This window comes from Cricetulus griseus, chromosome 2 (genome assembly GCF_003668045.3).
Source record: "Cricetulus griseus strain 17A/GY chromosome 2, alternate assembly CriGri-PICRH-1.0, whole genome shotgun sequence".
Classification (NCBI taxonomy): Eukaryota; Metazoa; Chordata; class Mammalia; order Rodentia; family Cricetidae; genus Cricetulus; species Cricetulus griseus.
In genome coordinates, this window is record NC_048595.1 from 52,754,083 (window position 1) to 52,886,620 (window position 132,538).

General features: G+C 39.9%; 3 protein-coding genes across 10 annotated transcripts; all 3 read left to right on the plus strand.

The window, feature by feature from the left end:
• The first annotated feature begins 8,896 nt into the window (after positions 1–8,896).
• Positions 8,897–35,732, plus strand: LOC100764768 (cytochrome P450 2J6). Of its 3 annotated transcripts, XM_027400448.2 has the most exons (9): positions 8,897–9,106; positions 15,337–15,499; positions 17,897–18,046; positions 18,450–18,610; positions 22,835–23,011; positions 26,361–26,502; positions 31,149–31,336; positions 33,244–33,382; positions 35,405–35,732. In XM_027400448.2, the coding sequence occupies exons 1-9, from the start codon at positions 8,897–8,899 to the stop codon at positions 35,581–35,583; spliced, it is 1,509 nt and encodes a 502-aa protein (XP_027256249.1). In that variant the 3' UTR covers positions 35,584–35,732. The 3 variants fall into 3 exon arrangements, with proteins under 3 accessions (XP_027256249.1, XP_027256251.1, XP_035295687.1); XM_027400450.2 differs by lacking the exon at positions 33,244–33,382; XM_035439796.1 differs by lacking the exons at positions 22,835–23,011; positions 33,244–33,382 and having other exon boundaries at positions 18,450–18,594; positions 26,342–26,502.
• Positions 35,733–37,455: 1,723 nt separating this feature from the next.
• LOC100764471 (cytochrome P450 2J3) lies at positions 37,456–65,879 on the plus strand. 4 transcript variants are annotated; one of them, XM_027400444.2, is made up of 9 exons: positions 37,548–37,757; positions 45,487–45,649; positions 48,173–48,322; positions 48,775–48,935; positions 53,231–53,407; positions 57,472–57,613; positions 60,954–61,141; positions 62,719–62,857; positions 65,405–65,879. In XM_027400444.2, the coding sequence occupies exons 1-9, from the start codon at positions 37,548–37,550 to the stop codon at positions 65,581–65,583; spliced, it is 1,509 nt and encodes a 502-aa protein (XP_027256245.1). In that variant the 3' UTR covers positions 65,584–65,879. The 4 variants fall into 4 exon arrangements, with proteins under 4 accessions (XP_027256248.1, XP_027256247.1, XP_027256246.1 ...); XM_027400446.2 differs by lacking the exon at positions 62,719–62,857 and having other exon boundaries at positions 37,457–37,757; positions 65,405–65,512; XM_027400445.2 differs by lacking the exon at positions 53,231–53,407 and having other exon boundaries at positions 37,458–37,757.
• A 13,077-nt stretch (positions 65,880–78,956) lies between these two features.
• Positions 78,957–105,598, plus strand: LOC100764171 (cytochrome P450 2J3). Of its 3 annotated transcripts, none has more exons than XM_027400441.2 (9): positions 78,960–79,352; positions 82,880–83,042; positions 90,394–90,534; positions 90,921–91,081; positions 95,579–95,755; positions 98,003–98,141; positions 101,205–101,392; positions 101,486–101,624; positions 104,526–105,598. In XM_027400441.2, the coding sequence occupies exons 1-9, from the start codon at positions 79,143–79,145 to the stop codon at positions 104,702–104,704; spliced, it is 1,497 nt and encodes a 498-aa protein (XP_027256242.1). In that variant the 5' UTR covers positions 78,960–79,142; the 3' UTR covers positions 104,705–105,598. The 3 variants fall into 3 exon arrangements, with proteins under 3 accessions (XP_027256244.1, XP_027256242.1, XP_027256243.1); XM_027400442.2 differs by lacking the exon at positions 78,960–79,352 and adding an exon at positions 79,540–79,558; XM_027400443.2 differs by lacking the exon at positions 101,486–101,624 and having other exon boundaries at positions 78,957–79,352; positions 104,526–104,633.
• Positions 105,599–132,538: the final 26,940 nt, after the last annotated feature.

A 132,538-nucleotide genomic window follows, 5' to 3' on the forward strand; every position in this document is an offset into this window, starting at 1 on the left:
TTGGAGGAGTGGAGGGAGGGAAAACTGCAGTCGGGGATGTAATGTATGAGAGAAAAATAAATTGATAAATAAATAAACAGCTAAAAGCTAAACTGTTTCCAATAGAGGCTACTATTGTTACCTCATGGTATAAAGATGTCTACTAAAACCATCTAACAGGATGCTTGTGCATGGAAAGGATACAAAGGACCATCTGTCTAAAGTCTTCCAATCATAACTCAAGGATCATAGTTTCAACAGGGCTCCCTCAGCCAAATTCTATCAGGTGATGGAAATATAAATTTAATAATGATGAGTTTATCTGTTACTGTTATGTCTCATTATGTAATCATGGGAAGTATATTGTTTAAAAGTTTAAATGATCCATAAATGTAATTATGGATGTCTAACTCTTTGAAAGATCCCTTCCACCTTCTTGTTTATTGTTAACTTAAAACCTGCAACAAAGAAAGTTGATTGTCAAAAATTCATATACAGGTAATCTTAATTTGTTATAGTGTGCCATGTATGTTGTGTGCTAGCCTCATTGCAGAATAAGGATGCATGTGGAAGTAAAACCCCAAACCCAGAAGATCTGCTGCTCCTGTCTCTGGCTGTGTAGGCCTGACCTGTTCTGGCTATATAGGCCAAACCAGAAAAACAACAACAATAAAACAAAAACCCTTCCATATATCTAGGAAAGATGAATTACATGAATTACTCCTCCCGTGGCACATATTTAGGGAGCTGGATTCTCTTTCCCAGTGGAGGATTTCAGAGCCTACACCCACACCCTAAATGGCTAAATAACAGAGAGCTAAATAGCAATTACTCTGCCCTCAGTGTCTCCCAGACTGGCATATGAAGCTTCTATGAACAGGGCCAGTTGGTACCTAAGCCTACCACCCGACTGATATGGGACCTGCATTCTAGTTCAGTTAGTCAGCTCCTTTTCCTTAACTTTCAGTTCTTCCTCTTAACAAAGTGAAATCCACAGTCCATTCGGTAGCCATCCATGCCACCCGTGATCCTGGAATTAAAGCGGGCTTCCAGATACTCTGACATCAAACTCAGAATTTTGGGTATTTATTCAGACCATCCAAGCAGTGTCTTTAAAAACCTTGTTAGGCAATCCTATAAAAATGACCTGGTGACATTCTATTTCTCTTTTCAGCTGCCAATTAGATGCTGAATTGAACTGACTTCCAGGCCTTTCTTTCTTATGCAGGGTTCGGATGCAACAAACCACTGATTACAGTTGTCATGTCCTTCCACAAAATGCTGGTACATGGCCTGCTCTAGCCAGTTGTACAATTGTATTTAACCTTACTACACAGATTTCCCCTCTTAATATTCCTGACAGGGTTGTGCAGTTGCTACCTCCTGAATATTATTCTGGATCTTTGCTCCCTTTCAGTTTTATTGTGGCCCTTTGGATGGACCCTCTTCCAAGGCACCTAACTGCTGCCTTTTCTACATTGTCTCTTTTGTCAGCTCCAAGAGAAATCTGCACCCTGAACTCCTAAAAGCAGTTTGAGTGACCTCTGAAGGAGGATCCAACTCCATCCTATTCATTCAGTTTTTTGCCACTGTTCCCAGGACTCAGAACTAAGACAGCTGGATTGAAGCGTTTGCTGCATCAATTAACCCCTCTATCTTACCAGCCCTCAAAAACCTTAGAGAAATTTCAGGTCAGCTTAACATCCTTCAGGACCAACTCAATTCTTTGGCTCCCAAAGTACTTCACAACTGGATCTTATCACTACCAACGATGGGATCTGTGCCCTCCTCCTACAACAATGCTGCTTCTACACCAACAAATCCTAACTGGTTGAGATGGGAGCCAAAGACATAAAGACCAGAAAAAAATTCAACCAAGCCTTTTCCTATGTGTGACCTTTGTAGTTTCTTCCCACTTTGTCCCCTCCCCTAATTACTCCTTCTTTCCTTATCCTCATGCTCACATTTTATCCTGTCTTTTAAGTGTTTTATACTCTGAACTCCCCTACCCATACCAAAACAAAAACTCCATGTAAGTCCTCCCAATGACTGTCATCCTGTAACATCTACATGACACCAATAGGCACAACACAGACAATGGACCAATCAGACCAAGAAAGGCTTGCCCTGTACAATAAAGCATAACCCTTGCAAAACCAAGTAGACTTCTTGACTATAGTGGTTCTCCAAAATCAAAGAGGACTCAATGACTGCTGAACAAAGGAGATATCTGTGCCTTCCTAGGGGAAGAATGAGGTTTTTATGCCAATTGATCTGATCCAGCACAGGAAAACACTAAACAACTATTAGAAAGAATTCAAAACAGAAAAGGAACAGACAAAACTTTCCAGAAGGGTACCTGAACTGTTTGGGAGAATACCATGGACTGTCCCCTTGACAGCCCCAATCATGACTTTACTGTTACTCTTTGGCCCCTGCCCTTACATCCATTCACCAAGCTCATCCAACACTACAAGTGTTCACTACCCACAAGATTTCTTCATGGCCTAAAACTACCAACCCCTATTAAACCTAGAGGAGACTGCAACATGTTCCTTCCACTGTTGAGACCATAGCCCTCTTGCAGCTGGAAAAAGCACCCTCCCAAAACGACAACCACTCCTCCTCCTTTTACCCATCCAGAGTTGGGATGTATTGGGTCATGAGGCATTGAGTCAGGCCATATGGGCCATTTATCCCTAAAGAATGGCTTAGCCCCAGCCTGACCATTGCCCTCCACCTGTAGAAACAATACACCTAGTGTGAAAAAATAACCTACTCTGCTTCCAGTCAATTCCCCCCACAAAAAAAAATATAACTTTCTGGTAGCTCTTGCTCTCACTCACTCCCCTCCTGTGTGTGTGTGTGTGTGTGTGTGTGTGTGTGTGTGTGTGTGTGTGTGTGTGAAGAGAGAGAGAGAGAGAGAGAGAGAGAGAGAGAGAGAGAGAGAGAGAGAGCCAGCCCACAGAAAGGTCTGGGCCCCTCAATATTCCAATAAAGCAGTCTCAGCCTATTGAAATCAAGTTTGTCTGCTTCCCCGCCTTATTTTTCTTACATGCAGTGCCTTCAGAAACTGGAAGAGGTTGTCAGATCCTCTGGAGACTGTAGTTGTAGACAGTTGTGAGCTGGCACATGAGTTCTGGAACCACACCCCAGTCCTCTGAAAGAGCAACCTGTGCTCTAAAATTGCTGAGCAATCTTTCCAGCCCCAGGATCCTAGGTCTTAACTGGACCTTTTGCGTCTGAAGAGGGAAGAATAAAGAGAAACAGACAGAGATCCATAAGTTAGGAGCTGGGCCCAGGGATACAGACTGGGGAAGCTTCGCTGGTGAAAGTGAGTTTGTGAGCTAGTTTATACTGCTCAATCTGGCTGAACAGGCAGTTATCATTACCCATGACAAGCTGAAACTGTGCATCAGTGCAGCTGTTTTGGTGTTCCTCATACTCTCGTAGGTAACATCTCAGCCATGCCCGGTAAGTAATACCAGAAAACTTTATGAGTGGCCAAGTTGGAATTTGATGCAATCAATTATGCTCACAAATGTACTTTGGTCTAATGTTGGTTCCCTATCTAGGGTGAACAGATTTTTTTTTTTGGCCATTTCTTGCTAAGAAAGGTGAGCAAAACAGCTGTGATAAATGGTCAATTAATAAGCATGGATGTGCAGGCATTTCAGTTGCATTTTACTTTGATTCCTTTGGGTGAATACTCAGAAATAGTATAGCTGTATTATATAAAAGTTCTGTTTTCATTTGAGTAGCTTTCTGTGCTGATACCAATAACTGATGAACTACATTAGTGCCCTCCCAAAGTGTCAAAAAGTTCTATAAAGATAATGATAGCAGAAATTAAAATATTGTGAAGAGGCAATGCAACCACCCCTCCCCCACCACTTTGTTCCTCTTGGCTATCAAAGTATCAGAACAGTGGTCCATAAAGGAATTGGAATTTCCCTTGGAAATTCACTCTGAGAGGAGAAATCTAAATACTTAATGCCAGTCAAAACAGGAACTTTAAAAAAATTAAATGTATTCATTTATTTTACATCCTGAACTAAGTTTGCCCTCCTCCTTTCCTCCCATTCCGTCCCCCACCTCTCTTCCACACCCCCCATCCACTTCAGAAAGGGACAGGCCTCCCATGGGTATCAACAAAACATGGCATATCAAGTTATAGTAGGACTAAGCTCCTCCCCTTGTATTAAGGCTGGGCAAGGCAACCCAGTATATGTCAAACCCTTAGGACCAGGCCCATCTTGCACTGCTAGGAGTCCCACAAATAGACCAAGCTACACAACTATCACACAAGTGCAGAGAGCCTAAATAAGTCCCATGAAGTCTCCCTAGCAGTCAGTCCAGACTGTATGCTCCTATGAGCCCAGGTTAGTTGTTTCTGTGGGTCCCCTCTTGATGACCTTGATTCCCCCTGGCTCATATAATCCTTCCTACCTCTCTTCAACAGGATTTCCCAAGCTTGGCCCAGCCCCAGACTGTGGGTCTCTGCATCTGTTTCCATTGGTTACTGGATGAGGGCTCTCTGATGACAAATGGGTAGTCACCAATCTGATTATAGGAGTTGGGTGTTTCAGGCTATCTATCCACTATTGCTAGGAGTCTTAGCTGGGGTTATTCTTGTAGATTCATGAGAGCTTCCCTTGCACCAGGTTTCTACCTGACCCCCAAATACCCTCTCATATCAAGACACCTCTTTCAGTATTCTGGCCCTCCATCTACCCCCAACCCTATCCCTCATGTTGCCATCACCATCCATTCCCAGTGTAACCAGGAGATCTCTTCTAATTCCTCTTCCCATGGAAATCCATGCCATAGGCCCAACTTGTTACCTAGCCTTTCTAGGTTTGTGGGTCTGTCAATTGTAGCATAGTTATCCTTTACTTTACAGCTAATATCCACATATGAGTGAGTACATAACATATTTGTCTTTCTGTGTCTGGGTTACTTCATTCAGGATGATTTTTTCTAGTTCCATCCATTTCCCTTCAACTTGCCTGATGTCATTGATTTTAACAGCTGAGTAATACTCCATTGTGTAAATGTATCACATCATCTTTATCCATTTTTTGGTTTTAGAGGCATCTAGGTTGTTTCCAGGTTTTGGCTATTAGTAATAATGCTGCTATGAACATATTTGAGCAAGGGTCCTTGTGTTATGATTGAACATCCTTTGGGTATATGCCCAAGGGTGATAGAGCTGGGTCTTGAATTAGATCAAGTCCCAATTTTCTGAGAAACTGCCATAGTGATTTCTAAAGTGGATGTACAAGTCTGGATTTCCTTTCACACAGATGTATGTAACTGTGTGAATTTTCTTTTGGGTCCTGTATTCCAATCCACATACATACATACATACATACATACATACATACATACATACATACATACATGCTACATACATACATACATACATACATACATACATGTGTTTTGTGTCGGTAGCATCCTAACTTTTGTTACTAGGGTCTTATAGTAATAATTTAAATGTATATATTGTTGATAATCTATTTGCTCATGAGTATCATTGATATTTTCATGGGGATTGCATTGAATCTATAAACTAATTTGGAAAATATGGCAATTTTTACAATATTAATCTATTAAACCATGACAATGGGGCTTTTTCCATTTTCTGGAGTTTAATTTCTTTCTTCTCTGAATTGTAGCAATCATTCTAGAGGTCTATTACTTTCTTGAATAAGCTTATTACCTAAGTATTTTTATTGTTTTTGAAGTTCTTTTGACTAGAATTGTTTTTCTGACTCCTAAGTTGGTACATAATTGATCTATAAAAAAGCCACTGGTTATTGTGTGCTAGCTTGGTATAGGCTTTTTTGCTGAGTTTGCCTTTAGGCAATAATTTTTTGGAATATTCTGTAGTATCTTCAAGTAGAGGATCATATAGTCTGTAGGGCTAATTAATCTACTTCCTTCTCTATTTTCCTTTTTATTTATTTATCTTGCTACAGTGCCTTGTGCAAATTTGCAAGTACAATATCCAATATGCATGGTGAAAATATATTGGCTCTTGGTTTGCTGCACACAACCTCTATTTTTTTTAATTGAAGTGTGACCCTTGATCCTATTTGTGTGCTATATTGAACTTACTTGTTTGTAAAGGTTGAATCATCATTGTATCCCTGGAATGAAACCAACTTGACCATGGTGCATGTTTTTTGTTTTTTTAATGTGGTCTATGTTCACTAAGAATACTCTCTCTATCTCTCTCTGTGTCACTCTGTCTCTCTTTCTCTGTATCCTTGCCTGGTTTTGATATCAGGATAATATTTGCCCAAAAACATTGAGTTTGAAAGTGTCGGCTCCATTTCTCTTTTGTAGAATAGCTTAAGGAATGTCGGACATGGGGGACTTCATCCAATCCTGGTCTTTTCTTTATTGGGAAATATTTTGTTATTGCAAATCTTGGTGTTCATTATTATTATTATTATTTTTTTTTTTTGGTTTTTCAAGACAGGGTTTCTCTGTGTAGCTTTGGAGCGTATCCTGGCACTAGCTCTGGAGACCAGGCTGGCCTTGAACTCACAGAGATCCTCCTGCATCTGCTTCCCGAGCTCAGTATTCATTATTAATCTATTCATATTTTATATATTCCTAATTCAATTGTATATAAATTTTAGAAATTTATTCATTTCTTCTAGATTTTCAATTTATTGAAGATCTGTCTTCAAAAATCAATTCTAACAATTCTCTCAGAAGTATCTCTTTGAAAATGTCAATTTTCACCACTAATTATCAAGTTGGGTCTTCTCAAGATTTTCTTTTTAAAGATTTGTCAGTTTCTTTAATCTTTTCAAAGAGCCCACTCTTCATTTTCCTCATTCTCTTTGTTATTCTTTTATACAGGATTACATTCATTTCAGCCCTTGCCTTTATCACTTCTCATTAGATTTTGACTGTTTTTCAAAAACATTGTGCTGTAGCCTCAACTTATTTGTCTGATATTGTCTGTTTTTTTTTTTTTAAATACAAGCACTTAAAGGAAATGTAGGCTTGTTTTAGGTGTACCTTACCACTTCTTTAACAGTAGAACGTGGTTATTTTGCCTTAGTTTCTGAATTGAAGTATTTGCAGATACAGAACCCTGCATTAGTAGATCGCTGCCCCACGTTGTTTGCTGCCTTGAGCACACCATTTCTTTGTTTTGTAGTTTCATGTTTATTGGCCTGTTTCTGATGAAAGGTTGATGGGTGTTCATCTTATTCCCATATGCATCAATGCACCATCCTGTGTCTCTAAGATTTTTTTTTCATTACTATTAACATTTGGAGTAATGTGTGGCTATAGTTTTCTTGGGCTTTATTCTGACTGAGGTCTATTGAGCTTTTGGGTTACTTTAAGAAAATTTGGTAGGTATCAAAGAGGCTCAACTGGTTAAGGCACTTTTTGTCTAGCCAGATGTTTGCTTCCTGGGTCTCACAAGGTGGAAGGAGAAAAAGAACCCCACAAGTCATCCGCTGACTTCCAGAGGCTCACCATGTCACAAGTGCAAGCACATAAATCATAAATAAATAGGCTTCATATAGGTTTAGTCTCCAGAACTACAATAATAGCAGTATTACCAATAATAGTAATCAGCACTAAGGTGCTCCTCCAACCAATGTTAATTAAGCATCTGTGGATGCACATTTTTACCAAGAATAGCTCTGTTAAAGGGAAGTGATTTACTGCAGAGGTGAGAGCACTGCCTCACATTTTGTTGGAGCTCAGATGGGTTAGCTGTCACTGTGACTAGTTAAGTTTCCCAGGGAGGTTGCAGTGATTAGGAAACTTACTTACACAATAGGCTCTCAGATACCCATGATGCTCTCTGGAGACCTAGAGCCAAAGTTGTGCCCCCGAGGCAAAGACTTTCTCACTGAAAAATCTTAGACTGTCTTTTAACATTTTAATTTGTTACTATGTTTAACACAATATATATTTAACACAACATATTTAATTTGTTTAACATTTTAAATTGTTGTTGTTGTTGTTGTTGTTGTAATTATTGGTGTTTCGAGACAGGATCTCACTGTGTAGTTCTGGCTGTCCCGGAACTCACTATGTTATGCTGACCTTGAACTAGCAGAGATCTGCCTGAGTTTGCCTCCTGAGTGCTGGGATTAATGCATTTGCCAGCACGCTCCCTCCAATTGTTTCATTTTAATTTTAATTAAAATATAACCACATCATTTCTCCCTCCAGTCCTGCCCATGTCTCCCCATTTACTGCCTCTCAAATTGATGACCTTTTTAAAAATCGATTATTATATTAACTATATATGTAAACGCATGAATATATAAATACAGCCTGCTGGGTCCATTTTGTTTCGTGTCCGCACATGTTTTCAGGGTTGGCCATTTAGTGTTGAATAACCAGTTCTAGAGCTCCTCTCTGGGGAAGACTAAGTCTCCTTATCAGCAGCCCTTATTTGCCTGTGGTTCTTTTTCTAGGGGTGGGGCCCCTTGAGATTTCTTGGTTCCACCTTAGCAGATCCACCGGTTTTAAAACCATGTTCCCTGTGTGTTTCCCTGGGTACAGCACAAGCCACTCCAGAACTACTCCCGGACACCTGAGGGGCACAGCATAGCAAGGCAGCAAGGGCCTGGGAGGGAAGGTTGGGGAGGAACGGGTAAAGCTCTGAGGGGCGGGGCAGGGCGGGGTGAAGTCTCTGGGCACGTGATCAGAGGTGCCCTGGCTGACTGGTTCCAGCAGATAGGAAGCTACTCCAAGAAACACTAGCCTGCAAGGGAGAACATGAGAGAGCCCAGCTGCAGGGAGGAAACAGGGGAGTGGACAGGAAGGGATAGGGAGGGACAATAAGAGGATCGGTTATGTGGGGAACCCTGGGTGGTTAACACCTGGGACCTGCTCCAGCTCAGAAGAGCCAGCTCCAGTCCCAGCCATGCTCGCCGCCGCGGGCTCCCTGGTGGCAGCCTTCTGGGCAACGTTTCATCTCCGGACTCTGATACTGGCTGTTGTCACTTTCCTGTTCTTGGCTGACTACCTCAAAAACCGGCGCCCCAAGAACTACCCGCCGGGGCCGAGGGGTCTGCCTTTCGTGGGCAGCATATTCCAGTTGGACTTTGATAAGGCGCACCTCTCAATACAGCCGGTAGGATGGGCGAGGGTGCCTAGCTGTGTTCTGATGTAATCCTGAGCTAAAGGAACAGGGGACAGCCAGGGTCTGGGACAGAATACCAGGTTCAAAGTCTGGTGATGGCAACCTGCTGTCCTGAACCCAAAACCTGTGTCCTCCTTTAATAAATACGCTGTTCCATTTCCAAATAGTTGGAGATTTTCTTACCCTTGTATGAAAGGCTTTCGTTGTAATTCTGTTAATGTCACAAAACTCATTGTGTATGATTTTAAATCTTTAAGTCCAGGTGTATTGAAGGCATAATAATATATCTTGATAAATAAGCCCTGACAATTTCAGAAATGTGTGGGAAGATGCTACTTCTTAGTTGGTTAAAAGTGCCTGTAGAAGCGGGGGGGGGGGGGGAAGGTGTGTTATTCTCATGTTTGGACTTTTCTATAAATACTAGTTCTCTCTTACTGATCCTTGTTTGGTCCTTCTACATCCTTGAGACTGCTCAACTATGGTTTTTATCAACTCCAGAGAAAGATGCACTGAAATCTTCAGCTCCACTGGGAGTCTGTCTGTCTTTCCACTCCGTTCTGGAAGCTCTGTTCTTGGAAAGACTGTTGTGTGTACCTAGTACACATGTAAGACTGGCAGGTCTTTCTGGCGAATGAACATTTTCCCATGTAATGTTCCTTATTATCCACAGTGATTTTCCTTGCTTAGACAGTGGATACTCCAGCTGTGCTTAATTATCCCTGTCACTTTCCATTACATGTGAAGATTGACCATTGCTGATTATTTGTTGCTGTTTAAGGGTCCAAGCCCATAATTTTTCTCCTTTGTTCCCCACATCCTTTTCTTCCCTGTGTATTTCTTGGACACTTCCTTAGTAGGTGCCTTTTTCTTCTTCTCTCTCTTTATTTCTCTTTTTGTTGTTGTTGTTTTGGTTTGGTTTTGGTTTTTCAAGACAGGGTTTGTCTGTATTGCTTTGGAGGTTGTCCTGAAACTCGTTCTGTAGACCAGGCTGGCCTTGAACTCACATAGATCCCCCTGCCTCTGCCTCCTGAGTGCTGGGATTAAAGGTGTGCCTACATCTCTTTTACTGTCCTCCCGCAGCTGCTCTGTGTTACTCAGGGTGCACGTGCAGCCCATGAGACTTTGCAAACACCACTTTCCATGTGAAGTGAAGTGACTACAAACATGGAGGAACTTTCTCCCGCCCATGACACACACACTGAGATGCTCATCAGACACTGCCCTGCTGTCTGTGCAGTGTCCAGTGCAGCCAGAACTCAAAGGCAGGGCAGTCTGTTGCTTTACTCCTTACTCATCCTCCCATTGTTGTCTTTTTTCTGCCCTTGGCAGGTCACAGTTTCCTTTCTGACCTCAAGCATTTTCTTTCCTATTCCTGCAGCGGAGGCTGTGGCAGAAGGAAACTTCTTAGCTGTTCCCCTCCTCAGAATGCCTTTCCCCTCCATTTCCACACTGTCTTTCCCTACTGCAGTACACCAGGCTGACCCTTTGCTGCCCTTAATGTTTTAAGATGTTCTCCCAATTCATTCTGGCCTTTGTGGGTTTCCCAACAGTAGTAAGTCATTTTCTCTCTGCTTTCAAGTGTGTGTGTGTGTGTGTGTGTGTGTGTGTGTGTGTGTGTGTGTGTGTGTGTGTGTGTTTTAGTTTTCAGGCTGGTCTTGGTTTATTTGGTGGCTTTCTGTTGTTGAGTTCTTCATGGCAGGTTCATATTACACCAGACTAGGAAGTTTCAACCATTCTTTAAGAATTTTCTCATTTACACTTTCTCTTTCCTACTTTTTTGGGGGCATTTGTGTATTGAGGCACAGTTGTGATTTCTCTGGTGCTGGATCTTCCTGCTTGCCGTCTGCCTTCTTGTGCAGTACAGGGCTGGCCTCCTTCTCTCATTACTCCGATAATTTCTAAATTGTTACGATTACTTTATTATTGGCTCTGTTGACACATTTATTTATGACAATGAACCTAAGGTTCATAGATTTGGAAACAGATAGAGAAAATATCACTAAGTTTCTCCCAAATTACACATAGGATAAGACTCAGAATCCGCATTCAAGCAGGTCAGATGTCCCCCAATTCAATGACTTGAGCCCCAGTGAGTCACCTCTCCTATGACCATCCTCATCCTATGACCTTCAAAGTTCTTCATTGAACCCAAGGGAGTCCACTTAATACTTTGGGTGCTGAACCTTTTTTAGCCTACAACATACTTGACTGAAAGGTAAGACCTAAAAGCAGCCTTGATTCCTATCTAATTTATCTCAAAGCAGATATTTCCTCCATGAGTCTGCCCCTGATCCTGATCCTGTCAGACACTTTCCAGCTTCCCCTCATCAAATAATTGATTGACCCCAGGCAACAATAAGAACTGTTTAGGTTTGCATGCTGTATAGGATTGTGAACTTCTTGACGTTGAGGACTGCTGAATTCCCTATATCTTGGCCCTGACCTTTGGCCGGGTGTTCTCTAATAAGACCTTACTTCTAGAGGGACTGAGTAAGCCGTATGGTCCTGTGCATGCTCATTCTTCAGTCTTTGTATCCGTAGTGCATAATATCACAGTATGAGTATTTTGACCTTAACACTATGTATGTTTTTCTGATAACCTTCACAAATGAGCACTTGGTTCCAATACTATTTCCCTTTAGATGTCTTTGTCTTCATCTCAGTTTCTAACAGGACTATAAAAGATGTCTTCTTTGGTTGTGCATCACACATTTTTCTGCATAGTCAGCCTCTCTCAGAAGATGGCCAATGAGACTGTTACTCTGAAGAGGAATTAATGTACAAAGGAGTGTACACAATTGTGCATAACATTATAGTGAAGAGCTTATATATACTGACATTTCAAGGGACCCTGTGGTCTTCTCTAAAGTCTAAAAGCCACTGTTTCCAAGCTTTGCTCATTATGCCCATAGATTTATTTTTATGTTTCTTTATTGAATGGATGACTTTCAACTTAAAAGAAATATATCCAATGTTGGTTAGTCTTAGTCAACTTGACAAAACTTAGGCATTATCTGAGAAAGAGGGAACCTCAATTGAGGAGTTGTCTCTATCACCTTAGTGTGGGGACGTTTGTTTTTGCTTGTTAATGTAGGAGTGCCCAACCCACTGAGATGATACAACTCCTGCACTTGATGATGTAACTTGTGAAATTAAATCCCTTCTTCTCAAATTGATTTTGGTCAGTGTTTTATAACAGCAACCAAAAGAAAACTAGGACATGTACCTATGAAAAGAAACACATAGAAAAACAATTTAGCAAAGGAGACAAAGAACTACTTCTCTATACACAAGGCCACACACTGATGCACCACACACACACACACACACACACACACACACACACACACACACACAGTCACAAAGCTCACAGCTCACTACATAGGACTGTAAGGATTCAGATTAACAAACCCTCTCATATACGGCTAATGGGAATGGGAATTTGATGCCATATTTCCTTTTTTCCCCCTGGATTCACCTTTTCTGCAGCTTCTAAAGGACTTCAATATAGCCAATGTGTCATTTGTCTTCACGGATCATTTGTCTCACTAATCCTTAGCTTCTACTTTCTCTTTATTCAAGACACACACTCTATCCCACTTTGTTCTTCAACAATCCACTTGAAGATTTACTTCTACTATTAAATTTTCTGTCTCCTATTTCTTTTTTTAAATTTTATATCTCTTATTTCAATTCATTGTTGTTTGCTTTCCTATTGTTATTTTCAATTTTAACTCTGTTTTACCCCCTCTGAGCCACCTTTAAAAAAAGCTTTGTTTTATTTTTTTTCAAATGACTTACTAGATATGCAGTGAAAATTGTGTTCTGCCTGCCTTATGACATATACCCAAATGTCTTCTGGGCCATTTAATATATTAATACATTGGCAGACAGAGCTGACATGGTTGAGAATTGTAAGGATCAGGACCCGTCCACTTGTTTCACAACAAGGTAAAAACTTATCGATCCACTTGTGTTGAACTAGAAACACACATGGGCAGAGAGCTGGTGAAGATGGAAAGAACATTGACCTCAGGGTCTAGTCTCAGCTGCTGAATGCCTGTCCAGTACAAGTAGAGAATCTATGGGGTACACATTGCTAGTCAGGGGGCACTTAAGCCATATTTTTTAAGTTGCTCCCAAACTTCTTTGTTGACATTGAAAGTTAGTCAGTCAATTCTTATGCAACCTAAAACCTCACCCACATATTGATCAAGATGAAATTAATTTTTGCCTCATTTGTACAAATCTATTATTGGCATCTCTTAAACGAAAAAACATACACTTGTTGGCTCAGCCTTACAAACTAGACAAGACAGATTGTGCTACCACTCAATGAAGTTAGCAAGGATCTAGATAAAGAACAAAGGAAATACTGAGTCTAAAGCTTTATCTATAACATGGGTACAGAATCCTAGAATGAGACCAAATCATTATGTTTGCTTTGACAGAGTCCACAAAGGTCCCTGTGATTGATATGTTAGGGAGTGAGTAAATGAAGGGAAGCGTAGGGCAGAGGACCCTAGATACCTGGAGGAATTGAACCCTCTGTCTGGTACTACTGACAAGAATCAGGATGACAAAATACAGAGGTGGGTCAATACGGGCTGCCATGGAAACACACAGGTGGAAGGATCTCTGGAAATGATCACACACTGTCCTCCAGCTTTGCAACTCGTTATGTGTTCTGAATCTTCATGTTCTCATTCTCTCCAACTTCCTCTTCTTACTTCCCTAAACTCTATCACCCACACCCTCATGCCTGGTCCCCACTTTTTAACTGCCACTAAACTCCAAGTCCTATAGAGACCCAAAGGTCATGTTTCTACAGATGTACATAACATCTGGCAGAGTCCCTCCACCAGGCAACAGCCTTTTTTCTTGGCTACATAACACCATTTGCAACTCATTTCCCCTTTACAAAGATGAGAAAAATTCGAACTATAGTATAAAGAATAAAGTTAAGCATAAAGCATGCTGAGTACCCCATCAGTGAGTGTGGCTGTCTAGGACTTGTGGGTTCTTGTCCTGGCTCTCAGCATGCATTTGTATTCCCAGAACTTGGAACACAGAACTTATTCATTTTTCAGAGATGCAGTGGGTGGCTTTGTGCCTGGAACTAAACAAAGTGCTTCTCATAGTGCCACTCTCATCCTCCCCCTCAGAACTCTTAGAAAGGGGGTAATTTTTACTTTCTCATAACTGGGATTCTAAGACTTAAATGAGCACCTGCCCCAAGATCTCAGTTAGTGAACTACATCACTCCAGATCTTCAGAGATGGCTCCACTGCTATCCTCAACCCTTTATTGTACTCTACATATACAGCAAGGCTTGAGAAAGGCACATTCTCCTTTGCCTAAACTGATGCTGGATATTATGATTATTATTCCATAGTTTCTATAGCAGCCTTGTTCATATACATCTCAATCTTTTTCTGGACTGATGTTCTTCATTCTCTGCCTTACTGGATGTCAAAATGTTTCCGTTACAACCTTTGGTGTCTTTGAGACACATATCTTCATAAGTTAGTCTAGGAACAAGTTGATGTTCATTTGATTCATGTTGACTAGATATATGAATCAAAGATTTACAAGGAAATTTCTAATCCTGAAACTGGAGATTGTTGGAGAGAAAAAAGAAATCAGGAACATTCCTATCACACCAAGGTACCTCTTCCATATACAAAGCACAGAGTTCCCTTAGTGTTTATCCCATTAGTCATACATGTACATCCAATATCTACTGCATGCTGGTGAGTATGGGGCACTATCTTCTGATTAAACAGTTTGATCTACTAGGAAGTCCATTCAATCTGCACCAACGTCAAACCTATACACACCCACCTTGGACTTTGTCAGGTCAAAGTGCCACACATTCTCTTTTCATTGGCTTTCAGGATACTGCAGGTCAGAGATTTTGCTTCCTTGTTGAAGCTTATATCTCTTATATTTCTTCTAGGTTAACACATGGTCGGTACACAGTCAATTCATTCAGACCAACATTAATGAACTTTTATATAGTAAAAATTTTTGTCTGATTTGAATTTGAGTTTAGTGCAGTAGAGGAAAACACAACTTCAAAAACATCCCCACAGACAAAGGTACATCTCCGCACTCACAAAAATCTCTCAACATGAATTCTGTTAGCTACATATGTGCCTACCGTCCCTGGTTACACAGACACAGGCACATTTAACTATAACTATTGATATATTTTTCAGTTTGTGAAGAAATATGGGAACATTTTTAGCCTGAATCTTGGTGACATAACTTCAGTGGTCATAACTGGACTGCCCTTAATCAAAGAAGTCTTTACTCACATGGAAGAAAACATTTTGACCCGTCCTGTCACTCTTATCCGGAAACGTATCTCTAATAACAATGGTAAGTTTATTGACACCATGGAATGCATATTATAGTGTTTATGGTGTGTTACAGGTGCCAGTATCTAATTTTCCAACATCCCCATAAACCAATCCCATTATGAATTGGCATATTTAAAGGAAGCAGGATGTCCAATTTCCTGAATGAAAGCACCATCAGAGGACTTAAGAGTGCCATCCTAATGAACATCAAGAGAAACCACATGTCTGTGACAATGATTTCTAAACGTGTTGGTGAGAAGGAACTACAGCATCCAGCCACAGCCAAACATGCTGTGTTCTTACTTCTTTTTTCTCATGCCACCCTCTGTCCTAGGAATATAGGTGTAAAGTCATCCTCCTCTTGCTGATGCTCTTCTTGCTTATGGCTTTTCATACTCCATTATCAAAGCTATACAATATTGGGATCTACAGCCTTCTAGACAGGGTTAGACTAGAATAACATGAATACTCAGTATTGTCATTAAATCAAGTTGCATGATCCAAAATGGAAGGCAGAATTTCAAGTGTATTAACCTATCAAAGCATCAGTTTTAGACATTTCCTAATTACTCCTTGAAGCAATCAATCATTAATTGTACAAAATTAACTATGTTATTTGTTATAGGAAGCACAGTGCTAGGCATAAGTGATTAATAGTTCATATAATAGATAAAATCTCCATCTTTACATAACATATACTCCACCAAATGAAAAATGCTGTCAATTAACTAATTGAAAAATCACACAGGACTACAATGGTAAGAGGGGAAGCATTTATCAGTCATATCAAAGTTCTACTGGAATTCAGGAAACCCTTCTGTAAGTAAGGACATTCATTTAATAACATTGAAAAATAGACAACAGGAGCAGAATACCCATGAAATAACAAGAAAAACTAGGGCTTCAAGAAACTGAAAGATGTCTTGTGTGACAAGCATAGTATGTAAAGGGTAATTAAATGAATATAAACTGATGACCTTGGCTTGTATCTTGCTTTTCATCCTAACAGCAAGTGTGACGTTGAGTAGAGAAGACCACACACTGTACTTTCTGAGGCTCATTTAGGCTCTCAATTAGAAAATAGCATGAAATTATCACTGTAGGTTAGAAAGGTGGGATTCTGAAAATTCAGTCAAGAAATGACAGTTGATTAGACCAGGATGATGACATTGAAGACACATGGACTGAGGTCATTCAAGAGAGAGACAACATGACATATAACCTAGATTAGATGGCAGAAGAAAAAGTCTTTTGGGGGACTGCCAGGGGAGTGGCTTCCACAGGAAATAGGTGCTGCAAAGAGGAACAATGACAAGTGACAAGTTAGTTGTGTGGTGCTATCTTCTTTTGGGAGTTTCAGGAATCAATACTAATTTCTTTCCCCAATGTGCTGAGTCTAAATTCCTGTAATTGGCAAAGTCAAGTAGTCATGTAGATGGTTCTGGGGTGAACACCTTCTGCAACTGTCAGAAGAGAATATTTCAATTGTAGAAATGATAAGATTTCCTAAAGTAGAATATGGAGTAAGTAGAGAGCCTTGAAAAACTCCAATGTTTCAAAAGTTGGCAGAAGAAAACAAACTGGCAAAAGTTGTGGGAAATTTGTGGCAAAGAATTAGGGTGAAAATTTGGAATGGCAGGATCCCAGGTGACACTGGGAAATGGTTTCAGGAAGGCTCTGAGTTGCTGTATGACCAGGCTGGTGATGAAGAAATGGCCTCCCAATGATGTGTGGGGATCAGAGAGACCAAGGCTTATCTTTAAAGAGTTGAGGATTTCTTTGCAAGTTAAGAAATGGATTTGCACGTGGCATTGCATGTGCCATGAAATAGGTGGTAAATGCTGAACATACTGGAATGTTTTTCTCTTGTTCTTCTGTGTGGAATACTGATACTTCTTACTGTATTGATTTATTTTTTCATCTTTTAAATCTTGTGTTGACTAAGAACTCTCTTATACAGCTTCTTACCTCTTTAATTTATATTCATTGTCTTATCATATCCTTTAGTCCATTTCTGCTAATCAACTTAACACAACTAAGTAGATTTTTGTGTTAGCATTGGAACCAAGGTGATGTGAATTTGAATACACGGTTGTCAAAAAAACTGTGCCCCCTTGAAAAGTTTATTATGTGTTCCTCATTTCTTTGTGAGAATGGATCTGTTGCTGCTTGGTAATAAACATGCAGAATTCCTAAGAGAAATGGATTACATAATTCATCAGAAATATCAGGTGTGATATTGCAGATCACCAGGACATGTTAGCCATCATGCTTCTTGCTTTTGGTTATTCTCTCTAGACAGCTACCAGGCCTCTTATTGCCTCTTCTCATTTCCATCACACATATGTCCATAGGGTTCATCTGGTAATTTTAGATGAGAATTTCAATGTCGTAATGCTGAATCTCTTCTTTCCAGGATTGGTCTTCTCCAGTGGCCAGACATGGAAGGAACAAAGAAGATTCGCCCTGATGACACTGAGGAACTTTGGATTAGGAAAGAAGAGTTTAGAGCAGCGCATGCAGGAGGAAGCCCGATACCTTGTAGAGGCCATAAAAGTGGAGGGAGGTGGGCATTTTATAGGGCAGGTGTGGGAGGCTGTGGCCCTTTCATTCATTGAACAGATTCTTCCTGAGTGTCTAAGTGCTTGTACTGGACCTTCACTGTGGCAGACACTGAGTATTGAGTAGTTAACATCTGGTCATGACCCTGCCCTGAGACTTCTGCAGCTAAGCACATACATGGTCATTAGACATACGGCTTCACTTAAGACCTGGTCATCAGTATGGCTTCCCACACATTAGCAGAATCCTTGGAGCATGCCAGGCCCTATGTAGTGTGCTCTGACCAGAGCCTTTTACATGGTTCTTTGCAATATGTGTTTATTTGTCATATCAAGTTAATTTAATATAGGAAATAGAAACAAATAGATAACCTTGGAAGACCCATCTCTCCCTCTCTCTACCTCCAGGACAGCCTTTTAACCCTCACTTCAGTATCAATAATGCAGTTTCCAACATCATTTGCTCTGTCACCTTTGGAGAGCGCTTTGAGTATCATGACAGTCAGTTTCAGGAGATGCTGAGGCTACTGGATGAGGCTACATGTTTGGAGGCGTCATTAATGTGCCAGGTAAGCACTCTTCTTTGCGTATATTTAAAGGGTAGGGCATTTTGAAGCTATTATGTAATATTTTTAATATTGAGCTTGATGCAACTATATTTCAAATCCACCTCAACTTTTATGTTTTTGTTAATATAAGAAACTGAATATATACAAAACATATCTATCATTTGTGTGAGCTATTTTAATATTTATATTGGTCTATATACATGCATATGGGAATGCTGGTGTCTTTTAGAGAATGGAAATGTTGTTGTTGTTGACTTGAACTCTTTTTTCCCATGCTCTTCCTGCCTCAGAGTCACCTTCTGAAGGAAATTTCTAGCACATCACCTTGTGTCAATATTCTTCTTTGTACATGGTTCCTTGTTATCTGCAGACTAGCAGTACACTGGCTGAATGTGTTGTTGTTTTATCCACAGTTAGATAAATGAGTTTTCCTAGGTTTAGTGTATTATCAATAACAGTTCCATATCAGTGTCTATGTGACACACTCATTTGTCTTATATTTGCATCTGGACCTATAAGATAATTAAAGATTTAGAAGTGTGTACTGTCTCTATACCCATCAACATGACACTATCAGTCTAATACTAGAAATTATAAACCTTCAAGGTACATATGTCACCTCCAACTATGCCCCATTTTCCATGTGTACTCCTTATAGCCACTCAAACACTCTCCACAGGCTTGTTGGCATGAAAGCCATACCCATGAATACGGAAGACAGTTGTAAAGTGAAATTAACCACAAGTACTTGATTTTTATCTGACTGGTTTTCCTTCTGCTAGGCCTGCTGCAGTAGTCCCCTCACTACCTTGGTGTGATTTGTGTGGATGTTTGTGTGTTTTTAAAACATTTTCATAGCATCGTGTTTAGTATGTGTGCATGCACATGTACACATTTTTTACATGTGTGGGGGCGCACAAGTCAGAGAACAACTTTCAGCAGTCAGTTCTCTCCTTCCAACATGTGTGTATCAGGAATTAAAGGAATGTGTGCATACCTTATTATTTACAATTGTTATGGTTTATTAATTGTTCCCCCTATGTAATATCATTATTGCTTCTGACTCTTTGGATTTAAAATCTGTTTTATCAGATATCAGAATAGTTGTGTCAGCTTCTTCTATTTCTGTTTACTTTATAAATTGTTTTCCTTTCTTTGACTCTTAATTTGTGGTTATCCTTACCAGTAAGATGTGTTTCATACAGACAACACAAACTTTGATTTAGGTTTTTAATTTGATCAGCTACTCTGTGTCTCCTTTTGGCTTGTTGGAGTCACATTTAAGATGATTAATGAACCATGCCAACTGAATACTGTGATTTTGCTGTTTTTTCTTCTTGGCTAGATTATTCATACTTTACTTTATTCCCTATTACTACTAGGGGTTGCTTGTTTTTTGTGTTGGACACAATAGATTCTTCTCTAGCTGTCATCTACTCAACCATTCTTCTCATGAAATTTATTTTTCCTATGTTTTCATAATTGGATTTTTTATTCTGTGTATAACACTTCTTTAAGCACCATCACTATTGCTGGCTTAGTGCTCCTGAATTGCCTTGGTTTGTACTTTTCATGAAATACACTTGTTTCTGCATCAATTTTATAAGATAGCAATTTTGGATATAGGGTTCATGGTTGACAGTTACTTACTTCCAAAGCATAAACTGTGCCATCTCATGTTTTCTTGGCTTGGGGACTGATGATGAGCAATTTGATATTCTAATTTTTATGACTCTGCATGTGAGTTGATGTTTTTCCTTACACCTTTTGTAATTTTGGCATCTTTAACATATCATAAAGGTGATTTCCTCTGGTCTGTTCATTTTAAGGGTCTAAATACTTCTTGCATTTGAAAATCTATTTCTTTCTCTAGATTTGGGGAAATCCCTGCTATAAATTCATTGAAATGAGTCTCTGTACACTTATTGTTTATCCCAGATCCTTGGTTTCTTATCTGTGACCTTCGGATCCTATGGCTACCTAGGTCAATTTTCTGATTGTATCCCTGAGTTCTTAGACATTATGGTCATGCTCATTATTTTCCCTAATGGGTTTTTGAAAGAAGTGTGTCTTCAACATTATGCTCCATTCCTGATAGTCTTCTGCGTAGTTTAGTCTGTTGGTGATGATTTTTATTGTGTGTTTTTTTACTCATTCAGCTATTAATTTTCAATATTTCCATTTTTAAATCAAAACCCCAGTTCCCTTGCTGCATGTGTCTTCCATTTTGCTGATCTTTTCAACCACATTGCTGATTTTCTCACCCATTTTGCTGACTTTTCCCTTTCTATTATAGACTTTCTTCTCCAGGTCCTGTACTAAATTCACCTGCTTGTTTATATCCTGCAAGTCATGGATCATTTTTACTAGAAAACTTTTGCAACTTCTATGTAGCATTGTTCTTGTTTCAGTATCTTTGAGCTGATTGGTTCAGGAGTTTGTGATTTTTGGTGGCATCCTCCTGGCTTGTGTTTCCATATTTCTTGTATTTCTGTGCTACACTTTATGCTTCCTTAGACATCTCTTCTGGAGTGTGTGGAGGTAGCAGTTGTGGAGGTTTTAACTTTACCATACCTTGGATACATAATGGTTCCAGAGAGAATGAATCTGAAGCAAAGATTCAAAAGTTTATCTTCTCTTTATGACCTTCTGTTTCTATGCATCAACTTCTCTATTATGCACCCAAAGGTGGATTTATTCTTACTTATCTCCACATCCATTTTCTCCTCAATTTCTGGGATGCCCTCACTAAAAATTGAGGAATTAATTAGTGTGACTTATAGGTCTGAATATAGGTATAAAGAATGGGATTAAGTACACTTATTGCCTTCATTATTTTGTGTTCTGTTTTTTAACTCTCAGTCATGGTAGTTCAAGCCTAGCAGTTACATTGTTTTACTTCCAGCAAGCAGAGCCTAGGAAGTCAGGGAAGTCCGGTGAGTACCAGGCTCACTACTAGGTGTGGGTATCAAGGGGGAAAATCTTAGAAGGGAGCAAAGAGGTGGCAGAAAGTGATAATAGACTCAAATGACAGATTACATCAGGTACTTTGATTGACCAAGTCCATTGATTTTTCACTATGATCTTCTACATGTAAAATGATGCAATCTGATGTCTGCAAGCAAGTACAAAGAGTTGTGCAAGCAAATATAGATAGTAATCAACCAGACCTCTGGGAATGCTTTGTGTCTCTTATGCCATTCAGTGTTCAGATACAGGAATACCTCATTATCACAATGTATTATCAAAACTAATTTTCAATACTATTAACTTTATTAATATTGTTATTGTAACTGTTACAATTTATTGTAACTATGAAACAGCAGAGGTAAAAATCACATGTATGTCTGCCTCACTTTAAATCTCATTGATTTTGCATGGTGGTATGCTATCTCTTCACCACAAATTTTATTGAAACATCACTCACCATCCACTTTACTTCATGAAAGATTGTAGTCTTACCATATGGAGATGTACAGTTACATGCAAAATACATATTACTGATGATTTCCCCAAGGGAAAATAAGTCATGACAGAGAACTAGAAAGATGAAAAAAATAAATGCCTGTCACTTTAAGAATAATCAAGTAAAGAATCTCCAAAGAAACTTGAGCTGTACCTTCATGAAGGCATGTGATAGACAGGGTTATAATAATTTCAAAGGTGTTTTTTTAAGGCTCAAAGAATAGCACCCACAAGGGCCTAATGCGGAAATGCCCTCGTTTGGTCTCAGAGGCTACTGTGGTTGGAATGCCTAGAAAAACTGGGGCAATGAAAGAGATCTGGGAGTTCCATCCCTGTAGCACTTACAGGTAAAAAGCACTATGTCTGACTTTAAGACTAGGGACAGCCCTTGAATATTAAAAGTCACAGAGTCAAGCATGTGGTTACATTAATAAATATTCTCTATGGAAACTTACACAAAATAAGTTGCAATGGCATTGATAGTATAACCAATAAACATATTGAATGTTGTCCCAACATCCAGAAAGAGGTGGCAGTGTGAAGACTTTAACAGGAGGTTAATCTAGTAAGAAGTGGCTTTACTAGAGGCTCAATATACATTTACAGCAGAGTTGAAATGTTTTTGCGTTAGGTGAGAGGGAAAAAAAAAACTGGTCCCACATTTTCACAGTAAAAAACAAAAAGACAAGACTGTACATCTTGAAACATAGTCAAGTGGCACCATAGTGTCTCCATGACTGTCTTATTTTTCCCAATCAGCTCTACAATATTTTTCCATGGGTAATGAAATATCTTCCTGGCTCACACCAAACAGTTTTCAGAAACTGGGGAAAACTGAAATTGTTTGTTTCTTCTGTGATCGACAATCACCGGAAAGACTGGAACCCTGATGAGCCAAGAGACTTCATTGATGCTTTCCTCAAGGAAATGGCAAAGGTGGGGAAGATGCTGCTGCTCCTTTTCCTTCTTCTTCTTCTTCTTCTTCTTCTTCTTCTTCTTCTTCTTCTTCTTCTTCTTCTTCTTCTTCTTCTTCCTCCTCCTCCTCTTCCTCCTCCTCCTCCTCCTCTTCTTCCTCCTCCTTCTTCTTCAAGACAATATGGTACTTTAACAGACTAATAACCTTCTTGCCTACTCTTTATGGCAAAGTTAATTGATATTTTTTCATTTTCTTTCTGGGTGACTTGTTTTGTTCCTTCTTAAATTTAAGAACTTTATTATGGTGAAATCTTTCTCAAGTTTCTCTTCATTGCTCAGTGTCTGGTCTCACTAATCCTTGGAATGAAATTTCTCTTTCTTCTAAACGTTCCCTCTGCTGATCCTTGTTTCTTTACACTACACTTGGAGATTTCATTCCTACTATTAATGTCCTGTCCTATTGCTTTACTTAAACATTATGTCTTATATCTTAATCCATTGTTCTTCATTTTTCTATTAGTTCCGTCTTAAATCCTGTTTAAGCCTTCTGGACTAGCTTATATTTTTAAAATTATTTTACTTTTTATGTATATGAATATTTTGCCTAAATGTATGTCTATGCATTGCATGTATGCCTGTTGCCCACAGAGGCCAGAAGAGGGCTTTGGAATGGGAGTTACAGACAGTTGTGAGCAGCCATGTGGGTGCTGAGAATAGAACCCAGATCATCTGGAAGAACGACCTTCCCACTGAACTGTCACTCCAGCCATGGCCTATCTTCCTTTTATCCCCTTTTAAATTACTTCTTAATGACCCAATGTTGCACAGTGAAAAACATACCCTGTCTTATGACTTCTCCTGAGACATCATCTGGGTCATTTAATCGACATGAAACAATTGCAGACAAAATTCACATATTTAAGAATTATAAGGCTAGAGATCCAGAGTTCAATTGACTCACTGATCTTTACTTGGTTGGTAACAATATAAAACTTATTGATATAATTCTGATGAACTAGAGATATACATAGGCAAAGCTGATGAAAATGAAAAAGACACAGGGAAGTGGTGGCACACACCTTTAATGACAGCACTCTAGAGGCAGAGGCAGGTGGATTTCTGTGAGTTTGAGGCCAGTCTGATCTACAGAACTAGTTCCAGGATAGCTAAGGTTGCACAGAGAAACCATGTCTTGAAAAACTAAAAACCAAATAACCTAAAAATGGAAAAATTATTTACCTCAGAACTTAACCTTTGGATCCTTCTCAAGTTCAAGGACAAAGCCTGGGTTGTTCCTATTGCCAGCAGGGAGTCATTTAGCTTAAACCAAATTTTCAGTTGTTTCCAGAGCTTCTTCATTAGACATTCATCAAAATAAAATTAGAAATTTACTGGATATTCAGGCATCCATTACTGATAGTCTTAAAGTAAAATACTGTCCTGGAACTCATTCTGTACACCAGACTAGCTTTGAACTCACAGAGATCTACCTGCCTCTGCCTCTTGAGTTCTGGGATTAAAGACAAGCACCACTGGACCTGGCTACAAAGGCACTGCTATCTTTTGCTGTGGTTTCTGCCTCTATAGTCAGTTCTCAAACTGTAATATCTCTTTTCCTCTGATTTATTTGGTTGTGACCCTCAAGCACATTCTCATAAGGATGGTGCAGGGCAATTGTTCCCTCTCAAATTAATCGAATCTACTAAGCCTGTTCCTATTTTAGATTATCAAGTAGCATGTAAAGGTTTCAAAAATGAAAATATAGACATCTTTGTACATCAATGCTTCACATACACCATGGGAGTGAAAATTCGTAATAATATTAACTTAGGAGTGTCATTAGAAATAAAGGGTTCCCTGCCTGTAAATGGCAGATACTTTCCTTTCATGCCCTGCCTTACCTTTTATCCTTTATTTATGAAGGAATTATATACAAAGGGAAAGTAGCAATTAGATATCAGAGCTCTGTTTTTGATGAGTTGGAATAAGGCCAATTATTCACTCCCTCTCAGCCCCAACTGCAAGACACAGGCAAATTTCAACTTAATGCTGGAGTTCAGCTTTAAAGTCTGGGTGGTGCATCTGCCTCCCCAAGACCTCTTATAAACATCATCCAGTCATACACAAGCAGGCAGAAAGCAGCTGAGTGGATGTATTTGATACTTTTCCATCTGTGACAGCAACAGGCAGAAACAATTTAAGAGGTTGATGGTTTATTTTGTCTCACATTTTCAAGGAGTATTTGTCCATCATGAAACAGCATGGATGGGAAAAGGATGTGGTGGAGCCTGTTTACGTCAGGGTAGACCAGGAAGCAAACACTAGCCAGGATCCAGAGCTTTGATACAGCCATAGGAATCCCACTTCTAGGGCTTGACTTACTCCAGCTGGCCCCCACCCGCCAATGTTCTAGAATATCCTAAAATAGTACCAGCAACAAGGAACCAAGGATTCAAACTTGAACCTGTAGGGATTAGTTTAGATTCCAACTATAACACTATTTTTAATGCTCTGATCTCAATAGAGTCATGGAAAATACACATCACTGAATCCTTCCTATGAACTTTGACTCATTAGATTATGGATTCCTTCTCTGCCCAGGGGCACGATAGAAAATCTCTTCCCCTGTTCTATCATAGTTCATCTTCCTGGTATAGTATCAATAGAAGCAACATTGTATCCCCAGAAAAAAAGGGCAAATTATTCACCAGATAGAGTGCAGTTGTGAGACCACCAACATTATGAGCAATGTAAAGAGTGATGTTTCTAGAGGAAGTTAGTAAAGATGGAATTATATCCCAAAGAATAACTGATGGAATCAGCAAGGTTTTAGAGTTGATGTGACATGTTAAAATATGTATATTTTTTCTCATTTTACAAACTGAAGCAGATAAAAATGTAAAGTAAGCTCTTAGATCAGATTTTGACTTAACAATGTGGCCAATACTGGAAGCCAAATATGTGTGTGTGTTTATCCTGTAGTGTTACCATCTTGTTAAAAGTGTTTCAAAAATATAGTCACAAGAAAATAGTTGTCTTGATATTCATCCACCTGAGTACCAGAAGCTCTTGGTCAGCCTCCAGTACTTGGAGCAGGAAAATCCTTCCTAAGGAGATCAAAGTAGTATCATTTCAAATGAGTCCTTCTGAACTCATTCCCCAGGGTAAAAGAAGACCTACTATGTCTGTCTCCTTGCACTGGGGACATGATATGGCTCATGATATACCTACATGCTGAGAAAGTCGAGAGGAATATAACTTTAAATGACTGCTTCTACATTGGCTCCCCAGCACCAGAACCCGTGTATTGAGATTGTATTGAGATAATCACAAACCTTCTCCCTAAGCAAGTACACACTCTCTTCTACAGTACCCAGATAAGACTACTACAAGTTTCAATGAAGAAAACCTCATCTGCAGCACTCTAGACCTCTTCTTTGCTGGAACAGAGACAACATCCACCACACTGCGCTGGGCTCTGCTCTACATGGCCCTCTACCCAGAAGTCCAAGGTAAGCATGTGGTGAATGCACCTGGACAAAGTGGAATTCTGGGATCTATGGTATAGATAGAGTAGAGGAAAATATAGTGGAGTGGAGAGACATGGGATAGCTGTGAGACAATGTGCATGGGGAAATGTGGATGTCCTGTATATGTTCTGTCTGAACTGAGATGGGTCCCGAGGGTATAGACATTTGTGAAGTGTATCCATTCATGTCCTCCTTCCATTTGAGTAGGCCTTCCTGTTTTACCTTGAATTCTGTCCAAACTCTGTTCTGGGGTTAAATACATTCTGATGTCACCTTTTTGCCTTTTCAGCCTCAACCCCTGCCCAGTGCCCTTCCTCCTACACTCTATGCCCTCTCTTGGCCCTGTCTTTATTCTTCTTATTCTTGTCTCTAAGCCATGATATCAATTGTCTTCTATCACAGTTTTTATCCATTCTAGAAGAATCTCCTCAGGTACTACCTCCCTAAGCCATTTCAAATTCCTCCATGAACTTGTTGACATGAGAATTACTGTCATTTTCTTCCAGAAGTGGCCAGATACTCCTGCATGACCATGCTTGACACATTGTTCCTGTCTCCATTGACTGACATTCATCAGGGAGAGTGGTCCATCCCATCATTTTTATTCCTTCAGATTCTAGAAAAGTTTAACAGTTTGAGGATAGGAAATTTTTTTTCTGTCATAGAACATTTCTTTTTTTATTGTTTGTTTGTCTTGGTTTTCAAATAGTCAGTAATGGTTTGTTCATGAGGTATAAAATAAATTTAGTAGATACAGGCCAACTATGTTTGCCTTAAGATGAAATTTGAATTTTTTTCTTTCCCATGTGGTAAAGAAAAAACTGTTTATAGAACTACCACTCCAGTGTGTGTGTGTGTGTGTGAGAGAGAGGGGGGGGGGATGTCCTTCTATATATATGTTTCTCTTACTGATTGATAATTAAAACACTGATTGGCCAAGAAGCATAGGCTGGCCAACCAGACCAGAAGAAGGCTGGGGAGAGAAAGGCAGAGAGGAACCACCAAAAGTTGCCATGTAGCAGAAGGAGGAGTAACAACAGGTCCAGACCCTTCTCTGAAAACCTAAGACCACGTGAAAATATTTAGATTAATAGAAATGGGTTAATAATTAAGAGAGAGCTAACCAGTAAGAAGCCCTAGCCTTCAGCCACACAGTTTATAGATTAATATGTCTTTGTGTGTTTATTTGGGGCTAATTGGCTGCAAGACCAGGCAGAACAGAATCTCTCTCTCTCTCTCTCTCTCTCTCTCTCTCTCTCTCTCTCTCTCTCTCTCTCTCTCTGTGTGTGTGTGTGTGTGTGTGTGTGTGTGTGTGTACATGTGGAAGCCATAGTGTAGCTGCGAGTGTCATTCCTCAGGAACCATCCAATTTTTGCGACAGGATCTCTCATTCCTCTGGAACTTGTCAAATAATTTACACTGTCTGGCCACTAACCCATGGGGATCTGTCTGTCACCACCTCTCTAAGACCCTGGGATTAGAAATGCATGCCACCATACCCATCATTTTTTACATGAATTATAATAATCAGACTCAGGTCCTTATTTTCGCATGGCAGTCACTTTACCGACTGAGCTATCCTCCATGCCCAAATATTTTTCTTCAGTAATTCAGTATATATATATATATATATATATATATATATATATATATATATATTCATCTTGAGTTTAAATTAAAATACTATGTACCTGGAGAAGAATCTTTTTCAAGATTTAAAACTATTGAGTTAGAATACAGACTTGACCGCTAGAATAACAACTTCAAAATATCAGTAGATTTACATGAAAAATTACACACATGTTCATTTTGCAATATGCATAATAGTCAAGCAATAGGATTAGCTAGATTGTTCACTGACCACAAATAGATGCACAAGCTAGAGCAGGTCTTCAGCTGGAGGGAAAAAGTTCAGATGGTGCCAAGCAATGGATGAGCTATGAGGATATTGTGCTTACTTAATTCACACAATTACACAAACTCTTCTATTCAACTCAAATGGGTTATGTCAAATAGTTAAATCTCTATACAAAGATGATTGAATGGAGGAGAGTAGAACCAGAAATTGTTTAATGTCCCAGAGTTTCAATTTTGCAAGGTAGAAAATGTTCTGGTCATTGATTGTACAGCAATATGAACACATTTAACATTATTGAACTGCACAATTAAAAGTGTTAACAAGAGTTATGATTGATGGCACACAACATTATTCAAAACACTTGAGAGTCTGAGGCATGACTGTCACAAGTTTGAGATTGTTTGATTATATATGAAGAAAATACCCCCAAAAGTGTTGTTGTGGCAAGTTTTATGTTGAATGTATTTTACATCCAATTAATTTTTATTTAGACATTAGTGCAAGTCATATACATTTATTTCTCTCTCAGAAGAAATCCCTAAGCTAGACCTTGTAATGAGCTTGTTATTACAAATTCCCTTTAAACTGTTGCTGATTTGAAACTAAAGTGAAGCTCACCTCTCTGTAAGTGTGTACCCTTGATGACTCCTTCCCCTGGAAGGAAGGAAGCAGACACCATCATTTTTTTATAAAAGGAAACAATTTATTGCCTGTAAAGATTAATTTACAAAATGAAATGGGTTGCCAAGGGATTTGCATTCCCCTGTCAAGATGCTTTTGAAAATTAGGTAGCATATCTGGTGGGTGATCTTGGTACTTGGATGTATGAAAGTGAATTAAATAAATGCTTTAATATCTTCCTGTTCTCTTGAATCAACCTCAAAGAAATGTAGTTTTTTTAAATTAGAAACAAGCTTCTTTTAGATGTCAATTCCAGTTTCCTCTCCCTCCCCTCCTCCCCTCCTCCCCTCCTCCCTTCCTCCCCTCCCTCCACCCCATCCCAACCTCTTTCTGCTCCCCAGGGAGGGTGAAGCCTTCCATGAAGGATCTTCAAAGTCTGTCTTATCATTTGGAACAGGGCCTAGACCCTCCCCCATGTGTCTAGGCTGAGAGAGTATCCCTCTATGTGGAATGGGCTCCCAAAATCCATTCGTGTACTAGGGATAAATTCCAATCTACTACCAGAGGCCCCATAGATTGCCCAGACCTCCAAACTGACATCCTCTCTCAGAAAGTCTGGAACAGTCCTATGCCTGTTTCCCAGCTATCAGTCTGGGGTACATGAGCAACCCCTTATTCAGGTCAGCTGTCCCTGTGGGTTTCTCCAGTCTGGTCCTGACCCCTTTGCTCATCACTTCTCCCTCTCTGCAACTAGATTCCAGAGTTCAGCTGTTTAGCTATGTGTGAGCAGACACCACCTTAACAGGCCTTGTTCCAAAGATGAAACTCATGTTTATTTGTAATTTTTGTTTTTGTTTGTTTTTCATTTTTTAAGACATGTTTTCTCTGTATATGTAGCCCAGGCTATTCTGGAATGCACTCTGTAAACCAAGAAAATCTGCCTACCTCTGCCTACCTAGTACTGGAATTAAGGTTATGTGCCACCATGACTGACTGTCTATTTGTATTTTACTTGGCAGAATTAGTCATGGCCATTTACTGAGAAAGGAATTAAGGAGATAAGTTTTTAGCTGGATAATTATTTTAATCTCTATGAGAATATTGAAAGACCGGTAACCACCATTATCATTTGTTACTATGATTCTATCTGTTCATATATATTTCAAAACGTTCTTAAGATAAGGCACAGCTGTTCTCATTAATCAGATGTGGAAACAATTCTGAAGGATTTCATTCACAATGTTATGCAACAACTTCTTGCTGCCCACTACCCATGAACAGAATATTGTTCCTACCACATGAAAAATGACTTGGTGCCATGCTCTTAGCATTCCCAGGCTCTAGGACTATGAAACCTGAATGTAAGTTGTTGAGCGTCTACAGATGTGTGGTGATCTGAATGTTCATGTATTCTCTATGACTCCACCTATTGCAACTTAATTACCGGCAGTATGGGGTTTGTTGGTGATTAGTCCAATGAAGGGAGTAATTGACTTTAAAAGAGGTAGCAGAGAAGCCAGGGAGACAGTTCAGGAGGTAAAGAACCTTGCTACCTAGCCATTTTTCATGAGTGCAATTCCCAAAACCCACATAGTAGAGGAAGAGAAACAACTCCCACAGCTGTTCTCTGTCCTCCACTCTTGTGCCATGAGACACCCTCACCTGCCAGAAATATATTATTCTATTATTATTATCTTTTTAAAAAAGTATTAGAGACACCTCTTTATCCCTGTTATATGAGGACCCAGTGAATCTTTCTCATTTTTGAGGCAGAAAATTATTCCTACCAAATGAGAAATGGCTTGGTGCCCTGCTCGAGCATCCACAGGCTCTAGGACCATGAAACATGGACGTGAGTTGTTTATACTCCACTTTGTGAAAGGAACTCACTCATACCAGACTAAGTACTGCTCTGGGGTTAGCCATGCTGATCACAGCTGTTCCATTCAGGAAAGTTAGGGTTATCTTGTGGGCTCAGAGAAAAATCACAGAATTGATGATTTTTCTTTTAAATCAATCATTTTAAGGGTTAAGTAAACTTATTCTTTACAGCTAGGACACTAAAATGAAATAAAAGCAAGACAACTTCTATATTGTTAGAAGAAATAACTAAATTTGAAAATTAATAGGATCTTCTGTTTTCTTTCAGAGAAAGTGCAGGCTGAGATTGATAGAGTGATTGGCCAGAAGAGGCAGCCGAGTCTGGCTGACCGAGAGTCCATGCCCTACACCAATGCTGTCGTCCATGAAGTACAGAGGATGGGTAACATCATCCCCTTGAATGTTCCCAGGGAAGTGGCAAAGGACACCGATTTGGATGGATTCCATTTGACAAAGGTAACTACATGCTCCTAGCCTCAGATATCTCAGTCCATTTTTGACATAGTCTTAAGAGGCTAAACTAAAGGTGACATGTATTCCTGCCTCAAGACATCATTTAAATTTGGGCTGAGAGATAGTACACCTGCTAAAATATGAGTTTTCCTCCATTCATCTAAACAGATATTTACATACATTTTGGGGAAAGAAGACTCCTTGGTCAAACATGTTTAGGCAAAGCGTGGCTTTGTTTCCTAAAGGCATCTTAGATTCTTCCTATGAGAATGTGGACTCACAACAGTCAGCAGTTTGATGTTACCTGACAGGTCAGCTCTCAAGACCAAAGCTTGGTTATAAAAAGCTTCTACACAGCCCTTGAAATACAGAATTGGCAATGTGAGTGAAATTTGAGGCGCATGCACTATCATCACAGTGAGTTTGGTGTTTCTAAAACAGTGACCCACAGGCTTATTTAAATTATATACAAATAATTTCTGTCTCATGAGGGAAGCTGTTTCAAATTGCAGTCTTAGAAAGGGAGAGAGAGTCAAGAGTTACTAAGTGATATTTGTGTGATGTTGACTCTTATTTCCTTCAAAATGTTTTATCAACATTTCAGAATAACTATCCATCTCACTTTTGAGATTAGAAAGTTGAGGCTTAAGCAAATTTGGTTTGCATAAAATCTCTCTAGTACAAAATAATAAAAGTGGGGAATCCAGAACCAAACCTCTTCTGATCATTCTGATCACCCCAGGATTCCTCCATGGGACTTGTATTGTTTTACATTATGAGGATCTCCTTTGATATTTTGACATGAGTCCCTGTTAAATTCCCTCTCTTTACAAACTGAATCTCTATCACATCACCCAGTGCTCTTAAGATCTCTGCCCAGGGGTTCCAGAAACGTATGCACTCAGTGCCCTGAAACAGTTACAGTACCTTCTGTTCTTCCTTTCACATTGGATTATAAGAAGGTAATTTTTCTTGGCTGTGACAAAATACCCAAGAATTGGTGAAAGAGCCAATCAGATCATATAATGGTGGTGTCCAGGAAGCAGAGGGAACACCTACAGGAGGCTTTTTGCTGCTTCTTCCACCCTTTTTATTTCATCCAGTCTGTCAACCTGGAATGGTTCTATCCACAGTCAGGGAAGGTCTGCTACGACTAGTTGATTATCTCTGGAACTGTCTTCATGAATCCTATCATGAGATGATGGAAACATACTGCAGAGTATGTAATGAAAATGATGGGAGTGGCAATGTGATCACGTACATGGCACACTTCACTGTTAACGTTGCAGCAGATATGGGTCTAAGAGATCAAGGGGGCAGCCTGCACTAAGGTGGTACTTGGACTCAGGAATGGACCTGACAAAACCAAGAGAGATTAGAAGAATGGGTAAAGTCATTGATCCGGTGAATGAATCAGTGGGAGGTAAAGACTCATGCTGGGGAGTCCGGGCACCATGCCAGTGAGCCTGATGGACTCGCCTTGCTTACTCAACTTGCTTGATGTGCTCCCAACACTGTGGACCGGGTTCAGAGGCCTCCACACAGAGGTCCAAAATGGAAAAGCAGAGATGGAAGGCTCATCATTTCCCTCCATAGACCTACCAATATCCTCATGGTAGGAAGTGGCTGAGTTGGTCTTTATTCCTGCCTGCCTCATTATTCTTCTTTGGATGCTAACATGTCTCTCCATAGACCCGTACAGACTTGTTCCTATAGAATTGTGTTCAGCATTAAAGAACGACTAAATGGACTTGAAAATCCCCAGAAGTCACTCACAGTCATTGTAAAGTTATCTGGACAAAGGAGAGGGCACTAAGTGGGGAGAGCCATGCATGAGAGCTCAAGAACTATATACTTACTTACAGGTCTGTTCCGTATATCAAGTCTTGACTGTTTGCTGTCATTTCTAGGGTACCATGCTTTTAACCAACCTAACTGCACTGCATACAGACCCCAAAGAGTGGGCCACCCCAGAAACCTTCAATCCAGAGCACTTTTTGGAGAATGGACAGTTTAAGAAGAGAGAATCCTTTCTACCATTCTCAATGGGTGAGTTGTGATGATCAGGTCAGAGCTCCATCCCAGCCATTCCATAGTCCTCTGCTTTAATGAAAACACCTCCAGATGGCCCAACATTGTTCCACTTCACTTTTGGTTGCAATCCTACATTTTCTGGCCTTGGTACTGCTTTAAACCTACCCCGATTCTCACCCTTCCTTGCCTTAACTGGGTATTTCAGCTTGCCTCGTGCTGTTTTCCAAAACACTAAGAATAGAGACCTATACTCTTCCCCTTCTTCACTAAGGTAGATATGTGGCATCTTCATAAGATTTTTCAGTGTCCCAAGTTACTTTTAAAGGATGCAGTCTCATGGGGAAATGGAGTTGACTTGAAATGTGATGAAGAGGAGAAATGGGAGAGTGAGTTGCTCACATGAAACAATAATTTAAAAAAGGTCACTCAGAGTAGACCATCTTTTGATGTACATTTCATACACCCTACCAAATAAGCCATACCCACCCTTTATTAACATTGAAAACTATAGTATTAAATACATGCTGGGAAAGTTATAGAGATCCTGTCTCAAATAAAATGGTTAAAAGAGAGATGGGGTGTAGCTCAGTGAAAGTATACTTTCTACAATATCCAAGACCCTTGATTTAGCAATTGCAGGAAGAAAGAGAGAGACTGAACAAGTGAGGATGAAGAGGCAAGAAAAGAGAAAAGGAAAAAAGGAAAGGAAAGGAAAGGAAAGGAAAGGAAAGGAAAGGAAAGGAAAGGAAAGGAAAAGAAAAGAAAAGAAGAAATAAAGAGAAAGATATTCTTCTCTAGTATGAACTCTGACACCAGCATCCACACTGGTCAGCATTGTCAAGGGACAGACTGCACACTGTACGCACTACTAGTATTAGTGTAATTTACACAGCCACTCACAAATGGCCTTTGAGAAGTTGGAGAGTGGAGGGAAAATGGAAGTCAATGGCCACTCAAAAGAGCACTTGCCCAGAACCAATCTATACATTTCAGTAAACTTCTATTTAGTTAGAACAGCCATTCTGAGGCTTTGGGCTTTGCTTCTATTTTACACTATTACTTTTTTCTTTCTTTTTTCACTTAAAATGTATTATTTAGGAATAAAGGAAGCTAGTAGCAATGTACTTAAGGTACCTGACGTGGTAGCTCAGCTGGTAAATTGCTTGTTTTATGAGCATCATATCCTGATTTGATCCTCAGAACACACACAGAAAGCTGAGTGTGTCAGCATATGCTTGTACTCCTTGTGCTAGTCACCAGAGACAAGAGGACTCTGGGACTCACTGGCCAGCCAGTTTAGCCTGAATGGCAGGGACACTGTCTCAACAACACATACATAAATAAATAAAGTGGATGGCACATGGGGATCAGCACCCATAGTGGGCCACTAAGTTCCACACATATGTGCACCCATGTATGTACACAATGAACACACATATACACACACGCACATCTACATAAATGTGAGATTAAAGGTGGATTAGAGACTTGCGGAGCCCTGAGGTACTATTGGGATGCATGGTGAAAATGCTCACTAAGGGAGAGAACAGTGGCATGCTAGTGTCTTCCTGGATCATCAGAGATCACTGGTGTGAACTCAGACAGTCAATAGAGAAACTGACACATAGGTACAGAAATGAATACAGAAACAAGTACATGTGTCTATATACACACTTTGATAAACACACCATGTGCATGTGTGCATGGTATGAGGTGACCTAGAACAGTGGCTTCCAGACCTCCTGCCCAGGTCTTCACTTCCACATGACATTAATCAGTGCAAGGAACCAAGACACCTGGGAAAATGACTGTTTCCTGGACTGGCAAAGTGAAAACCAAAGTCAAGTCTAGGACATATTGTTGAGCCAAGGTAAGGAACTGTCAACTTGAATGGGGCTCTAATGACCAAATCAGGAAGATGGTAGACATAGTCATCTAGACACAAAGTCCAAGGTCAGCTCAGTATTTACAATAACCACTCCCTCCATACACCAAAGTCAGCTGAGAAAGTGACTCATCTTCTGTTTTGGTCCACAGGAAAGAGGGCTTGCCTGGGAGAACAATTGGCCAGGTCTGAGCTGTTCATCTTCTTCACTGCTCTTATGCAAAAATTCACCTTCAAGCCCCCAGCTAATGAGAAGCTGAGCCTGAAGTTTAGAATGGGCCTCACTCTTTCCCCAGTCAGCCACAACCTCTGTGCTGTCCCCAGACTGTGATGCTGGAGAAGGAAAGAGAAAAGAGTGCAGGAAAAAATGGTATATGCCCAAAGCTTCTGGGTCTTGCTCATGTAAGCGGAGAACAATGTCACAGAATGAAGGAGATTCAAGAAATATTGAAGAAATTAAATTTAAAAAAGAAGATAGAATCAAATTTCTGGAGTGTTGGCCTATAATTTAGTGGTGATCAAAGCATTTATGAGCTCAGTGGCACATCTTTTTATCTAAAAGTTCCAAGGATGATGATTCTTCCTATAAAGAAAATGAAATCCTGAATTAAAAGTGCTGAGTGCAATCATGAGTCACAATTGTCTTCAATTTTCCTCCTTCCTCCTTTGTTTCTGACCCATTGAAGTGTTGCTTTAATGTGGTGCAAAGAGAGAATAAGAATCAGAAATGAATTCCTGGTTTCATCCACAGGATGAGGTCATGAAGACTCTCCCAAATGATAGATGTGTCCCTAACTTAGATAGCTCTGCCTCCAAGTAGTCTTGGAAAGCAGCCATCTGAGTTTCCTCTATTGAGACTTCTTTGTTTAGATCTGTACACCCTTTTTAATTAAGTTTTGGGGTTTTTTTGACATCAAGTTTCTAGAGTTCTTTATTTTGGATATTAGTCCTCTGTCAGATGTGGAGTTGGTAAAACATTTTTTCCCATTCTGTAGGCTGCAGCTGGAGGTTTCTTATTTGGTAAAATTGTATTTCTTCCCTAACACCCACATATACTCATGGTTTCTCTCTAAATGTGGAAGCCAAATGATAAGAATCACTTCCTCTGCTTGGTAAGAAATCAAGAGTCAGGATAATGTGTTCAATTTTATTATTATTTATCAATACTATATTGTATATCAGATATCAGTAGTGAATATGAGCAGTTGCAGGCCTTACCATTTCAGAGTACATATTCTAGTCTTGATGGGACTGGGGGGAAAGGTACCATAAACCTACAAATAAATTTGCATTAGTGTTCCCAACTTGAGAATGGATGTCCAAAACAAGATTTTAACAATGTGTGCAGCTATAAACACCTTTGTTCACCTTCATAACTGTACAGCACACATCATGGGGAGAGAATCATTTCAGAAAATTTCCAGTGGTGACTTCTCTCTGTTATGTGACAGGTGCTGCAGCCTCAAAAATCTGGCCATCCTACCCTAACCCCAGACCCAATCTCTTTCCTCTGGTGTTGCTTAAAGTGAGACCAGCAGCCTGGTGTGTGGTGCACACCTTTAATCCCAGCACTGGAGAGGCAGAGGCAGAAGCAGGTGGCATCCATAGCTAGTTAGTGAGACCCTGTCTCAAAATAATAAATAAAATATGAGACCTGGCATATGTCTCTTCTCTCAGCTCTCACAAAGGGGTTAATTGCCCCCTCCTCCTCTGGTGCCTGTGACCAGAGACATGTAGCTTTTTAATTACTATGCCTCCTGGTGTGAGACCTCCAACCTCCTCAGAACCTTTAAGAATGGACTTTGCGGGCTGGAGAGATGGCTCAGCCGTTAAAGGCTAGGCTCACAACCAAAAATATAAGAATGGACTTTGCTCTTTTTAAAACCACATTGGGGGCGAGTGCTGGGAACACAGTACCTGGCACCTAGGGGTGGAGGCAAAGGACCTGCAGGTGATCAGATGTTGGGGAAAGGGGCAAACCAGAGAGCACCCGGGCAAGGCTTAAGAGGGAGGAGCCTGGAGGAGATTGAGTGAAAGTGCAGAAAGAGGAGCAGAGGGATCTGCTGAAGCCTCCATCGTTACCCAATACTGAGGAGCAGGGTATAGGTTCTCAGGCAGAAGAGAGAAACGGGGCGGGGCCAGTGGAGATGGTGTAAACAATGCAGAGCAATGGCTCTGGTAGGACCCAGAAGGGCGTGGTCGGCAAGAAACTGGGTGGAACTTAGCAGAGGTGTTGTCTCTACTGTCAGCGCCAGGCAGTGACCCAGGGAACCAGCCCCAGCTCAGACCCTTGCCATGCTTGTCACCAAAGGTTCCCTGGTGGCTGCCATCTGGGCAATGCTCCATCCCAAGACTCTGTTGCTGGCTGCTTTCACTTTCTTGTTGCTGATCAACTACCTAAAAACCAGGCGCCCCAAGAACTGCCCTCCAGGGCCCTGGCGCCTGCCCTTTGTGGGAAACTTGTTCCAGCTGGATTTGGAGCAGTTGCATCTGGTGATTCAGCAGGTGAGAAAGGGTGGGAGTGCCTGCTGTGCCATGACCTAATTCGGAGCTGCAGGGCCAGGGATCCTGCCATGGGGGGCGGGAGGACCTGGCTGTAATCTGATGCTGTCTGTAGGCTAACCTAGCCAGTAGAGCTAGTTTCTAATCTGTGCCTTCATTTATGACACACGATTTTGTGTTGCCAAAAAGTTGATCTTAACACCCTTGTGTGAAAGATTTCCATTGTTGTCCCACTATGATCTGACAACACACAATGAATAATTTCATTTCGGTTAAGTATGTTGAGTGGACAGATAGCAGGATAGTTCCCCCGGATAAATAAATGCTGCTGCTTTAAGAAACGTTGGCTTCCCTTAGTTCCTGCCCCCTTCTCAGTCTTCTTCTACTTTTCTGTCAAATGTGAGAAGAAACATGACATTCATTTGAATCTGATTTCTCTCAATCTGATGATCTTCAATCCTATTTTCCTGCAAATAACAACAACAACAACAACATATTCTTTACAACTGAAAAAAAAAAACTCCACTGTGTATACATAACACATCCTTTATTCATTTGTCTGTTGGTTGGCATCCAAACTGATTCCACTCAACTTTTGTAAACAGCACAGAAACAAGTAATAAACATGGGTCTTTGTGGATTCTTGTGACTTACAGATTTCTTCAGGGACCACCCAGAGTGAGGCAGTAAGATTCAGACATCTTATATTTTGGAAGAACCTCCATACTGATTTCCATAATTGTACCAGGTTACAACTCCATTGTATAAGGGGTTTGTCTTTCCCACATGCTCACCAACATTTGCTGGCATTTGTTTTCTTTACACAATAGCCATCTGACTCAGGTGAGAGAGACAAAATCTGAATGCAGTTTTAATTTGCATTTCCCTGGAGACTGACAAAGGATACCGAATATTTTTTCAAATATGTATTGGCCATTTCTGTTTCTTTCAAAAATTGTTCACTTCATTTGGCCATTTATTAAATAATTAATATGGGTTTTAGTGTTATATTTTGGAATTATTCATAAGTCAGATGTATAGCTGGCAAAGATTGTTTTCTCATTCTATATGCTGTCTCTCCACTTTTAGACTGTTTGAAGTGCAAAAGATACCTGCATAAAAGCACATTTTTCAATTATTAGGATTATTTCCTGTGCTATTGCAGACTTTTTCAAAAACTTCTTTCCTATCTTAAAGTGTTTGCTAATGTTTTCCTCCAGCAGTTGCAGAGTTTCTGTATTAAGTTGAGTCTTTGATCCATCTTGAATTGATTTTATACAGGGTGGAAAATAGAAATATAATTTTATTCTTCTGCGTGTGGCTATCCAAACTTCCCAGACCCAGTTGTTGAAGGCGCTGTCTTTTCTCTACAGTCTTGTTTTTTACATCATTGTCAAATTTAAGTGTGTGGCAGGGGGCATGGAAATGGCTCAGAAATTAAGAGAATTCGCTGTGCAACATGAGGGGCAGTTTGGATTATAGATGCAATGCAATAAGTCAGGAATCCTTTGCATGTCTGCAACCCCACCTTCAAGGGAGGTTGGATCAAGGGAGGGGCTTGCTGACTTCGAGCCTAACCTAGAAAATGAAAGCCCCAGGCTCAGAAAGACACCCAGAAGCAAGACAGAGTAAAAGGAGGACATAAGATGCCTTCTTCAAGCCTCTGTACATGGACAGGCTATGTACCTGTACAGTACGTATGTACATACACTGGCAAAGGCACAGTCATATACAAATTAAACAAATAAATACTTTTTAATTATTAAAAAAAGAAATCTGTAATAAGTGCCCTTTCACTTAATTTGTTAAACAGTCATCCAGGGAATACAGACACAAAAACAAAAACATGTTCTCTTAATCAGAATCCTCTCTAATATCAGTTCTCTCTTATTGACATGTGTTTAGTCTTTGTGCATCCTTGCTGTCTGCCTACCTAATGATTTTCTCAAGTACACAAATCCAGACAAAAAGGTAGTCAAGTCTCCAGCGCCACTGGGAAGTCTGTTTGTCTGTCCTTCTTCTCTCTCTCCCTCCTCTTCTCCCCCCATTCAGTGTTTTTGGGTGTGTGTGTGTGTGTTAAACTCAAAGACATAGAGGCTGGAAGAAGAGGTCCTGTCCTGCTGTTCTGCACTTTTCATGGCTTTGGGAAAAAATAATAAACTCTAGTTAGAGTTTACCCTCTGTCAATTGCTATTTTGATTAGCATGATAAAGAAATTATTTTACTTGATCTTGAGTTGATTAAAAATATTCATCTATATCTTTCTTTTGCCACTAAATTAGATGTGACTACAGGGCTTAGGTAAAATGTCTGATGTCACAACAATGGTTCATGATGAACCATTTGGGCTCTTCTTCCCAGGTGTGTCATTTTTCATCCATTTATTTGGTACTTTATATGAGTTTACAGTTTGATATTTCTGTGTATAAACAAGTGAGGTAAAATGATACTATTCACTAATAATTGTTTAGATTCTTGCCACTGGGAAACAATCCTCACAGTCTGGTGGCCTTCCCTTTGGATCGAATGCTCCTTTTTCTTCAGGTTCCATGACAGGCACAAATGTGAGCTGCCTTCTGCTAGCATTTCCATATTCTACTGAGCAAACTGTAGAAAAACAGGAATCCGACTTTCCTATGTTGGTCCCTGAGGTAACGGCAATGAAGGGCTTAAACCCAACATGATTTGACTCAACATTTTTTTCTCTGCACTTCCTGCCTCTTCCTACAATTAGAAGTTGTCTATCTATGGAATTATTTAGTGAATACACATTTATTAAGTGCTTACTATGGCAGGCACAATGAAAGATGATCATATGTAGATTCTGGTCACCAAGTGTGGCATCAGATCAAACGGCAATGGGTGAGAAGCTCTGGGATAACTTTTGGTAGTATGATGGCCTAAATTGGGTTGCCATTAAAAGAATGTTTAACAAGTATCTAGTAGAGTAAAAGGATAAGTCATTCTAAATGGAGGAGGTAGCATGAGTTAAAACAGGACAACGAAGAAGCTGATTCCTGTTCATCATGTGGAACCTGCACTCCCCTTCCAAGTCACAATTTCTTAAGTTTCTCCAGTACAATCTATTGAATTTTATGAGAACACTTTTTTCTTAACAATTTATTGTGTGTGTGTGTGTGTGTGTGTGTGTGTGTGTGAGAGAGAGAGAGAGAGAGAGAGAGAGAGAGAGAGAGAGAGAGCACATACCTGTAGAGGCTAGAAAAGGGCACTGTTGGATCCCCTGGAAATGGAGTTACAAGCAGTTGTGAGCCAACCAACATGGTTTCTAGGAGCCAAACTGTGGTCCGCTGTAAAAAGAGCTTCTCTCTTAATCACTGAGCCATCTCTTCAGACCTGGAACATCATTTACATAGAGAAAATCTCAGATACATTAGACATGTTAGATATTTTCATTCATTTCTAGTTAGTTGTTCCAAAGCATCCCAAATACAATGGTGTACACAAAATTAACACTTTCCCCTCTCAAAAGTGGAGAATCTGGAGTCTGGATATACAAAATGCAAAGGCTGCTTTGTACCACAAGCTCACTTGAGAAGTCCTGCTGCTTTTGTATTATTGCTCTGATCCTCCACAGTTTCAATTGTGTGTGTTCTAGAACATAGGGAAGAGGAATTGACAAGAAAGAAACTTTGAAGACCTATGACCCAGAAGGCACAAATGTAACCATTACACTCCTCCACCTTGCTTCCCATCTCACTTTTCATGAGCAGCTACTTCTTCTAGGAACCTGACCTGGTCCTGGTTCGCTCATGTGCTTATTGACTTTCCCTTGTCAAATAACTGATAGACACTGTGATAATAAGAAGTGAGTTTTGATCAGCATTGGATTGTGACTTTCTTGAAGCTAAAATTATCAAACTTTCTAGCACTTGGCATTGACCTTTGGCTGGGAGATGCTTACCATGCAGGTGGAAAGACTTAGTTCAGTCCCCAGAACTTATATTTAAAAAGCCCAGTGTAGTAGCCTGGATTTTTAATCAAAGGGCAAGGAAAAAGAAGACAAGTGAATCTCCAGGATTCACTAGCTAGCCAGCATAGCTGTCTTGAACCAATGAGACACCCTGACTCAAAACAAAACAAAACAAACAACAGAAAAAACAAGGTGTATTGCCCCTTAGAGAGATGCCTGGGATTTAATTCTGGCCACCATACTCATGCTCATACACATGCACACAAATGAATATACATGAAGATACAAAGAAGCTGGGTAGTGGTGGCTCATGCCTTTAATACCAGCATGCAGGAGGCAGAGGCAGGTGGATCTCTGTGAGTTCAAGACCAGCCTGGTCTACTGAGCGAGTTCCAGGTCAGCCTCCAAAGCTACAGAGAAACCCTGTCTGCAAAATGAAAACAAACAAACAAACAAAAAACAAAGAAGCATGTTAAACTTTGAGGCAACAGAGATTCTGGGTTTCATGTGCCCATTATTAACACACACACACACACACACACACACACACACACACACACACACACACACACACACACTGCACACCTCACTTCCCAATGCTTTAAGAATTCAGACTAATAAACCTTCTTACCTACTTCTTATGGCAAAGTTAATTGGTACGTTTTTTTTTTTTTCATTTTCTTTCTGGTTGACTCTGTTTTGTTCCTTCTTAAGTTTAAGGGCTTTGACACAGTGAAATCTTTCTCAAGTTGCTCTTCATAGCTCAGTGTCTGGTCTCACTAATCCTTGGAATGAGAATCTCTTTCTTCTAAGCATTCCCTCTGCTGATCCTTGTTTCTTTATACTACACTTGGAGATTTCATTCCTACTACTAACGTCCTATTGTTTTCCTTAGCTATTATATCTCATATTTTAATCCATTGTTCTTCATTTTTTCTATTAATCCTGTTTTAGCCTTCTGTACTAGCTTGTATTTTTAAAATTATTTTATTTTATGTATATGAATACTTTGCCTGCATATATGTCTGTGCATTGCATGCATGCCTGTTGCCCACAGAGGCCAAAAGAGGGTGTTGGAATGGGAGTTACAGACAGTTGTGATCAGCCATGTGGGTGCTGGGAATAGAACCCAGATTATCTGGAAGAGCGACCTTCCCACTGAGCCATCACTCCAGCCATGACCTATCTTCCTTTTATCCTCTTTTAAAATTATTTTTATTGACTTTATGTTGCACAGTGAAAAACATACCTTGTCTTATGACTTCTCCTGAGACATCACCTGACATTTAATCTACATGAAACAATTGTAGACACCACTGACACATTTTCGAATCATAAGGCTATAGATCCAGAGGTTAATTGACTTGCAGGTCTTTACTTGGTTGGCAACAATATAAAGCTTATTGATATAATTCTGCTGAACTAGAAATATACATAGGCAAAGAGCTGATAAAAATGAAAAAGGCATGGGGAAATGGTGGCACACACCTTTAATGCTAGCACTCTGGAGGCAGAGGTAGGTGGACTTCTGTGAGTTTGAGGCCAGCCTGATCTACAGAACTAGCTCCAGAATAGCTAGGGCTGTTACACAGAGGAACCCAGTCTTGAAAAGAAAAGAAAAGAAAAGAAAAGGAAAGGAAAGGAAAGGAAAGGAAAGGAAAGGAAAGGAAAGGAAAGGAAAGGAAAGGAAAAGTAATTTAGTCATTTACCTCAGAATTTAGCTTCTGGATCCTTCTCAAGTTCAAGGACAAAAGGTGGGTGGTTCCTATTGCCAGTGGGGAGTCATTTACCTTAAACTAAATTTTCAGTTGTTTCCATAGATTCCTTATTAGGCATTCACCAAAATAAAATTAGAAATTTACTGGATATTCACGTGTCCATTACTGATAGCTCTTACAGTAAAAATACATTCCCTTATTGGTTCTGTGCTTATGACTAAGATGGGGCAGACTGACTGAGGTTAAATGAAATTATTAAAACCTATGGATAAATAGCAAAATAGGCTGTCTTCAATGTGGGTTCAAGATTCTCAGATGAGGCCAAATCGTGGCATATGATTTGACAGTGTTTCCATGGGTTCAGGTCTCAAAGTGGTAGAGTGACAGTACATGGAGATGGGGAAGGGGTGGAAGACCAAAGACACCTGAAGGACCTGAACCCTCTGTTTGACACTACTGTTGCAATTAGACCACAGGCAGAGCTTGGGTCTGCATAGTTCTGACCCTTGGGAACATAGATGGAAGGAACTTTGATATTGATCACATAACATCATTCAAAGCAAACAATGTCTTACACATTATATGCATTTTGTGGGTACTGTCCTCTCCCAAACTACCTCCTCGTCCTCATGGCTGCTCACCACTCTATCTTCCACTAAACTCTAAGGGCATATGGACATCTCAACATGAATGTAGTTGTCTTCAGTGTGGTATAATGCCTGGCAATTTGCCTCCTCCAGGCAAAACCTAAGTTTGGCTAGATTACCCTGCCTCCAGCTTAATTGCCATTTAAGAATGATGAAGAAAATCCTAACTACAGTAAAACAGTTATAAATAATTAAGTAAAGCAAAAAAGCATACTAAATACCCACTCAGTCTGTGTGGCTATCTGGGATTGGTAGGCTCTTGTCCTGGTTTTCATCATTCATTTGTATCTCCAAGCCTTTGAACACAGAGCTCATTCATTTGTCAGAGATGGAATGAGTGGCTGGGTGCCTGGAACTAAACAGCATGCTTCTCACATTGTTGCTTTTATTATATCCCACAGAACTCTTTGATGGGGGATGTTTTCTTTAACCATTTCATAACCGGGGGTTCTGAAACTTGGAAGAGAGCACCTGCCCAAAGAGGACATAGTCAGTTAACCATAGAGCCTATGTGCTTTCATCACTCCAGATTTTCAGAGATGTTTCCACTTCTAGCCTCTACCCTTTATTGTATTTTTCATGTCTACTAATTATTAAACAAAAGCATTCTCTTCTCTACACTAACACTGTAATTTTACTCAGGCTTCCATGCTTTCTACAACCCGCTTGTACGTAGACAACTCAAGTTCTTTGAGGACCAATGCCTTTAAATTTCTGCCTTCACTGGATTCCAGGTTTAAGACCTTGCTTTCTTTTAAAGGCTTCTAGGGAAACATTGAAGTTTACTCAATTCTTATTGATGAATGCATAAATCAAAGTATAAGAAGAAATTTCAAGTTCTAAAGTGAATTGGAATTTGGTGAAATGCAGATGAAGAAAAAAGTACTGTAACATTCCTGGTATACCAATGTACCTTTTCTACACACAGGTATATGAACTTCCCTTAGTTTTAGTCTCAGTATTTACACATGTACATCTCATATCTGGCAGGTGCTGTATAGACAACCTTATCCTCTGGATAAACAGATATTTGATTTTCTAAGAAGTCTATGCAAGCTGTACAAAACATGAACAGACCTTCCTCAGCCCTTGTCAGATCACATGAGTTTTTAGGATGCTTGTATAGAGTCCTTGTTTATTTGTTGACACTTATATCCTTATACCTTCTTTTAGGAAAATATGTTAAATGCCTGTTCAACTCACACTGATCTATATCAATGATTTTTATAGAATATATTCCAATTTTAATTGAATTTGAATTTGGTTTAGAGGATGAGGAAACCTTTTCAGAAACATTACCACAGAACAAGGTGCATCCCTCCACTCCCATTAACAGAGACCTCTCAACCTAAGTCCCATTAGACATGCTCATGTCTGCCAGCCCTTGAAACCATGACACAGACACTCTTAACTAAGGCTATTTAAATGTTTTCCAGTTTGTGAAGAAGTATGGAAACCTCATTAGCCTGGATTATGGTAACATCCCTTCAGTGGTCATAACTGGACTGCCCTTGATCAAAGAAGCTTTCACTCACATGGAACAAAATTTTTTGAAACGCCCCATTACACCAATCAGAGAACGTGTCTTTAGTAACAATGGTAAGTTTCACTGGCAACACTATTGATTGTATTGTGTTGTTTAAAAGAACATGAATCTTCATGGAAAAATGGGACACGTAATAGTAAAAACGTGTGGTAAAAGGATGTGGTCAACATGTATTGCACATGTATGAAATTTTTAAAAAAGAAAAGAGTGCAGATACTATGGTTTCTAGTACAGTTTAAAATGTGTGTATGATGTGTTAAAGGTACCTCTATGTCTGTAATTTTATATTTCTGTAAACACAATCCTTCATGAAATGTTATCTTCAAAGTCAGCTAAATGCAACATTTCCTAGATGAAAGCAACCATCACAGGACTTACAGTGTATCCCTGTAAGAGAGATTTGGAGAAACCCTGTGTCCTGTAGTCGAACTCTAGATGCATGGATAGGAAGTAACAGCATCTCCTTCCTCAGCCAAACACACTGTGTGCTCACTTCCCTTTTCCCACTCCAACCGTCTGCCCTAGGAAAATGACTGTGAGTCAGCTTCCTACTGCTGCTTCTCTTCTTGCTTATGGCTCGTTAAACTGCATCATTAAAGCCATGCCACACAGGGATATCTAGCATTCTAGACAGTGTGAGAATAGACTAGCATCATTAAATCAACTTACATATTTGAAAGTTGAAAACAGACTTCAACTCTATTAACCTATAAATGCTTCATTTTTAGCCATTTCAAATTACTCCTTGAAACTCTCAACCATTAATTGTATGTCTTTGACTACATTATCTGCAAGGAGAAGCAGAGTCATTGGAATAATTGATTAATACTTTTACCAAGTAGATACAAATCATTCTAATCAGATGACATATAATTCATCTACTAGAAAGTCTGGATCAGTTAACTACACTGATTAAAATCCTGTCATGCTTTTATCCAAGTTGGCTTAGGATTCAGAAAAAGGTTTTGGAATAATGGTATTCATTCAATACTTTTAAAAACTACTCAATAGGGATAGAATATCCTTGATGGGACAAGAAAGAAAGGATCTTGAAGAACTGCAAGGTATCCAGAGTGGCAAGTATCCTATCTGAGGGGAATACTTAAATGGACATATAAAACTGTTGAGGTTGGCAAGAAAGAGTCCAGCTCTTGGTTTTCATCAAAGCATCAAAAGAAACTCTTAAGCGGTTTTTGTTGGGAGAAAAAGATCAAGTACTACACATTTTGAGGTTCATTTAGGATGCCAGGTACAGAACAGAAGATAGCAAAGATAATATCATTGTAAATTATAAAAGCAGTTTGAGCACTCAAGATGACAAAAAATGACAGTAGGTAAGATTGGGTTGGTGGCTTTAAAGCCGCATGGACTGAAGTCATTCAAGAGAGAAGTCATCATGACATATAGTTAGATGCCAGGAAAACTGGGTTCTCAGGAAACTGCAGGAGCTTTGAGTGATGCACAAAGAACACTGATAGAAGACAAGGTGATGAATGGTGTGTGCTTGTTTTAAAAATGTAATAATGACTTCTGTCATACATGTGCTGAGTGTAAATTCCTGTTAACTAGCAACATTTATAGTCACAATCACAACTCAGGAGTGTTTTTCTTGCAGGACAAATTACAGTTTGACTATCATAAGAGGTTATTTAAATTATAGGAGTTCATTAGATTTCCTGCAACAAATTTTGGTATAGAAGGGAGGTTTTAGACCTAGTCTTAAAAAAGTCCAATGTTTCAAGATTTGATAGAAAAAATAAAACAACAAAAATTAGAGGAAATTTCTGGCAAAGAATTAGGAAGAAAATCTGTAACTGAACGATCCAGAATAGAGAGTTTCGGGAAATAAATGACTGAGTTGATGAAAGAACACATGAGATGGAAACCAGGACCTATGTTGAAAAAGTTGAACATTGTTCTGAAAGGTAAGATATGGACAGGACTGTGGCGTTGTGTGTGTGCTGAGACCTAGTGGATGCTAACCACAGCAATATGCTCCTCCTCCCTACACCTCAGTGTTTGTGTGTATATGCATGTGAGGAGTGCTCATCCTCCTCAACTTCTTGAGTCATTTGTGATCTTTGAAAGTCTGCCTTTGCTGGAACCTCCCCTGTAATGCCTCTGTTGCTTTGTTATTAATACATGCCTTGTCTTATCCTGGTACTCATTGTGGCATAAATAGATGCATTTCTACTCATCAGCTTGGGGCTTTAGAACCTGGGAAAGTTGAATTTGAACACCTGGATGCCCACCTACTAATTGTCTTTCAAAAATTATTTACAATTCATTATCATGCCTCGGTGTTATACCAATTGAAATGGACATTTTGCTAGTTGATCATAAACCTTAGAGTATCTATCAGTACAAACTTATGTAATACATAAGAAGTACTTACTAAATTATGTGCTGTTTAATGTCATCAGAACATGTTAGTCACTTGCAATGAGACTGTGCCTAGATAGCTATCAATTCACTTTTTGGTTATTCTTTTCTTGTGTACATGTCTAATACAGTTTTTTTTCTGGTACTTTAAAGCCAGGATCACAATGCCATAATGCGGAATCTCTACTTTTCAGGATTGATCATGTCCTATGGCCAGACATGGAAGGAGCAAAGAAGGTTTGCACTAATCACATTGAGGAACTTTGGACTGGGGAGGAAGAGCTTAGAGGAGTGCATACAGGAAGAGGCCTTCCACCTAACAAATGCCATAGGAGAGGAGGAAGGTGAGCCCTTTACAGGACAGTGTAGGAGGCTGAAGCCCTTTAGTTCATTGAACAGATTCTTATTAATTTGGTAAATCCTAGTCTTTGGTCTCCACTGTGTTAGCAACTGAGGACTGAACAGTGAACATCTAGCCATGCCCTTCCCCTAGGAGTTCTATAGCTAAGTATGCAAACACATTGTTGAAGTTAAAGACTGGTTATCTATGTGTCTTCTCAGATATTGACAAAGTCCTTGCATTGTTCCATGACCCCTGTAACTAGATCTTTTCATATTATGCTCTATTGTGTATAGTTTATGTCATACAATGCGGAATATTTGTAAAAAAGGAAGGGAGGAAGGAAGGAAGGAAGGAAGGGAGGGAGGGAGGGAGGGAGGGAGGGAGGGAGGGAGGGAAGAAGAAAGAAAGAAACACAATATCTTTAAAAGATACATGGCCCCTCCCCACCTCCAGGACAGCCTTTTGATCCTCACTTCAAGATAACCAATGCAGTTTCCAATATCATTTGCTCCATCACCTTCGGGGAACGTTTTGGATATGAAGATGGTCAGTTTCAGGAGCTTCTGAGGTTATTAGATGAAGCCACATGTTTGGAGACATCAATGATGTGTCTGGTAAGCTCTTTGCCTCTGCAGATTTTGGCAAGTATATTGGATTGGGACTGATTAAAAAACAGATAGGTTTTTCTTTATGTTGGGAGACTTTTGAAGCTAATATATAATGGGTATAGAATAAGTCTTAGAAGTCAAATTGATACAAATCTATTTGTAATATAAGAACCCAGCATATATAAACATTTCTAACATTTATACAAACTATTTTAATATTTACAGTGGTACATATACAAGTACATTGAAATTTCATGTTTAAAAATTAAATAACAATGTTATCTTTGACTACAGTTGTCTCCTTTGCCTCTCTTCCTACCTCAGTCACTTTCTGAGTATACTTTCTATCTCATCAACTTGTTTTAAGAGTACTCTTTGCATGCAGTTCAGTGTCTGAATGTATTGTCCTTTTTTCTGTGGTTAGGAATTTGAGTTGTTCCTAGGTTTAGGGTATAAAGGATGATATATCCATGGATATTCTGGTGCCAATGTTCAAGGGAACACATCTACTCCTCTGGGTCATTTTTAGTGTGAGTTTTAAGTTATTTATTTTTTTTTAAGATCATGATATAATTATATCATCTCTTCCTTCCCTTTCCTCCCTCCAACCACCTTAAAGTACCCCTCTGTGCTCTTTCAAATTCACAGCCTCAATTTTTCACTAATTATTGATTCTTATGTATATGTTCTAACATTTATATCCCTATATACCTAATATAACCTGCATAGTCTATATAATGTTACTTTTATGTATGTTTTCAAGGACGATCATTTAATATTACATAAGCAATTGATGTGATCTTCCCTGGGGAAGACTTTTTTCTCATTCTCAGAATTCCTTGGTTGCCTATAGTTCTTAATGTGGGGTTGGGGTCTTGTAGGTATGTCTATTGCTATTGTCCTTGTTCAGCTCATAAATAACTTTTCCTTTGCATCTGGTAAGAGCTCATTTGTGGTGTAGAATGTGTTCCATTTTAGATAAGGTATTATGTGTATGTTTCTGTTGGAAGGAATACCCTTTAGCTATCTCTCAAGACAGTTTCATATACAGTGTAATTTAAGTCTTTCTTTTCTTTTGATTTTCCTTTTTTATTAGAAAAAAAATTATTTTACATGTCAGTCCCAGGTCCCTCTCCCTCCCCTCCTCCCTGCCCCCACCACTAATGCCCTACCTATCCCATACCCTTTCTGCTCCCCAGGGAGGGTGAGGCCTTCCATAGGGGGTCTTTAAAGTCTGTCATATTCTTTGGGATAGGGCCTTGGCCAACCCCCTTGTGTCTAAGCTCAGGGAGTATCCCTCCATGTGGGATGGGCTCCCAAAATCCATTCCTATGGTAGCAATAAGTACTGATCCACTACAAGAGGCCCCATTGATTTCCAAGGTCTCCTCACTGACATCTATATTCAGGGGGTCTGGATAAGTCCCATGATTTTCTCATATAGAGATGAGAGCAGCTTACTGAAATCACCCTGTATTACCTCAGGACTCCTCTGACATTTTATCTTCATTATTGTTGATTCTGGAAAATTGGAAGCCTTGAATTTGATTTGAGTCATATTTAGTTAAAATTGGTTGTTGCCTTTTAAAAAGTCACTTTCAACTAGTCTGAATTTGAAATCTTCTTTCTCAGATACCAGGATAGTTAGAACTGTATGTTTTTAATTTTCTTTTGCTTGATGGTTGGTTATTTTCTCTCTAATAACTCTATCTGTGGGTACCTTTGCCTATAATGTATGTTTCTTAGAAACAATATGTTAGTCTATGTTTCTCCATCTAATCTATCTCTTCTCTCTCTGTGTATCTCTCTCTCTCTCTCTCTCTCTCTCTCTCTCTCTCTCTCTCTCTCTGTGTGTGTGTGTGTGTGTGTGTGTGTGTGTGTGTGTGTGTGTGTGTGTGTGCTGGAGCCATGGACATTAAAGATTGTTATTGAACAATACCCACTAACACCTATAATTTTGATGTTTGTTTTTCTGGTTGGTTAAATTAGTATTTATTTTTTGTTTTCTACTCTGTTTCTATATACAGGTTGACTTGTTAGTTGTGTTAATTAACATTAATTTCTTCATACCTCTCATTAGTTCAGCCATTTTATGTAATTTATTCTTTCCTGTGTCTGCATGATTAACATTGCTTTTGTTCCTCTTCTGTATATAATGCTGCTTTACTCACCTTCTTCTTGCTGACTTAGTATATAATTGGGTACACAAGGGTTCCAGAGAGAATGGATCTGAAATACAGTTACTGGCCCTTCAAAAGTTCCCTTTCCCTTTAAGACCTTCTGTTTTTATGCATCCACTTCTCTATAATGCACGCAAACGAGGATATATTCTCACTTATCCTATCCCACAAGCACTTTCTCAAGTTCAGGGATGCCCTCTCTGAAGACTGATGAGTTGGTTAGCATATCTTATAGGTAAGAAAAGTAGAAAAAAAGAATTTGATCTGTTGCACTTGTTGTCTACAGTATTTTGTGTTCTTTGTTTTAACTCTTAATCATGGTAGTTGCAAGCCCAGCAGTTCCTTCACTTTCTTCTCAGTAAACAGAGCCTAGGAAGTCAGTAAAGTTCAACAAGACAACTTCTAGGTTACATAATGGAGTGGGGGTGTTAGAAGAAATGAGACAGTAAAGAGTGATAATAAATATCCTTGATATTACAAATTGTTTGAAGGCACTTTGGTAGACACTGTAAAATACATGTTCATTAATTTTCACAATGACCCTCTACATATAAAATAACACAACATGATGTCTGAAACCTGGCACAAAAGTACACAAGCAAATATAGACAGTAATCGACCAGACCTCAGTGTAATGCATTGTGTGTCACACCATTTAGTGTGCAGAGTAAAGAGTCTAATGTTCATATTACTTAATAATATTAAATAGTGATATAATTTAGTGATTTTAACATTAAATATTTACATACTTTAATTTTATTAATAATATTATTAGTAGCAATAAATATTGTCATAATTTAATATTATTAATAATATCCATATTATTAATATTATAACTGTTATCAAATCTGAAGGTAGCAGATTTAACAACCGAATGTCTGCCTCATTTTATATATTGTTAATTTTACACTGTGCTATGTTGTTTCCCACTAAATATTATTGAGACTTTATTCACCATCCACTTTAATTCAGCAAAGATTTCCATCTCACCATATAGAAATTAAATTAATGTCGGGGATACCAGCATACAAAGATCTAAAGAATACATTTGACTTCCCTGAGGAACAATAAATCCTGACAAAGGATTATCAAGAAGCCTGTCTCTGTAATCAAGTAGCAGAGCTCCAAGCATGTAACTTTTGGACATTACGTTCATTAAATGAAGGACAGGACAGTGCTAGTTTCACAGAGACTTTCTAGTCACAGTGAATACCAACTGCTTAGACCTGAAAAAGAAATGCCCTCAATGTGATCACAGAAGCCATCATGGTTGGAGTGTGTAGAGAAACATAGATAATGATGAAGGTTTGGAGTGTTCCATCTCTGTAGGGTACAATACACTGTCTGATTTTGAGTGTAGTGGATAGTTTTTGAAGATTGTAATTTAATGAGTGGAGCCATATGATAACATTGGTATATATTCTCTCTGGAAACTCTTTGCAAAATGACCTGCAAAGGCATGGAATCAACAAAGGAGAGCACATCGACCCCAGATGCTGTCTGGGAGGCCAGTACAAGACTGATCCAGACCCCTGAACATGGATGTCAATAAGGAGGCCTCTGAACTCCAGGGAGCCTCTGGTAGTGGATTAGTATTTTTCCCTGGTGCAAGAAGGGACTTTGAGAGCCCATCCCACATGAAGAGATACACTCTGACCCTGGACACATGGGGAAGGGCCCAGGCCCAGCACAGGAAGATTTGGTACATACTGCAGAGCCCCCGTTGAGGGCCCTACCCTGCCTGGGGAGTGGTGGGTGGATGGGGTGGAGGGTAGGTTGGGGGTGGGGGAGGAGGGATGGGGGTGAGGGGAGGGAGAGGGAGAAGGCACTTACATGTGAAACAAGCTTGTTCCCTAATATTTGAATAGCATGCTATAATAATTCAGATAAGAGAGATGAAGGTATAGACCAGGGAGCAAAGAGATGGGCTGGTGAAAAGTTGCCTGGTGTTTCATACATTTTGCAATTGTATACAGTTGAAACACCTGTATACACAGTGGTGACAGGGAAACCAGAAACCAAGATGGCCCCAAAAGTAACAGAGGGGAATGACAAGGTTGCTTAGAAACATAGAAAAATTACTTTGCCATGTCTGCAAGATTTTCTTTTTTCTGTTTATAAGCTCTACAATGTCTTCCCATCCATATTTAAATATCTTCCTGGATCACATCAAACAGTTTTCAGAAACTGGGAAAAACTGAAACTGTTTGTTTCCCGAATGATGGACAGTCACCGGAAAGATTGGAATCCTGTTGAGCCTAGAGACTTCATTGATGCTTACCTTACAGAAATGACAAAGGTGAGGAAGATTCTGCCTGGGTCTTCTTGGAAAAAATATGATGATTTAGTAGTTTCCAATTGATCTTGCATCATGCAGCCATGTGTTTAAGGGTATAACATTCAGTACTGACAAATACCTATTCCTACTGGTCAGGAATAGTGTTATGAGTGTTATGGAGACTCATGCATCAAGCTCTCAGAGGGCACTGACATCCCTTGTTATGGCTCCTTCCTTCATTTTCAGTATCAAGTTTGTAGAATCTTTCCTGTCTCAACATCTGCTTCCATCTTTACATCTCCTCTCTCTGGTTTTCATGCTCAAGCCCCCTCTAATGAGGATAATTCAAGCTAATATTCTTCTGTTAAATTAGTCACATCTACAAAGTCTATTTTAGCTTACCAAGTACCATACACAGATTAAAAAATGAAGATCTGGGCATCTCTATAGGTCAATGATTAACATGCTCTGGGAGTATAAATTATGAATAGTATTTAGACATGTATAATACCATTATGCAAGGAATATTCATAGAAGTAAAGGGTTCAGAGCCAATAGTGCTAGCCATTACACCATGGAACCAGCACAGTTTCAAAAATTCTACTATGGAACTCCTACAGATGATAAACACCTACAGTGAAAAAAATCAGGTAGACCTCTGATGTACAAGTGGTAAGTGGACTGAGAAAGAAGGCAGGAAAAGAATACATTTTACAATACCTACAAATAGTACAAACTATCTTGTGATAGCTATAACCAAGCAACTGAAAAAACTCTATGACAATAACTTCACTTCAAGTCTTTGAAGAAGGAAGTTGAAGAAGATAACTGAAGATGTAAATATCTCCCATGATCATGGATTGGTAGGATTAACATAGGAAAAAATAGCCATCCTACCAAAAGCAATCTACAGATTGAATCAATCCCCATTAAAAAAAAAGTCCAATACAATTCTTTACAGGCCTTAAAAGACACTCAACTTCATATGGAAACTCAACTTTATATGGAAACAAAAAAAACTGACTAGTAAAATAACCCTGGACAATAAACGAATTTTTGGAGGTATCACAATCCCTGATTTCAAGCATTGCTACAGACCTATAGTAATAGTATAGTAATGATATTGACATAAAAAGACAGATTGATCAATGAAGTCAAATTGAAGACCCAGATAGAAATCCACACACCTATGAACACCTGAGTATCTTCCATAAATGGTTCTGGGCCAACTGGATGTCAGTATGTAGACGAATGCAAATCGATCCATATCTACCACCCTGCACAAAATTCAAGTCCAAGTGGATCAAAGACCTCAATACAAAACCAGATACACTGGACCTAATAAAAGAAAAAGTTGACATAGGAGACAACTTTCTGAACAGAATACCAATAGTGCAGAAACTAAGATCAACAATTAATAAATGGGACCCCATGAAACTGAAAATTTTGTGTAATGCAAAGGACACTGTCAATAAGACTAAATGGCAGCCTACGGAATGGGAAAAGATTTTCATTAATTCCACATGTGACAGAGGGCTAATTTCCAAAATACACACAAAACACAAGAAACTAGGTATCAATAAACCAAATAATCAATTTTTTAAAATAAGGCACAAATCTAAACAGAGAATTCCTAACAGAGTAATCACAAATGGCCAAGAAGCACTTAAAGAAATATTTAACATCCTTAGCCATCATGGAAATGATTGTAAAAATGACTCTAAGATTCCACCTTACACCTGTCAAAATGGCTAAGATCAAAAATAAAAGTGGCATATCATGCTGGAGAGGATGTGGAGTAAGGGGAACACTCCTTCACTGCTGGTGGGAGTGAAAACTTGTATAACCCCTTGGAAAAAAATATGACAGTTTCTCAGAAATTTGGGAATCGACCTACCTCAAGACCTAGCTGTACCACTCTCAGGTATATACCCAAAGGAAACTCCATCTTACCACAAGGACACATGTTCAACTATGTTCATAGCAGCTTTATTTGTAATAGCCAGAAACTTGAAACAAGATGTCCCTCAACCAAAGAATGGCAAAAGAAAACGTGGTACATTTACACAGTGAAGTATTTCTCAGCTGTTAAAAAAATAACATCATGAAATTTGCAGGCAAATGAATGTAACTAGGAAAAAAACATCCTAGGTGAGGTAACCCAGACCCCAAAAGACAAACATGGTATGTACTCATAAGTGAATGTTAGTTGTAAAGAATACAATACACAGATACAAAAAGGCTAGGTAACAAGGAGGGCTCAAGGAGAAGCATGAATCTCCCTAGGAAGGAGAAATAGAATATATGTCATGTGTAGACTTAGGGAAGGTAGGGATTGGAACAAGAGGGATCATCAGGTTGGGGGAGGACAGAGGGAGAGACACCTGGAACTGGGAAGCATCTTAGGGATGAGCTAGAAACCTAATGCAATGGAAACTTCCAGGAATCTACAAGGATGACCCTAGACTTCTAGCAATGGGGAATAAGTAGCCTGACGGGCCATCTCCTGTAACCAGACAAGACACCAGTGGGTAGGTCAAGACACCAACCCTCAATACAAAACCCTCAAAATACAATTTGTCCTGCCTACAAGATGTGCTGTGGTAAAGGCGATACAGAAATTGTGGGTGTGGCTAACCAGTGACTCCTCAAGCTTGAGACCCATGCCATGAGAGAGAATTCACCCCTGACACTGCCTGGAGGGCCAGGGACCAGAGGCTGGATAATCCAGAGACCTAGAATAGAACCAAACAGGACCAGAAAAAAAATCAATGAAATGATTTCTAATGATATGCTGCTATACTTGTAGACAGGAACCTAGCAAAATCATCATCATCAAAGAGGTTTGGCGGATCTCTGTAAGTTCAAGGCCAGCCTGGTCTCCAGAGCAAGTGCCAGGATAGGCTCCAAAGCTACACAGAGAAACCCTGTCTCGAAAAATCAAACAAAAAAACAAAACAAACAAACAAAAAAACCAAGGAGGTTTCATCCAGCAATTGATGGAAACAGACGCAGGATCCACAACCAAACATTAGGTGGAGTGTGGGGAATCCTGCAGAAAAGGGAGAGGAAGCTTCGAGAGGACTCAAGGACACCAAGAAAACCCAGAGTCAACTAACCTGGGTTCATTGGGCCTCAGAGGGACTGAAAACCAGGGAGCCTGCATGGGTCTTCTACATACACGTTGTAGTTTATGTAGCTTGTTCTTCTTGTGAGACTCCTAACAGTGGGAGTGGGTCACTCTCTGACTTGTTTGCTGGCTTTTTGGACCGTTTTCCTCCTACTGGGTTGCCTTATAGCCTTAGTATGAGGGGAGGTGCCTAGTCTTATTACAGCTTGATAACTTGATATGCCATGTTTGGTTGATATCCCTTGGAGGCCTGCTCTTTTCTGAAGGGAAAGGAGGAAGAATGGATAGGTTAGGATTCGGGAAAGGCCTGGGGAAAGAAGGGAGGGGAAACTTCAGTTGGGATATAATATATGAAAAAAAGAATGAATAAAATTTTAATTTAAAAAAGAAGTAAAGGGTCCACTGCTGTTTGGCATGAAGTCCCAAAAATGGCAGATACTGTCCCTTTGTGCACCTCATTGCCATTTGCCACAGATGTAGTAACTAAACATAAAGTAAAAGTAGCAATTAAACTTCAGAGCTCTAGTTTTTGATGAGTTGGTCTACAGGGAGGAATCCATCCCATCTCAGTCCCCACTGTAGGATTTGACACCAATAATAACCATCACAAGTGTTACTCTCTTGTTATAAAACTGAAGTGGAGAAATGTAAAGTGAACACTTCAAGCCATGGCATGCAGCTGATACATGAAACCAAGTGTTCCTTTGTAGCCAATTATTTATCATTTTACTAAAGGCTTTTTCAAAAGTATAATCATATGAAAACAATTGTCTTGGATTTTAGGTACTCAAGTGCTGTTGCTCAATGTCTCATTTGAAGGTAAACAATACTACCCAATGAAGTCAAAGGGATTATCATTCTAAAAGATTCCTTCCCAATTTGTTTCCCAGTTTCAAGATTTGTTCTTTAAATAATCACAAATACTCTTTAAAAAAATACACACTAACTTTTCTAGCACCCAGACAAGACTACTACAAGTTTCAATGAAGAAAACCTCATCTGCAGCACTCTGGACCTCTTCTTTGCTGGAACAGAGACAACATCCACCACACTGCGCTGGGCTCTTCTCTGTATGGCCCTCTACCCAGAAGTCCAAGGTGAGCATGTGGTGAATGCATCTGGACAGGGCACAATGGTGCTTCTGAAAGTTGTTGCTTAGATGGGTCCAGAAACTAGAATTTGGAATGGAGCTACATGAAACAGCTGTGAAGAGAGGTGTTCTTGGGAAAGTGTCTTTATGCATCCTTTCAGGATTGTGATAATTCATGGATGCAGATTTCATAGCCTAGAAGACTCTTCAACTCTAGGGGAAAATAGAGAAGTCAGCTGTCAATAAGGTAGGTTCTAGCAGAAGGTCGCACTGTCTTATGGCAATCCACTCAGTCCCTCCTTCCTATTTTGACCTGAATACTATCAAGATGCCTCCAGTGGATATTTGGCCTCCTGTTGATGTTACCACTATCTGTCCAGACTCAACCACACACACTCTGCATGTTGCCTCCCTACATCACATTTTCTCCATTGGCATTGTCCTTATTCTTGCCTATAAGCATGGTACTGGGCTTTACCCCAACAAGAATGTACTATCCCAATTTTTTGAGCTCTCAGTGAAATGTTCTCAGATGCCTCCTAAATGGTTTAAATACTACTAAGAATTGACTGCCTGGAAAATTACTGCCATGATCTCCCTTAAGATACGACCCAGTGCACCCCATTGCAGGGTTTTGCACAATGTTTGTATCTCCCCATGGACTTTCATGCCTTCAGAAATAATGGACCATCCCATCATTTTTATTCCTCCAGATTACAGAAGAATTAGTTCATCAAGTTTCATGTCATGAAACATTTTTCCAAGCTGTGGTAAGAGTTTATTAGTGAAGCATAAAGTCACTGAAGCACATTCAAGACAACTATTTTTGGCCAAAGATGAAGAGTAGTAATCACATTGTTTCCCATGTAGTAAAGAAAATATTAGTCATTCCTTGGGCTCCATACACTTTTTGAAAGGGGAACTTTCTCTGTCCTGGAACTCACCAAGTAGATAAGACTATATGGTCAGTGAGCTACAGGAATCTGTCTCTCTCTCTCTGCCTCCCAGTATGCTGAAATCAGAAGTCCATGCCACTATACCAGGATTTTTACATGAATTCTGGGGATCAAACACAGACCCTCATGTTTTCATGGCTACCAATTTAGTGACTGAGATTACTTCATAACAAACCTTCTTCTTTAATGATGCAAAATGTATATATTATTACTCCTATTTATTTATATATATGTTACCTATATGTTCATTGCTGTGATAAAATACTGTAGCCAAAACTAACTTATATATGCAAGAGCTTATTTCAACTGACAGATTCTATAAGTATCTAGGAAGTATGGCAGTGGGAAGCCTGAGCAGGAACTGCGACATTACATATCAACTGTAAACACAAAGCAAAGAGAAAACTGAAAGTAGAGCAATCAGAGAAAACTACAAAACTGTCCCTAGTGACATAATGCCTCCAGCCAGGCTCTGTCTCATAAAGGTTCCTTGACTTCCCAAATACCACCATCACCTAGGACTAAGTGTTTAAAAACAGAAGCCTATACAGTACATTTAATCTTCTTTATTTGGGTCTTTGGTTCCTATAGGCTCACAGCTATGTTATGATGAAAAATGCATTAGTTTAACTTTAAAAGCCCCCAATAGTCTTTAACAATCTCAATACTGTTCAAAAATCCAAAGTCTCTTCTGAGACTCAAGGTAAACTCTTAACTGTGATTCACTGTTAACCACAAAGCATATTTATATACTTCCAGAATACAGTAGCAGAGAATATATATTCCCATTCCAGCAGTGAAAAAATGGAGGTATAGTGAGGAAATACTAAAGAAAGAAAGACTAAAACCAAACATTTCAAATATCAAACCCTATAGGTCTATGGCTAACGTCTAGAAATCTAATTTCTTGGGACTAAGAGGATTCCACCTGTAGTGAGAATTCCAATTGGTCTTAATAATAAAAACTCAGAGCCAGGTATAGGGGGTAATGTTGAAAGATCAGAGAAGCAGAGCAGCCAGCCACTAGTTCTTATCACTTCTGAATCCTCAGACCAAAGGGGTGATTCTGTGCCTACAAATCCTCAGACTGAATGCTGTCTCCATGAAACCTCAGACTGAATCCTCTGAGCTCTTATCTCCTCCTGCCTTATATTCCTCTCAGCCCAGCCATATCCCTTCTGTCTCCACCTCCCTAGTGCTGGGATTAAAGGTGTGTGATCCCAAGTGCTGGAATCAAAGGTGTGAGCACTGTTTCTCTTTTAGACTGATTGAATCTAGTGTAGCCCAGGGTGGCCTTGAACTCACAGAGATCTGTCTCCTGAGTGCTGGGATTAAAGGTTGTGCCACCACTGCCTGGCCTCTAAGGCTAACTAGTGGATTAACCCAGCATTCTCATCTTCAGGCAAGCTTTATTCATTAGATCACAAACAAAACATCACCATAAGCCATCCCTATACTTTAGACCCTGTAATATAAATTCCTCTCTAGGGCTAATTACACTCCCTATATGCAGCCTCCTTTGCAGGTGTCTCTGATGTCTTGGGGATTCTACTGCAACCCAGTCTTCACTTTCAAAACTTCATGCAATGACCTTTCAAGGCCTTCTAATGAGGACTCTACTGTTAGATGTTACCTTGTCACAGTAGCTCTGTGAAACTCTAAAGGAAGAATCGTTATGCCCTCCTTCACTCTTGAATCTCCCATACCTCCAAAGCATGAGGATGGCACTGACATCCCTTTGCTGTATCTCTTCTTGTGTCTGCAAGCCTGACTATCTGAGTTCAATCCCTAGCACCCAGGTGGCACAAGAAGAGAACTGACCCCTACAAGTTGTCTTATGGATGTCACCCTTGCACTCTGAACATGTGCAAGTGCACACAAAGAGAAAAACAGAATATTTTTTAAATTTTATGTTTAAAAGCAGGAACCAAAGAGAATCCATTCTTCTTATGACACTAAGACACAGCAAAGCTTTGCCATCTATGAGACAGAAAGTTCATCTGTATCAACAAATCTCTTGATGGCTTGATTGTAGATTTCCCAGATTATCAAACTCTAAAAACTAAGCTTTTGTTTTTCATAGGCCACTAGGTAAAAGGAACTAATTTGTAGAACCATGAATGGGTACTGCTATGAGCTGAGTCATGCTGATAAGGGAGATTCCATTCGGGGTAGGTGGAAAGCTATGGTTATGTTGCAAGAACAAGGGAAGTTACAGAGTTTGACAGTGAGTTTCCAAAGCAGTCCTTTGAGAAGCTGAGGAACATGGTGTTTCTTTGTAAACAAAACACCGGCTTAAATATAAGGCGATAACGTCATGGAGACAACTGTGTCTTCAGAAGAAAGCACTAACTTGGAAACTAACAGACCCCCCTCCTTGTTTTCTTGCAGAAAAAGTACAGGCTGAGATTGACAGAGTGATTGGCCTTAGGAGGCAGCCAAGCACAGCTGACAGAGAGTCCATGCCCTACACTAATGCTGTCATTCATGAGGTGCAGAGAATAGGTAATATCATCCCCTTGAATGTTCCCAGGGAAGTAACAACTGACAGCACACTTGCCGGATTCCACCTGCCTAAGGTAACTTTGCGCTTGTGCTCTTGGTTTCAGTGCTCCAGTCTGTCCTTGGCATCTGAGGAATCTAAATATAAAAAGTAACAAAGTATTTCTGCCCCAAGAAAACATTTAAACCAAAAGATATTGTACCAAAGGCTGGGTGGGGGTGGGGGACTTACCTCCAATATGTCTATGATGTTCCTGTGTATAGAGGGGAGTGGAGAAAGGATGATTACTTGGTGGAATCAGCTTTGAATTTAGCCAATAAACTAAAATTTGGCCTTATGAGCTGAAAGACATTCTTGTTTAATCCTGTGTTAATTTGGCTTCACGGGAGTCAGTAGTTCTTTGCTATATCCATGTTCGTAGATATTTTCCAGCCTTTGATTACTTGAGATCTTTCTATTTCACATAAAAACAGTACAAAGTGAAATATTAATTATTAGGGAGCAATAAAAGCAGATGGTTGCCATGTGCTGAGGGTGCTCATGTCAAAATGTCCTAATCCCCTTTTCATAACCATTGGTCCCTGCTTGGGAATGGAGTCTCCCTAAGATCTCCCCAATACAATATACAGCCTCAGAAGAGCTTGGATCGAGAACTAGTCTGGTTATTTTTACTGCCCAGGACTTGCTCTAGTAGAATTGAATGATCTGCCTTACACTTTTCTTCATGGATCCTGTTTACATTCCCTCTGTTCACAGAGCAAATGCATAGCCCAGCTTAGGATCCACTCAGGATTTCTGCAGAGAGATCTCCTGACCACATCACACTCCTTCTGTTCAAGTTGCAATCCTTTCCATTCTTTCTGTTCACTGTATACTAAACCAAAGTCAGACATTTCTTGGCAGTGACAAAATAAATGCCCAAGGTATCAGTTCAGCGTGGTGGCAAGGGGGTGGCTCAGAAAACAAGTCCTTATGATAGTGACCAGGAAAAGAAAGAAAGCGTGCATGAAGCTAACTTCCCACACCATTTATGCTACCCATTTCTTGAGTATGTGGCATGGTAACACACCGTCAGGGAAAGTCTACTGCCATGAGTTAATGATCTCTAGAAATGCCCTCACAGCTACTGTCAGTGGTGTTCCTTTGTAATCTCCTAGACAATCATCAGTTACCAGAATCAAGATTACCTGCCAGAAGTAGTCTCTGTGGAACTGTAATTCTAAGTCTTAGATCCGAAGAATGTGTTATTTCCAGGAAAGTCTTTAGAACTGGAGTAAGAAGAGTTGACTCTGGAAACACAGATACAATTCATTCATTCAACCCCAGAGACAGGCTTCTTCATCACATATCTCTGGAGGAAGGAGCTGGGTTGATGGTTGTTCTCCTCCATGTCCAATTATCATCCCATGGATGGTACCTGTTGTCTCCTTAGGCACATGATGACCACTCCCCCACAGAACTGTGTTTTGTAATAAAGAGCAGATCGACAGGCCTGGAATAGCCTCTAGACACATAATCCATCATTTATCTAGACTAAGAGCAGGATTTTTCAAGGATCTGAGGGTGTAAAGAATGATGGGAGCTTGGAAAACCCCACCCCTTGTCTGGGTCTGTTCAACACATCAAGCTTTGACTCTTTGCTCTCTTCTTTAGGGAACCATGGTCCTGACCAATTTGACTGCTCTGCACAGGGACCCCAAAGAGTGGGCCACTCCAGATGTCTTCAATCCAGAGCACTTTTTGGAGAATGGACAGTTTAAGAAGAGAGAATCTTTTCTGCCATTCTCAATAGGTGAGTGGTAATGGGGAAGATATAAAAATCCTCCTGTTTTGAATTTACCCAGTAAAAGAAAAAGAAAAAAAAACAAAAAAAAAGTCTTCTGTATTATGAGCTCTGATATCAACACAGACCCTGCCAACAGTATGTTTTATTATTACTAGTTTTATTTACACAGTCAAGGTACATGATGACAAAATGGCCTTTGGCAAGTTGGAGAGGAAGAGAAGTGGGTAACCAGTGGCTTCCAAGTCCAAAAAAACCTGAAATCCTCAGGATAAGAAGAACAAACCTATGGTGCAGACTGTGCCTGAATACCCAAAAGTCTCTTACAGACTTGGAGAGGTGGAATGTGATGGTCACGAGCAGACAGTAACACAGTCACAGGGGCTCAGAAAGAGTCAGGCTTGCCAGGTGACAAGGGCCAGACAAATGCATGTTATCAGCCCTGCTCAGGACAGGTCTTTCTTCTCACTTCAATGACCCGCATGCCAGTCATCTCTGAAATGACCTAACAGACAGACATCCATTTTCTAGGCATCTCTCAATCAAGATGATCACTGACTTGGTTACTGTTCTGTTGTTTGAAGTTATGACATGAGCAAGGCAACTCATAAAAGAAAGCACTTACTTTGGGCCTTGCTTACAGTTTCAGAGGATTAGTCTGTAATAATCATGGCAAGAAGCAGATAGGCACGGCACTGGAGCAGTATCTGAGAGCTTTACATCCTGATCCCCAAGCAGAGAGACACAGAGGCAGAGAGAGTGATTGGCCTGGTGTGGTTTTTGAAACCTCAAGGCCCACTTCCAGTGACATATCTCCTCCATCAAGGACACACCTCCTATTCTTCTCAAAAAAGTTTTCCTCCTTTGTTATTGAGCATTCAAATATATGAATCTATGGGGGACATTCTCAATACAGCCACAGCAGTAATCAAGTTTGCCTATCACACAGGTCAAGTTTTTAATCACATGCTCCATGCTGGACGACAAATTCACACCTTCTCAGTCTTGCACAGAGGGAGGGAAGAGCTATTTCACATAATTGCCAAATGAGAAAGGCTTTTAGCTTCATGACAAGGAGTGGTTTGGTCACAATCACATGGGGAGTTGCACACAGGATGAGTTATTAACCCTGAGTCCTAACTTTGCATATCATGGTATGTGGATTTTCACAGGAGAACCTTGGGGATTTAATGAGTTGTTAGCCATGTTATTCATGACAGGCAACAGGAGGAGCATGTGGAGAGCAAAGATAAATGAAATATGATGGCAAAAAACGCAGATGTTGCATAAGATACTGACATCATCTTAGCACATTTACATTTACTATGCACCTTTTCAGGTCTGCTTCTATTTTATTTCCTCAACAACTTTTAATAGGCAGGTAACAAAGTGCATCCATCAATTTTTAATGTCACTGAAAACCAATGTGGCTTCTTATACATCATCCTTCAATGCACGCTATCATTCCTTCAACCATGTCCTTGTTGTAAACCCCATGAGGACAGTGGAAAATATGTCCAAATACTAATAATAGTTTTGTCTGAGTTCCGGTCTAAGCATCTTTGTCATAGTCTTTATAGATTTCTTTTTATTCACTTTTTTAAAACTTTTTTCATTCTAAAATGTTTTATTTTGGAATTATGAAAGTACTTAGTGGTAGATGAGACAGCTCACTTGGCAAAGAGCTTTTCTAGGAAGCAGAGAACATAATTTATCTCCAGAACTCACATAAAAACTTGGAGACTGGTGGATTGTGCTTATAACCATAATACTTGAAATAAAGGGTCTCTTGGGACTCAGTGGCCAGGCCTACATGGCAAGTTCTAAGGAACATAGGACTGTATCTAAAAGAGATGATGATTGTGGCATTTGAGGGTCAATACACATGTCTTTCCTCTGACATCTACATACATGTGCCACATGTATACATAAAATGAGCACACTTTCTATGCACAAGCACATCCACACAAACATGGACTTAAAAATAGGTTAGAGACTGCAGTGCTGTTGGGATACTTGAGGAGGATGTTTACTGAGGTAGAAAAGATTGGAATGCTGGGGTTGTCCTGCATCATCAGAGATCACCCATGGGAACCCAGAAATGCACTAGAGAGACTGACATGTAGACAGTAGATAGGTTGGATATAGACACAAATACATATGTCTACATACACACTTAGATGTATACACTCTGTGCCTGTGTGTAGGATATGGGGTACCTAGAGCAATTGCTGCCAGAATTGTGAGAATGCCTCTTGCCCAGGTCTTACCTTCTACATATTATTCAATACACGTAATGAGGATACCTGAGAAAATGATAATTTCCTGGACTAGCAAAGTGAAAATACATGTTTGGAGTAAATATTTATGCCAAGAGTCAGGAAATGACATCTTTAATGTGTCTCTAATGGCCAAATCAATAAGATGTTAGACATAATCATCTGGACACAAAGCCCAAGGTAAGTTCAGTATTTTCAGTATGAAGTTGGGAACACTGGTCCCTCAATGTATCAAAGTCAGCTGAGAAAGTGACTCATCTTCTCTTTTGGCCCACAGGAAAGAGAGCTTGCCTGGGGGAACAATTGGCCAGGTCTGAACTGTTCATCTTCTTCACTGCTCTTATGCAAAAATTCACGTTCAAACCCCCAGTCAATGAAAAGCTGAGCCTGAAGTTCAGAATGGGTCTCACCCTTAACCCAGTCAGTCACCACATCTGTGCTGTCCCCAGACTGTGATGCTGGAGAAGGAAAGAGAAAAGAAAAGAAGAAGGAATGGCATGCACTTCAAACCCATTGATGCCTACACATACAGGTGGAGGGAGACGGGATGAAGACAACTGAGGAAAGATGGGAGGAATTGGAATAAGGAAAGTGAATCAAATTCCTAGACTTCTGGATCCCCAAGTAGATGTTGATTATGGGACTTATGAGTTTATAAAGGTTGCTAAAGGAATAATGACTGTGCCCACTTTTTAATTATATGTAAAATGAAATTATTTACTAAAATGCTATTTAAGTCATATCTCACATCACAACGGTGTGCCTTCAAATTTCTTCCTTCCTCCTGTTGTAGACACAGATTTACTTCTGGACTATTGAAATGGTTCATTTGGAAATGGTAACAAGAGAATATAAGAGTCAGAACTGGGTTTCTGGGAGCAACCATAGATATAGGACTTGAAGACTCTCCTGTTTGGAAGGCTCTGCCTCTGAGTGGTCCTTCTGGAAATCAGCTGGAAAGCGATTACTCACTAGTTTCACACCAGAAAAGCAAACAGCATTGAAGCAGTTTCGGTGGCTTACATATATTAGCTGGATCTTGACTTCCAACCCAGGACCAGGTTCACATGTAGTTACCAAGAAACAAACCCTAGAAGAAAGTTTGGGGAGAAAATGGTAAAGATTTTCCATCATCAGGTACATGAGCCAACATGAGGCCCTTGGGATTGTTGGGAGTTCTCTGTCTGTTGATCCTTAATGCTGTTGATCTGGGTGCAAAAGCCACGGCTCTCATCTTAAAGGGAATGAGAAATCATTTATGCTGAATCCATTTTGAACAATAATGGCCCAGGAACACAGGTTTAGGTCACCACAAATTCCATGTCCAAACATAGAAGCAGTTGCATCAAGTTTTATGATTTTACAAAACAAAAATGTCATGTGTCAAGGTAAGTTTAAAATACTTTAGTGGGCCATCAGAGAAGTAATTACAATAAAATGGGGGCAGTTTCTCTATAGGTCTTAGGTGCTTTCTGATGACATTCTTAGGTTTTAAGTTGGTGGAAACCATTAGGTCTGAAAAGTCCAAACGTTTTTTATCTATCCATCCCAGGATGTGAAGTCCCACACAGAAATTAGCAAGGAAGGCTAGGTGTTCTTGGAAGTTAAAGCTGGCACAAGATAAGTTAATTAGCCTTGGACCTATAACATTCTAACCTCTGTCAAAAATACTGAACTTCTAATCAGTCAATGAGTCTTTGCAGACACACCTTATTTTTAGGAGTTTTGGTTCACAGTGCAAATTCCAGGAAGTTAAATGACAAGACAATGGAATTTCCACCATTACATTCATGGTGTCTAAGTGATGAAGCTATACCCTTCCCTTGGTCTCATTTGTCCATAAGTTAGGGGCCTGGTTTTCCTGATATGATTTTAATATGCCCACATTCCTCTACAGTTCCAATTCACCACCCCCCAATAAATTAACATTTCTTTCTACAAACAGTAAATTACTCATCAGTCTGTGCTGCTTAGTGACAGATGGTGCTGTTCATGTATCCACCCAAGTCCACAGTCATCTTCCATCTTCAAAATAGAGTCAAAAGCTGCTTGTGAAATGGAGTCTTTATAGGCAACAACAACAATAAAACCATTATTTTACAAGGTATTAAGTATGAAATCAGAACACAACCTAGTCACAACATACTAAATATAATAAATATAAAAATGTTGGGCCCTCAGCCAGACCCTAGAAAGCAATGGGACCCATGACCAATTATTACATAACTAGAATGAACCATAACCTTTGGGAAGACATTCACTGTGACTTCTACTGGAAATTTCCACCCATAAAACATATCTCCTGTTTCTAAGTTCACTAGATATGGTATAAACAATAAGTCTCTTTTCACTTCAACAATTATGCAAACATTTTACAAATGCAACATATAACCATCATTCCTCCCTTATGTTTGGACACTGTAGTACCACTGCTCTTCTCTTAGGCCAGATCCCTACTATACAAAGTTGTCTCAAGAATAGTATCTTCTCAACATCATCCTCCTACAAAGTGACCTAGACCAACCATGCTGCAGTGAACATTTAAAATAAGGCAAGACCTTGAAGGTCTTAGAATAAAGTAGGCAACACTTCTGGCTGGATATGGCTGGCTTGCTTGTACAAGGAAGAGGTCTAGGATACCACAGCCTTGAGGCAAAGTTGGTCTGGTAACTGGAACAAAGAAGGCTTCCTGAGAGGACAAGCTGGGTAGTTGGGGCAAGGTGATCCAGAGGTCATCCACTGGTAGCCAGCCTTTGTCCCCTTGAATTCATTCACCCTGGAAGGTCAATTTATGAGATGAGCACCAAGACAGGAAAATGAGGGATCTTACCATGGGATTCTCAAAGAATCTCACACCTTTGTCACAACAATCAAAAATGGTGCAGTATCTTTTGCAAATAACACTGTAGCAACTACCTCCAGACCTTCACAGATTTCTTCCAACATTCAGCTTGAATTCTCTATGTACCCCTTAATCTTGGCTTTCCAGAGATGCTACAAAGCACATAGAAATCACTCGCCTGATAAAAGGATCCATGCTCCTACTCTATACCTACCCTATTCTACACTTGAATGGGGAGATAAAAAGTTCCCTCCCAACATTTAAAGTAGTTACCAGAGGCATAACCCACAAGGGAGCCAAGGCACTCCCAGCCTTATGTCATCATTAGAAGCTGGCTGACCTTCCTGATACATGAGGGTCATTATTTACTCCAGAGGGTTTTTTTGGATGGTAGGTCCTGCAGAGCTAGGCTAAGGTTAACTACACAAAACGTAGGAAGGTCCGTCAAAGTTAAAGGATCCCACTACTGAGAGAGGTCAAGAAACATGGGGGAATTCATTTCTCCATCAATAAGAGGGATTGGTTCAAAAGGCTTCTCCTTTGCATTGTTCATGAGGGGAGGGTTGATAAAGGAAAATCTTCAGAGAGTGCTCTGGAGTAGAAGAACGTGTGGGTCACCACCTGTGCTCCAAGCCAGGCCTGACCACCCTACCTAAATAGCCAATAAAAAGAACTAAATTAAATGTATGATGCATAAAAAGGATATTTATTAAATTTGGCCATATTGAGAAGAGAGACAAAGAGATCTGGAAGCCCCCTGAGTCGCCCTCAGGGACCTATAGTGAAATTAAAGTTTAACTAGAGAGCCAAGGATGTGCAAATGCAAGTAGTCCCAGTCAAGGTGTGGTCCCACCCATTATCTTCATTTTTGCCAAGTCTATTATACAAGGAGCTATGAAAAAATGCTCCAATATGTTCCTTTCATCATACGGACATGAAACAAGACACCCCTAAACTGTATCTGTTTGACCCAAACCTTAAAAAGGAAATGCATGCTATTTTTCTACACTGGAGTCTGGCCTAATCTCAGACGGGAGAATAAACAGTGCCCTTTAATGGAAAATGCCAATCATAGTATTACCTTTCCGTTGCAGGGAAGGCACTCATTTATTAAGGTTTCAGACTGTGTGCCTCCATTTGCAGATAGGCTGATTGTGGGTTTAGAGTTTCAAAAGTTTTTCCTCAGCCCCACACTAGCCAGAGGTGATCTCAAGTTAGACCTATATAAAAGCAAATGCCTCTTATCATTTTGATACTCCTTGATTGTGAGTGCCAACTACCACATACTCTTGACTCTATAACGTTTTAAAACAACAGCAGCTGATCCTTTAAAATCAATTGTTCTACCTCTAAAATACTCTTAAAAAATGAAAATGCTTTCTATCTCTTGCCAACTGCTGTTCCCAGGCAGATGATACTCTCTGTCTATGTGTGGTGATATTTTATTTATGATCTAACATTCGTGCTATGCCTATGTTAGTTATAGAGGAACAAATAAACAAGGAATAGCTATTAATGTAGCTGAAGATATAAATTGCAATTCATCTCTGGACTTGCAGTATTCTAACCTCACCATATTCATTGACAATCTTATCAAGTAATCCACCTTGTAGATGGTCCAATATAAGGTGTGGTTCACCTATGCTCTAAGATTAAACCCAATAATCACACTGATTTGACAAGTTGGGCATTGGTAGAGCAGGACTTTGTTCTTTCATTGACGTCCTGTCTGAGGTGAATTGTTTTTTGTCTACATCTTCCCTGGGGGAAAAATTAATGTACTATCTTTAGTACATTGTGCTTCAATAAAAAATGGTCATCTTTATTGCATGCTGACTTTTATTCTTCTGGGTGTATGCCCAGGAGTGGAACAGTATATTACAAAGAAGTTCTATTTTTAGTTTCTTAAGGATCTTCTATACTTATGTCCATATAGGGTAGATTAATTATTTACATTCATTACCACCAACAAGTGTTAAAGTTTCTATAACTGTAGTGACATGACGATTATCTAAAGAGGCAAATGTAGACCTATCAATAGGTTGGCTATTAAAATATTGAAAGAATTACCCCCAGAAAAGTCATGGTGGGAGAAGGAGAATGATGAAGAGGAACTTATATCCTGACAACTTCTTGGACTGCTTCATAGGAGACACTGGTCCCAGAGAATTATACTTAATAGTAGGGGTGTTAAACCTTGGCCAGGCCTGCTTACTTGTGAGAATATCTTGTCTTCCACTAAGACCTCATCCTAATGTTACATACAAAGATGAGTTTCAATGATCAATAGACTTCTTTACTCTTCTTCCCAGCATGGCCACATTGAATGAATCTCCTTTTTCTGTGTGTCTCTTTAATTGTCCTATTAAGGACAGGTGACCAAGTTTAGTGTTAAGCCTTCCAGAGCCTGAGGCTCCAGTGTTAACAAATGCAGTAACAGTTCATCACCTGCATAAGTTGCTTTTGTTTTAGAGATGGTGGACATTCTGACTTGGGTAAGATGGCATCTAGGTGGAATTGTCATTTGTATTTCCTGGGGCTAAACATGTTGAAAATGCTTTAATGTATTTATTAAGCATTTGTATTTCTTCTTTTGACACACATCTGTTCAGTTTATTTGCCCAATGTTTGATATTGTTTGTGCATTGATGTTTTATATAGTTTGGTCATTAACCAATTGTTAAATGAATAGCAGACAAAGATTGTTTTCCCTATTTTATACTCTGTCCCTTCACTGGCTGCTTATCTGGTTGTACATTCCACAAGTATATTTTTCAGTAATAAATATATTCAAAAGAACACTCCTGCCTCTCTCTTTGGATATTAGACTATAGAAACCATGGACCCCAAGACATTAGAATTAACCCAGGAATTTCCTACTAGATAAGACGAATCTGAAGCCCTAGGGTCTGACCAGGGGAGAAATTTACCTTCCAGAAAAGGATCTTGCTTCCTGGAGAAAGATTTACAAGTTTTCAGTTGGCCTTACTGAGAGACTTCCATCTGAGACAATGATGGGTGGAACCACATCTTGGCTAGACTCTTAGCTAGTCATGTCTCTTGCCTCATCTTGAAACGTTGGCTTCATTTCAGAACTTTAATAATGGCTATGTGGTAGGAGTTACTATATCTTTCAGTCCCTCTTTTCATTGTGACCAAATTAAATAAATCTTCTATTTCCTGCTTTTTACTTTCTTTTCTGTTTGTTTGGGGTTTTTTTGTTGTTGTTTTGGTTTTTCAAGACACGGTTTCTCTATGTGACAGCACTGACTATCCTAGAACTCGATTTTTAGATCAGGCTGGCCTTGAACTCACAGAGGTCCACCTACCTCTGCTTCCGAAGTGCTAGGATTCAAGACATATGTCACCACGCCTGGCTTGCTTTTTACTATTAATTGATTTAACTGGTTTATTCAGGACATGTAGCCAATTCTAGTATGTTGGTGCACATGCTATCATTTACCTGTAGCAGTGTGGATTTATTTCTGGGTTCTCTATTCTATTCTACATTCTACATATATGTTTTGTGCCAATATCATGTTTATTTTGTTACAGTGGCTTATTAGTACACTTGTACTATGATACCTTCAGGCTTCCTACTTTCACAGGTTAGCTGCTTACTAGGTGGGGTATTGCTCTTGGGTATCATTCCTATTGTTCCAATGCAGAGCAACAAGCCTCTCTTTAAGAGTGATAACCTTCTTAAGTATTAACAGCCTCTCAGCACATGCCTTGACTCTATCATTAAGCCTCCTAATGTTCTTTTGATCTCCAAACTATATTTTGTTCTTATTTCTGAGCTACTTCATCCTTTATACCTGTGCAAGAGTTATCAGTAATAACCACAGACTCAATATTGTCTGTTTTGAAATCACCATTGTCAGAGTAATGAATCCATTACTTTCAAATTTAGCTTCACACAGTTCTTATGACAAGGACAGATGCAGCCAAATTCTTGACAAAATATCACACAAATGGCCTCTAGTCCAGTACTAGTTACTGATCTTTCTTCTCTTTGAAACCTCATGAGCTGTACCTCCACTGTATATTATAATCAGCAATAATGTCTTCTAGGCTCCTACTAGAATGGCTTCTTAAGCTGTTATTATAATAATGAATCATTTTGCTAGTAACAAGATCCAATATCTTCCACACTTCTCCAAAAACAAATGTATGTTCTTATCAAAAGACCAGTTCCAGTATCAATATTAGTTACTTTCTCTTATTGTAATAGAACACTCTGACCAAAGACAACTTAAAGATTGAAGAGTTTATTTTGGCTGTTTCCAGAGGAAGGGTCTACTATCGCAGGGGAGACATGGCTGCAGAGACCAGAGCAAGAAACTTATAAATCATAGTTCCATCAGCATGAAGGAAGCAAAGGGAGCAAACTGGAATGGGCCAAGGTTATAAGCACTCAAAGCCCATCCCCAGAGATGCTCTTCTCCCAGCAAGCCTCTATCTTCTAAAGGTTTCATAACTTTCCCAATCACCACCATCAACCAGAGACCAAGGGTTCAAATATGTAGGCCTATGAAGGATGTTTCTCATTTAAACTTCTACAGACACCAATAGTGTCCAAGCATTCTCAGCCTGCCATCCTCTGATAATATTTCTGCCCTAAATGTTTTGTCATATGCCAGATGACTGTGAATATCCTTGGTAACTCCTGATGTGCATACAGTCCAAGGGAGCCTGGAAATCTGGAGAATGGACTCTGCTTTGCTCAACCATCCAGACGTCTATCCCAGGGTACAATCCTCAATTCAGGTTGTCTCAGCCACTGTTACTGGTCAGATTGGTGATACTGATCTCTGATAGACAAATTTAGCTTTCAACTTCTTAGTTCATCTGTGAAACATAACATTCCCTGATCCTTCTGAATCGAAGCTCAGATTGGTCCCAGAATTGTGAGAGTCAGAAGATGGACCCCAGCCACTCCTAACAAGCCCAGACTGTCCACCCTTCCTCAGTTGGCTACATAAACAAGTATTCATGAAAACAAAGAAAAGGTTTATTCCATGGAGAGACATTGGGAGGAATATCAAAGAGGTCCAGTGTCCCCAACACCAAATCCATCTTTAGGGTCCTAACACGTTTGAATTAAACATGGGCCCAGAGAAATGCATAACTAGGTGATGATGGGATCCCACTCATAGTCATTTTGTTGGCTCCAGTCTCGACTCTAAGGTGGTGTGCCAAGTTGTCGGTACCAAGTGAAATATGTTTCTGAGAGACAAGCCCTTTCTTTGTCTGGCACTTAGCTCTAGTCTTTTCCTTCTTGGAAAAGGTTCAGTTCCTTAGAATGTATTGTCTCAGTAGTTTCATAATGAAAGGAGGGGCCCAAATGTCTCTTGAACATCTTTATTTGTGCCAGGATGGTTACGTTTCCCTACTCCTGGTTTTTCCAACACTGTCTTGTGGTAAAATCTGCCTCACCAACACATATCACAATATTCAAGCAAGAACACAGTTAGAGCACATTCAGTTAGTGTCAAATTTTCATGTAGTGAACTCACATGCCTTTAATTCTGATAATTTTTACATAATATGTAAAGTTAACACATACAGATCTACATATTTCTATAGAGATATGAAGATATATAAATAACTAATTAAAAGCACTGAATCAATTTTTAAAACAAAACATACATTTTAAGCCATGTACATATGTCTGCGTATGGGTGTGTGGATGAGTGCAGTGAACTGCAGAGAGAGGCCAAAGCATCATATCTCTTGCAGCTGGAGGTACAGGTGGTTGTAAGCCACCTGATATGGGTGATCAGAACCAAAATCTGGTACTCTGTAAAAATAAAAATACTTGCTTATCATTGATCATTTCAGCCACTTGCAAAGGAAAAAAATCAGTTTTCTTCAATTGAGTCTCACTGGGTATATAAATTACACTTAAGGACAGGCCCCCATGCCCAGCAGTAGATGGCCAATACAAAATGACCTCAATGGTGTTTTTGTAGAACTTTTTGTCTCGTGTGTGTGTGTGTGTGTGTGTGTGTGTGTGTGTGTGTGTGTGTGGTGTATGTACCCTTATATATGAATAATTTCTACCACTTCGGTCTCACGGATCCAATTCAGGTTGTCAAGTTTGGAAGCAAGCACCTTTACCATTGAGCCAACTTCCTAGCCTCTAAATTCTCTTTTAAAGATAACCTTTCCCTATCTAATTAGAAGAAAATCAATATTCTAAGTATAATTGCTTTCAATAGAAGGCAGAGAAAGTCCCTTTTAAGCAGCACTTTTGTTATGGTCAACCTAACTACATATTTATTTTTCTATAAGCCTTACCAGTTTCTTTCTGTATTCCAGACAAATAGTGAATGGCCCTTACAGACATAGACATTGTACAGTAGAAACTTATCCAAATGCCGAAAAGTAAAAAAGCTTTATACAATTTGTCACATTACATCTATCACCATGACACAGATTACTATATATATGTATAAATATACCTACATATACATATAATTCTATAGATGTTACAAGAAAATTTTCTGTTGCAAACACAAATATTCTTTTTAATGATACAATGAAACACAGACCCTAAAACCTAACATTGCCTTTTTGTGGTACTAGTTTTGTCTAGATAATCTTACAATTTGTACCCAAATTAGATATTAAAATACTAACTCTTAACTTTATTTTCAACAAAAATATATTATCAATTAAAAATCATCTCATGTAATACAGACAAAATACATGTCAATACAGACAAAATATATATCCACCTCATATAGACAAAAGCCCAGGAATCAAATAAAGGTAGCTCTATACATGGTCTGATTCTAAAATTAATCTTTGATATTTATACATTAAGTTTGCCAAGCAGAAAGCATATTAGAAATTACATTCCTTCCATTTCTTTTGCTGAGAGACTACTCTGGCCTTGTAAAACATTGACTTAGAGAAGAAAAGGGTTTGTTTTTGCTTTATGCTTCCAGGAGATAGAGTCTGTCATAATGGTGAATGCATCACAGCAGGTCTATGAGGCTTACACACTGGACAATGAGGGGAGGCAGCCAGACCATACTTCGTGTTCATACAGGAAGCTGAGAGAGAAAACAGGAAGTGGGGTCAAGTTAAATTAACTCAAATCCACCTAGCGTGACGTCCTTCTTCTAGTAAACATCCACCTCCTAAAGGACTACAAAGCACACACACACACACACACACACACACACACACACACACACACACACACGCACACACGCACACACACACACACACTTTCAATCAGGTATGCCAAGAAATAGCAATTTTAACAAACAATATTTTCAAAAATTTGAAATGAAGTGGCTAGAGTGTTGTTTATTCAGGAACTCTGGGGAAGGATCGTTTCACCCAAACTATCTGAGAAATCACCCTGAGTTTACAAAATCTAATCTGCTATGATTCAAGGGGTGCTAAGATGGGAATTAAAATAATGCTTTCTGTGGTTACACAAATGTCAATTGACATTTCCTCAACATGCCTGTGGATGATGTTCCTATAAAGAACATTCTTTGCTGCCTCTTTTGCAAGGCAGCTTAACTGATTAGAACTGTAATGATTGTGAAGAGGTTAAAGTGCTGCAGGCCCAGGACCAGACACAGATTGATTGTCCTTATTCACTAATAACCTACCTTTGGATACAACATAAAGTGAAAACTTTGGGATATATTAATTGAACAGACCTCTGACTTGCACAAAACAAAAGGCTGATAGTAACAGCCTCTGGGTGTCTAGCAGAGGTTTCTGAGGGGGATCGATCAATGTATTTGAAATGCCCCATGGTTTATGACCTCCTTGGTTCTGTTACTATCACTCTTCTTGAAATTACTACATTGGAAAATGGAATTTAGAGTTAACTGTGTTCCTGGACTATAGTTATTCACACTTATGTCCAAAATAAACTACATCCTACTCTTTGAGGTGAAATTTCTGTTTCGGGTCAACAGTTATGGTGCCTAAATGTGAACCTCCCCCAAAATAAAAACATACCATTTTTCACTGGATGAGACAGGTACCACTATAGATCCCCTCTACCCAAACTGCCAGTACCATCTCCATAAGTGGATTTTTGGTGAATGCTTTCTGTGGCTCCAATCTCCTTTGATATTTTCAAAAGTCAAAGAAACGTAACTATTTTTCAGACACATACATCGCCTATCGTCTTCTGACCTTGCCTCGTCATTCTTATCTCCAAGCAGAGCACAATTTCTTTTCTGAAGAGGAGATGTGTGCGGCATAGTTTAAGATAAAAACAAAAACAGAAAAGACATCCCACACTATGCTTAAAAATCATTTAAAAATCATAAGGGCTACTTCCTACTGGGAAGCTCTCTTTCGCCTCCATTTGGATGTCTTAGACTCCCTTTGAGGAGCTTACTTTCCCTTAAACCTCATGCTTAAGTTTTCATTAAAAGGGTTTTTTGTTTGTTTGATTGATTGTTTGTTTTCTATACCTCAAGCAAAAACTCCTGATTTGGCATGAGTTGGGTCTTGGAAAGTCTAGGTGAACTCTCCAGGTTGCTGTAGATGACAATGTACGACTATGTCTCTGTCCCAAGTAAGGTTGGTGGTGCTCATGCCAGAATCCATATTGAAGCATTGTTGAGTTTGCCTGACCAGCACTCAGCTTATCTTTCTTGCTAAGCATGGCTTGCAAGTTACTTTAGCTTTTGGCTTAGTGTTGAAAAGTACCACTGGCACCAAAGATAGATATCTAGACTCATCCAAACCCTATTCTTGAGTAGATGAAATAATATGCGACTTTTCTAGGGGACATCTGCATAAAAGTTATGCTCTCTCTGGCCTACAAGAGAGCATCCTGAAACACACAATGAGAAAGCAGCCCATTCTGGATGCAAATCACATTAGGCTGGTTACATCTCCCTTAAATTATTCAAGGGACTTCCTGCTCCTTCTCTTTCCTTCATATCTTCTCTGTTTTGTGGAATGTTCATTACTTAGATAAGGTAGATTCTGCCTGCTTCTCCACCGCCATGATTTTCTGAGAAGGGGCTGACTCCTATAACTTTTAAGGCCAAAATAGGGGAAATCAGACTCAACACATTTTGATTTCTTAAGAAGCTAAAACTCCAGGTGTCTTGAGACTTTGTACTAGATGGGCATTAGGATCTTATCATGGTGGGGAAGTTAGCATATGTTCCCCAGATTATCAGTGGGTAGAATCATTTCTGATCTATAGGGACACTAGAGATGTCTAAAAGGAAAAGTAGCCACCTAAGCATTGGTGATGACCAAATACCAGGTAAATATGGAACAGATCATCTTTATGTAGACCACTATAAAATACAGGCAGGCAAGATTGGGACTAAGCAGGGAGCTGACAGCCTGTCCATGATGCTATACTTCCATTTAATTCCCCTTCTTTCACTTAGATGCAAAGGCAGGCATGGGATATGGAGTTTAGCCCCATTATAAGTTAAATGAGTAAATGTTTGGGTTTTTTCCCTAAAGTAACATTGAGGGTGGTAATTTTATCTGTAATGACATTTCATCCTCAGATAGTTAGCTCTAAAAATAGAAAAGGAAGTTGCCTTAAGTCCACATGATAACTTGACCTTTTGATCATTTTACTCAGCCTTCCTCATATCATAAAGAGATAGGGATATACAAGATTTATACTCAGTTATTATACTGGACACACCTAGATTGCATGGAATTGTTTCTAGTCTGTCTGTGATCATTCTTTTAACATGTTATTTTGTGTCCCACATAAAAATTAAGTGACAAATCCTATGACCACTTCAATTTTTTTTATTTATTTGTATTGAGTACTCATATATATTTATATATAATCATATGCATATCAAATATATATATATAATATATACACACATGTATGTGCCTATGTAGTGTGCTCAATTAAAATACACAAGTACATATTTTTAAATGTTAATGCTTGGGTTATTTATACATGTATGTTAAGGTTCTTAAAACTTATTAAAATAGTATTTAGAGTTCTACTAAGTGTTTTACAAAAACCTTAAAGTTATTTGTTTATATAAACACCATTCATTGGAATGTTTCGTTAAGCAATAAAATTTAATGTTATGCACCTAGATTTTCACAAGGATTTTCTTCCAAAACAGGTTCTACTAAAAATTGATTAAAATTTTATTTCAATTAAGTAATAGTCATGGAAAAAATAAGAATTATATGGCATAAAGTGCTTTATGTTAATCAAAATGCCTATTAGCAATATATCCTAGAAATCGTTATTAAAACAAATTGTTTTCAAAAATATTCTTAACATAAATGAAAATGGTAAGGAAAGCTCTTCCTGTTATAATACATATAAAAAACGACAAATTTCTTTTCAAAGGTCTTTTATTTTAAAATTTTCCTTTTCATGATTAGGATTTCAGGAGGGAGATAAAATACCAACAAATAATCACATCCAATACCTAAGTATTTCAAAGTTCTTATCTCATCCAATTTAAACTAAAGGAAAAAACATTATTTTAAACCCAAGCTGTCAGTGACTGATCAACCTGCTTAACACCTCATCACTGCTCAGGCTATGTTCTGTGTCTTTAAAAACAGACTTTTCTGCTTAATACTGACTCATACCTTTAAGAGGATAAATTTGCTATTAGCAATTGCTGAAAGCTACTAAAAATGGTATAACTTTAAAACTAGCAAGTTATAGATCTAAAATAGACGCTACAAAATCAGATTTTACAACAAAGAATCCATCTTCAGTTACAGCTGTATGCATCTATGTACTGTCTACAGGTTTTTATATCCTGGACATAGTACCAAAGTAGTTTATAAGTAAGTTAAGTTATAATTACCAAATTAAACCCAAATTCTTTTTAGCTCGTAATGTACCTGAAGGGAAAAACGACAACTCCAAAAGTTTATCTAGTTAAGCTTGTGAAGGGGCAGGGCCAAGAGCTCAGAACTGTCCTCTTAGGGTCCTGTGCTAACAGGAGGGAGTGGCTTAGATCACTTCTTAGAGACAGAGGAGTGGGGCTGTAAGGGCGGGGTGTCTGTGCTCTCTGGGTCTTAGGGCCTCAGAAGGAAAGAAAGGGAGAGGTGTGGTTGGGAGGGGACAGGAACATATTTAGCTGAGAGCCCTTTAAGGCCAGGAGCCCTGAGTCTCAGTTCAGACCCTCATTCTTCTGAAGAGTCTGCTGGGATACCAGCCATGCTCGCCGCTGCGGGCTCCCTGGTGGCCGCCATCTGGGCAGCGCTCCATCTCCGGACTCTGCTGCTAGCTGCTGTCACCTTCTTGTTCCTGGCTGACTACCTCAAAAGCCGGCGCCCCAAGAACTACCCTCCCGGGCCGCGACGCCTGCCCTTCGTGGGCAACATATTGCACATGGATTTCGGACGGCCGCACCTGACGATCCAACAGGTAGGAAGGGACCAGGGTTGTCCCGCTTTGCCCTGATCTAATCTGGAGCTGCTGGATCTACGACTTCCGGGAACAGGGGTAGTGGTGGGCAGGAGGCTCATGCGCACAGTCGCTAATTTCAGGCGAAAGACTTAGCTTCTAAACATGCTCTTTTAAGAAATACGCAGCAGCTTAGCGTCTCAGCAGGGCAGTGGTGGCGGAGCTCTGTGAGTTTGAGGCCAGCCTGGTCTACCAGCGAGTTACAGGACACCGAGAGGAGAGAGAGAGAGAGGGAGAGAGAGGGAGAGGGAGAGAGAGGGAGGGAGGGAGGGAGGGAGGGAGGGAGGGAGGGAGGGAGGGAGGGAGGGAGGGCTCAGTTTCCAAATAATTGGAGAATTTATGGCATACTTCCGGGGTGACCCCATTGCTGTCAGAGAACACACCATATGATCTGAATTCTTTAAATATGTCCAGGTCTGTTTGATGACCTATTCGTTAGTTATGATAGAGACAGATATGTCCTGCTGCTTTAAGAAGTGTGGGTAAAGCCCCTGCCTCAGCTTAGTTGATTAAAGTGCCTGGTGTGGGGGGGGTGGGGGGGAGATGTGTGTGTGCTACTCATCTTGACTGAAGTTTTGTATAGGTGTTAGCTGTCTTACTGAGCCTAATTTGTTTTCTACATCCATGCTGTCTGCTCACCTACTGATGTTACCTGTTACTAAGAAAGCCACAAGCACGTCTCCAGCTTCACTGGGAGAGTGTCCATTTCTCCACTCCTTTCTGGAAGCTCCCCCGATTAAATTGGGAAGTCTGTTCCATATACACAGTACACATTTAAGACTGGCATGCTGCTTGATGACTCAAACATGTGGCCATGTAATGTCCCTATTTAAATTTGTTTTGCCTGAATTTTCTTGATCTCTTACACCCTGAAAGCCCCTTTTTGGTCAGGATTTGAAAGGTTTATGCTTTTCAGTTCTTTTATTTTTAACCTATGTATAATACTAGAAATACATTAAACTTCACAGCATATACTTACGCAATTTTATATTATTCAAGTCTCATCATTAATTGGGAAAGATAGGACACGTCTGTTTACAATTTACATATAAGCATTTAAACCCAACATTATGTTGTTTTCTGGATTGTCTATTTGCTCCATTTTCATTCTTTCATTTTTGGTTTCCTATCTTCCCATGGGCTTCTTGGACACTTTCTGAGTGGTTGCCTTTTTCTTCTTCTTTTCTCTCCTTACATCTTTTACTGTCCTCCAGTAGCTGCTCTGTGTTACTCAGTGTGCATGTGTTGCTAACACCACTTTCCATGTGAAGTGAAGTGACTGCAAACACGGAGGAACCTTCTCCTCTCTATGACACACACACTGAGACCCTCATCACCCACTGCCCTGCTCTCCAGTGTCCAGTGCAGCCGGAACTCAAAGGCAGAGGAAATCTGTCACTTTGCCCCTTACTCATCCTCCCATCACTGTCTTTTCTCTGCCCTTCCTAGGTCACAGTTTCCTTTATGACCTCAAGCATTTTCTTTCTCATTCCTAGAGGAGGCTGTGGCAGGAGGAAACTTCTGAGCCGTTTCCCTCCATTCCCACACTGTCTTTCTGATTGTAGGTTAACCATTTGCTGCACTCAATGTCTTTAGATGTTCCTCTACTAATTGTTGGCCTCGTGGTTTCCCATAAGTATTAAAGGGGTTGCTGTTGTTGTTTTGTCTGTCCCTTTGCTTTCAAGAGATTTTGCTTTCAGTTTTCATACTGATTGTGGTGGTTTTGCTTTGCTTGGGCCTTTATGCTGTTGGGTTCTTCATGGCAGGCTTGCATTTTGCCAGACTAGGAAGTTTCCATCATTTTTCAAGTGTTTTATCATCTATACTTTCTCTTTCCTGTTTGTCAGAATGTTGGTGCACAGCTGTGACATTTATGGTGCTGGGTCATGGTGTTTGTCATCTGTTTTCTCCATGCTGTCCATGGTAGAGCTTCACTCTCTGCTGTATCTCTGTTCTCACATCGCTTCTCTGCCAGGCTTTTCCGTGCAGACCTCCACTTAGACCATGACAGCTCTCTATCCTCAAATCTATCCCTTGTTCTCATCTGTATCTTCTATTTCTCTGTTAAGATGTCCCACAATTTGGAATAATTTTGCAAAATTGTTTCTCTCATCTTTCCAACATCTGTGCCACCTCAATAAAACTGAGGTCTCTTGGATCTTAGTGAATGAACTAAGTAACATCAGACTGGAGATTTTGTGTAGTGTGCTGTAAGACTGATACACACACTAGGTCCATATTTTACCTGCAGAAGTCACTTTTGAGGCTCTGAGTATTCACTTTTCTGAGTGATGATTCAAATGGAAATTTAAGACCTTGTATTGTGAATCTGAATCCGAGTCTGAATCATACAAATGAGTTTGTATTCACCACTGCTGACTCCTTACTCTCAGCAGCATGTACTTCAAGCTAGCTATAACAAATGGGATCCCAATGTACAATGGTCCTAAGTTTACCTTATATAATCATTGTATGCATACAATAACTTAATAAATTCCAAGTCACTGTTAGGATGTCATATATTTGAGCTGATGCTCATTCCAATCTATTTCTTTTCATTTTAGCCATCTTTCAAATCTTATCAGAGCAGACTCCTGAGAACCCAGGATTTTTGCACATTAGTCAGGATTTGGGGGACCTGAATGTTTCATGTGCCCATCAGCACTGTCTCTGGGCTCTGCTTCTCTGTCTTTTTGTTGCTTTCATTACCAGAGTTCTCTGGTAATGAAATCACCCTTTAAATGAAATCTGGTGATATCATTACCAGAGTTCTCTGGTAATGAAATCACACTTTAATATTTAAATAGCCACAGTTATTTTGCGATTGCTTCTGTTATCTTAGTTATTTATGCAAACAAACTATCAACAGATATTCTTATTTATTGTAAATTCCATGCCTGCAGGCCAAAGAGGTAGATCAGTGGATAAGAGCACTTGCTGCAAAATTTGGTCATCTGAATTCAATCACCTGGACCCACATGGGGAGAGGGTCCACTGACACCCACATGCACAACACCACCATCACACACACACACACACACACACACACACACACACACTCAGTCAATCAACCAACTGATGAAAACATATCTTTTCTTATTCTGTGCTTACTACACAGACTTGCATAGACATACCCGTGTCTTTGGTAGGTGGCTTACACTGTGTTCTCTGCCTTCCCTAGACCGCAGAATGCTGGAGTTAGAGAATTTGCGTATTTGTTGAAATTTATATCCTAAAGCCTTCTGCTAGGGATACACACTATAACACATCCACTCACTGATTCATGAATTTGTATGGGTATATTTCATTCTTGTAGTGAATTTGAGTTTATTGCAGCAAAAAAGAAAAGAAAATCAAAAACATTTCCACAAACCAAGGTATGTCATCCACGGGGAAATAAAGACTTACCATTTGCTACACATACGCCTTCCATCCCTGGACACACAGGTATGAACACACTCACTTCTAACTATTGAATTCTTTTTCAGCTTGTGAAGAAATATGGGAATGTTATCAGTCTGGATTTTGGAATCATGTCTTCAGTGATTATAAGCAGTATGCCTTTAATCAAAGAAGCCTTTACTCACCTGGATGACAATTTTATGAGTCGCCCTAAATTCCCTATACAAAAATACGTCTTTAATGAAAACGGTAAGTCTTTTATGTATTGTAACATGTATACTGTAATTTTTATGATACATAAAAGGCACCTATATGCCTTATTTATCCAACACTCCCACAAACCAATCCCTTCATGAAATGTCATCATTAATGGGAGCTGGATATCACATTTCTTGAATGAAAGCACCCATAAAACAGTTTGTAGTGTGTTCTAGGAGAGACCGGGAAAAATCACATGTTTAGCAAAACTAACTCTAGATGCTTTGGTAGGAAGAAAATACAGCACACAAAAACAGCCAGACACACTGTGCTCTCACTTCCATTTTCCCACTCCAACCCTAGGAAAATGGATGGAAGTCAGCGTCTTCTTTCTACTACATCTTGTTTATAGCTGCTTATACTCTATCATTAAAGTCTGAGGACCCTAGGCTCCTAGTCAATGTTATAATTTATTATTACAAATACTTTATAATATCATCAAATAAAGTCTTAAGTTGAAAACAGAATTTGAAATCCATTAATCCAACAAAATAGTATTTTAGATGCTTTATAATTACTCTGAAATAATTTTGCATAAATTCACTGTGTTGTCTTCTATGAGAAGCACAGTACTAGACATATGTCTTAGAGTTATTGATGTGATGAAATGACCAAAGAAGCTTGGGGAGGAAAAGGCTTATTTGGCTTATACATATATCCTTCTGTGGTCTTTGATGGAGTTGAAGACAGATAGTTACAGTTACAGTTTTCTTCAGTTATTATGAAAGATCAGTTACCTTTCTTTTTATTTAGACAGAAAAGAAGAGATGATGGGGGAGGTCCTTCTGTGTATATGTTTGTCTTATTAGTTGATAAATAAAATACTGTTGGCCAATAGGAAAGCAAGATAGGTGGGACTAGGAGTCAAGGAGGATTCTGGGAAATGTAGTAAAGAGATCCAGACAGGAAGTGACATAGCATGGAGACTCATGTATAAGCAAGAGCAAGAAGGAAGTCGTTTCTTTCTCTCTTCCTCCTCTTCTCTGTGGAGTCACCATGTAACCCAGGAAGAGGATACCAGTGGAAGGCATCCTCCATAAGATAAGTCTTATGATTATGGATGATAATTAAGACTGAGCTAGCAAGTAAGATATCCTAGGGATTGGCCAGCAGCATTGTACCTAATATAAGTCTCTGTGTGTTACTTGGGACCTTAATGTGGCAGCAGGGCTCGGGCAACTTGGTGGAAAGACTTATTGTTACAGGCTAGTCCAGCTTCATGCATTGAACAATCATAGTATTATTGACCTTTCCATCAGGAAATAGTCATTTTTGGACTAGCTTAAAAGCCACTCTTATATATACCCCTTAAACATGTCTAGATTCATTCTATCACTTCTGGTCCTTTAGAGCAGTGGTTCTTAACCTGTGGGTCATGGCACTGTTGGGAGTAGAATGACCCTTTCACGGGGTTACCTAAGACCATTGGAAAGAGCAGATATTTACATTATGATTCAAAAGAGTATCCAAACTAAAGTTGTGAAGTAGCAACAAAAATAATTGTATGGTTGGGGTCACCACCACATGATAAACTATGTTAAAGATTTGCAGCATTAGGAAGGTTGAGAACCATTGCGGCTAAGAGCTTCTGGTAGCAATGGCTTTACCAGAGGCCACTGAGAATATACAGCAGATGACAATTGATATTCATAAGATCAACCCACCAGATGAACGATTATCTGATGGAGAGAATCTCGTGAAGCAAGTCTCTGAGACCATTGCCAATGAACTGTTTGTCTCTGTCTATAATTTTTCTCATGTGCATATATCCCTTCCCTAATAACAGCTATTCGTATTTTCCCACTGCTTGTGTGTTTATCTCATGAAACTATTCCATGTACTATTCCATGTATTGAAAACACATATAGCCAAGGATGATCAGGAAGATGATTTCTGCTTAAAATGTGTACTTCTGATGAGTAGAAATAATACTAGGATATTTTTCATTACTCAGACTGACATAGGAAATTATTGATATTGTCATTCACAAAGACAGTTAATTTTAGACTTCAGACCAAATTCAAAGCAAACTGATTGTCCCTGGAGACAAATGCACAAGAAAAATTTCCCAGGTGTTTATTGCCGATTCAAGGTCAGGCACAGAACAACTTTAGCAGACATAACTTTCTCAACAATGGATTTTTTGCACATACTCCCAACCTCAAGGTTCAGCCAACTAAATGTCACTTTCTGACTGGGAACACTGATGACTGACAGCTACATGCTTACTTTATTCATGAACTCCCTAGCCTGAGAGAAACTGTGTGATCAGTATGGCTGTGTTTCTTATTGTTTACTCAAGAAGTATTGTGTGACCATAAAATGTGATTCATATTTATCCAGAGGCTTTACTGTAGTAAGTAGGAGAAAAATGTGAGAGAATTGTATGTGTGTGTGTGTGTAACATGAGGTTTTCTCTGGCTCAGCTAGCTCAGTCAGTAGAGCATGAGACTCTTAATCTCAGGGTCATGGGTGCAGGCCTCATGTTGGGCACCATTTTGAAATGTGAGTTTTCTTGGCCTGGCTAGGTCCCACTGTCCTTCTCTGCCCCAAAGAAACACACAGAGGCTATAATAGTTATAATCTGTTGGCTGACAACTTGGACTTCTTATTCTTAACCCATAATTACTAATCTATGTATTTCCATGTGGCCTTATCTTACCAGAGAAAAGGTTTGAGCCCTTACTCCATTGAGGTCTACATAGTGTCTTTTCAGTGTCTCTGCAGAGAAGAGAGAGCAGAGAGTGATTTCCTGCTTGTCCCTACTTATATTATGATTCTACCTGCTATGTCACTTCCTGCCTGGATCACATAGCGACTTCTCTTTACTACATTTCCCAGAATTCTTCCTGTCTCCTAGTCCCATCTATCTTGCTTCCCTATTGGCCAACAGTGCTTTTATTCATCAACCAATAAGAGAAACATGTACAGAAGACTTCCCCCATCATCTCCTCTTTTCTGTCTAAATAAAAAGAAGCATTATAACTTTAACATACTAAAATATATAACATGGCAGCTATCAAGTAAGAACTATAGGTACAATATTTAGTCCATTAACATTTAGCAAGATTTTTAAAAAGTATTCCATCATCTATCCTATCTTTGTGAGTATAAAGCCTTGTATGTAACTTATCTTTTATCTAAACTAAGAAAAACTATAACCATGACTATCTGTCTTCAACTCCATCAAAGGCCACAGGAGGATAGTATATAAACTCTAGAACAGACAGAGACATCTTGTTGCCTGGACAGTCACTCAGAGTTCCTTTGTAATGTTGGAGCATCCATCTTTATCCCATAGGCCACAGTGTGTCTGGCAGACTTCTCAGCAAAGCAGGAAATTTAAACTGTCTGTCTGCATTGGCAGTTTGTCAGTCATTTTTCTGTGTCCTTCAGAATGTCTGGCAGACTCTTCCATGAAGCAAGAACCCTTTAGGATTTTCCCATCAAATTCAGCAGTCACTTTCCTGTGGGTCCTGCATGTCCAGTTTATCAAACTGTCCAAGCAAGGCAGTTTCTTGCCCAAATGGCTAATCTTGCCATGTTGAAGGCAAACTCCATATTGAGTTTCTTCAATGCCCATCCTCCTTTCTGATGTAATCAGTGTGCCAGGAGCAGTTGTGTCTCACTGTTATGAAAAACCCTAAACCATTTTAAATGCCATATTCTGAAGGTCTTTTTAAAGGTTTGAAGAATATCCATCTGAAGTATATCTCTGTATATCTAGAAAACCTAACTAAATAAGTTTTTACTATTATAGGAGATTATATACAATCTGTATTTAATTATGCATTACATTTTAAGATATTTGTATAAACACAATACCTAAATAAGAGGACAAATATACATATAACAAAATTGACCTTAAATTTGTATCAATAAATGAAAAGCCATTCCAATACAAAGTATTCATTTCTATATTATATTCCCTTTTTACCTTAAAACAGAGACTAGCTGTGATAATTAACCATTTATAACCAACTCCCTTTAAATGGAAATAAATATTTATAAACAATATTTGGAAATGTGGGCATAATTCTCTCCAAACTACTTCCTGCTGTTTGGGAGCACTGTCTTGGGGATCCTAAGAAGACCCAGAAATCCTGGCTATAGTGGTCTGCAAGGCTGCCTTGTCCCAGCTGTTTTGAATGTTGGATCACCTGGGTCACTGCTTCAAGGGGTTTTGCTTCATCAAACTGTTGTGCCCAAATTTTGAATCCCCAAATCATCAAGAGGCCCATTTCGATGCAAAAGCAATGAGTCTTTTATTGCAGTTGTTTAACGAGCTAACCCCATGTTAGCTCGGGCCTTTCATCCATCCACCATGGTGGATGGTGGGGAAAAGACACCGAGAAGCCACGGTATAGAGATCTTATAGGGCAGCATAAGGGGAGTGTCTACCAGTATGCACAGGCTCAGGATTAGTGTGCCTCCAGGCTTGGAGGGCTAGCCCTGTGTTGATTGGACAACTGGTTGTTATGGCCCATAGGCCCTCCCAGGGCGATTGCTGTGCTCTGCGCTTCATTGCTGTGCACTTGTCTGTAAAGCACACCCAGAGCCATAAAGCATAGCACCACCAGCTAGCTAACTTCTGATAGGTTCCTTGCCACGAGGCAGGCATCTGACCTCCTAGTGACCAAGGCAAGGTCAGGCAACTGTGTATTAGGCTATTATGGCTGTCAAAATGGGCAGGCATCTGACCTCCTAGTGACCAAGGAAAGATCAGGCAAGTACTTGCTATGCTGTTATGGCTGCTGAAATTTGGAGCTGGTCCCTTCAAAACCATATTAGTTTGGAAGGAATCACAGCTTTTCATTTCCTTTGGAAATACAAATAAAATCTATTTTCCAAAATAACATGTACTTAAATTTTGAAGTCAAGGCAATTTTTGAATATGTAAATTGGATTAATCCAGCAGCAATTCTTTTAGCAGTTGTTGCTATTTCCTCAGCAGTCAAACAATTCAAAAACAACACAATAGTATACAGTATCCAGACTGTGTATTTTTCTTTATGTGTCTTTATTTATTTATTTATTTATTTATTTATTACTACTCTATCTCTTTTACTTTTGCTTTTTCCTTTTTTGAGACAGGGTTTCTCTGTGTAACTCTGGCTGCCGTTGAACTCACTCTGTACACCAGGCTGGCCTTGAAATCAGAAAGATCTGTTTGTCTCTGCCAACCAAGTGTTGGGATTAATGGCATGTGCCACCAATCAGCACTCTATTCCTTTTCTCCCACGCCTACATATATTTTTAAACATACTGTAAACCTTTTAGAGGTTTTACTTCATCTGAATCTGTCTTTACTATAAATCTTTACTTTCTGGCCATGCATCCTTTACCTGCTAAACAACATTGCTAAAATTAAAGTGGCAGCTATTTTAGCCACTTCCAAGATGGCTGGGTACATTTACCATCAGCATGGAGAGCTGTGCTCACCACCTTGGACTATGCTACCATCAAGCAGCATGCTGCCGGCTTGGAGATGTGGTCATTGCCACTGCCAGATGCTCATATACACCATTCAATTGTTAGCAAGGTCTCTTAAAAGAGCCCTGCAGTTTTTGTTTTGTTTTGTTTTGTTTTTGCTGCTTATGTCGTGTCAGTACTTAAAGAAGCTGGGCAAGTCCCTGCTTGTCTCTAGCAAAACAAAGCCCACCTGAGAAAATGGTGCTACCAAGAAGCCATGCTTGTCTCTGTTGTTTTGTTTCTAAAATCCCTTTTAAGCTTTTGTCATTCTACATGGAAATTCATTCTGCACTTTGCTAACGCCTTTTTAAATTGTGGATTTTTCTGGCCTGGCTGGTTCCCCAGCCCTATTTCCTAGCTTTATTCATCAACCAATAAGATAAACACACAAGCCAGCCTGAGTGAGTTCCAGGACAGCCTCCAAAACAATACAGAGAAACCCTGTCTCAAAAAACCAAAAACAACAACAACAACAAAAAAAACAGATAAACATATACAGAAGACTTTTTCCATCATGTGTTGTGCATGCATGTGTGTGTGTGTGTGTGTGTGTGTGTGTGGGTAGGTGTGTGTGTGTGTTGTGTGTGTGTAGGGGTGTGTGTGTGTGTGTGTGGTGTGTGTGTGTGTGTGTGTGTGAGAGAGAGAGAGAGAGAGAGAGAGAGAGAGAGAGAGAGAGAGAGAGAGAGAGCATGCTAAGGGAGATGTAGCTGAACGTGTAGAGAGAGAGAAAAGTGGAAAGATGTAGCTAAGTAGAGACATATAGAAGATGTAGCTGTATGGAAGAGAAATGTGTATGTGGGAGAGATGTATGTAAAGGATGAAGTATATGCTGCATGGAGAGGGATGTGGCTGTGTAAAGAAGGATGAAGGTATATAGCTGTGTGGAGAATATATGGAGATTGTAACTGTGTGAAAATAGATGTAACTGTGCATAGAGATGTATGGCTCTGCAGGAGAAAGATGTGTGTGTGTGTGCAAAGAGAGATATGTATCTGTATGCAAAGAGATGGAGCTGTGTGCAGACATTGTCAAGAAAGAGAGATTATTCAAATGAAGTAAAAAGGGGTACCAACAGGAAAGTGTGTGCTTGTTCCTTTTTTCTTCGGTTACCATCAGAAAGCATGTGTTTCCTTCTTTATCCTCAGATAGAAAAACTCTAGCCCCCAGATAGAGAAAAAATTTTCCTAAGTCCCCACTGCTCTGAAGGAATTCTCTTCTGCAACCCTGGGTGTAGTTCTGGGAGCTGGCATCCCAAGCATCTATACACTGCTTTAGAGAACCCCAACTAATATATATTGTGGTACCAGAAATGGTTCCTGGCATCTAGCTTGATGTAGATAACAAGATGTGTGTGTGTGTGTGTGTGTGTGTGTGTGTGTGTGTGTCTGTGTGCGCGCGCGCGCGCGCGTGTGCATGTGTGTTTGTGTGATATATATATATATGCATATATATATATGCATATATATTAATCTAAATTGTGTACATATTGAACACAAAGTGTAGATGCTTTGGTTCTGAGGAGGTTTGAATTTGGTCACCTCATTATCTACCTAGTCACCATGTTCCTTTAAAAATTTTACTTTATCCTTGTATCTCATTTTTCTACCCATTGTAATAGATCTGAAGTATTATGATAATAAGCCTTTGGATTTTCTAAGTGTATTAAATTAAAGAATAAATTAGAAATAATGACTAAACTGTGATGTTTCAAGCCACTGGGCGATGCTTCTAGCTTTGGGATAGTCTCCCTAGACAGCTGTCAAGCCCTTTATTGGCCCTTCTCCTTTCCGTCATACAGGTGCCCATCCAGTTTGACAGTAAAATTTAGATCACAATCACAATGCTGTAATGCTAAATCTCATCTTTCCAGGATTGATCTTCCAGACATGGAAGGAACAAAGAAGGTTCACCCTGATGACACTGAGGAACTTTGGATTAGGAAAGAAGAGCTTAGAGCAGCGCATTCAGGAAGAAGCTGGACATCTTGTGGAGGCCATAGCAGAGGAGGGAGGTGGGCATCTCACAGGGCAGGTGTGGGAGGCTGTGGCCCTTTCATTCATTGAACAGATTCTTCCTGAGTGTCTAAGTGCTTGTCCTGGGCCTTCACCATGCTGAACACTGGGTATTGAGGAATTAATATCTGGCCATGACCCTGCACTGGGATTTCTGCAGCTTAGCACATACCTAGTCATTAGACATACTGCTGCACTCAAGGCCAGGTCGTCATTCTGTTTTCCCAGATACTGACAGATTCTGTGGGGTACGTTAAACCTTATTGCAAACTATACCCAGATCATCTTACATGCTTCTCTCTTTATGTATGTTTCTCTGTCATATGGAATCAACAAACATACCAATATCTTTGAAAGATGCATCTTTTTCTTTCTCCACCTCCAGGACAGCCTTTTGACCCTCACTTTAAGATCAACAATGCCGTTTCCAATATCATTTGCTCCATCACTTTTGGCGAGCGTTTTGAGTATCATGACAGACAATTTCAGGAGCTGCTGAGATTGCTGGACAAGGCCATGTACTCAGGTTCCTCAGTGATGGTCCATGTAAGCATTCGGGCTTGCTTTATTTGGGGAGAAAATTTGACTAGGGCTAATTCAAGTACAAGTGGATTTTTTCTTTTTGTTCCCAGGACTTTTTAATGCTAAAATACAATGTCTTTGAATTGAATTTGATACAAATTTACCTGTTGATTTGGAAGTTTTCCATAAGAAAACTTACTGTGTACAAAATGTTTCTAATATTTTGATGAAGTACCAACATTTATGTGATATCCATGCATGTCCAAATGCTGTTCTTTGTTTTTTTTTAAGTATGGAGATCCTATTGTTGATTTTGCCTTTATCTCTCCATGTCTCTTCATACCTCACATGCAAGCTCCGAGTATACTTTCTAGCCATCCTCCTGGGTACATGCTCCTCTCTGTGAACCCTTTGTAATTGTTCATCAGTCTTTTCTCAATGGCTGGACATTTAGTTGTCTCTAAGTTAAAGTTTTTATTAATAACTATGTTGTGAGTATTTTAAGTGTTCATATTGACACATCCACTCGTTTTTCCTAGGTTTTCATTTCGACAGAAATCTTTACCCCCATGCTGCTGAGCTCTATGTCCCTATGCTTGTCCCTATATAAATGTTCCTCTTAGAATTGCCTTAGCTATCTTGGAAATAGTCTGGTGGGTTGAGCTTTCATCTTCATTTGGTTATAGGAGCTTGACAGCATTTTCCATGCTTTTCAACGAGCCATTGTTTATTCAAGAATTTATTTTTTTAGTCTCTGTGAATTTGTGGAGTTTCTGTAGTGTTTCTTGCTATTGATTTTTAGTTTTATTATGGTCTATTTGGATATGACAGATTATTTCATTCTATTGTATTTGGTATGTATTTGGTATTGTATTGGGTCTTTATTTTAGAGAAAGTTCCAGGTGCAGCCATGAAGAAAATATTTTTCTGTTTCACTTAGATGGAATACTCTCCAGATGTTGGTTAAGTCCATTTGATCTGTGGTGCAGTTTAGCTCTGAGGATCCTCTGTTGGTTTTTGCTTGGGATGGCCTATGCAGGAATGGGAGTGGAGTGCTGACATTACTATAATTATTTCATGAGAATCTGTCTGAACTTCATATTTGTTGTTGTTTGTTTTATAAAATTGGGAGACCCAAATTTTGGTGCATTTGTATTTATAATTGTTCTAATTGATGAATTGTTCCTTTTATGAATGTGTAGTAACCTTCTTTACCTCTTCTAGCTAATTTTAATTTGACATCAGAATAGTTTGTTTCCAGTTTCTGTTTGCTTCATGGATTGTTTAAGGTAATTATGGAGAGAGGTTAACTAGTCATGGTAATTCTGTCATTTTTTTTCCTGGTTGCTTGGATTATTTTTTTTTTTTTGCTTTCCATCAATTAGTATTAAAGATTTGCTTGTTTGTTGTGTTAGAGATGATGGGTTCCTTCCCAGATCTTCTTTATTCAGCTGTTCTCATAAAATTCATTCTTTTCCTGTGCTCTCATAACTGAGATCCATTACTCTTCCTTCTCTGTGTACAGCACTCAGTTGAGTATCTTCTTCAGTATTGTCTTGGTGGTCATTTCCGTCATTGCATGTCAGTGAGACTTTCCATTAGGACTTAATTTTTAAATTTAATTACATGTGTATTGGGGGTGCGCATCTGGGTATGTGTGTCAGGCTTGTGCAACCAACACCTTTACTAACTGAGCCATCTTCTGGGATGAACCTTTTAAAACTTTAAATATTGCTTCTTTCCTTTATAGTTTTGATTTACCATGGAGATGTTCTTTGGTCATGTTTATTTGGGGGATCTAAATGACTCTTGTATTTAAATGTATTTTTGTTTCTTTGACTTGGGAAACTTTCTGCTCTAATTTCATTGAATTCAATCTCCATCCATTTGCTTTTTAACTCGGCTTCTGAAAGAAAGTCCTGCACATCCCTAGGCTTGGACTCTTGATTATATCACAGTTCTCCATTCTAGCTGGGGTCATTATTTCCACTTTTCATTACTGCTGTTGGGATGTAGCTTTTCATCAGCAGTGTTCTTCCTTCTGGATGAGAAGGAATGGCTAGTTCTTCTCTTTGGTTGAGACTGTTGTTGGTGTTTTCCAATGTACTTTTTATTTGTTTGTTTCGTTTTTATCTTGTCTTGTTTTTGTTTGTGATTCAACTTTTAAATTTCTGACACTTCTATTTGTTTGTTGTTGGTTTTTTTAAATAAAATATCAGTTTCCTTGCTCTGTTTTCTCCTATCCTGCCCATTTCTCCTCTTTATGCTACCTGTCTCCTCCTTTCTCCCGTTTCCTCTACTCAGCTGACTTTCCCATCTAGAGCCCACACTGGACTCCTCTGCCTGTTTGTGTCTCCTTTCCATCCCTGATCACTTTAACCGGAAAACACTTGGACACCCAACATTTGACGTTAGGGTCTTTGAATTGAATTATGAGATTTTTAGAGGCATCATCTTGTCCTTTTGGTTGCTGACATTTGTTTTAATCTATGCATATATTGATAAGGATATCTCTTCTGGATTCTTTCAAATGATCTTCACATTAAGAAGTCTGTTATCAAAGGCTAGTATCATTTTGGAAGTGGAAACAAACTGCTCTAGAAGCAATGCTAAACTATACAGATATAAAACATACTTAAAATCATTACAAGTTCACTAACATGTCTCTGTTGAAGTCTTCTCTATGTGAAGACTACTGTGAAGTCTGCTATGAGGTCAAAATTATTTAAGGTAAGTGTGGAAAGAGTAAATAAGTGAGATAAAGGGAGGAGAGCAGGAACAGATAGAAAAGAAGAGGGAGTGGAGAGAAATGTTGTAAGGGAGAAGAGAAAATACAAAAGATTTAAGGGGGACATCAACAATATCAATCAGTAGTGAAAATTTTGAAAAATAAAATAAGACAAATGTAAGAAAATAAGTAAAATATGAAGGTATTTTCTTTAAAAGTCAATAATGTCAAAATACTACAAAATGCAAGGGGATATCATAAGTTATAAAAAGTAATTTATGGAAGAGAACTGTTATTGTCTCCAAATGAAAAAAAAATGATAAATAGCATTAGATGAGTTCACAAAGGGGAATAAAAACTAAAGATGTAATAATAATAATTCACAAAAAAACCTCCTGTCCACTTAAATGTAAATATAAGGGGGAAAAAAAGGAGATGAAAGAGAAACAATAAAGAAAAGGCAACTGACTGAATTTTGTTCTGGGTCATCAAAAATTGGAGGCTGCCTGTTACATGCATGGAGGAGGTGAGCTGAGCCTGTGGGCTCCTGTCTTGCCTTTGGCTCATGCTATTGCTGAGTCTGCTGGAGCAAGCATCTCATGTCCTAGGAATTGTTTTCACAGATGCTCTTTTCCTTCTGTGGGTAACAGTGGCCTCTGCTGGCTCTCTCTCTCTCTCTCTCTCTCTCTCTCTCTCTCTCCATATATATATATATATATAAAGATATATATATCTTTACATTTTGTAATCAGAGCACATCTCACACTATCAAGACTTCCTAGATTAAAACCCCCATGAGACTCCCAGGTGGGGGTGTATCCCAGGTGTTGGGGAAGCAAGAGGACCTCCTATAAGGATTCAGTCATTATGCTGGCCTGCCCCCACCCCCCGTCACCTGGCAGAATGCACACAAGCAGTTCCCTGGTCAGGCCAGGGTTCCATGGCTACAAAGTGCAAAGGATCCTTTAAAAGAAAGACCCTGCCTACTTATGCTCTCTTTCCCACTGTTCCTCTGAAGGAGCAGACAGGGCTTTTCCTGCCTACTTCCCCCACCTCTCTCTCTCCCTTCCTCTCACCATCTCTCTCTTCTCCTCCCTCTGCCTTCCCTTTCTCCATTCCCTTCCCTTCCTAATAAAACTTCTCACTTAAGCTCTGTCTGCCTGGCATGTTTATCCCTCACCCCCCATGGAATCCGCCAAGGTCCCCCTGACCAGTATGATAACACCTGCCTTCACACATTCAGGGCCCCCTGAATACTGTAGATCACCATGCTGCAGGAATGCCCCTCTACATGTCACATACACCCCTGGAATGTCAGAGTTTCTGGGTCCTACAACAGTGAACCTCAGGAGGTTAGTTAGCTCCATAATTTCATCCAGCCCATGATCTCAGACTCGGAATATCAAATTCCAGTTGACAAGCTCAATTGGTAGCCACTGAAGGTGGGGCTGTCTCCCCTTACACGCTTCCTAGCTTGATCTCACTTCCTGCCACCTTCATCCTTTGGCCTTTCCGTGTCTATGATGACATTAGGATCAGAATTGGGATAACTACTGAAAGCTATGCCAGTGTTTGTCCTAGAGTGAAAACAGTTGGGCCAGTGCAAAGTGGCCTGAAGCTGGTGCATTTTGCAGGGAGTGTTAAAATGTCCACCAGTGGGTATAAAAGAAAACAGAAGTGCAGATGTCCCCACAGTTCCAGTGTAGAAGATGAACAGGGAAAGTCAAGATCGTCAGGAAACATAGAAAATGACTTTATGTTGTCTCCATGATCATCTTCTTCTCCCTAATTAGTTCTATAACATCTTCCCATGGATAATGAAATATCTTCCTGGACAACACCAAACAGTAATAGCTACCTGGAGAAAACTGAAATCATATGTTTCTGATGTTATTGACAATCACCGTAAAGACTGGGACCCTAATGAGCCAAGAGACTTCATTGATGCTTTCCTCAAGGAAATGACAAAGGTGGGGAAAACGATGCCTGTGTCTTCTTACAGCAAGAGTGGTCTAGAACAGCTTCCAATTGATTCAGCAGCAGGCTACCACAAAGGTAGCAGAGATTAATTTACCATAGTGGAGATTTGTTTTCTCATAGATCTAGATTGTCCCTGCCAGCCGGGCAATCTACTTTGGGAGACAATAGAAACTGCATTGCCCCTGTCTCCCATCTCCTAGGGGATATTGATGTTTGTTGCTGTGGCTCCCTGCTCCATCATCAATGCCAAGATTGCAACATCCCTTTCCTTTTTATCCCTTTGCATCTCATTTCTCCTGTTATAACTCTGGAAGCCCCTCTCTTATGATAACCTTTCCTCCTGAAAATAATGATATCTACAAGATCTATTTTTTGTGCATAAAGTAACATACCATGGTTTCAAGGATGGAAATATGAACATCTTTGGAGGTCATTATTTAACACATCCTTGGAAGTAAAACAGAGGAATAATACTTTATAATTGCATGGCAATGTAACCATGGGTTTGGGGGGGTCTTTAGAAATAAAGGGTTTGCTACCATTTGACTTGAGGTCCTGGCAATGACCAGATTCTTTCTTATTATTCCCCTTCTTCGTCATTTTTCCATATGTGAAGGATATATACACAAAGTAAAAGTAGCAGTTAAATTTCAGAGTTTTTTTTGTTATGAGTTGGCCCAGGGCTGGCTACCCTCCCTGGCTACTCAGACCACACTGCAACAGACAAACTTTGGCTAAGTGAGTGGTAGAGGTTCACTTTCATATGTAGGTGAGGTACCTACCTTTCTCTGGATTCCATATCAGCTTTATTCAAAATAGACCAAGGCAAGAAGACACTGAGGCAACATTAGTTAATTTTGCATCATTGTGATAAAAATATGTGGCAGCTACAACTGAATAAAGCAAAAGTTTATTCTGGCCAAGTTTCAGAACATTTCAGTGCATCATGGTGAATAGTAAAGCAACTCAGCTCAAGGGGCAGAAGGGTATGGGGGAGGCATTCACATTGCAATATGCAGGAAGCAGCAAGCAAGGAAGGAACCATGGGTTTCGTGTAACTCTAAGAGCTACCATCCCTCCCCACAGGCATCTAATTCCTTCAGCTAGATGCTATATTCTTATTTCCAAGAAGTTCCCTAAATACTATCAGTGGAAGGAACTAAGTATTTAAACATGAGCCTGCAGGGGAGCATCTTGGATTCAAACCATACCGTAAAATGTATGGCCTTGATCCTAGTAGACCTGTGGCAAACACATATTCTTGCATCCTGAATCTGTCATAGAAGCTTCAACACATTGGATTTTGGGCTCCTCCTCTGCTTGGACATGATGGGGGAAGTGCTTCTGTGTATGTGTTTGTCTTATTGGATGATAAATAAAGTACTGTTTGGCCAATGAGGCAGCAAGTTAGACAGGACTAGGAGTCAAGGAGGATTCTGGGAAATATAGTAAAGAAATGGTGATCCAGGCAGGAAGTGACATAGCAAGGAGACTCATATAAACAAGGGCAGGAAGGAAGTGGGCCCCTTCTCTCTTCCTCCAAAGTCACCATGTGAGCCCGGGAAGACAGGACGCTTGCCACTGGCATCCGATAAGATAAGTCTTATAAAATATATAGATTTATGATAATTAAGACTGAGCCAGCAGATGAGAAATCCTAGTCATTGGCCAAGCAGTATTTGTACCTAATATAAGTCTCTGTATATTATTTTGGCCATCCACATGGTGGGCAGAACTCAAGCGGGTGGCAGAAAGATTTATCATAACACGGACACAATTGTGTGTGTGTGTGTGTGTGTGTGTGTGTGTGTGTGTGTGTGTGTGTGTGTGTTGTCTTTTATTTCATCTTCCTGGTATAATATTGATAAAAGCAATGTTTATGCCCAGAGATGAGGCAAATCATTTACCATGTGACGTATAAGTATGATACCAACAACATTAAGGTCAGTATTAACAAACTGATGCTTTAGAGGGAGTGAGCAAAGGTGATGTTTTGTCATAAAGAACTATTGATGGAATCAATGAGGTTTTGACTTTTCAAGATGATGCAGATTGGAGAATTAATGAACACAGAAAATTTTTATTAATCTTTTGCATTATCGGCAAAGTCACCTGTTAAATATCAAAGGGAGCATCCTCTGAATGACTTAATGCAATTCATTCCTCAGGGTAGGGACCAGTGTTATGAGACAATCACAAATCCTCTGACTAGACAAATACACACTGTCTTTTTCCAGTACCCAGACAATACTACAAGTTTCAAAGAAGAAAACCTCATCTGCAGCACTCTGGACCTTTTCCTCGCTGGAACAGAGACAACATCCACCACACTGCGCTGGGCTCTGCTCTACATGGCCCTCTACCCAGAAGTCCAAGGTGAGCATGTGGTGACTGCATCTAACCAGGCAGAATGGGTTCAGAAACTAGTGTGGAGGAGAGGGTGAGAAGAGGAAGCTGTGAGGTGATGTGCACTTGGGAAACAGAACATCCTTCACATATTCTGTTTGGACTATGATTGTTCCAGGACTGCAGATATTACAGAGTCTGTACCTTCAACAATATTGGAGTTCAGGAGAAAAAGGAGAAGTCAATTTACATTGTAGTAGGTTCTAGCAAAGAGTGAATTTACCACACATTCACCCCACCCTCTTTCATCTTTAACAATCCTTCCCAGTTTGAGTACTGTCCTAATTCTTTATTCTGGTATTTGATGTCTGGTGATATGCACCTCTCTGCCAGTCCAGGGATCTGCCTATTTCTGCCTCACAAATCATAGGACAATAAAGTGAAGCCTACCACAAATGGCTTCCTTAACTTTGTTCTGTAATTCCAATTCATGTTCTCCTTCCTGTATGGTAATCAGCTTACTCTAAGCTACACACACACAAATTATATATATATATATATATATATATATATATATATATATATATAATCTGCATCTATATTATGCATATCTGGGTTACTATCTAAAATGCCGTTCTTGATGAGGATTCCATTTTTAAGAAATCTTAGGGCCTACTGAGTTATGGTTCAGGCTTGCCTTCTGAAACAAAGATTCCAGGATATCAGCATATTTCTAAAAGTGTCTTAAATACATTTTGATTTTGTCTGTGTGTGTGTACACATGTGCATGATCTCTTTCTATATGTACATATGGAGATCCAAGAACAACTTATGAAAGTTGGTCTTTCCCATCCTGTGGGCCTCTGAGCTCCATCACATATCATCAGATTTGGCCATGAGTGTTAAGCCAGTAAATTAATTGATAGAAGTTTAATTCATGCTTATTTTGTAGTATGAATCATAGTCAACAATTGGAAGCATCCAGTATATTAATGGGCCATGAGTAAAGTTCAGTAAGAAGTTCAGCCCTCAAGGAAAAACATCTTGATGCATGCATGAATATGAAAAACAAAAATTCTGCATATTTAATGATACAAATTCTCTAGAATAGTTAAATTTGTAGACAAGCAAGGTAGACTATAAGAGGGATAAACCAAAAATTATGAAGACATAGTTTGCTTTGTAAGATTAACTGGACCTGCCATTGCTTTCACAACAATATAGATATATTAGTTGTTTGAACTCTGGCACAATGGCTCCACCTTAATCTATTGCCTTTTCAGTTAGCAATTGCAATTCCACAGTTACCAGCCTGCTTTTCTGGCAGTAGCCCAGCCACTCATGGCGCAGCCTGGCAGGAATTCGATTCCCACAGGCACTGGCTCTGTTGCTGATACTAAATGTAACTTCAACTAAATCTCTATCATTCTATTTAGAAGTAAATCTCAGAGTCAAAGACTGAGGTGAAAATCTGCTAGCTCAGAGAGGCTGAGTAGAAACTAGCTAGCCCTCTGTCATAGCTGATGTCTCCCAAAAGCATATCTTTCTTCTCCACCAAAACAACAACAACAACAAAAAATCAGAATCACTCAAAACCTCTCCCAACTACTTCCAGTGCATCTCACTATCTCTTCAAGCTCCCTCTGGTGGTCTACTATTACTTCTGTCAACTAGTTGCTACCTCAGCCTCCCGACCCAAGTTTAATTTTATTTAATTAATGCAAATGCAACCTCAGGGTTCACAGTATGATCAAATACCCCAAAATATATTTAATATTATATCACTGTACAATTAAAATTGAAAAAAAAGAAGAGCTATGATTAGTGACCCAGATCATTAATCAAAATGTTTAAGAGGTTGAGGCAAGACTGTTGAAAACTCAAGATGACCATGGGCACAAATTTCCCTACCTCAAAATCATCATAGTTTTTGAAATCTGATTTATGTTATATGAGTTTTATTCCCATTCAATTCTTTTATATGTACAGTAGTGCCAATGTTAGACATTTATATTTTCTCACTCAGGAGAAAGAGCCATGTATACCTTGTAACAGACCCAGAGTTCCAAATTCCTTTTAGCTTATAGCAGTGGTGACCACAGATAAAGCTCACAGACTCCCCAGGGAGGGAACTGGAGAAGGAAAGGAACATTGTCTCTACAAGTCTTATTCCAAGGATGAAACATTATGTCTATTTATGTTTTACTTTCAAAATCCAGTCAACTTTCCTCTTTAAGGAATCTGCAAAATGACGTCTTTAGCTAGAAGAGCAAGCAAACAGCTGAATCTATACTGCTCTAAAATAGTGAAGATATTGAGAGGGAGTACCTACCACTGTTATAATGATTATACCAATTTGTGTAAATCTCAAGAAGCCCTTATGTTAAGGCTGATTTATTCCCAATAATCAGATGAAGAAACTGAAGTTCATAAAATATTACTATATGAAAATATTTACCATCAATGTTGCCTAGTAACGCATTGCAATTCAGTGCCCATGACAACATATATCCTTGAGAAATTTGTCTGCAGATAAGCTGTGGTCTCGATGTTTGTATCCTCCCTATAAACTCATTGAAACTTAATTACCAATGTGATGGTGTGAAGAGGTGATTACCTGTGATGAAAGGAATTTGTGCTTTAGAAAGAGGAACTAGATGGGTTATTTCCACTAGGATTTCAACTGATACAACAAGGTTTTCCTAACTATGACAAAGGAAATTGGTCCTTACCAGACAAGAAAACTGTTGATGTCCTGATCATAGAGTTCATAGACTGTACAAGTAGAAAAAACAAAAGTTTGCTGATGATAATCTATTCAGTAAAAGTATTGATTTATAGAAGTCTGAATAGATACTGATATGAGCTTAGCCATGGCCGTCCTGATTATTCACTTCAGGATATGTGGAAATTTATAGTTATGATGCAGGCTTGAAGAAAGCTATATAGTTTACAGTTTCCTAAAACAGGCTTTCTAAGGAGTAGAGATCATTTGTTTCCTTACAATCAGGACACTAGATAAAATAAAAGCAAATAAGTTTAGAAGAAAGCATTAAAGTTTAAAATTTAACAGAACCTCCCATTTCCTTGAAGAAAAAGTACAGGCTGAAATTGACAGAGTGATTGGCCAGGAGAAACAGCCCAGCCTGGCTGACCGAGACTCCATGCCCTACACCAATGCTGTTGTCCATGAGGTACAGAGAATGGGAAATATCATCCCTCTGAATGTTCCCAGGGAAGTGACAGTAGACACTACATTGGCTGGATTCCACCTGCCGAAGGTAAGTAGGCTTGGGCATGGAAATTTGTTAACCACCAACCCTCTGTGTGTGTCCAGTCCATACATTGTCTTGAGTCTTTGCTTCCTTCCCTAGGGGTCCACACTCCATATCAATTTGACTTCTCTGCACATGGACCCCAAAGAATGGGCAACCCCAGACATCTTCAATCCAGAGCACTTTTTGGAGAATGGACAATTTAAGAAGAGAGAATCTTTTCTGCCTTTTTCAATGGGTGAGTTGTGATGCACAGGAGAGAGTTCAGAGCTCCACCTCATCTCTTCCCTTCTTTCTGGGATTCTTCTAGATGAGTCTTCCCAGTGTATCTCCATTTTGCAGTTGGTTTCAGTCCAGCACCCTTACTACACATGCAGTGTCAATCCTTCCTTGCTTCTGGTGAAGATCTCAAACTTCCTTTTTTGGTTTTCTACAACACTGACAACAGAGACTCAGTCCTGCCTCTTGCTGAGCAACAAAGCTGGATACCTGCCATTGTGTAGACATTTTGAATGTCACCAGTTCTTTTTACAGGATGCCTCCTTAAGAGGAAGAAAGTTCAGTTTTAGTCTTTTAACTTGTTAAATAGTTTTAGCTGGAATTTGCTTAATGAATTGGCTTCTATCCCATAAACACTCCCTGAATAGGTCTTATCTTCTTAAATTGCAACCCCCTTTTTAAAATGCAGTTAGTACATGCATCTGCTACACCACGTGACAAATGGGAAAGGGAATTCAGTGATGACTGTCTCCCTCATGCTTTCTGCTAGGCATGTTATTAAAGACTGTAATAGCAGTGTTGTAAAATCCATAACCAAATATTATAGTATATTCTAGATATTGGCTTATATATGTTGCACGTGTTTTTCCAAGTATTTTTGCAATTCTTTAATACCATAAATATGTTCTAAGATTCATTACCTATCAAACATCCATGCTGAGAGCAGGAAAGTGATGAGATAGGAAATGAAGCAGAGCTGCCCCTTGGAGCAATGTGTCCCCGTGCAGCCTTTCAATCTGCAATTAGTTACCACTGCAGAGGTAAGGACACAGACCCAGCCAAAAGTGCTGCAGCTGGAGCTCAGGGTCCACCAGGTTTTCTCACACTGAAGCTTGTGTTCCCAAACGCTATCTCCAGAAGGTGACCGAATGCTGCACAGAAGCCGCACTGGAATGTCTGACGTGATCTAAGTTTGCCTAATTATCTGAGGCAGCATCACTTCTCATGACACTGAGGTTCATGCTCATGGAGGGGCCTGCATTTGCCTGCACGCCAGTGTGGATCCAGAGTCAGTGTTGCTTGGGGCTGGGCTGCCCTGGGTATATCTGGCTGAGACTGGTTCTGACCTCTTTGTCTCTCCATCTGGAACTTTCTGTCCCTTTTTTCACTGTTATCAACTTGCTTGAATAGGAAAGTTGATAAGATACAGGGACTCTTTCCAGTCTTCCTATAAACAACATTGAAAAGATTTGAACTATAGTACAAAGCCTCGGCCACATATTTCGCTTACTCAGCTATGCTATATTAACGAATCAGATCCATGAAGTATGGAAAGTCTAGGAATATGATCCTTTTTACGTTGTGTGATAATCCCTAGGACTATGGTGAGAAGAATGTGAGGAGATAGCCATCATGGCTTCCACAGGAAGATGTTCCTCCAGGATCATTGCTGCCATGAGCATGCTTCTCTTCACCGTAGTGCAAAATCTTCTTCCAACAGGGGCCTCTTGCCACACCCAGTATAAAGAGTTCTCCCATCTGCACCAGCTGTAAAATAAAAGTGGCAACACTCAGACCCACTGGTGCTGTTACTAAGAATGTTATCACTTTCTCTAAATTACACACTTCATTTGGCAGGCCAATTATGTCAGATAATCATGACTGCAATGTAGTTATTAATAATCAGGTAGGAAAGGAATAAATGTTTGCTTTCACCCTATATACAAACTCCAAACAAGGAGAGATAAAAAGATGGTTCTTTTGTATTCACGATCACAGCCCCAAAGAATTGACAAAACAGGGTTTAAGGCTTATGTTTTACTTGCAGTTTAGTTATGTTTTTTTCGTTATATCCAGACTGTAACTTGCAGCCAAATTTATGGGCTCATCCATTTAAATATTTGTCAGCTTCACATCCTATGTATCAGTTAGCATCTTGCTGTATAATAAGCAGTCACTTTTATCCAAAAATCAGGAAACACCAGCTTGAATGGCCAAGTTAGGAATGCTTTGGGGGAAGTCTTACCTGATGCAAAACTCTGCTGCTCCTAAATTCTCTAAGGGAATGACTGAAGACTTCTAGGTGCCACTCCAGGGCTTTGCAGGAGGATCTATGTCTGTTCTCAACCTAGCTGTACCTTAGATCTTCCTGTCTTGGTGTCTTGTCTTCATCCTTGAAAGGGATGATGGCCAGGTTTAGATAAGCACTAAATGTGGACATGCCTGTCTGTAGAGTTGAGCAGGAAACTGACTCAATGTTTGAGACAGGAAACAGGAAGAAAATGAATGCAGAGATGTCAAGCTTTGATCTGCATGGATGAGCAGACATAATTAACAAGCTAGAACTTTTGCAAGGGAAAGCTGTATGTCTCTGACTTTCATGTTAGGAACTCAGCTCTGACGCGTGCTTATATTTGGGGATATGTTTTCATTCTTTAAGATTTATTTTATTGTATCTACATATGTGGGAATGTGTCTCTGTGTATTTGTTTATGTGTATTGCGTGACGGTGCCCATAGAGAATGGAAAGGGGCATTGAACCTCTTGGATCTTGAGTTGCAGGTGTTTGTGCAGTAAATAACCTTGATCATTAAGCTATCTCCATGAAAATGCTGCTTAGCTATTGTGTGGTATATCATATATGTTTGTTAAACAAATTTGAAAAGCCTTCAAACGAGTCATGCATGCTCTTGGCCAGTTCAGGCCTCTCATTTCTATTGTCCCACATGAAACCTGTGACCCTGGAGTTCCATACTCAGTGAAACATTCCACATTCAGACACATGTGAGACATGAATAAACAGCTGGACACAAAGCCCAGGGACAGTTCAGGATTTCCAGGAGGAAACTGGAAACACCAGTCCCTGCAGGCACCAATGCCAGTGCTGAGAATGTATTTCATCTTGTTTTATTTCCTGCAGGAAAGCGAGCTTGCCTTGGAGAACAATTGGCCAGGTCTGAACTCTTTATTTTCTTCACTGCTCTTGTGCAAAAATTTACCTTCAAGCCTCCAGTCAATGAGAAGCTGAGCCTGAAGTCCAGAATGGGTATCACCATTTCCCCAGTGAGCCACCACCTCTGCGCTGTCCCTAGACTGTGATGTCAGAGACAGAAAGAGAAAGGAGAAAGGAAGAACTGAGGAATGCTCTGAGACACTGGGGCCACCCATATGTGAAGGGAGAAATGGAAGATGGCTAAGGAAAGATGGGAGGACTAAGCTAAGGTTATTGGATCCATGTCCTGGATGCTGTCACCTCTAAATTGGTGGTGGATAAATCACTTGTAAATCATTTCATCTAAGACTTGCAAAAGAGAATGATGGTTTCTCCTGTAAAGAAAGTGCTTGTAAACATGAGATAGCAGGTTAGAAACAGCATGGAGATCACAAAGTCATATCATAAAATTGTACCTTCAATTTTCTTCCAGCCTCCTTCATAAATGTGCATTTGCTTCTGGGTGTTAAATTGGTTCATTTGAAAGTGGTACAAAGAAAACCTTCGAAGACAAGGTTTTCTCTATCTCATAGCCTGTGGAGGTTTTTGTGAACAGAACTGATAGACAACTATTTCTGGAAGGCTGTGACCTCTAAATTGGTGGTGGATAAATCACTTGTAAATCATTTCATCTAAGACTTGCAAAGAGAATGATGTTTTTTCCTGTAAAGAAAGTGGTACGAAGAAAACCTTCGAAGACAAGGTTTTCTCTGTCTCATAGCCTGTGGAGGTTTGTGTGAACAGAACTGATAGACAACTATATCTGGAAGGCTGTGGTGTGAGGTCATTTTCCTGGCTATCAACGAAGTCTACAAAACTAAAGAGAACACAAGGCTCTTCTGAAAATGAAAAGTGTTCGTGCCCAGGAGGAGAGTAAATTTTACTTAGGCAAAAGACATGCTTCTGTGTACAAAGATAAGGTTCTAATATACCCATATGCCCCCACTGTACCAGTTCATGCCACTAAATGTATAGGGTGGCTTTCTTTCTACAGTCTGGAATAAGTCTATCAGTCATTGCTCCATGAGGTGTGACAGACAGATGGCCTCATTCATATGTTCATCCAGGTGCACAGTTAACCTCTATACTCAAAATGGAACCAAAACATACTTGTAAAATGAAGAGTATCAGGGCAAGACACAGGCTGAAAATGCTCTGTTCTGCATTTTGTATGGAGTAACTGAGAACAGGGCATAGCACGATCTCAACACAGCAGATATTTATTTACAGAACCAACTATGCTACCATAATGAGCCAGTATCGAAAACTTTAAAAAGGGCTGCTTCTAGAATTTTCACTCAGGGTTCAAAAAAAAAGGAACTAAAAATAAGCAAAGGAACTAAAATCTGAGGGGAAAATGAATTTACTTACACACAATTACTCCCCTGCATGTTCCTTTATTCTTCTTCCTTTTCTCTGTCTGTCTCTCTGTCTGTATCTCTCTCTCTCTCAATATATATATATATATATATATATATATATATATATATATATATATATATATTGCTTCTCTGTTTGTTTCTCCCCAGTTCTTGGGAGTACCAGTATATAGACTTTGCATCAGTAATTCTTTTTACAATACAATATGAGGCTTGAGTTTCTCAGGGTCAGCAAGGCAGATAAGATTTACACACAGAGCAATAAACTAAAACTGCTAGGAGAAACTTTTAGCATCAGTTGCATAGAGCTGTAGGTCAAAGAGAGAGTCTAAGTTTAATTTGCACAAGAAACAAAACCTGGTGCCTTCTAGTGCTCTGGCCTCAGTAGAGGCACAGACCTTCAAGAAAGTTTAATTGTCCCTGAGGATGAACAAATGGGCTGATTACCTTTATCTTTATCTTCTCAGGGGAAACAGGGGGGAGCAGTAAATTTCTGAGCTAAATCTTGGGTTAATAAAACAAGAAGTTTGAGGATATTTTAGTGCAGGGTTAGTTTGGGTTATTGCTTCTCTATCTGTCAGTGAAGTAAAACTAAGGGCATGCTTATTTTTTCTACCCATCTAGGCAGCTAAGAATCTACAACTTTGGGCTGGTAGTAATTCTATGTCCTTGGATATCTGGGAATGTCTTAGATGGGATGCTTTTTCCTGGACCCTAAATATTGACCAAATGTCTGTCCATAAAGGTAATTGCAGGAAGGGAGATCTCTGCAATTACCATGGAGAGGGGAACAAGTACCTGATACTGGGAAACAGGTCTCACACATAGCTAAGGAATGTAATCAGTAAATTAGGACCTGTTAATAGAGAACAGGCTTTACACATAGCTAGGAAGTATAATCAGTGAACTCCAAATGCATAGGAGAAATTTGTTCTCAGTAAATGATCAGATAGTGCTGAACTCTGGGAAGTAAATCCCAAGTTTGTTACAGAAAGGAATAAGCTACAGGAAGAATTTACAGCAAGAAACAGCCAATTCATTCACAAGATTATAATGCTAACTACAACTTTTATACTGGTTTAAATCATCAGGAAAATTCTTAATTCTTCTGAGTTAACCCATAACATGATGGTTGTATAATTAGTGTCTGATCTTGTGGCTTGTAGCAAGCCAGAAATGTTGGGAGTCATTGACTGTGACTCCTAACAGATATGTCTAACCATGAAACATGTATCCTTTTTTATACATGTTCATAGAAAATTATATAAACTTAGTCTCCCTCCCATTCAAGAATTATACAAAGATTTTGTTATTGCACTTTGCAACCATCATTCCTCACTGATTCTGGATGCTCCAGTACTTCTTCCCATTTTCATGAAGCTCTAATACTCCTTCCCGTCATTGTATCTGCCTGATACCTTATACCTCAAGTACAAGCAATATGGCAGGAAAAGAAGTCATTTTGTTGAAAGTATCTCAGAAATCAACTCACCAAATGCAAGAACAAAGGTTTCTTTTATTGTTTAACGGACTAACCCCATTAACTCGGGCCCCTCATCCGTTCATCATCATGGGTGGAAAGAGAAGGGCCCCAGGGAACCATGGAGGGGTATGACTTATTGGGCAATGTAAGGGGAGTGTCTAGGGGAAGGCAACACTCTCAGGATTGGTGAGCTTCTGGAATTGGATGACCTGGCCTATGTTGATTGGTCAGCTGGTTGTTATGACCTATAGGTCCTCCAAGGGCAGATACTATGCTCTGCAAGTCATGGTTGTGCCACTTTTACCATAAAGCACACCCAGAGCTGTAAAGCACACCCAGAGTGGGGTATCTGACCTCCTAGTGACTAGGGCAGGCCCAGCATGTGCTGAGTCAGAGGCCTATATGTCTCTTCTGCAGCCTGTCATGGCTGCTAAAGCAGGGGGCTGGTCCCTTCGAAGACAAGGTCACATGACATTCCTTGAGACATCTATGTCTATTCATCCCAGTTAGACAGAGCACCCAACTGACCACAGAAAGTCCATGGTAATTGGGGCAGTGGCACTATGAAAGGAGCATGCATGATTCAAAGGCATCTGAAGCAAAATGTGCCCTGCTTAATTGACAGGCAGCTATACAACTGAAGAGTCTTCCCCATCCTCAGACCCAGCAACTGTTTCTGTCTGTGTACCCTGAGGAGTGAAGCTGGAGCCTTCTCACTTGCTGAAGGAATGTTAATGCCCCCTCCCACAAGGGTTATCATAGCTGTAATGAAATATCATGACCCTTGGGAGTGTGGGGGTTTGAATGCTAGTCACCAGGAAGTGAACTGCTGAGAAGGATTAGGAAGTGTGGCTTTGTTGGAGTAACTAAGGCCATATTTGGAGGAAATGAGTTACCAGGGGTGGGCTTTGAGATTTCAAAAGCCCATACTAGGCCCAGTGTATATATCTCTCTCTCTCTCTCTCTCTCTCTCTCTCTCTCTCTCTCTCTCTCTCTCTCTCTCTCTTCTCTCTCTCTCTCTCTGGCTTGTACACCCAATTATAGCACAGTAAACATCTTCTGGGCTTAGGCTGCCACTAGTCCACAGCTACAGTTGTCCCTGGGGCTGGCATCTTCAAAATTGTCAGGTCTCCTTCTGTAGCTGAGCTGCACTTTGACACTTTGACCAATACCTCTCCTGGGCTTTTTTTTTTTTTTTTAAGATTTTTATTTATTTATTATATAGATAGTATTCTGCCTGCATGTCTGCCTTCAGGCCAGAAGAGGGTGCCAGATCTCATTACAGATGGTTGTGAGCCACCACGTGGTTGCTGGGAATTCCAGTACCTCTAAGAACAACAACCAGTGCTCTTAACCTCTGAGCCATCTTTCCAGTACCCCCTGAACTTTCTTTATGGTGCTAAGCTTCAACTTCTCTGTATGACCCCTTTAATCCTGGGTCTTCCTCTGCTACTGAGGCTGCACCTTCACCAATGGCCTCTCCTGACACCTTACTGTTCCAAGGCTCAGCTGCTCTCAATGTGCCCTTCATGCTTTCAAAACCAGTGTCACCTGGGAGAATCTTACACATGACCAAGTCTGTCAGCCAACATGAGGTACAACCTGGGCCACCTCTGGAGCACAGCTTCTATGCACACTCTAAGGAAACACCCCTTCCCCAGAAGATTTCACCTAAAATGGTGCTGGTCTTTTCCTAATAATTGCTAATTTCTCAGCTCTAGCTGACCAGCATAGGCTGCCCCAGAAAAACAAAGGTTTCATTTCAATGGTACTGGCCTCTTGTTAATGAAGATTCTTCAGCCTCAGATGACCAGACACATACAGATTCTTAATTCAAAGTAGAGATAGCCTAATAAAGTTTTTAAACTTCCCACTGAATTTCACAAGCCAGGCCTCCATCATCTGCACTGCTCGAAGCATTATCATCCAAGTTCTCACTGAACAGCCAACCGAGCTCTCAAGACTCGGGGGATTTTCTATCCCAAAGTTGCAAAATACTTTCACAATCCTCCCCAAAAGAACATAGTTAGGTCTGTCACATAAATACCCCACTCCTGGTATCAATGTCTGTCTTAGTTAGGGCTACCATATATGTGATGAAATATTATGACCAAAGGCAACTTGGGGAGGAAAGGGTTTACTTGGCTTACATTTCCTGAGTCACAGGCCAGTGTGGAAATCCAAGGCAGGGACTCAAATCAGGAAGGAATCTGGAGGCAGGAGCTTATGCAAAGGGCATGAAAAATTGCTGCTTAGTAGCTTGCTACCTGCCATAAATGGAACACAAAATCTACACTAAAGGAAAAGTGCTGCCGGTGAAAAAGAAAAGGTCAAAAGTGAGTTGGTGGACCTGAGAAGCTAGTTGGTGGACGTTGTCATGAATCAGTGAGTATATGGTGGACATGGAATGATGCAGCCATGACCACCCCACCTGCGAACCTAACCTTTATAACTTATACTGAGAAAGAGGAAATGTCTAATGGAATCATGCTATTGTATACAGGTTAACTGTAAATTAGGATGGCTGAATTATATGTTATATAGGAATATTAAGAAGATGATCAGCTTTATACTAAAACCATCAGAAAACTGGTAGATCTTGCATGAAATTTCACTAAGAAATAAGAAAGACAGCCCTGAGAATCTTGAGGGCTGGGTCCTGGTGTGACATGACCACTACAGTAGCAGTGCACCTACCTGAGATCCTCAAAGAAAGGTGTGATGGCTAGTTTTTATGTCAACCTGATACTAGTTAGAGTCAAATGAGAGGAGGGAACTTCATTTGAGAAAATGCCTCCATAAAATTGCTCTGTAGGCAACCCTGTAGGATATTTTCTTAATTAGTGACTGATGGTGGATGGCCCAAACCATTGTAGGTGGTACCAGCCCTGGAATGGGTGGTCCTGGGTTCTATAAGAAAACAGGTTCAGCTTCCTGCAGAAGGCATTAGCCCTCCAAGCAGTCCCTTATATGGCTTTGTGCCTACTGAGCCCACAGAATTGCATTGAGTCTCATACCATTGCCACACAGGGCTGTGAAGTGTCTGCTAGAGAGAGCTCACATAGCCACCACTACAAAGCATGCAGACTTCAGCCAATATTCAGGTCCAATTCTCTATGTGACACTGCTTCTTAGCACTGCAGGGACTCTATAAGGCACATGGATCCATTTCCCTCTTCTGCTTCATAGGAAAGTTGGCTTTAGAAAGTTTCTCCTAACAAAGCAACCCAGGGTTGAAAGGTGCTTAAAGTGGCAAGCAGATTTTATTATAGAGAAATTAGAAAATGTATCTTGGTATTGAACTGGGTTCAGTTCTGATGGTGGCTCCACATAAGGTCCAAATGGTACCCTTTTGCCTTTTTATGCTTTTCCATTGCTAAGCAGGTTTGCCCCCTTTCCTTAAAAGAATTATACTCACTCTCAGAATTGTAACAATTATGTGGCACAGTTAATTGACTTAAACCCTTTCTGCCCATCCCTGATCAGGAGATGAGCTACCTCTTTTCATTGTTGGAGGGCCTCACCTGCACATCCATCAAGGTTAGGCTTACTCATGGGGCTAGAGATCTATTACAAAAGGTGTGGCCATTCTAGCTACCTCTAGCCCTTGTTGGCAATGATCCTCTGGGTACCCAGGGGGTTTGGAGGAGCGTTATGGCAATCTGGACCCCTATTATGGATACAACAAGCACATTCTGATCTATGCAAAGTCACTTCTAAGTCTGACCAATCCTTCCAACTTGGCCTTAATGCATGAATGCTAGCACAGAGAACATAAAACTTGTCTTCCTCTTTTCTTCAAAGACTACCCAGTCCTTCTGGGCAGATTCTATCTCACGCCAGGAAGAGGTTGCAGGATTCACAGGAGCCATTGATAAGCATTTGCAAACAAAACAAAACAAAACCCCAAGATCTTAACAGGACTTCCTTATGCTTCCAATAAAGATATAGCCCCATGCAGTCCCTGCCTCCACTCCAATCCCTCCAGTCTTCCAGAACTACATCTCCCAGTGCAAACATTTGTTCCAGGCATGTGCCACTTGCCCCTCTTGCCCCTTTAGGATCACTTTAATGTGCAGGGGTTAATCCCTGTGGCTTGTTGCCTAAAGCTATCTGGCATATGGATGTTATGCATTATGCTTTTGCTGGCAATCTTAAATATGTTCATGTGATAATAGCTATCCTTTGTTTATTGCCCTTTCCTGGGAGAAAGCCATCAATGTTATTAAGGCCCTTAAGTCACCCAAGGTAGTTATGGGTGTAAGACTGGCAATGGCTCTGCCTATGCCTCTCAACAATTCAATGAACTTTCTGGAGTCCTGGAAGATTTCTCGTACCACTGACATTCCCCACAATGTGCAGGGACAAGTCATTGTAGAGAGGACCAACAGAGCTCTTAAGGAGCTGTTTGCCAGGACTCTCTCACCAGAGGCTAGAAGGAATCCTCATCTGCCCTTAACAGAGGTCCTTTTCTATATGAATTTTCTCAGTTTCGATGACTAGGAGCTCATCCCAGCCTACAAGCACTGGGCGTCTCTGCCAAGGAATACACCCCTGCCCCTGGTGAGATGGAGCAAAAAACTCTGGCTTCCACTGAGTGCCCATACAATAAACAAAAAAGAGTGGATATGTAGGAATTTAATGCCTACCAGGCCTAGAGAGCCAACCTGAAGTCTGACAGTTGCTGTCAGTGGTACTGATCCTGCCCAGCCAATGAGGGACAACTATGGATAGTGTCTAAGGCCCTAGCAACAGGTGCTGTCAGAGGTCCTGGTCATGCATAGACAATGATGGGTGACTACACAATGTCAATGTATCAGAACACCTGGGTGCTGAGAAAGTGTATGCTTGTATCCATTGCTAAATAAAGAATTTGCTGTTTCCTTTCACCAGACTTTGCACATTCTTACCCACTCCCCCTGAGGGAGCCGTTAGGACCCAGCAACAGGATGTCACATTTATGATGCTACTTGGATAAGAAAAGTGATTTCTAAATATTTTAAGAAAAATAAAATATCAGATATTTTAAATGTGGTAAGCAAGGCCAAATGAAAGCCATTACTAGAAACAATGCTTTTCTAGAGATAATCCAAACAGAAGGCCCAGCTTTTAGGAATATGTAGAAGTTGTAGGAAAGACTAGCATTGAACTTCTGAGTGCAAATCAACAGGAAACAGGCAAGATAACAATTTCTATCAGGAAATACCTTACTATGTCTCTCATAGGCCCCAATATCAAATTTGGTTTTATCATTCCCTGCCAGCATTGAGGAAACTCATCCACAGAGTAATTAAAAGACTTAATGTCTATTGTTAAAAAGGATACTGTTCTTGATGACAGAACAGTTCAGGAGATAAAGAATAATTATCAAGAGTGCTTATAAAACAAGTATTTTGGTAAACTTCTATAAATGATCAGAGACTAAAGCTAAAATTATTAAAGACTAAATGGCATTGTAATTAAAGATTTAGTTGACACAGGCACAAAGGTAACAATAATTTCACCAAAATCTTGGCATCCAGATTGATCTTTTCAGGAGGTACATGCTCAGCTTCTAGGGATTAGAACTCTATCTCAGATAAAGCAAAGCACAATTTTATACAAAGAAATAATTGGTTCTTTCCTCATATTGCAGGAGCAACACCAATTTCTGGAGTCCCTGCATACTATACTAATGTAAGTTAATCGGGAAAGGCAGGTTATAAGTCAGAGAAATAAAGAGGAGTGGCTCAAAGCCCTTACAATTGCATTCAAAAGGCAAAATTATATGCTATTTTCATGGTATTATTTGATTTTCCAGAACCTCTTTAATATAGTTACTTATTCTCAATATGCAGTTATTTTACATAGTGAAACCACCGAACCTATTATAGTTGATTCAGAATTAACTTTGTTATTTATTCAATTACAATAAATAATCAGAAATAGAAGTCACTCCTTGAATATAACACATATCAGTTCCCAAATGGGTCTACCAGGCTATCAAGCACAGGTAAAGATGAAATTGGTCAGCTATTGGTGCTAAAAGCCTCAGAATTTCATAATAAACACCATGTTAAAAGTAAAGCTTTGAAAAAAGATTTTTCTCTTACCTGGCATCAAGCCAAGGAAACTATAAGAAGGTGTCCTACTTGTTCTTTGTATAACCAAACTCTACTGCCTGCAGGAAGTAACCCAAAGAATACTTAACAGCATGGAATTGGGGAAATGGATATATTTCATTTTGCAAAGTTTGGAAAATTAAAATATGTGTACCATACCATAGATACATATTCAGGATTTCAATTAGTAACTGCTTCATGCTATGGAAAGGCTGATTATGCAATTCACATTTATTGGAAGTCATGACCATTATGGGAATGCCTTACAAATTAAGACTGACAATGCTCCATCATATGTCTGTAGTAAAATGAAACAAATTTTTGCATATTACAACATAAAGCATATTACAGGTATACACACAATCCTACAGGACAAGCAATTATAGAAATATCTAATTGCACTTTAAAACATATTTCTATAAAAAGAAATGTTTTATTAACTTTAAAATTTTGGGGGGGGTTTCAAGACAGGGTTTCTCTGTATAGCTTTGAAGCCTATCCTGACACTCGTTCTGGAGACCAGGCTGGCCTTGAACTCACAGAGATCTGCCTGCCTCTGCCTCCCGAGTGCTGGGATTAAAGGTGTGTGCCACCAATGCCCGGCGAGCTGGTTCAACTTTAAAAAATTTTAATGCTAATAAGAAAGTAACAACAGCTGTGGAGAGGTACTGGATAGTAGAAAATACTGCTGAATTAAATCAGCCTGTATACTTTAAAGATGTGTTGACCTCACAATGGAGACAATGGTATATATTATGTTGGGGAAGAGGTTTTGCTTCCCTGCCCTCTCCCCAGGAGAAGAAAAGCTATGGATACCAGCAAGATTGATAAAAATTAGATTCAAACAGAAGAGACCTCTTGTTTAGGAGAGGGGATAGTTCATCAAAAAGTATAGCCATTCAACCTAAACATGTTTTAAGATCTAGGTTGGTAATAGAAATTATGATAGAAAAGAATTTGGTACAAAACTTTGGACTCACCAAGATACACTAGATAATAGAGTATTTTCTCTGAATTTGCCATATACAAATTGCACATTGTGAATATAATTCTTACTTGATAATTGTTCTTATAGTACATAGTTTTACTATGTTAGAGTTAAAGACTTTCCTTTTTATTTAGACAAAAGGAGGGAAATGTTGCAGGGTATTTGTTTGCACTGACAATCCAAGACTGTTAATAAAGTTTAACCTTGAATCAGGGGGCAGAGTTGGCACCTAGCTGACCAGAATTTGCCATAGAGGTTTTGGGAGAAGATGGATACATAACAAAAGACACAGAAAGTAGTAGGGGTCCTTAGACAGATTCGTGGGCCCTGTTGTATTTGGAAACGAGAGAGAGAGAGAGAGAGAGAGAGAGAGAGAGAGAGAGAGAGAGAGTCACTGATTGTTTCTCTACCGCTTCTCTAATTAACCAGGTTTTTACGCTGATATTTGACTCCTGAGTTTTTATTAATAATAACAAATTTAGATAAACTCTTCACCTGATCCTCATGACAGGAAGCAGAGAGGCATGGCAATGGAGTGGTGCTGAGAGCTTTACTCCATGATTTTCAGACAAGTCTGAGAGAAAGGGGGGAAGGGAGGGAGGGTGAGAGGGGAAAGAAGGGAGAGGGAGAGAGGGAGGGAGGGAGGGAGGGAGGGAGGGAGGGAGAGAGAGAGCTCAAAGCCCACTTCCAATGACAGGCCTCCTCCAACAAAGCTACCCTCACTGATCCTTTCCTAACTTCACTGAATGAGGATCAAGCAATCAAAAATATGAGCCCGTGAGGCCATTGTTATTCAAGCTACCATATAGTGTCAGTACATCATTTATGCTTCCCTTTAAACCGTTGTCCTTCCAATGGCCTATTCAGTTATTACTGTTCTGCTAGATTCATGAAAAGCTTATCAGTGGGAAATAAAAGCATTCTCAAGCCATGAAATATATTTTGGTTAACAGTTGATTCATAAGACACAGAATCAATTTAGTAAATTTGACTCAAATATTGTCACCCTAAGATGAAAACAGAATTGAGACAATGAGAATGTTTCTTATGTGATAATGAGAATGCTTCCCATGCTTACTGCATGGATAAATTTGTTCAAAAACATTCTTAACACTTTCCTGTGCTTATTTTCATGGGTATGAGTGTATGCATGCATGTATAGAGAGCAAAGGATGGCCTTCTTTCTGTGTTGATCCTTAGGTGCCATTCACCTCTTTTTTTCCCCATTTTTTTTATTTGAATTAGAAACAAGATTGTTTTACATGTTAATCCCAGTTCCCTCTCCCTCCGCTCCTCCCCTCCCACCCCCACTCCCCCAACTAAAACCCTACTTATCACATACCCTTTCTGCACCCCAGGGAGGGTGAGGCCTTCCATAGAGAGTCTTCAGAATCTGTCATATCGTTTGGGATAGGGCCTAGGCCCACCCCGGTGTGTCTTGGCTCAGGGAGTATCCCTCTATGTGGAATGGGCTCACAAAGTCCACACCTATGCTAGGGATAAATACAGGAGGCCCCATGGATTTCCAAGGTCTCGTCACTGACACCCACATTCCTGGGGTCTTAATCAGTCCTGTGTTGGTTTCCCAGCTATCAGTCTGGGGACCAAGAGCTCCCCGTTGTTCAGGTCAGCTGTTTCTGCATTCACCTCTTTTTAGTTCATAATCTTTCTATGGCTTAGAAATCACAAAGTAGAGAAAGCTTGCTGGCCACTTCCCCAGTGCTGGGGTAGCAAATGCTTGCTGCAACACCTGATATTTTTTTTACATAGACTGGGAATCCAACCCAGGACCTAATGCTTGCAAAGAAATCACTAGATTGACTCAATCATCCCTCACAAACCAAGTTTAGTTCTTTATACAAAACATACATGTTTTTAGATTCATATATATATATATATATATATATATATATATATGTGTGTGTGTGTGTGTGTGTGTGTGTGTGTGTGTGTGTGTGTACACTATACATATACATGTGTACATACAGATCCCAATCTAAAACATGTTTCTACCAGAAGGTTCTATTTTTAAGAAAGCTTAAATCCTATAGAGTTATGGATTAGGATTGACTTCTAGAACAGGCTCCAAAATAGCAGCAGATTAAAAGAATATGTTGACAAAATTGTTTGTGTTTTTCAAATAACTTTGCAGTTCTTAATTTTCATAAATAAGTTCTGAGTATATATTATGTGTCTAATACTCAAACTGAGAGCAGGATAGTAGTGGGATGGGAGATGAAGCAGAGCTGTCCCTTGGAACATGTGTCCCCCTACAGCCTTTCATTTGAAATTGCTCATCACTTCAGAGATAAGGACACAGACCCAACCAAATGTGCTGTAGCTAGAGCTCAGTGTCCACCAGGTTTTCCCCACACTGAAGCTTTTGTTTTCCAAACACTGTCTCCAGAAGGTGACTAAATGCTGCTCAGAAGCTACACTTGAATGCTTGACATGATCGTCAAGTTTGCTTGATCATCTGAGGCAGCATCACTTCTCATGACAGACACTGAGCCTCAGGCTGGGAGAAGGCTGCATTTGCTCTCCTATCACTGTGGACCCAGAGCCAGTGTTTCTTGGGGCTGGGCTGTTCTTGGTGTGTCTGACAGGGACTGGTTCTGACCTCTTTGTCTTTCTACTTGGGCTTGTGTGTCCCTTTGTTCACTGTTCGCAACTCACTTTAATAAGAAAATCATTAACAGACAGGGGTTGTGTCCAGTCTTCCTGTTTATAAAAACGTTGAAAAATTTTGAATGATGGCATAAAATCTCAGCTACACATTGTCTTTGTTCTAACTGTTCTTGGTTCTTGAATCAGATCATGAAAGTCTGGCAACAGAACCCTTACTACATTCCAAATTAAGTGTCATGTGCTATGTTCTCAAACTGTGGAGAGAGGAATATGAGTGATGCCTGTGGCTTCCTCAGGATATGCCTCTAGGCCCACTGATGTCCATGTCCATGCCTCTTCCTCTTAGTGCAAAATCCTCTTCCCATAGGAGCTTTATGTCTCACCCAGTTTAAACTGTTTTCCCTTCTGTACCAGCTGTAAAACAAAAGTGGCAATACACAGAGACTCACTGGTGCTATGTTCTTTGGAATGTTATTACTTACTCTTAATTACAGACTTCATTAGCAGGCAAATTATCTCAGATAATCACCACAGAATTGTAATTATTAGGAATTAGGGAGAAAACGAATTAGTGTCTACTTTCCTCCCATAAGGAAGCTCCAGCTAAGAAGGGAGTTCTTTGTTATTCAAGATCACATGCCCACAGATTTGGCAGAACAGGGCCCAAGGCTTAATCTTGTACTTACATCCCCAGTTAGAGTCACTTCCTCTTCAAGATTCACTGAGTTTGTATCCTTCCTTCGAATCAGCTATAATCTTGCTGCATAACAAGCACCACAGACAGTATCAGCAAGGACCCATTATTGCTCAGTGGTTTCCAGTCCAGGTCATTGGGTTGCCTCTTCTTGGCTAACCTTCCTTACATCCATCCTAACAGGAAAGCAGTGCTTATTGACTGTTGATTTGGATGCTCGAAATGAAACAATGGTGTTCTTCTCAGGTTATTTCTCATCCTCCAGCAAAGCAGCTAGAAATTCTAATTGCTGTGAAAATGTCAAAGAGGAACAGAAGCTCACAGGTCTGGCGAGGTCCATACTAGGAACCATTATACTATGACTTCCTTTGCATTCTGGTGGCCTTTACACATCCCAAGACAAGATCCAGTTTGAGGGGAGATAAATTATTACAGTCTTTGGAATGGCATTGAAGTCACAATTCACATAAGATGGAATCCAGGGAAGAGGAAGATTAGACCAGTTTTATTATCATTGTTGCTTTCTGTTAAAGGACAATGATAAAATTCAATTGCTGGAGGAAAACTTACAAGGACCAGTGAAACTAAACAGGAGAGCCCAAACATAACTCTGTAGTTTAAGAGAACATACAAAGGACACACACACACACACACACACACACACACACACACACACACACACACACACACACACACACACACACACACACCACTCAAAACTTCTTTAAATTACATAGAAAGATGGAAGTATGGACTGTTAGATGGGAGAAAGTCCTTTTCTGGGATGCTGGCTGAGGAGGAAGGTTGTTTTCTCTATATTTCTGAGCTTGCAGGCTTTCACCCCAACATCTGGTTCCCAAGTCTTTATTGGTAAAATCAAATGCTAGAGATTTAGTTAAAACAGCACAAGTTGACTGAAACTTTTTTTTTGGGGGGGGGGTGACTCCAGTTATTGGGTGACATGTGACCAGAGAAGTAGACACTGTAAGCTATGGAGAATTGAAGCTTTCAGACACCACATTAAAAGTAAAGACCCAGATTGAAGAGAGACCACTCAGAGACACCAAGGCAGTTTAAATAGAGATGGCCAGCCATGTCACTGAGGCCCCAAAGATGAACTAGTATAGTGTGTAAGAAGAGACACAAGGCATCTTGGCCTATCTCCAGCCATGTTTTCATTTGCTAAGATTATGTAGGAAAGGGAGTAAGAAGCATATGTACTAAGACAGCTTGGTCTTAGTCACTGAATTTGGCTAATGATTATCCCTGTTCTGGTCATATGGGACATTAGTGTTCGGAAAACAACTACTTCTAGGGGTGGAAGTAATTTGCATTTGGTGTTGAACAAATCTCCACTGTTCATGGAAGAAGTGAGCAGCAATCTCCATATTGTTTGCTGGATATGGACCTAGCAGAACAGAGATTCTATAAGTGAAGCTGAGTAGTTGTCATCTCTGAGATGACAGGTCCTGTTTAGGGGGCAGTCTCACCATGCAAGGCTCTATTGCTTCTGAATGACTGAAGACTTGCTTTGCATTAAAGTTTACTTTTCTACTTGCAAATCCATGTGATATTTTAGTTCCTTGAATAAGAGGCTAAGAACCTAGAATACCTAACCACAATCACTGTTAACATGTTCTCCTTTCACAGATGCCTATTTGATTCTAGCGTATTGAGAGTTCATCAACAAGTGTCTCACAGACAGTACATGTTAAATGTTAGGACTGAATCATGGATGTAACATCAGAGGTTTGCCATAGCAACTCTCTGCTCCAGCAAGTCTGTAGCTGCCTTATCTTGTTCTGTCTTGAAGTGATCCTCCTGGACTTTTGCAGAGCAGGGATGGTTCTCCATTCATAGGCAGGCAAAGCAAGAGTGGCATTGAAGTGTTTCTATGTTCTGAAAATGGCTGAGTGACCTTGATCAGCAAGCAGGTTTGAGGAAAAAATGGATAGCGGTTCTGACTCCATTGTACCCCCTTACCTCAAAACCCCACCAGATGTTTATTACCAGCCTTTTCACACAGGATTTGGCTTTGTGGGGTATGAATCTCACTTGCAACTGCCCTTAAGCTTTGGATAGTTTATATTACCAGCTGCAACTCACTGGACCTCAGTACAGTACTTAAGAGCAGGGGATTGGAAATGGCAGAATCCAGCTGGATCTGGTGTGTTACCTAAGGAGACAATGGTAAAAAGAGAGCCTGGTACCACCAACTATCCAGTGAGTTTTGATACCAATCCTGGTTCAAACAAAATGGCCAGAGACACAGAAATAAGCCATATCAAAAGAGCTCACCCCATCCCCATGTGGCTCCACTGAAGAAATTTAAATAGCTCAAAAGAGGGACCACAAGGCCATGGAGCTTTGATTTCTGGTTGGTTGCTATTCAGAGAAAAGTCTGTTAAAATAACACTAAGAAAAGGAGACAGAAAGGCTGTAAGTGGGAAAGTGGGCCAACCTTAGCGTGTAAAAAGAAGAGTGTCTCAAAGGATTGTTTTAGTGGCGGGGGGGTGGGGGGGAGGTGGCTGTGCTTCCCTTAATCAGGTAAAGGACTGAAATGTGGGACTAACTGCACTTTCCTCCTTTGCTTCTTACAAAGATACTTCTCTAGAGAGATGGGGTCATGACTAACACCAGTAAAATCAAGCTTTGAACTTCCTCAACTGAGCTCAGGCTGCATACAGGCAGGCAAGGTTTGTAGCAGGAGCTGGAAAGGGGGGCATTGGCGGGGTTGGGGTCACTGACTACATCACCCAAAGGAACCTTCAGCTCCGACTGAACACCTGATGGGATTCACACTGAAGACAGGCCAGGGCGAACAGACACCAAGTAGAGAATGCTGAATGAAGGTCTGAGGTCAAACGATTGTTCACTCTCCCAAAGCAAAACTCCAGATAGTTTGTAAATAGAAAATGCCCCCTTATTTCATTCTGATTAGGTGAAGATATGTGGCAGAATCCTAGAATACAGCTACTCCAAAGGCATTCTCTTATTTGTTAAGACTGCATGACTCTTTTTCTTCTACTTGGTAAAAAAGGAGCTGTACTGTGAAAGCAGCTTCAAATTAAAGTTTTCTCAAGTCAATTCAAACAGGTATTTACTGGCCACAGACTGTGAGTCAGATCCGGGGATCAACAAGGGGACAAATGGGGGGCCATAACACCTCAGAGACCTCAGTCTAGTGAAGAATGGGGATTACACACATGCAAATAAATTGGCACCCAAAAGAAAATGCACTATATGTGTAAATATACACAGGTGTGCATAAAATCATAACTATAGCAGTTCATTAATTTCTTCACTACTAGCTGTCTTTGGGATGGGAATTCTTTGACAAAGTCCCCAGCATGATACTTCTATGCCTTACCTCTTTTGTTTGAAAAGCAATGCCTCAAATGGTACCCCAGTTTCTTTCCATTTTCTTTCTCTTTTTTTTTTTGCATTTTTTTATTAGTTCTAGTTAGGGAACAAACTTGTTTCACATGTAAGTCCCTTCTCCCTCTCCCTCCCACCCCCACCGCTCCTCCCCCACCCCCAGCCTACCCCCCACCCCATCCTCCCACCACTCCCCAGGCAGAATAGGGCCCTCAACGGGGCCTCTGCAAAGTCCACCAAATCTTCCTGTGCTGGTCCTGGGCCCTTCCCCATATGTCCAGGACCAGAGTGTAACCGTTCATCCCACCCTTGGGATGGGCTCTCAAAGTCCCTAATTGCACCAGGGAAAAATACTAATCCACCACCAGAGGATCCCTGGAGTGCAGAGACCTCCTTATTAACATCCATGTTCAGGGGTCTGGATCAGTCTTGTACTGGCTTCCCTGACATCTAGGGTCAATGTGCTCTCCCTTGTTCAGGCCAATTGTTCCTGTGGGTTTCTCCAATCTGGTACAGACCCCTTCATTCTTCATTCCTCCCTCTCTTCAACTAAATTCTGGATTTCAGCTCAGTGTATATCTGTGGATGTCTGTCTCTGCTTCCATCAGCCACTGGATGAGGGCTCTAGGATGGCATAAAGAGAAGTCATCAATCTCATTTTAGGGGAAGGGCTTTTAGGTTATCCTCTCGACCTTTGCCTGGATTGTCAGATCGTGTCATCCTTGTAGGTCTTTGGAGATCTCCCTGGTTCCAGATCTCTTCTCAAACCTATAGTGGCTCCCTCTGATATGGTATCTCTCATCCTGCTCTCTCTCCTCTATTCTTCCCCCATCTCAATATTTCTGCCCCTCCATTTCCTCTCCTCTACTCCTCTTCTCTTGCTCTTATTGTAGCAGCTCTCTCCCCCAACCCTCATGCTCCCAATTAGTTCAGGAGTTCATGCCCTTCCATTCCTGGGGACCATCACTCCCTTAGAGTCCTTCATGTTTTCTGGTTTCTTTGGTGAAGAGGATTATAGGCTGGTAATCCTTTGCTCTATGTCTAAAATTCATATATGAATGAGTACATGCCATGTTTGTCTTTTTGTGACTGGGTTACCTCACTCAGGATGGTTTCTTCTAGTTCCATCCATTTGCCTGCGAATTTCAAGATTCCATTGCTTTTTTCTGCTGAGTAGTACTCCATTGTATAAATGTACCACATTTTCTCAATCCATTCTTCAGTTGAGGGGCATCTAGGTTGCTTCCAGGTTCTGGCTATTACAAACAATGCTGCTATGAACATGGTTGAACATATGTCCTTGTTGTATGAACATGCACTATTTGGGTATATACCCAAGAGAGGAATGGCTGGATCTTGAGGTAGACTGATTCCCATTTTTCTGAGCAACCGCCATACTGATTTCCAGAGTGGTCTTACAAGTTCGCACTCCCACCAGCAATGGAGGAGTGTTCCTTTTTCTCCACATCCTCTCCAGCATAGATTGTCATTGGTATTTTTGATTTTAGCCATTCTGACAGGTTTGAGGTGGTATCTCAGAGTTGTTTTGAGTTGCATTTCTCTGATGACCAAGGATTTTGAGCACTTTCTTAAGTGTCTTTCAGCAATTTCAGAGTCCTCTGTTGAGAATTCTCTATTTAGTTCTGCACCCCACTTTTTAATTTCATTGTTTGGTGTTTTGGTGGCTAGCTTCTTGAGCTCCTTATATATTTTGGAAATCAGTCCTCTGTCAGATGTGGGATCGATAAAGATCTTTTCCCATTCTGTGGGTGGTCATCTTGTCCTACTGACTGTTTCCTTTGCCTTGCAGGAGCTTCTCAGTTTCAGAAGGTCCCATTTATTAATTGAAGACCTCAATGTCTGTGCTACTGGCATAATGTTCAGGAAGCGGTCTCCTGTGCCAATTTGTTCAAGGGTAATTCCCACTTTCTCTTCTAGAAGATTCAGTGTGGCTGGATTTATGGTGAGATCTTTGATCCATTTGCACTTAAGTTTTGTGCATGGTGACAGGTATGGATCTATCTGCAATTTTCTGCATGTCCAAATCCAATTGTTCCAGCACCATTTGTTGAAGATGCTATCTTTTTTCCATTGTATAGCTTTAGCGTCTTTGTCAAAAATAAGGTATTCGTAGGTGTGTGGGTCAATATCAGGGTTTTCAATTCGATTCCATTGGTCTATCTGTCTATTTTTGTGCCAATACCAAGCTGTTTTCAGAACTATGGCTTTATAGTAGAGCTTGAAGCCGGGGATGGTGATGCCTCCAGAAGATCCTTTATTGTATAGAGTTGTTTCGGCTATCCTGGGTTTTTTATTTTTCCATATAAAGTTGAGTATTGTTCTTTCAATGTCTGTGAAAAACTGTTGGGATTTTGATGGGGATTGCATTGAATCTGTAGATTGCTTTTGGCAGATTGCCATTTTTACTATGTTAATTCTACCTATCCAAGAGCATGGGAGATCTTTCCATTTTCTGGTATCTTCTTTAATTTCTTTCTTTAAAGTCTCAAAGTTCTTATTGTACAGGTCTTTCACTTTTTTGGTTAGTGTTACCCCAAGATATTTTATGTTGCTTGTGGATATTGTGAAAGGTGATGTTTCCCTGATTTCTTTCTCATTGGATTTATCATCTGTATATAGTAGGGCTACTGATTTTTTTGAGTTAATTTTGTATCCTGCTACCTTGCTGAAGGTGTTTATCAGCTGTAGGAGTTCCCTGGTAGAGTTTTTCGGGTCACTAATGTAGACTATCATGTTGTCTGCAAATAGTGAAAGTTTGACTTTATCCTTTCCAATTTGTATTCCTTTGATCCCCTTTTCTTGTCTTATTGCTATAGCTAGAACTTCAAGTACAATATTGAAGAGATATGGAGAGAGTGGACAGCCTTGTCTTGTTCCTGATTTTAGAGAAAATGTTTCGAGTTTCTCTCCATTTAGTTTGATGTTGGCTATTGGTTTGGTGTATATTGCATTTATCATGTTTAGATACATTCCTGTTATTCCTGTTCTCTACAAGATCTTTATCATGAAGAGATGTTGGATTTTGTCAAAGGCTTTTTCAGCGTCTAGTGAGATGATCATGTGGTTTTTCTTTTTCAGTTTGTTTATATGGTGGATTACATTGATGGATTTTTTTATGTTGAACCATCCTTGCATCCCTGGGATGAAGCCTACTTGATCGTGGTGGATGATTTTTCTGATATGTTCTTGGATTCAGTTCGCCAATATTTTATTGAGTATTTTAGCATCAATGCTCATGAGGGATATTGGTTTGTAGTTCTCTTTCTTAGTCTTATCTTTGTGTGGCTTGGGTATCAAAGTGATTATAGCCTCGTAGAAAGAGTTTGTCAATATCCCATCTGCTTCTATTGTGCGGAACAGTTTGAGGAGTACTGGTATCAGCTCTTGTTTGAATTTCTGGTAGAATTCTGCAGTGAAGCCATCTGGCCCTGGGCTTTTTTGGTTGGGAAGCTTTTGATGACTGCTTCTATTTCATTAGGGGTTATGGGTCAATTTAAACTGTTTATCTGATCTTGGTTTAATTTTGGTAAGTGATATTTATCCAGAAAACTGTCCATTTCCATTAGATTTTTGAATTTTGTGGAGTACAGGTTTTCAAAGTATGACCTGAAGATTCTCTGGATTTCCTCAGAGTCCGTTGTTATATCCCCCATTTCGTTTCTGATTTTGTTAATTAGCATGCTCTCTCTCTGCCTTTTGGTTAGTTTGGCTAGAGGTTTGTCTATCTTGTTGATCTTCTCAAAGAACCAACTCTTTGTTTCATTGATTCTATGTAATATTTTCCTAGTTTCTACTTTATTGATTTCATCTCTCAGGTTGATTATTTCCTGGTGTCTACTCCTCCTTGGTGAGTTTGCTTTTTTTTTTGCTCTAATGCTTTCAGTTGTTCTGTCAATTCTGTAATGTGATTTTTCTCCAGTTTCTTCATGTGGGCACTTAGTGCTATGAACTTCCCTCTTAGCACTGCTTTCAGAGTGTCCCATAAGTTTGGGTATGTTGTGTCTGCATTCTCATTAGATTCTAGGAAGTGTTTAATTTGTTTTTTTATTTCTTCCTCAACCCAGGAATGGTGCAATTGGGTGTTATTCATTTTCCAAGAGTATGCAGGTTTTCTGATATTCATATTGTTGATAAATTCTAGTTTTAATGCATGGTGATCTGATAAGATACAGGGTGTTATTTCAATTCTTTTGTAACTATGGAGGTTTGCTTTGTTGCCTACTATGTGGTCAATTTTAGAGAAGGTGCCATGTTGCGCTGAGAAGAAGGTATATTCTTTTGAATTTGGAGGGAATGCTCTATAGATATCCGTTAACCCCAGTTGGGTCATAACTTCTTTCAGATCCTTTGTTTCTTTGTTAAGTTTCTGTCTGGTGGTCCTGTCTAGTGGCGTAAGTGGGGTGTTTAAGTCTCCTACTATAAGTGTGTGTGGTTTTATGTGTGGTTTGAGCTTTAGTTATGTTTCTTTGTATTTGGGGCATAGATGTTCAGGATTGAGACTTCATCTTGAAGGACTTTTCCTGTGATGAGTATGAAATGCCCTTCATCATCTCTTTTGATTAATTTTAGTTTAAAGTCCAATTTGTTAGATATTAGGATTGTGACACCAGCTTGTTTTTTTGGTCCATTTGATTGGAAAATCTTTTCCCATCCTTTTACTCTGAGGTATCGCCTGTCTTTGAAGTTGAGGTGTGCTTCTTGTAAACAGCAGAAGGATGGATTCTGTCTTCGTATCCATTCTGTTAGCCTATATCTTTTTATGGGTAAGTTAAGACCATTGACATTTAGGGATATTAATGTCCATTGTTCGTTTTTTCTTGTTTTGGATTTATTGTTGGTGGTGTCATTGTGTGTGGATTTTGGCCTCCTACATCTTTTTGTGTTTGGTGAAGTTAGATTATCTATTGCCTGTGTTTTTGTGAGTGTAGTTATGTTCGTGGGTTGGAGTTTTCCTTCCAGAACCTTCTGTAGTGCTGGATTTGTGGATATGTATTGTTTAAATCTGTTTTTGTCATGGAATATCTTGTTTTCTCCATCTATAGTGATTGAAAGTTTTGCTGGGTACAGTAGTCTGGGTTGACATCCATGCTCCCTTAGTGCTTGTAGGGTATCTATCCAAGACCTTCTGGCTTTCAGAGTTTCCATTGAGAAGTCGGGTGTGATTCTAATTGGTTTGCCTTTATATGTTACTTGGCCTTTTTCCTTTGCTGCTCTTAATATTTTCTCTTTATTCTGTAGATTTGGTGTTTTGATTATTATGTGTCGGGGGGACTTCTTTTTGTGGTCCAGTCTGTTTGGTGTCCAGTAAGCTTCTTGTACTTTCATAGGCATATCTTTCTGTAGGTTGGGGAAGTTTTCTTATATGATTTTGTTGAATATGTTTTCTCTACCTTTGAGCAGTGTTTCTTCACCTTCTTCTATACCTATTATTCTTAAGTTTGATCTTTTCACCATGTCCCATATTTCCAGGATATTTTGTGTTAAGGATTTGTTGGACTTGAGGTTTTCTTTGGTTGATGAATGTATATCCTCTAGCGAGTCTTCAATAGCTGAGACTCTCTCTTCTGTCTCTTAGATTCTATTAGTTATACTCACATCTTTAGTTCCTGATCATTTATCCAGTCTTTCCATTTCCAGTATCACCTAATTCTGAATTTTATTTATTGTGTCTAATTCAGCTTTCATGCTTTGAACTGTTTCAAGAGCTTCTATAGTAAGAAATTACCAATACGGAGTCAGGTAGAAATATAAGGGTATTTAATAGGGAAAAGCCTTACAGAGCGAACCAGCCAGCCGGTGGTACTCTGTACAGCAAGAAGCAAAGAGAGACCGAAACCGAAAACGCAGTCCCCCTACTCACTCTGACCACGCCCTCACAAGCCCTCAGGTACTCTTGTAGCCAGCCCCTAAGAAGGCGTGGCTACAGCTTCCCCTACAAGCTTCCTCCACTTGTTTGGTTGTTTTTTCTTGGGTTTCTTTAGATTCTTTAAGACATTTGTTTATTTCTTGAATTTTTTGCTTGCTTTTTTTTTTTTCTATTTCTTTAAGGGATTTTCTTGTTTCCTCTTTAAAGGTCTCTATCATCTTGCTGAGATAATTTTTGAGGTCCACCTCTTCTTCATGCACTGTGTTGGGCTTTTCAGATCTTGCTGGAGTGGAGTCCCTAGATTCTGGTGGCGTCATATTGGTCTTTCTGTTGTTGAGCGAGTTCTTATTCTGTCTTCTTCCCATATCTTTTTCCAGTGAGTGCAGGTGGGGTCTCTCTATCTCCTCTTGTTACCCAGTAGTGTGTGGGGGGCAGGAATTCAATGTCCGCAGCTCTGAAAGGTCTTGTCTCTCCTGGTAGTCTCCTCACTCTGAAGGAGTTAGGCCTCCACAGGGGTCTGGTGTGTGGGGGCGGGACAGGAAGTAAGAGTGGGGTGTTTCCAGTCTCTGGGAGTTCCTCACTGCCTGGGCAGGTCTACCCTAAGCAGGAGCAGGCCCAGGGAGATCGGGGTGGATGGGGCCTTGGAAAAGAATGAGTAAGACCAGTGGATCACTCACCTCATTGAGGATCGGTCGGCAGAAAGGGAAGGAAGAGTAGCCTGTACCCAGATTCAGGGAGCTCCTCCCTGCCTGGGCGTGTCTACTCCAAGCTTGCACAAGACCGGGGAGATCTGGGTGAATGACACTTTGGACAGGAGTTGGGTAAAAGCAGGGGTTCACTCACCTAGTTGCTGATGGGTCGGCGGAAAGGGAAGGAAGAGTGGCCTGTACCCAGATTCAGGGATCTCCTCCCTGCCTGGGCATGTCTACTTCAAGCAGGCACAAACCTGGGGAGATCTGGGTGAATGGTACTTTGGACAGGAGTTGAGTAAGAGCAGGGAGTCACTCACCTTGTTGTGGTCAGTTGGCGGAAAGGAAAGGAAAGGTGGCCTGTACCCAGATTCAGGGAGGTCCTCCCTGCCTGGGCGTGTCTACTTCAAGCATGCACAAGCCCAGGGAGATCTCATTGTGATCAGTCAGCGGAAAGGAAAGGAAAGGGTCTCTTTCCATTTTCTTTTCCTCCTTCTTCTTCTTTGGCAAGATCTGGGATTTTGCTTTACAAAATCTTTTTTTTTTTTAACCAGGTATAATTTTAAAAAAGATATTTATGTATACAGTGTTCTACCTTCATGTATGCCTGCAGGACAGAAGAGGGCACCAGATCTCATTATAGATGGTTGTGAGCCATGATGTGGTTGCTGGGAATTGAACTCAGGACCTCTGAAGAGCAGCCAGTGCTTGCTCTTAAACTCTCTCTCCAACCTATAGGTATACCTTTATGTTGACAGCTTTTGCCCTTGGCTCTCAGGAAACATTATTTGTTCTTTGCAGCTTCGTTTCTGGTGTTCACAGTCATTCATACTGGGGTGCCCTGGCTCCCCTCAGAATTGCTTCCCCTCTACCTTCATTCTCAGAAGATATATCATGCTTCTTGAGAGCATTTGGTATTTTTCTGATTAACTGAAATCCTCCTGCCTGTGAGCTTAGTTTTAAGAAAATCTTCATACATTTGGACCAGTAAATTTTTTTTGCTGAACCTCCACTCAGCTGCCATGTTTCCTGGATTACAGTCACAGATTAGAACCGCAGGTGCTGACTGACCAGCCAGTGTTACATTTTTTTCCAGCCCTTTCTCTCCCCAGTTTAATGTCATTACTATCTTCCAGGAACAGTGGAGATGGCTTTGTGGCCATCGCGGTTTCTGACCTAGTTCCCAGCTGGCTCCCTGCTTCAACTCCTATCCCCCGAATTCTGCTATGCTTGTCTCAAAAGCTGGCAGCTGTCCCGGTGGATACTGATGCTTTCTGGGTCACACTGTGTTCTTGTGCGTCCACCATGAGCTGTTTGTTCTGCTCTGGCAAATCAAGGGCTTTTCTTCTTCTGAAATAGTTACATTAAGCTGAGCAAGAAGAAAGGGCCAGCTGCAAAGCATGCCTTCAGGAGCTGACATGAGTGGCTGGTGATGCTTACTGTAGCCATTAAGCTCAGAACAGAGGCTTCTCTTTGTCCGAAAGCATCCAGGACCAAACCCACCACAGCACCCTTATGCATATCAAACTACATTTAAAGACTAAAGGTGGTCTCATGGGGAGCCAGATAAACTAGACTGAGGTTCTGGCTATCTGGCCATTCCCAGGTTTGACAGTTACCTTCTGCTTGTGAAGTAAACAGCTTACCTTACTTTCCTGCCCACCTGAAAAACAAAATAACACCCACTCCAAAGTCTATGCCTGGTGAAGGGAGTCACTATCCCCATGCAAGTGACTTTGTAAGTCCTTCCTCTGTGTTTTACTTTACAGAATGCGCTGAAAAAGTCATGAATGGCCACAAGATTGGCTTTGGTCAAGAAGACGAGTAAAAGTTACAGGTGTTACCTCTGAGTGCCTGATCTGTTTTGCATGTTTTCTTCTCTGCTATGTCTTAGATTATAGCCTTTCAGTCTGGACTCTCCAGTGTGACAAAGGCATGACAGAGTCATAGCTTACTCAAGATGGCCATACAATGCCCTAAATAAATGTTTTGTCGTTAGGCACTGGGATTTCAGGACTGTTATTTCTGCATAACTTCCCACCTGCTTTGCCATAGTTGTAAGAAACAAAGACAGATGTCTTAAAACCAGAGTACTCAGGCACAATATAGTAATCTTATACCTCCCTGTAATTGTACATGTTCACGCCATTGGGAAATTTATAGATATTTTTCTTCCAGGCTGTTTGTTTTCCTTACAAAACTAATAAAACAATATGTGTTCTCTATCGAGTAGACAGATAAACTCTAGTCAAACTAGAGTTTGGTTTTAAAAGGCTACCATGCAGCAGTAACTGTAATCAAAAAATGTCAGAGAGGCTACATCCATGACTCATCTTCATGGCTTCCTAAATAAGACCTGAACAATAACAACGAAAACCAATGGACAGAACATGGAATGGAACAATTTCATGGGGCCTCAACCCTAGACAAAAATTGAGATTGAGAGCAACCGGGAATACGGAGAGAGGGAAAGATGACCTTCCCCAGGAAACAGATCTCCCTAGTTGGCTATCCACATATAGTGGTAGCTGTCAGAGGCTGTGGGAATATACAGCATATGGCAGTTGATAATTCAGGTGTTAGCCCACCAGACTCTAATAGAGGTTAATCCTGTCTAGCAAGGTTTACAGGACCACTGACTCTGAAAACCAGTTGCCTGTATCTTTAATTTCTTTCATATGCCACTTCATTTCTCCTCTAAGAATAACTTTCCATATTTCCCACTGACTGTGTATATCTCATAAAAATATTTTATCTACTGGGTACATATATCTGTGGACAGTCAGGAAGATGACTTTTCCTTTACCTGTATAATTTTGATATATAGAAAATATACTGGGATATGCTTCATAACTAGATCTATTTGTCCCATGATGACTATAGACACTTAAAAGCCTGCTTGTCCCGGGCGTAGGTGGCACTCGCCTTTAATCACAGCACTCGGGAGGCAGAGGCAGGCAGATCTCTGAGAGTTCGAGGCCAGCCTGGTCTACAAAGCGAGTGCCAGACCAGGCTCCAAAGTCACAGAGAAACCCTGCCTCGAAAAAACAAAACAAAACAAAAAAAAAACACAAAACACAAAACAAAACCAAACAAAAACCCCACAAAAGCCTGCTTGTTCCTTTTGCTCAGACTGACTGCACACAATTGTCTCACTTTCACTTCAGGGCAAATTCAAACTAAAGGCTTTTTGTATATAGTTTAGGGCTTCACAGCTATGCACAATTTCATGAAACCTTGAAACTCTTTGTTGCCATGGTAAAGGGCTCTGCCCTTATCAATTCACCCAAAGAATGTGCTTTTGATTAGTGAGACGTAACTCCTGTAATTTATTATTGCGCAAGCCTCCTGTAAAAAAGAGTTTTGGGGCTAGAGAAGAAAACAGAAGAATCTAGGAGGAATGAAAAATAGGACAAGATAATTAGAATAGAAAGAGAAGTATAAAGAGACTTGTTCGGAACAGCATTGTGTATGAGAGAATTCATTCTCCCTCAGATAATCAAAATTCCTGTCAACTGCTGTAGTGTCCAGGGCTATACCTGAAGAAACAATACAATATAATTTCAAAAACTAAAAATAGTAAAAAGAGACTAATACCTTAAGTATAGTATTTAATAAACTCATACATTTAAACATGATTTTAACAAACATCCCTCCCGGTCTGAGCCTCTTTTCATTGCTTTTTCTTTGGACATAAATCTTTATGAAAACAATTTTAGGAACATTTTCTTTTAAACATTTTTTTAAAAAAATTCACTTAATAAATGTTTGCCGAATCCAAGGCAACATACTATCTTTTTCTGAAAGGTTTATATTATATGTAATGCTAACTTTGATGTGAAGAAGAACCTAAAGTTATCTATCTTTTTATAGCCAAAATTCAATTACTTTTGGACTAGCCATTGAAAAGATCAACATTTCTTCTTTTGAATTACTGTGGCTCCTTTTTAATAAATCAGTTGTAAAGCTATTTCTTTTCTAGAAAAAAAAAATCTCCCAAGGTCCACTCCTTCAAAAAGCATTAGGAACACTAGTAAAAACAGGCTCAGTCAACATCTCAATGATTCTGAAAAATTACCAAAGTCTTAGAACAATTTGAGCTTTTTTTTTTAAATATAAAGAGCAGTCGACACTGTAACAGCAATAATGTTTTTTTAATGGAAAAATCACAGCAAGGAGACTGCTTTCAAAGCAGATAACCCAGAGAATCTCAAAGTTGAAATAATACATTTAAAATTCACTACAAGGACTTAGTAGTGTATATCAGTTGGCAGGAAGAACCAGTAAACTTGAAGATGTTCATGAAATCATCAACTCCACACGGCAGAAGTGGGTGAAGAGAAATCAGCAGAGCTTTACAGGTTTGCGTGTGACAAAAAAAATAGCTCTCTAAAAAGGCAGTGAGACACAGTTTATTTGCAGCCAAGGCTCAGGAGCATTCTACTGTGAAAGTCACTGCATGTACTTTTACAGTTACAGGCCAGTCATAAGTAATGTATTTACCAAGAATACTGGATGGGGCATGAGGGAGTTGACAGCAGAAAGGGGGGGGGTGAAATGTGTTTTGAGATCTCAGGATATTCTTAGCTTCTGGGTTGGTGAAGTTACTGGTTTGCTAATCCACATAAGTTTTACACCTGATAGCAGATACAAAGGTAACTAAGCATAGATAAAAATAATTTCAGCTCTGGGTATATAACATTCTAAGTCTCCA

Coding starts and splice junctions, on each gene's coding strand:
- LOC100764768 (XM_027400448.2), top strand. CDS start 8,897: ATGCTCGCCGCCGCGGGCTCCCTGGTGGCAGCCTTCTGGGCAACGTTT. Junction 18,611..22,834: donor AGGCGTCATTAATGTGCCAG/GTAAGCACTCTT, acceptor TTTCCCAATCAG/CTCTACAATATTTTTCCATG. Junction 33,383..35,404: donor CTTTCTACCATTCTCAATGG/GTGAGTTGTGAT, acceptor TTTGGTCCACAG/GAAAGAGGGCTTGCCTGGGA.
- LOC100764471 (XM_027400444.2), top strand. CDS start 37,548: ATGCTTGTCACCAAAGGTTCCCTGGTGGCTGCCATCTGGGCAATGCTC. Junction 37,758..45,486: donor TGCATCTGGTGATTCAGCAG/GTGAGAAAGGGT, acceptor AATGTTTTCCAG/TTTGTGAAGAAGTATGGAAA. Junction 53,408..57,471: donor ACCTTACAGAAATGACAAAG/GTGAGGAAGATT, acceptor TAACTTTTCTAG/CACCCAGACAAGACTACTAC.
- LOC100764171 (XM_027400441.2), top strand. CDS start 79,143: ATGCTCGCCGCTGCGGGCTCCCTGGTGGCCGCCATCTGGGCAGCGCTC. Junction 91,082..95,578: donor GTTCCTCAGTGATGGTCCAT/GTAAGCATTCGG, acceptor CTCCCTAATTAG/TTCTATAACATCTTCCCATG. Junction 101,393..101,485: donor CTGGATTCCACCTGCCGAAG/GTAAGTAGGCTT, acceptor TTCCTTCCCTAG/GGGTCCACACTCCATATCAA.